The 125,103-nt window shown below is 56.5% G+C and overlaps 1 protein-coding gene and 1 pseudogene across 2 annotated transcripts; both read left to right on the top strand.

Annotated features, from left to right (window-relative positions):
* Positions 1 to 42,583: 42,583 nt before the first annotated feature.
* On the top strand, positions 42,584 to 104,981 carry LOC309583698 (maestro heat-like repeat-containing protein family member 7; the record flags this gene model as incomplete). The annotated part of the gene is made up of 15 exons (XM_082299491.1): positions 42,584 to 42,718; positions 99,621 to 99,810; positions 100,224 to 100,288; positions 100,396 to 100,725; positions 100,909 to 101,057; positions 101,314 to 101,461; positions 101,669 to 101,856; positions 101,939 to 102,076; positions 102,350 to 102,464; positions 102,635 to 102,772; positions 103,013 to 103,189; positions 103,318 to 103,473; positions 103,633 to 103,734; positions 104,114 to 104,216; positions 104,860 to 104,981. 15 exons carry the CDS (start codon positions 42,584 to 42,586, stop codon positions 104,979 to 104,981), a joined length of 2,256 nt encoding a protein of 751 aa, XP_082155617.1.
* Positions 104,982 to 116,872: 11,891 nt separating this feature from the next.
* LOC309583697 (olfactory receptor 14J1-like) lies at positions 116,873 to 117,840 on the top strand (annotated as a pseudogene). Its single transcript has one exon. The product of its transcript is annotated as an olfactory receptor 14J1-like (transcript).
* Positions 117,841 to 125,103: the final 7,263 nt, after the last annotated feature.

The following is a 125,103-nucleotide window of genomic DNA, read 5'->3' as shown; positions in this document are numbered from 1 at the left end:
TATCTCAGCTTGTCCAAAGGTTTTAATTCAACCCCTGTGCTTTGGCTTCCCTCTGGGCCTGAGTCCAGAGGAGCTTTCACTTCAACAAAACAGAACACTTACAAGAAAAGTAAATGGAGTGGGAACTCATGAGAGATTGAATTTTCTCTGATTCAACTCAAGGATTGATGCCATAGACTTCTGAGTGGAAGAATAATTAATTCATTCTCCTTAAGACAATAAATCAAGAGAATAAATTAGACTTTTGTATCAGGTATGAGTGAATAGATTGCATCCAACACAAGTTTTTCCTGTAGGATTTTTATTTTATTTTTTTATTTTCTCAGGAGATTGTATCAAGGCAGAAGAATTAAATTCAAGATATTTGTAGCAAAGAGATCTCTGCTGAGCTGATTGTTCCAAATAAACATATCCCTTACCCCATATTTCCATGACCAGAAGTTTTTCTAATTTTGGACTCTAGTATATTGTACTGTATGTGTATTCAGAATACTTTGCAACAGTTAAATTTGCTTAAATTTCATTTCAGACATTTACTTAATTTTAAGAATTTGCCTCATTTCAGCCATCTTTTAAAAAGTATTTTCACACTTTTATTTTTTTTGTCTGTTACCTTTTCAGTGAGGAGGATCATCATTTGGGTTTTCTCTTGGTACTCACTAATGCACTCTGAGAGCCATGTTCTGTGTTATTAATGTAGTAGTGATCCGGGGTTCATGGATGGCTACTGCAGAAAGCTTGATGGCCAGTAGTGAAAACAGCAAAAATAATGATGAGAGGAGCCACAGACGTTCTGCTGTCTGAGAACTGTGAACTGCCAAAATCAAAAGGTCAGTGCTCTTCTGGTTCAGAATGCCCTTCAGTTGGAGCTGGAACATACTTTGGGCTAAGAGCCTGAGCACAAGAGGCTGTAGCACCTATTTGGTTCAGCAGTTCCCTATTGCCCTACTCCATACTCCACTGCATTCCAGCATGTGATTTGCTGAGCTGTAGACTGTCCCTGAGTGGTGTGATTGCCTGGAATGCTTGAAAATTTGGCTTCACATTCCTCCGTTTCTTTTCAGCATTTTCTCTGTTCCCCTCGTTGCCTGACACCAGCCCCTGTTTTACTTCTAGATGGAGAACAAGGTTACAAACTACAACTTCTCTTCCTATGTCCTTAGAGGGGTTCTCACCTGTAATAATAAATGAAATAGGTTTCATTCCTTTTGATTCCTCCTGGTATGATGCAAAGAAAGGAAAGGTAGCTGGAACTATGGCTTTTTGGGGTGGCTGTTATACCAGAGCCCTGGATCTGTATTAGGGATATTCGTGTTGGCCAGACTGTCTCAGCAGAAAGAGGGAGGAGTGCAATATTAATGTCAGGAGCTCATCCCTGTCCGTGATTTATTAAAAGAAGCCTAGCTTCATGTCTTAGGCCCTGAATGAAATACCTGCAGTTTGGCTGCCTGAGTTTGTATCAATGGATCCCACTTCTGTGCAATGTCTGAAGGCCAGGGAACTGCCTTTGTTACCTCTCCTACTGGCACTGCTACAGGAGAAGGAAAGAAATCCAACTAATTTTGAATCAGCTAACGTGTCCCTTTTGGATACAGAATTCACTGAGAGCCATAAATACAGTGCGTGGCTTTAATAAAGCACAAACGTGAATTTTAGACCACACCTGGCATTGATGTTGCTTGGACTGAATGTGTGCACAGCCCAATGTTTCTCCTCATTGTCCCTGTTATGAATTTCTGCCATTTTTCCTCTTCATTCCTGTCTGAACAAAAGCAGACTTTGTGCCACTGAGTTGAGAACGTTATAAATAAGGTATGTAATTCGTGCTATTATGTATAAAATTGGAGTGTAATCAGACCCTACAGAGACCGAGTTTCAAAATCCCTTCAGCAGCCCGGCTGAGAGAAAAATTTCACAACACTAAAAGAAGTTCTCTCACAATAAGTGAGGATTCCACCCAGGTGGGGTTAGATCTTATCACCGGGACATTTGCACCATAACGACTTGATTGCCACCTTCTGATATCTACATCTCATCTGATAAGGAATCGGACATCCCGGGAACTAAAAATAACTGTTCCAGGAAGCAGAGATGGCCCATTCATCAGCAGAAATGGCCCACTCATCACCCAGGATGGACAATTCCTGGGATCCAGGAAAGGCTTTGTGCAGCCCAACTCCGGGACAAGAAAACTTCATGAATATGCTAAAATGACGAGAAGAATAGAATTAATTCGGACTCTGCCCAAAAAATGTATAAGAAGGGACCAGCCAAAGCAGCATCCGTGAACTTGGGAGGTCTGGTGCGACAGAGATCAGATCTATGCGTGTTCACCCAGCTCCGACCCCGGGCTCGGAGCTGCTTTTCTCCATCGTGGCTTTTAAAACCGATATTTCGGTCACATAATAAATGTCATTTCTTTATAAATTTTGATTGGGCAATTTTGTTTATCTTAAGAACATCCTTCTCAGGCATCAGGAAACTGCCCCATCTCTTTGTTCACCATCTCGAGTGCTTTTCTCACTCAGAGAGGATGGTAACACCACAGGGATTCCTGTACTGACTCTGAGCAGCAAGCTTTGGCCCTGGTGAAGCTGAAGGACCATAAGGCAAGGCAGGAATTTGTTAAGAAGTTCTCACTAATCCCTGGATTTGAAGGAATGATGGAATAAATGGCAAACCTTTTGCTTCAGGCACTGGAGCAGATGATTTTTCTAACAAATAATATTGGTTTGAGCGTTACTGAGCTCATTCACCTTGTGAGGGATTTTTTCTTTAAAAAAACATTGATTTCTTTGTACCTTAACTGCACAGCTTTTGAACAGCTGGGTGCTTTTGTGTTCCTTCTCCCGTTTATGATGTCAGTGTGCTTTTTACTGCATATCCAAGAACAGCTTTTAATTTTTCTCATTTTTAGCTTCACTTCCTAGTTTTTACAGTTAAGTGCATTTTTTATGTTGTAGGTCACCTGTCACATTTCCCTCGGGCAGTATCTGTACACTGCAAGTGATTCAACCTCTCTCTTTCTGTTCCATCTCATGCTAATGGCTGGGAGATGTTATCTGGGTTAGCCAGGCTAAGGAACATCCTGTTCTTGCTTGATTTTCTTGAGCTGAGAACCTTCTGGCTATCTCACTGCTCCTTGGAGTATTATGTTGCTCTGGGTTCTGCAGATAGTTATCTGAGGTGTGAACTGGCCAGATGAGTTGCTGCCCTTTGTAAATGGCTCTGTTTAAATTTCTGTGCTATCTTGGACACCGCTTAAGGTGTTGGGTCCTTCTTGCTTCAGGTGCTGTAAATGGGAAGATGAGAAATTCCTTCCTATCACTGATCAAAGTCCTGGCCAATCTCTGTATAAGGGGAGATCTGTAATGTGATGAATTTCCTTTGCTGCAGTGTCTGTGCCAGACTTTTCTCCCTTGTGTTTGATCGTTTATAACATACACAGATACATGTTTTACTTAGGGAAAATCTGGGAGCATGGTGTGTTCATAGCTACTCGGTAACATATTTTCAGTATATATAACACGTGAATGGAAAAGGGGAAGTGCAGCACAATGAGTGTGTTTTGGGTATCTCCTGCAGATGTTGAATCTGTCCATAAGAAGAGATTTCTAAGAAAGTTTTATTAATGAACGTTGCATCATTGCTTTTTTTATGCTTGCAGCTGCTCAGAGGGAAGGAAAGTCCCACGTCTCTCTTACACTTGTTGAAACACAGCATGATTTGTTGGTGTATATAAATTTAAGCTAGCTATTTCTCATTTGACTTCATTTTGCTTTGTGCCAAGGTCCTCTGGAGTAACTGAAACAAAAGTAAAATGCCTGTTCTGATGGAATGATTGAATAAAATGTAAAAGGATAGCAACAGTCAAATTAGATCCCCTTGCTGCTCATTGCCAGGAAGAGCTGGTTCATTAAACCAAAGCAGGATGGAAGTGATGAGCAATGTGCTTGCTTAAAGGATTCCTCCCTTGAGAGGGTGATGGTGTCACCTGGATCCTTGAGATCATCATCTGCTGCTTGCTGACTGCCTCTGAGGAACAAGCCTCAATGTCATCTTACCTGTCTGTGACCCATCGGCCTCGGGAAACAGCTGCTTTCTCTCATGCTGCACTGGTTTGGAAAGGAAGGAAGAGGCAGGAAAATTGTGACTTTCACCTGTGTGAGTGCTTTGGTGGCAACAAGATTGTGTCTTTCTATGTAAGAAAGTGTGTGTGTGTCTCTCTTAAAAAGTCTGGTACTTGTTATCTTTGCTAAGCAATTGCAAAGAACCAATGAAATAGAGAGACAGTGTTGTGGTGGATATTAACTTTTAATGAGCTTACAGAATAGAGCCTTTCATAATCGGAATTCCTTAGCTCTACAGAGATAATGAAAATAAGAATGTAGTGAAGTTGCTATATACACTAGCAGATGATTTCCAAACACTGAAACCCAAAGGATTTAAAATTTATTCTGCTAAGAAATTGCTTGGGACATGCAACTCTTGGACAGGAACTACATTTCATACTAAGTAGACATCATCTGGTTATGTTGAAATGTAAAGACTCAATTGGGGTCTTGCAGAAAGCAGTGGTAGAAGTACTGTTGGCTTTGCTAAACGCAGACCTGGGGCAGTGGGAACTATCCTGGTGCTGGCAGACAACAAAGTCTGCATGGAGGCGGGGGTGGGGGAAATCACGGGTAGGGCTTGGCCCCAGTATTTTCAGAACTATAAAGGACTTGGAATGGCCTGGGAAATTCTGTTCTGGGTAGAGCTGATGATGGGATGGGTCAGCATTTAGGAAATGCTGATTAAATGAAGGGCACGCAGGGAGTTGAAGACATTGTGTTAAGGTGAGGAACAAGACCGGGACACCGCGCTGGGGCCCCGCGCACTTTTCCAGCCCGGCCGCCCCCACGGGCCGGGCCCCGCGGCTCCCGCTGCCGCCCCCCAGCACGGGGCTGTGTCCCAGACCCCACGGTCCAGCCCGAGGGTTGGGGGCGGCAGCGGAGCTGCTGGACGGAGCTTCCAGCCCCGCCAGCCGCGGCTCCGATCCCTTGGGCCGTGACGCCGGGGACGGGTGTCCATCGGCGCTCGGGGTCTGTCAGCTTTTGCAATGCAGAGGGAGAAACTGAGTCCCAAGGGGTGTCGCTTTCCATCAATCGCTATTTCTCCTCTCTTTTCCATGACGGATTTCACAGCGCTTCCTTTCGCCCCAGAGATTTGGAAAACAAAATTCCCGGCTGCCCCGGCATCCCTGCAGCTCTCCACAGCTCCAGCCTCGTCCCTCCTCTCCGTTTCCTTCTCTCCAGTCTCTCCCGCCTGGCCCTGCCGGCTCGGAGGAAGGAGATTCCCCCGGCACCCCCTGCCTCCTCCTCCTGTCCCGTGGGGCGCAGTTGGTGCTTCTGGAGCCGCCTGCCCGCGCAGCCGGACCCGCCCTGCGGCCGCTCAGCGCTGCAGCCGAGGGAATGAATTGCAGGCACCGCTGCGCTGGGCTGGCCCTGGCCGGGTGCCCGGGGCCACCAAAGCCGCTCTGGCACTCTGCTCACAGCTGCAGCACACAGAGCACTGAAGGAAAGGCTCGTGGGCTGGGATCGGGGCAGGGAGAGCTCACTCACTGCTCACTGCCAGGGCCACAACAGACCCAAGCTGGGGAAATTAATGGAATTTATTTCCAAACCAATCACACCAGGACAAGGAGAACTAAAACAAATCCTAAAGAAACACCTTCCCCACCCCTCCCTCCTTCCCGGGCTCCCAGTCTCCGCCCGCAGTCCCTCCTCTGCCCTCCCTGCACGGCAATCGTGTCACCAGCCATGAACTTGGCTTTTGCCTCATCCCGGGATCTCTTCCCGGACAGGAAGAACTTTCCCCAGCACAGATTCAGGCTGTGGCGGCCTTTGAGGCTCAGGGTGTTTCTCCTGCAGCTCCTTGCAGGTCTCCTCTCCCCGTGCCGGCTCTCCTGCGCCACAGAACTCTGCCGGCTGCAGCTTTGCAAACGTCAGCTCCAGGTCTGGATGTTCCTGCACGATTTGCTCGAGGTCCTTGGGGGCTGCATCCGATCCACTATTGTTGTGTTCCCCCTCGGCACGGAGCCCATGGATCTGATGGCCCCTGGCCAGGGCCTGGCACAGGAGGTGGAACCTGGGTGCTGCTGCAGCGGCGCCGGGGGAGCCCCAGGACTCGCTGTGGCCGCTGTGGCAGCCGCAGCACAGCCCGTTCCCAGCGAGGAGCCCAGGGCTCCGTGGGGCTCTGCAGGACCTCGGCCCTGGGGCTCGTCTGCATCAGCCCGGGCAGCTGGGCTGGACTTGGCTTCGTTTGTGTCTCTGGCTGCCCTGGTACAGCAGCTGCCCAGCGCCCAGGGGACAGCAATGGGAGCGGGGCAGGTCGGGGTGAGCTTCAGTGTCTGTGCCCGGCAGAAATGCCAAAGCCTTCCCTAAGGAGCAGCGAGTGCTGCCAGAGCACAGGATGCTGCTGCTGCTGCTGCTGCTGCTGAGCGCGGGACGGCCCCAGGGCTGATGCCAGACAAAGCCGGGATGGGAGCCACAAACAACGGGAGGAGGGGGGGAGGGGCAGGAGAGGACGAGGAAGAGCGAGGGGGGAGGGCGGATGGAGGAGCAGGAGCGGGAGGAAGAGGAGAGATAAAAGGGGAGGGGCGGGAGGAAGAGGAGAGATAAAAGGGGAGGAGCGGGAGGAAGAGGCAGGACAGAGGAGGCAGGAAGAGGGGCCTCCACGTGCATCCATCGCTCTCTGTGTCCGCAGCTCTCGGCCTCGCTCCCCCCATCCCGCAGGTGACCGGGTAGGGACAGCTCGCCCCAAATATCTTGGGCAGTCACTGGGGATATTTTTGGGAGAGGGGATTTTTGGAGCTTGGAGGACTCCAGCACCGAGCCCCAAATATCTTTGTTGGTTCCTGGGGGAAGGGGGTTTGGTGGGGCGGGGGGGGAGGCGGATGTTTGGATCTTGCAGGGCTCCAAATGTGAGTCGGAAATGCCCCTTGGGGGATATTGGGGAGCCCCCGGCACGTGGGGTTTTTGGGGTCCCGGTGGCGGCTGCCGGGAGAAATGGGATGGGGCGGGATGGGGCCCGGGAAGGGTGGGATGTGGATTGGGGGGTGGGATGAAGTGTGGCGGAGGGGGATGGGCGGGATGGGGCCTGGGCTGAGGCAGCCGAAGGTTGGGGATGATGAGGCCGGGGGGACCCCACTCCTGAGGGGCGTGCGGGGTATCCGGCAGCTCGGAGGGAGTTTTGGGGCACCCCTAATCCTGAGGGGGTGGTGCCGGCAGCGGGGGACACGTGGCTCCGGCAGCTCTGGCCCCAGCTGAGCCCCCCCCGCCGCCAGCGCCCCCCGGAGCGGAATTTGGGGAGGGGGAGGTGGGGGCGGCCAGGCCGGGCCCCCCCGCGCTGTCCCGGCGGGGGCCGAGTGCGGGCGGGAGCCCCGCGGGGCCCGGCCCTGCCCGGGCACGGCTGATGCCGCCCGCCCGCGCTCCGCACTGGTCCGGACTGGTGCTCCCAGTGCCGTGCGGGGCGGGGCCGCTCTGGGGACCCCCCAGGGCACAGCGCGGCTGCTTTGGGGCTGTGGGCAGCGCCCGGCGCTGGGCATGGGGCGGGTGGGGGCAGCTGGGGCCGCACTGGTGGTGCTGGGAGCCCCCCGGCCGCGGGCGAGGAGTTCTGGGGTGAGGGGCGGGGGGGGGAAAGGGAGACTCGTTTTAAAGAGGGGGAGAGCAGTGAAAAGGGGATCGGACTCCCCAGACTGAGTGGGAGAGGGAACTGAGAGCCCCAAACCAGGTACGTGGGACACGGAGGCTTTGGGGGAGGATGAGAAAGGAGAGGGGGATATCGGAGAGAGGGAGGAAAAAGGGAGTGGGACCCTTCCCCTTCGTGGGGTCCGTTGGTGGATGAGGATTGGGGGATAATGGGAAAAGGGTGGAGGAGGGGAAAGATGGGGGGTGGGACCTCCAGAGGAGTGGGAGGGGTTCTGGAGAAGCCCAAAGTTGCCATCATTGCAGGGGACTGATCTCCTGTGGGAAGAGCTTTGGCCGGAGCACGGAGCTGATCTCCCAGCACAGGATCCAAGTGGGGGAGAAGTCCTGTGTCTGCCCAAGCTTTGCCCAGAGGTGCCATCTCAGAGGAGAGAGACCCTACAGGGGCCAGGAGGGCAGGAAAAGCTTTCATAGGAGCTCCAGCCTCCCCAGACACCAGGGGATCCACACTGGGGAGCCCCTATGGATGCCCAGACTCTGGGAAGGGCTTCACCGTGAGCCCCAAGCCCCTGGAACACCTGTAGGAGCCACCTAGAGGAGGTTCCCTACAAGTTCTCGGCTGCAGGAAGAGCCCCAAGGAGCCCAGGTCCCTCCAGAACCACCACCTGAAGCAGAAGGTGGTGACAACTCTCCATCCCAGGGCCCTGGGAACACTCTGGGGTCTCCGGGCTGACCTCTCCCAACAAGAACTCACAGCAGCCCTCGTCCTGCCCCTAAAATCCCTTGGGATTGCCCATCAGTCTCTGCATTCCCTGCTCCCCTCTCCATCCTGACATGAGACCAGAGGGGTGGAAGTCCCCACCCAGGGTGACCACAACACCAAGTTTTTATCTCCACCCACCAATTTTGCATCTTTTCCCTTGGCCAGGTTACCCCAGGGGTTGGGAGCAGCCCAGAGCCCTGCACTGCCCATCCCGACCTGTCCTGGCTCCATTCCCATTCCTCCCGTGGGATGTGAGGGGCTTGGGGAACAGGGGAGGAGGGATGGAAGACAAGAAGGGGGGAAGAAGCAGGAGAAAGGATGGAGAGAGGAGGAGCAGGAGGTGGGATTAGGGAGAAGGAGGAGGACAGATGAAGGAAGACGAGAAGAAGGTGGAGGAAGAGGAGGGAGCTCGTGGGTCCAGCGGTCCCAGAATTTGCAGGCCCCTCACCCCAAGGAGCATCGACCCCCCCATCCCACAGGTGATGGGGAGGGGGAGCTTGGCCCAAATATCCTGGGGAGTCCATGGGCCGGTGTTTGTGGGGGGGATGTTTGGATCTTGCAGGAGTCCAGAGCTGAGCTGTAGGTGCCCCTTGAGGGGATACTGGGGGGTCCCCAGGCGGTGTTTTTGGGGGGTCCCTGTGCTGGCTGCTGGCAGAGCCTCAGTGGGGGGTGGTGGGATGTCAGGTCCACCCCATGCTGGTGGGTCAGGCACGGCCACCTCCAGCCCGGAGCCAGGGGGCTGCGGGACCCCTTGGGAGAGCCGGAGGGGGAACCTCGGGAGCCCCAGAGTGGGACGAGCAGAGAGGGGCAGTACCGGGAGCAGGGGAGCCCCGGCAGTCTGGAGGAGTGAACCCCTGTGACCCCCAGGGCCCCAAAGTGGGGAGCCCAGAGAGGGGGGAGCGCCGCCATTCGCGGGACCCTCAACAGCCTGGAGAGGGGCAGGGGGGACTCCTTGGACCCCCTGCACCCCGAAGCAGAGAATAAGGGGAGAAGGGACCTGGGGATCCCATAACCCCCAGCATCCCTAAGTGGGGAGACCAAAGGGGGGAGCTTTTGGATTCCTGGGACTCCCAGCAGCCTGGGGAGAGCGGGGACCAAGTAGAGAGGGGGACTCAAATAAAAGAGGGACCGCCAGCAGCCAGGACAGGCGGGAGCCCCAGAACCCCAAAACAGAGAGGCCAGAGAGGGGGAACTCCTGAGATGCTTTTTCAGAGCAGATTTTTGGTTGGACACACAGTGCCCAGTGATTTCTAGAGATGGACTTGGCAGAAGGACCTGTAAAGTCAAAGTGCTCATCCTTGTCCTTCCTCCCCAGACAAGGAGCTGAGCATGGAGCCCAGGGAGGACAAATCCCCGCGGCAGAACCTGGTGGAAGAGGCCGTTTTGAGCGGCTCCGCAGCGCAGGAATCCAACGGGGAGGAAAAGCCCCGGAGATCCCGCAGGAGGAGGGGCTGCAAATGCAGCCCAGGGTGCTCTGAGGAGGAAAGACCCACCCTGTGCCGGGAAGGCGGCCGGAGATGCAGCCAGAGGTCAGAGCTGGTGGTTCATGAGCAGCTTCACGATGGGGAGAAGCCCCACAAGTGTGGGGAATGTGGGAAGAGCTTCAGGTACAGCTCCCACCTGATCGTCCACCAGCGCATCCACACAGGGGAGAGGCCCTACGAGTGTGGGGAATGTGGGAAGAGGTTTCAGACCAGCTCCAGTCTCCTCCTGCACCAGCGGATTCACACGGATGAGAGGCCCTTCCGCTGCCCCGACTGCAGGAAGGGCTTCAGGTACAACTCTGACCTCATCACCCACCGGCGCATCCACACCGGGGAGAGGCCCTACGAGTGTCCTGAGTGTGGGAAGAGCTTCTCACACAGCTCTACCTTGACCCAACACCAACAGAGGCACCGCTAAGGGAAGCCCTGCGAGTGCCCCGACTGTGGCAAGAGCTTTGTCCTCTGCTCCAACTCCATCTCCCATCAGAGGAGCCACGTTTGGCAGAGCCCTGGTGACCCACATTCCCTGTGATCCAGGTTGGGAAGAGCCCTGGCTGGTGCTCTCCACGTTCTCCTGGATCCCTGTAGGCACCTGGGTGAATGCAGGGGCAGGAACATCCATTGGGACTCAGATCAACATTGGAGATTCATTGGGAAGAGCTGATTTTTTACCTTTACACCCTAAATTTTCATCTACTCTGTCCAATTGTTTTTTCTGGTGGTATCAAGCAACCCTGGATGATCTTGGAGATCTTCTGCAGCCTAAGTAACTTCTGTGTTAATCCTACTGAAACAACCAAAATTGGGGTAAAAATAAAGAAATTAAACAAAGAGATCTAAAGCGGCACCATTTTACCGGAATTTGGGGGTTACTTTGCTGTTCAGGGGAATATTCGGGAGGATCTGAGTGTTGTGGGGTCTGAAGCTGGGCAGATTGGGGCCACAGTCTCGTAGTTGTGCTGACAGAACATGTTCACCTGAGCCCGTCTGTTCTCCAGGAATTCCGGTTGTCTGTCCCAGTCCCTGGCCTGGGTCTCCCCCTTTGGGGTGTGACCTCCAAAGTGCCCAAATCACTGCTGAAGTGCCTGAGCTGCTCTGGGCTGTGGATGTTCCTGTGCCCCAGCCTGTCCTGGTCAGTGCCATGGGGGGTTGGAGGGGGTCTGGGGGCTCCTTGGGGGACTGGGAGGGGGTTTTGTGTCTCTTGAGGGCATTGGTGGTGCTTGGAGGGGCCTTTTGGGGTGGTCTCTGAGAGAGTTTTGGTGATCTTGGCTGGGCTGTGTGGCTTGGAGAGAATTTTGTGGTTCTTGGGGTCATTTATGATGCAGGGAGTGGTTGGGGGGTTCCTGGCCAGGAGCTGTGGGGTGATTTGAGGGGTCTGGGAATGGCTGTGGGGCTGGGAGGGGGTTTTAGGGCAGTTGTGCTCTCTCCCGCAGACCCCCAAAGCTGCCACCAGACCCCACCCCCAAGATGCTGCCATGGGTCGGGGGCTCCATGTTGGGGTTCACCCTCCTGGCACTGCACGAGAAGGTGAGGGGGGGTCCCCAGGGGCCGTGTGTGTCCCCCCAGAGCGTGTGTGACCTCCCCCATCCCGGTGTCACCCCCTCTTCCCTGCCCACAATGTTCCTGAGCCAGCCCCTGCTGCCCCAGGAGGGAATTTGGGGAGGGAGCAGAGGGGGTGCGCAGCCCCCGCCGGGGGATGACCCCGGCCCAGCGCCCTTCGTTCAGCACCGAGCTGGGCTTGGGGCCGCAGGAGGAAGAGGCCGATGGGAAGCAGATCCTGCAGGGGGGACAGGGCTTGGGCTCAGGGCAAGGTCCTGCCCTGCACACCTGGCTCAGGTGTGAGCCTGCCCCAGGAAGGGAGCGGGACATTGCCATCCCCACGGATCAGGGCTGGGAGCAGCGCTGGGAGCACGGACATGGAAATCCTGGGAGCCACTGGGACCGCCCTGGGGGGTGAATGATCCCCCCCAGCACCTTTCCAGGCCGCCCTGCGAGCTGAGAAATGCTCGCTGGGCCTCGGCCTTGGCCAAGAGCCCCCGGGCTCAGCTGCTCTGAGCTCAGGCGCTGCCGGCTCCCGCAGCCCGCCCAGGGCCGCCCTGCCCGTGCCGGGGCTGTGCTGGAATTCTCTGCTGCTGCTGGGCCACTCGGGGGCTCTGGCCCAGCAGGAAAGGTGACCCTGAGCCAGGAGCTTTCCTTGGCCGCAGCAAAGCCTCGGCACGGAAAGACCTTCCCAGCGCTGTGCCCTGGGCCGGGAGGGATTGTGCCACCAGAGCTGTCCCTCCATTTCTTCTGCCAGGCAGCTTTAGCACATGAAAAGTGGAGAAGCCAGAGCTGCCTCTCAGTTTTCCGCAGTCCTGCAGAGCAATCCTGTGTTGGAAGCAGCCTGGGAACAGGGTTGAGGTGGCAGGGCAGGGGAATTGAGAGCCCTTTCCTCCGCCGTGGGCCCAGGCTCTGGCCCTTGCCCTTTGCAATGGCCCTGCAGCTGCCAGAGGGGCCTTTTTGGCTCAGCTGAGAGCAGTCCTGCTGCAAGGCTGTCCTCGAGCTGCTTGGGCTGCACATGTGCCCAGGGAATGCTCATTGCTTGCAGTCTCAGGCGCTGTGGGTGTGCAGGTGTAACTACTGCAGGAGGGAACAGCTCTGCTGGGGGCAGTTCTCTTTTTCTTGGTGGTTTTTCTGTTGAAGGAACGTTCCCTGCCAGCTGTGGGCAGAGCTGTGTAGCTGTATGTGCCACTTGTGTGTGGCACTGTGGCTCAGGAGGTGGCCAAGGGGAGCTTGGCCGAGGTGTGGGCAGAGGAATGGCCATCAGGCCAGGCTGGGGGGTCAGCGGCCGGTCAGTTGCGTTGCGTGGCCGCGGCTCTGGAGGCTTGTGTGGGAGCGTGTGCAGGGCTGGAAGGCTGGGGCTGCCGCCGCTGTGTCCCAGAGCCGGGAAGGCCGGGGCTGGCCCGGCCCTGGCCCGGCCCCGCCAGCTCTGGCAGCTGCCGGCGGGGACACAAAGGGCAGCTCCGAGCTGCGGCCGCTGCGCTGCGGCCGCACAAAGGCAGCGCCCGCAGAGCTCCAGGGCAAGGTCCTGGCCCTGGCTCGGGGCTGGGCCGGGGCCAGCGGCAGAAAATCAACTTGCAGCTTGGGCCCCGCAGCAGGGAGGAGCAGCAATTGCTGGCTGAGAGAGACTCTTGCCAAGGGCCTGCGGGGCCGGGCCCCAGGGAACGGCTTCCCGCTGCCCGAGGGCAGGCTGAGATGGGATGTGGGGCAGCAATGGTTCCCTGGCAGGGCGCTCAGGGCCTGGCCCAGGCTGGCCCCAGAAGCTGCGGCTGCCCCCGCATCCCTGCAAGTGTCCCAGGCCGGCTCGGCCATTGGGGCTTCCTGCCCAGGAGGGCTGGGCTGGGCTGGGCTGGGGCTGCTGAGGGCGGGATGGGCTCTGCCTGAGACAGCTGAAGGCTGCGCATGATGAGGCCAGGGGGACCCCGTTCCTCAGTGGGTTCTGGGGTATCCTGGGGCTCCTGGGGCTCCATGCTTTCCTTCCTAAGGAAAAGAACCGTCCTTCTCATCCAGGCTCCCATGGCCAAAACTGAGATTTACCTCCCAAATTCTGTCTATCCAAGGATTGCTCCCAGACAAAAGCTGCCATGAGAGACAGGTCTGGCTGCTCTCTCCCATGGTGGCCATCTCTCATCTTCTTTCCAAACTCTTGGACTTTGTGCTTTTCTTTCATGTGGAATAAACCCATCCTTCTCAACAAGGTGCCCACGGCCAAAATTGGGATTCCACCTCCCAAATTCCCAATATCCAAGGGCTGCTCCCAGACAAACCTGCCAGGACAGACAGATGTGGCTGGCCTTGGCCTCTGGTGGCTGTGTCTCATCTGCCCCTGAAACCCTGGGGCTCGGTGCTGCCCTTCCTCTGGAGACCACTGTGACCCTGCATGGCCTCGTGGAACCCAGGGGCCGTTGTGACCCTGCAGGGCTGGTGGCACCAAGGGGACCATTGTGACCCTGTGGCGTTCCATGGAACCAAGGGGCCACTGTGGCACTGCTGGCCCCAAAGAACCGAGGGGCCTTTGTGACCCTGCAGGGCCCACGGAACCAAGGGAACATGGAACAGCTCTGGCTGCCTTGGGCTCCTGGAGCCGCCTGGCAGCTCCGGCTGACCTTGGCATGGCCAGAGCTGCTTCTCACCTGCCCTGCAGCGCTGGGGCTCCGTGCTTTCCTTCCTATGGAGCAGAACTGTCCTTCTCCTCCAGGGGCCCATGGCCAAAACTGGGATTCTACATCCAAATTTGATTATGTAAGGATTGTTCCCATATGAAACTTGCCAGGACAGACAGCTCTGGCTGGCCTTGGCCTCTTGGGGGCCACCTCTCATGTGCCTTTGAAACACTGCGGGGCTGTGCTGTTCTTCCCATGGAAAAGAAACATCTTTCAAGTGCAGGTGTCCATGGCCAAAACTGGGAATCCAGCTCCAAAATTCCATATATCCAAGTACAGCTCCGAGGCAAAATCTGCCAGGACTGACAAGTCCAGCTTCCCTTGGCTTCCTGAGGGCCAGCTCTCAGCTGCCTTTGAAACGCTGGGGCTGTGCTGCTCTTCCTGTGGAACAGAACCATCCTTCTCCTCCAGCTGCCCATGGCCAAAATTGCAATTTGGCCTCCAAAATTCCATCTATCCAAGGATTGCTGCCAGACAAAAGCTGCCAAGGCCAACAGGTCTGGCTGGCCTTGGCCTCTGGTGGCCGCCTTTCATGGATCACAGGGATACAGTTTGTTTTATCACAGATACTGTCCATGGTTAGATCCACCCCTTGGTCTCATGCCACCTATAGGTGGCATCTCTGCCCTGATGACCTGAGGCATCATGGGCCCACGAGTAGGGCTAATGAGAAACACCAAAACAACAAGCAGGTAGATCAGGCTGCAAAGATAGAAGTGTCACAGGTAGACGTGGACTGGAAACACAAGGGAGAGTTGTTCCTAGCTTGATGGGCCCATGATGCCTCAGGCCATCAGGGCAGAGATGCCACCTATAAGTGGGCACGAGACCGAGGGGTGGATCTGACCATGGACAGTATCTCCCAGGTGATCCATGACTGTGAGACATGCGCTGCGATCAAGCAGGCCAAGCGGGTGAAGCCCCTGTGGTACGGTGGGCAGTGGTCCAAATACAAGTATGGGGAGGCCTGGCAGATTGATTACATCACACTGCCTCAAACCCGCCAAGGCAAGCGCTGTGTGCTCACAATGGTAGAAGGCACCACAGGATGGCTGGAGACCTACCCTGTGCCTCACGCTACTGCCCGGAACACCATCCTGGGCCTGGAAAAGCAAGTCCTTTGGAGGCATGGCACCCCTGAGAGAATTGAATCTGACAATGGGACTCATTTTAAGAACTGCCTTATTAACACCTGGGCTAGAGAACATGGCACTGAGTGGGTGTACCACATCCCTTACCATGCACCAGCTGCAGGCAAAGTGGAACGGTGCCATGGATTGTTGAAAACCACCTTGAAGGCACTGGGTGGGGGAACTTTCAAAAACTGGGAACAGCATCTGGCAAAGGCCACCTGGTTAGTTAACACCTGAGGCTCCACCAATAGAGCTGGTTGTACTGGGTTGAACCTGAGTTGATGGACAGTCTTTTAGACCAATGACGCTTCTCACAATTTACATATTTAAACTGCATGGAAATGCGGGACTTCCCCTTTTTGTCGGAGCTCGCCTGCTGGAAGGTGGGGGGGCTCCGAGCCTCCAGGCCCCGCCGGGCCGGGCCGGGGCCACTGCCCCTTCCCCCCTTTCCCAACACTGCGGCACGGACCCTGGGTCGCTGGGGGGGACTGTCCCAGAGCCGCAGGCAGCTCAAACCAGCCATGGACTGCCACAGCTAAACCCATCCAGCGCGGCTTCTGGGGACAGGCGGGTCCCTCTCCTCTCCATGCGGAGCCGGCGGAGCCAGCGGGAGCCGGCGGAGCCTCCTGTCTGCAGCCAGCACACTTCGTGCTGAACTGAAGAGGACACCACGCAGCCAGCAGCACAAGGGGAGCGAGGCTTTCTCCACCGTAAAGGCCGAACAAGAACACCCTTCAGCATGGCAGCTGCAGAGTCAGAGAGGAAGAGAAGTGAGTCCTGTGGGACGGAGCTGGAAATGGCGACGGGAGAAAAGAGGGCGGTGCCGCGATTCTGGTGCGCAGCTTAAAAGAAACCTTCTTGCATGCCGTGGTAAGAAACTGTAATACCACAAACTGTTTGTCTCTTTAATCCATTTGAAGAACATGGGGGGATGGAGAATCCTCGTGTGGCCTGTGAAGATTGTGAAGAATGCCTATGCCAGGCTATATAGAAGTAGTAAGAGGCTGCTAGAGACTTGTGGCGAAGAAAAGCCTTTGTGTGCAGGCCAAAATAACTTATCCTTAAAAAGATTAATAACCCCATGTGATGGCCCATGTTTTGCAGTGTGAAGGAACTGTGAGATTTTTCATGGGAGAGATGTTCTACACACAGCAGATTGTTTGTTTCCGGGCAGGTCTGCTGTTGGTGGCAGTTTGGGAACCACGTGCAACTGAAGAAAAACCCTTTTTCCCTTAAGCATAAGAGAGAGACTTTTCAAGAACTGCAACACTGACTAACATCCCATGTTCTGTTATCCTTTGTGCGAGCTGGGTAAAAGGAGAGAAGTGCTGGAAAGGGGGTGGGGGGGGATTTGCTTTAATTTCTTGCTATTTTCTCTTTACTTTTAATTCTATTAGTAATAAAACTCTTTCATTGTACTGTTTAAAGTTTGTGCCTGCTTTGCTTTCTTGTAATTCTTATCTCACTGAGGAAAATAAGTAAGTAATGAATATTTTGAACCAAAACAAGTACAAAAGGTAATAAAAATGAAAGAAGGAAAGGAAGAAAAAAAGAAAGACTGAAAACATGAAACCAACAAGAAAATAAATGTTAAGAAAAGTCAAAAAAAGAAGAAAGAACAAAACAAGGAAGAAAGAAAATGACAGAAAGAAAGACATGAGAAAAAATAAAAGTCCAAGACAACCAAAGAAAGCAAAAAAAGAAAGAAAGACGAAAAACAGCAACAAAGAAAAGAAAAAGAAAAAAGGTAAAAAAATGAAGGAAAGAAAAAGAAGGAAAGAAAACACAAATCAACAAGAAATTTTAAAAAGTAAAGAAAAAGGGAAGAAGAAAGAAAGACTAAGTAATGTGAAACAAAAAAACTTTTTTAAAAAAAGAGGAAAGAACCAAAAAAGAAAGAGAAAAGGAAAAAAAGAAAGACACAAGAAAAAATAAAAGAAGAAAGAAAGAAGAAAGCAACAAAAAAATAGGAAAAAGAAAGAAAAAAGATGAAAGAATGAAGAAAGAAAGCAAGCTAAAAGAAATCCAGGAGAAAATGAAACCCTTGTGCCACTGCGGGACCTTGTGCAGCCAAGGAGAGCATTGTGAGAGTGCGGGGCCACGGAACCAAGGGACCATTGGGACCTTGTGGGGCCTCCTGGACTCAAGGGACCATTGCCACACTGTGGGGCCTCATGGAATGAAGGGTCCATTGTGCCACTGCAGAGCCAAGGACACCATGGTTACACTGCGGGGCCATGGAACCAAGGCACCATTGGGACACCCCGTGGCCTCATCCTCTGGAATTCCAACACATCTGAGGGATGGCAGCACCTGCAGGCAGCACGGAAGGATTCTGGGGAGAGCCTTTGATCCCTGCTCCAAAGGAAATCAGAGAAAGAGCCCTGCTCAGATAAAGGTCCTTTTTCCTTTTTCCTTTTTCCTTTTTCCTTTCCCCTTTCCTTTCCCTTTTCCTTTCAAGGTGTAAACTGTTGACCTGCCTGTAAGGTGCAGCAAAAGCTTTGCAGGGTTTGGTTCAAGGTGCCCAAGGTTGGAAGAGGGAAGTGTTCAAGTCCCTTCTAAGAGAAGGCTTGGAGTCTTTGTGCCATGACTGCCTGGGATGCATGGAACAAGTGTGTTCTGGCAGACTCTGGGACCTCGAGAGCAATCCCATGCAGGAGCCAGCACTGGCCCTGCACCCTGGTGGGAGCAGCGTGGTGCGGATGGGAAACGGGCAGCTGGGTGTGCAGTGGGAACCTCGAGCCAGGTCCTAGAAGGCCAGGCTTTAGCTTTGAACAGAGCAGCACAAAAAGCAGAATGAATGACCTTGCCTAGAAATCCCTGAAGGACAAAGGGTGACCATATGGACTGATTTGAACTCTGGGTTTGCAATAATACACGCCCAGGGAGCCACATGGAATGAAAGGGCACAGAGGTCTCCAGTGAGTACAAAAAGAAATCAGTCCCCTACTGCAGAGTGTGCCAAAGCCAAAAGAAGTGGCCCTGCTGCCCTTGTAAAGCCCATGGGTTTGGAGACTCCCCAGGTAATCCAGGGAATCCATTGGCTGACCAAACAGCTCAAGAGGGGGCTGCAAAAGCTCTCCTTGCACTAATACCTAGCAAAAACTGGAATGTTCTGCAACACAAACCAGATTCCAGTGATCAGGACAGGCAGTCAGCCCCAGCAGCAGCAGCAGCTACGGAAAATCCCAGCAGGTGATTGGTAACCCCGTGTGGGCAGGTAATTGTAGCTCCACAATTAATGTAGAACGGAACTAAAACATCAGCAAACACAGGAGGAAATGGAGAATCTGGTGGCCAGTTTACAAAGGCATCTAGTAAGCACCAAAATGGCAAAAAATGATAGATCAGTTGTTGAGAAAGATGGGATTGGTTTTGAAGGAAGAAGGCTGCCTGCAGGGCTCGTTAAATGGGAATCACCAGGTGATTTTGGCCAACTGATTTTGCAGAAGTGCCCAGGCAGAAGGGGACTGACACATTTTGGCATTGATGGATCCTTTTTCTGGATGGCCAGAAGCTTTCCCATGTGGCACCAACAAGCCAAGGGAAGTCTCAGAAGTTTGGCTGAAATGAATATTTAATAGCACTGGGACTAACTCTTGTAAGCCTTAAAAGGTGCATGGTTCTCAACAGATCATTGGGGCTGGACTCGCCTGTACATCCTTTCCAACCAGGAGATGCGGTGTGCACCAGAACCTGGAATTTTGGAACAATCCAGCCAAAGTGGAAGGGACCATCTCAAGTCCTCCTGGTAACCTACCCTGCACTCAAGGTAGAAGGAATCCAACTTGGGGTTCATCACATGTGGGTAAAACCAGCGAGCACACATTAAACACAGCAGAAACAAGACTGACTGACACCGTGGGGTTTGGGGTTTTACATAAATCCTATTGTTTTAGGTATTGAATCTGATTTTCTAAGGGGATACTATTTATTGGATCTAGATGAAGATGATCAATCATTGTGTATCTATAATAATAATAGAAACGATGTTCCTGACTTCTGGGAAGGGAAATGCGGTTTTCAAAGTCACTGCAAGATGTTGGCAGATGACAGAATGTAACCCCTGTAACAGCTTGTTTGCCAGCACCAACCTCTGCAGAAAATCCAGTGCCATGGGGAGCTTCAGTCAGCAATTTGACAAAAATCTGGGAACACGTGTGGGAAGGAAATAGCACCCAGGGCACCTGGACAGGGATGGAAGGAGAATATTCCTTACCATGGACACATCAGAACAATAGTGCTGAGAATTGTAACATCTCCAAAGCGGATCTGGAAATTACCTCAGGAAATACTGATCAGCTGACAGATTGCACTGATACCCCCTGGGGCTGTCAAATTCCAGCAGTATGGAATGGCCCTCAGACAGGACACTGGGAATGTTTTCAGCCAGTTCAGGGGCGTCTGGGCTGGGCAGGGAGCCCAGGCCTCCCACAGGACCCCTTAGAGGTGGGTATAAAATATCCTGATTTAACAAGGTCAAGGCCAAAGGATCTGAGGACCAAGGAAAAGTGGGATTGCCCTGGGACAGACACTTGAGCTGTTTGGAATGCTGAGGTCCAGCGGCTCCTGGCTGTGGCCCAGGCTCTGAGGCTGGGCTGTGTTTGTAGAAATGATTCTGCCTTTCTCAGGGACACGTGGGCTGAGCCAACAAACAAGGAGCCTTGGAGAGGCACAGAGTGTCAGCAGGACACGGTCAGATCCTTAGGAGCCCCAGGATGGGTGGGAAGGGATGGAATTTGGAGCACACGTTTGCCCTGGGAGAATCAGGAGCACCACGGACACTGGGGGTATGAACGTTCCGTCCCTCGTGCAAGGAGTCACCACTGGGAACCCGACTGTGGGGAAAGGTTAAAGGGGATGGAACTGGGAAACATCCCAGTGCGGGAACTCCAGCGGGATGGATTTTAGAATCCATCTCTGCTCCGCAAAGATCTGCCTTTAGGAACAGACCAGCCCCACACCATTGGGCTCTGCAAATGGAAACTTCAGTGAATGCAGCTCCTTTGGGGTTTGCTGAAATAAAGGAACAATTGCCAGCCCCAGCTAAAATGACCTTCCAGAGCAGATTGGCTTTAGCCCCATTGCTGCTACATGGACAGGGAGTGTGTGGATTCTTGAACTGAAACAGCAACACTTGTTGTGTGCACATTCCAAATGTGATGCTGGGTTGGATGATCAGGTAGAGAGGATAAAATCGGCTGCTGCATCCAGCAGGGAATTAAGGGGAGGGTTAGACTGTAACTGTTTGGATAAAATATTTCAAGGACTTGGATTTTCCCTGACTGATGGTTGGCCTCACTTTTGCAAAGTCTAACTGGGATCACAGCACTACTTGTGCTTATGACACTTGCTTTGAGCTGTGTAAAGAACATGGCTGTGAAAGCAGCTGAGGAACTCGTGGGATGTGAGTAAAGGAGCAGAGTGAGGCTTCTGAAGGCTTGAAGGGAAGAGAAGCTTCACAGCCCTCCAAGGGGGGGAAATTTGCCAGATGAAAAACCGTTTGCACCTGGTGGGTTCATACAATGCTTCTTCTCCAAAAGCCACTGGCCATGGACCCGCCCAAGGCTGATTCTGTGGGCAGCAACCAGCCCAGGTGTGCCAACTTTCACCAGTTCACCGGGCAGTCAGGGCTGGCTTTGGGGTCAGCGACCACCAGGGACCCCCAAGGAGACCCCCAGGGCAGAAGAAGGGATATGCAAAGGGGTGGGGGAAATCTGCAATGATTTTGGGGCAATGATGATCGTGTGTGTGTTTCTGGTGGGACAATCTGGGAATGTGTCTGTGAAGCACAGTCTGCAAACAGGAACATTCCTGAACTCGGCACACACGGCTTTGGGAGGGGCTCTCCCCTCGTGCATCCGGCCCAATAAAGAATGCTGCTGCTTCGTGCTGCGCTGGTGCTGAGGAGGTTTTGTTTCACTGAAGTTTTGGGAACACCTCTGTGCCTGTGTCACAGACCCCCAGAGCAGCTGTGATGTCAGGAAGGGGCTGTGTGACATCACAGAGTTGGCTGCGACATCACAGAGTGGGTTGTGACATCACAGGGTGGCTGTATGACATCATAGAGTCTACTGTGACATCATGGAGCACCTTTGTGACATCACAGAGTGGTTCTGTGGCATCACAGAGTGGTGCTGTGGCATCACAGATTAGGCTATGACATCACAGGGCAGAGGTCAGATATCATCTAGCAGACTGACATCACAGAGCACTTGTGACATCACAAAGCAGGTTATGACATCACAGGGTGCTGGTGTGACATCACAGAGTGGTCGTGTGACATCCCAGAACAGGCTTTGATATCACAGGGTGGCTGTATGACATCAGAGAGTCAGCTGTGACATCACAGAGCAGCTGTGTGATATCACAGAGAGGACTGTGACATCACAGGTGGTGTGACATCACAGAGTGGCTATGACATCACAGGGTTGCTATGTGACATCATAGAGTGAGCTGTGACATCGCAGATAAGGCTGTGATATCACTGGGCAGAGGTCTGACATCATAGAGGAGACTATGAAATCACTGAGTGGTTGAGAATGTCCAACACCAAAGCTTCGAGCCAACAACAGCTCCTGGAGGGGATTCTGCCCCCTCTGCCTGTCCTGGGAGCCCAAGGGCAACGCCCCGGGCACAACAGCCCAGAGTGCTGGAGCACAGTGTCCCTGCGCCAGGCCGTGTTCCCTGGCTGTCCCCTGTCCCTCGGCTGTCCCCTGTCCCTCGGCTCTCTGGGGCCGGGGGTGGCAGCAGCCCTGGGAGAGAACAACCCTGAGCCCCAGCTGGGCCAGTTCCCCCAGTTCCACCCGGGGTGGGGCCCAGGTCACTCCCAGCATGGGCCCTGGGGCTCCCAGTCACCCCCAGTATGATCCCAGTCACTTTCAGTTACACTCAGTATGATCCCAGTCACTCCCAGGATGATCCCACTATGATCCCACCATGGTCCCAGGTGTTCCCATTCACCCGTCTGTGCCCCCCAGATTTCTTCTGCAGCCCCCCCGTCAGAGTGGGGGGTGGGGGCCGAGTGCTGGTGCCCCCCTGCCTGCAGCAGATCCAGCGGTGAGGGGAGTTCAGGGGTCCCTCAGCACTTGGGGTCCCCTGGGATTTGGGGTGAACCCCCCGGGGCCCCCAGGATCTCCCTGAACACGCTGACGCTGCCCGTGCGCAGCGAGAAGGTTCATACCCGGCACGGGGTCCCCAGCTCTGTCACCGGCATCGCCCAGGTACCCCAAAACCTCCCGGGAATCCCCAACACCCCCCCGGGGAACCCCAACCTCTCCTGGGACCCCGAAAATATCCCCGGGACCCTCCAAAAACTCCCCAGGACCGCAAAGCCCCATACAGACCCCCCAAAACCCTCTCAGGACACCAAAATTCCCACGGGACCTCCCAACACCCCCCGGACCCTCTTGAGAAGGTTTATACCTGGCACGGGGTCCCCATCACCATCACCGGCAGGGACCCCAAAACAGCCTTGGGACACCCAAATATTCCCCTTGTGATCGCCCAAACCCCCACTTTGAGACCCCTGAAAACTCCCCTCGGGAACCCCAAAAAACCCCGGGACGCCAAAAACCCCCGGGACCCACAAAACCCCCCCAGGAGCCCCTCGCGAATGTTCACACCCAGCACGGGGTCCCCATCGCCATCATCGGCACCACCCAGGTACCCCCAAACCCTGCCGGGACCCCCCCAAAACCCTCCCGGGACCGCCAAACCCTCCCAGGAGCCTCAAACCCTCCCGGGGCCCCAAACCCTGCCGGGACCCCCAAACCCCCCCGGGGCTCCGCTGCCGGAATCAACGGGAGTGGTGTTGCCCTTTTAACGGGAGTTACAGTGGGCACCGACTTTACCGGGGCATCTTAAAGCGCCGATGGTAGAGCGAACCCCAACATTTCACCCGGGGGGCACTCTCCCGTTTGCTGCACTCGGGGGAGCCCCGAACGGCGACGGCTCCTGGGCTGAGCCCCGCACTCAGCCGGGGCTGGGGAGGGAACGGGGAGGGCTGGGACGGGCTTTGGGGTGCTGGGCTTAACTGGGGGACCCCACTGGAAGCCCTTTGCCGCTGTCCCACCTGCCCGGATCCCCCCTCTCGCACCCCTTTGCCGCTGTTGCCCCAAAGCTCCGCTGCCCCAGCTCGCTCTGGGGTGACCCAGCCCTTTCCCATCGTGGCCCGGCCCGGCCCCGCTGCCCCGAGAGCTCCCGGGCCGCGGCCGCAGGCACGGAGGAAGGGCAGGAGGGGGAGGAGGCGGGCCAGAGGAGGAGGAAGAGGAGGCACGGGGGGAAGAAGGAGGAGCCGGAGCAGGCGGAGGAGGCTCCAGCTGCGGGCAGCGCTCTCTGGATCCGCAGCCGCTCGGGCCGGGAGCATCGCCCGCCCCGCATCCCGCAGGTGCCCGGGGAGGGGGAGCTCGGCCCAAACATGCCGGGCGGTGTTTTTGGAGGGGGGAGGGATATTTGGAGCTCGCAGGGAATCGATTTGGGGCTCGCTGTTCCATGCTGTCTGTCGGGGCGGGCGGCGCGATGTTTGGAGCTTGCGGGGCTCCAAAGGCGAGCCGCAGATGCCCCGGCGGGGGCGGATATCGGGGGGTCCCGGGAGGTGTTTTTGGGGGTGGCGGTGGCGGCAGAGCCCCGGCGGGGGCGGGGGGATGCGGGTCCCCCCGCGGTGGGGGTTGGGCTTCCCGGGCCGGGCCCTCCGAGCTCTGCCGGGGCCCCGTGGGGACGGCGCGGGGCCGGCGGGGGCGGGGGGACACCGGTTTTGGGGAGCCCCGGGAGAGCCGCGGCTTCCCTAAGCGGGACCCCGGAGAGAGGAGAGCCCCAGAAGGCCAAAGCGGGGAGCCCGAGAGGGGGGACCCCTGGGATTGGCGGGACCCCGGCGGGGGGGTCTGGGGGCTGCAGGGGCGGCACGGCCGGGAAAGGGGCTCGGGGGTCCCGGGGCTGGAAAGGGGCTCGGGGGTCCCGGGCCGGGAAAGGGGCTCGGGGGTGCCGGGGCTGGAAAGGGGCTCGGGGGTCCCGGGGCTGGGAAATGGCTGCTCCCAGTATGAGCCCAGTTCCCTCCCCGAGTGGTTCCAGTTTCCTCCTCAGTCCCAGTATGAGCCCAGTCAGGCCCAGTATGATCCTGGTCACTTCCCCTCACTCCCTGCAGATTCCCTGTTGCTCCCAGTATGAACCCAGTCACTCCCAGTCACTCCCCATTATGATGCAATTTGCCCCCAGCACAGTCTCAGTTGCTCCCAGTTCCTCCCACTTTTGTCCAGTGTGTTCCCAGTTCTCGCAGTTGCCCCAGGATAGTCCCAGTCACTCCCAGTATGATGCCAGTCTCTCCTAGCAGGGCCCCAGTCACTCACAATTGCTCCCAGTTGCCCCCAGCATGGTCCCAGTTTTCCCCAGCACATTCCCAGTCACACCCAGTGTGGTCCCAGTCGCCACCCACATGGTCTCAGGCACTCCCAGTATATCCCAGTTGCCCTGAATATTCTTGTGGTCATTCCCAGGCACTCCCAGTTAGCTCAGCATGGATCAGTTGCCCCCAGATTTATCCCAGTCACTGCCAGTACATCCCAGTTGTCACCAGCATGCATCCTATCATTCCCAGTTCCTCCCAGTGCATCCCCAGTAGGCTCTCAGCATGGGCCTGGCCGCTCCCAGTAACCCCCATTGACACCCACTATAATCCCAGGATGATCCCAGTCACTCCCAGTATGATGCCAGTGGCCCCCAGTGTGATCCCAGTTGCTCCCCGTCAATGCCAGCATGAGCCCAGTAGCCTCCAGTATGGTCCCCGTGACTCCCTGTCTCTCCCAGTATATCCCAGTCACCCCCAGCATGCTCCCACTCCTTCCCAATTCTTCCCAGCTGCTTTCAGCACAATTCCAGTTGCTCACAGCCACTCCCAGTCAATCCCAGTATGATTCCAGTCACCCTCAGTATGATGCCAGTCTCACCCAGCATGGACCCACTGTGATTCCGGTATGATCCCAGTTGCCCCCAGCATAGTTCCAGTTGTTCCCAGTTCCTCCCAGTATGATCCCAGTTGCCCCTAGAATAGTCCCAGTCATGACCAGTTGCCCCCAGCATAGATCCAGTTGCTCCCAGGTGCCCCCAGCATGGTCTCATTTCCCCCCAGCATGATCCCAGCTGTTCCCAGTGTGGTTCCAGTCACCCCCAGTATGGTTACAGACACTCCCAGTATATCCCAGTTGCCCTCAGCATGTTTGTAGTCATTCCCAGGCACTCCCAGTTGCCCCAGTAAGGTTCCAGTTACCGCAGAATGATCCCAGTCTTTCCCAGTTACTACCAGGGTCCTCCAGCGTGATCCCAGTTTCTGTCAGTTTCCCAAAGTGTAGTCCCAGTTGCTCCCAGTATGATGCCAGTTGTGGTCTCAGTCCCCTCAGCATGGTTCCAGTACCTTCCAGTTGATCCCAGTTGCTCCCAATGTGTCCACATTTTCCTCCCAGCATGGGCCCAACAGCTCCCAGTAACCCCCAGTCAGGTTCCATTCACACCCACTGTAATCCCAGTGGCTCCCAGGATGATCCCAGTAGGACCCGTAGTCACTGCCAGTATGGTTCCAGTCACTTCCAGTATGGTCCCAGTGTCCCCAAATGTGATCCCAACTGCTCCCTCTCAATGCCAGTATGATCCCAGTTGCTTCCAGTCATTCCCAGTATGATCCCAGCTGCACCCAGTCACTCCCAGATAACTCCCAGTATTATTCCAGTCATGCCCAGAGTGCCTCCCTGTCACTCCCAGTGTGGGCCCAGTTGCTCCCAGTATGAATCCAGTCACTCCAAGTTCCTCCAAATACGATCCCATTTGCTCCCAGCATGGTCTCTGTTGCTCCCAGTCACCTCCAGTATGGTTCCAGTCATGTCCAGCACCTTTCCAGTCCCTTGCAGTCTGATTCCAGTATGATCACAGTCCCTCTCAGATACTCCCAGTATCATCCCAGTCAGTTCCAGTAGGATCCCAGTATGACCCCAGCATGGGCACAGCTGCTCCCATTATCTTCCAGTGTGGTTCCAGTTGAACCCAGTTGCCCCCAGTTCAGACCCAGTCACTCCCCACATGAGGTTGAGCGCTCCCTGAATTCACAGCCCCCACCCGTGGGATCATCGCCCCCCATCCCGCAGGTGCCCGGGGAGGGGGAGCTCGGCCCAGATATCCTGGGGGGTTCCCTGGGTTGGGTTTTTTGGGGGGATGTTTGGAGAATGAAGAACTCCAAAGCTGAGCAGAAAATGCCCCTTGTGAGGACATTGGGGGTCCCCAGGAGGTGTTTCTGGGGGTCCCGGTGGCGGTGCCAGCAGAGCCCTGGCAGCGGGCAGGGGGATGTGGGGTACGCCCCGTGGTGGGGGTTGGGTCTGCCCGGGTCAGGCACGGCCACCTCCAGCCCGGAGCCAGGGGGCTGCGGGACCCCTTGGGAGAGCCGGAGGGGGAACCTCGGGAGCCCCAGAGTGGGACGAGCAGAGAGGGGCAGTACCGGGAGCAGGGGAGCCCCGGCAGTCTGGAGGAGTGAACCCCTGTGACCCCCAGGGCCCCAAAGTGGGGAGCCCAGAGAGGGGGGAGCGCCGCCATTCGTGGGACCCTCAACAGCCTGGAGAGGGGCAGGGGGGACTCCTTGGACCCCCTGCACCCCGAAGCAGAGAATAAGGGGAGAAGGGACCTGGGGACCCCATAACCCCCAGCATCCCTAAGTGGGGAGACCAAAGGGGGGAGCTTTTGGATTCCTGGGACTCCCAGCAGCCTGGGGAAGGTGGAGACCAAGGAGAGAGGGGGACCCCAATAAAAGAGGGACCGCCAGCAGCTGGGACAGGGGGGAACCTGCAAACACCAAAGGGAGAGACCAGAGACAGGGAACTCCTGAGAGGCTTTTTCAGAGCAGATTTTTATGGACACACAGTGCCCAGTGACTTCTAGAGATGGACTTGGGCAGAGGGAGCTTCAAACTCAATGTGCTCATCCCTAGTTTCTCCCCAGACCAGGATTTCCCACTCCCAACCCTTGGCCAGATGGAGGAGGAGGCTGTGAGGAAGAGGAAGATGCCCCGGGAGCCCCAGGCAGGTGAGGAGGAAGTCAGTGCCCCTTTCCCCTCTCTCCTGCTCCATCTCCCAGCCCAGCATCGCCCCCGGCTGCAGGACAACCCCGCTGCCGACGCCGTCCTGCCGGGGACGGACTGGGGGGATCTCCTTCCCCTTCCCTGTGGCACGGAGGCAAATCCCATCCTCTCCTTGTCCTTCCTCCCCAGACAAGGAGCTGAGCACGGAGCCCAGGGAGGACAAATCCCCGCGGGAGAACCTGGTGGAAGAGGCCGTTTTGAGCGGCTCCACGGCGCAGGAATCCAACGGGGAGGAAAAGCCCCGGAGATCCTGCAGGAGGAGGGGCTGCAAATGCAGCCCAGGGTGCTCTGAGGAGGAAAGACCCACCCTGTGCGGGGAAGGCGGCCGGAGATGCAGCCAGAGGTCAGAGCTGGTGGTTCATGAGCAGCTTCACAATGGGGAGAAGCCCCACAAGTGTGGGGAATGTGGGAAGAGCTTCAGACGGAGCTCCCACCTGATGGAGCACCAGAAGATCCACACCGGGGAGAGGCCCTACGAGTGTGGGGAATGTGGGAAGAGCTTCAGGTACAGCTCCAACCTGATCCGCCACCGGCGCATCCACACAGGGGAGAGGCCCTACGAGTGTTCTGAGTGTGAGAAGAGGTTTCAGACCAGCTCCAATCTCCTCCTGCACCAGCGGATTCACACAGAGGAGAGGCCCTTCCGCTGCCCCGACTGCAGGAAGGGCTTCTGGTACAACTCTGACCTCGTCACCCACCAGCGCATCCACACCGGGGAGAGGCCCTACGAGTGTCCCCAGTGTGGGAAGCGCTTCTCCTGGAGCTCAAACTTGACCAGACACCAACGGAGGCACCGCTAAGGGAAGCCCTGCGAGTGCCCCGACTGTGGGAAGATCTTTGTCCTCTGCTCCAACTCCATCCACGTTTGGCAGAGCCCTGGTGACCCACATTCCCTGTGATCCAGGTTGGGAAGAGCCCTGGCTGGTGCTCTCCACGTTCTCCTGGATCCCCGTAGGCACCTGGGTGAACACAGGGGCAGGAACATCCATCGGGACTCAGATCAACATTGGAAATTAGTTGGGAAGAGCTGATTTTTTACCTTTACACCCTAAAATTTTCATCTGCTCTGTCCAATTCTTTCTTCTGCTGGTATCAAGCAACCCTGGATTATCTTGGAGATCTTCTGCAGCCTAAGTAATTTCTGTATTGATTCCACTGGAACAGCAAAAATTGGGGTAAAAATAAAGAAATTAAACAAAGAGATCTAAAGCAGCACCATTTTCCTGCAATTTGGGGGTGAATTTGGGGTTCAGAGGAATATTTGGGAGGATCTGAATGTTGTGGGGCAGCGAAGCCAGGCAGATTGGGGCCACAGTCTCGTAGTTGTGCTGGCAGAAGGTGTCCACCTGAGCCCATCTGTTCTCCAGGAATTCCGGTTGTGTGTCCCAGTCCCTGGCCTGGGTCTCCCCCTTTGGGGTGTGACCTCCCAAGTGCCCAAATCGCTGCTGAAGTGCCTGAGCTGCTCTGGGCTGTGGATGTTCCTGTCCCCCAGCCTGTCCTGGTCAGTGCCATGGGGGGTGGGAGGGGGTCTGGGGGCTCCTTGGGGGACTGGGAGGGGCTTTTGTGTCCCTTGGAGCCACTTACGGTGCTGGGACGGGGTTTGGGGGCTTTTGGGGCAGTCTGTGAGGGCGTTTTGGGGTGCTGGCAGGGCTATGTGGCTTGGAGAGAATTTGGGTGGGTGTTGGGGGAGATGGAAAGGGCATTTTGTGGCTTTTGGGGCCATTTCTATTGGAGGGAGTGGTTGGGAGAGTCCTGGCTGGGAGCTGTGGGGTGGTTTGAGGTGTCTGGGAGTGGCTGTGGAGCTGGGAGGGGGTTTTAGGGCAGTTGTGACCTCCTCCCCAGATAGCCAAACTTGCCACCAGACCCCACCCCCAAGATGCTGCTGGGGGTTGGGGTTCCATGTTGTGGTTCATCCTCCTGGCACTGCAGGAGAAGGTGAGGGGGGGTCCCCAGGGGCCGTGTGTGTCCCCCCAGAGCGTGTGTGACCCCCCCATCCCGGTGTCACCCCCTTTTCCCTGCCCACAGGGCTCCTGAGCCAGCCCCTGCTGCCCCGGGAGGGAATTTGGGGAGGGGGCAGAGGGGGTGCGCAGCCCCCGCCGGGGGATGACCCCGGCCCAGCGCCCTTCGTTCAGCACCGAGCTGGGCTTGGGGCCGCAGGAGGAAGAGGCCGATGGGAAGCAGATCCTGCAGGGGGGACAGGGCTTGGGCTCAGGGCAAGGTCCTGCCCTGCACACCTGGCTCAGGTGTGAGCCTGCCCCGGGAAGGGAGCGGGACATTGCCATCCCCACGGATCAGGGCTGGGAGCAGCGCTGGGAGCACGGACATGGAAATCCTGGGAGCCACTGGGACCGCCCTGGGGGGGTGAATGATCCCCCCCAGCACCTTTCCAGGCCGCCCTGCGAGCTGAGAAATGCTCGCTGGGCCTCGGCCTTGGCCAAGAGCCCCCGGGCTCAGCTGCTCTGAGCTCAGGCGCTGCCGGCTCCCGCAGCCCGCCCAGGGCCGCCCTGCCCGTGCCGGGGCTGTGCTGGAATTCTCTGCTGCTGCTGGGCCACTCGGGGGCTCTGGCCCAGCAGGAAAGGTGACCCTGAGCCAGGAGCTTTCCTTGGCCGCAGCAAAGCCTCGGCACGGAAAGACCTTCCCAGCGCTGGGCCCTGGGCCGGGAGGGATTGTGCCACCAGAGCTGTCCCTCCATTTCTTCTGCCAGGCAGCTTTAGCACAGGAAAAGTGGAGAAGCCAGAGCTGCCTCTCAGCTTTCCACAGCGCCCGCAGAGCTCCAGGGCAAGGTCCTGGCCCTGGCTCGGGGCTGGGCCGGGGCCAGCGGCAGAAAATCAACTTGCAGCTTGGGCCCCGCAGCAGGGAGGAGCAGCAATTGCTGGCTGAGAGAGACTCTTGCCAAGGGCCTGCGGGGCCGGGCCCCAGGGAACGGCTTCCCGCTGCCCGAGGGCAGGCTGAGATGGGATGTGGGGCAGCAATGGTTCCCTGGCAGGGCGCTCAGGGCCTGGCCCAGGCTGGCCCCAGAAGCTGCGGCTGCCCCCGCATCCCTGCAAGTGTCCCAGGCCGGCTCGGCCATTGGGGCTTCCTGCCCAGGAGGGCTGGGCTGGGCTGGGCTGGGGCTGCTGAGGGCGGGATGGGCTCTGCCTGAGACAGCTGAAGGCTGCGCATGATGAGGCCGGGGGGACCCCGTTCCTCAGTGGGTTCTGGGGTATCCCACATTCCTGAAGGGATGTCAGGGTATGTCCCGGTCCTGAGGCAGTTTTGGGGTCTGCTCTGGCAAGCCCTGGTGGCCACTGTCCCCCCTGGTTTTGCTTGTCTGGTTCACTGATGGCTGTGGGGCCCTGGGCAGAACGGTGAGAGCCTGGTGTGGCCCCAGGGAAGGAGAAGGAGCCCCTGGAGAAGCTGTAGCAGGTGGGGCTGCTGCTGCTGGAGCCACCAAGGACAAGCTCAAGGCCGACAACCTCTTCCTGGAGCTGGCCAGCGGCAGCTGAAGATGATGGCCTTTGATTGTGGCACCTTCTCCAAAGACATGCTCCACGGCCAGTGTGCAGGTGAGTCCAGAGCCAGGGGGATGCTGCCAGAGCTGGGCATGGCACGGCCTGGCCGGGCACCAAAGGTTCCCCCTTTGCTGGTGAGAATCAGGGAAGGAAGGAAGGAAGGAATTCGGAAGGAAGGAAGGAAGGAAGGAATTCGGAAGGAAGGAATTCGGAAGGAAGGAAGGAAGGAATTCGGAAGGAAGGAATTCGGAAGGAAGGAAGGAAGGAATTCGGAAGGAAGGAATTCGGAAGGAATTCGGAAGGAATTCAGAAGGAAGGAAGGAAGGAAGGAAGGAAGGAAGGAAGGAAGGAAGGAAGGAAGGAAGGAAGGAAGGAAAGAAGGAAAGAAGGAAGGAATTCGGAATTCGGAATTCGGAAGGAAGGAAGGAAGGAAGGAAGGAAGGAAGGAAAGAAAGAAGGAAAGAAGGAAAGAAGGAAAGAAGGAAAGAAGGAAGGAAAGAAAGAAGGAAAGAAGGAAGGAATTCGGAAGGAATTCGGAAGGAATTCGGAAGGAAGGAAGGAAGGAAGGAAAGAAGGAAGGAAGGAAGGAAGGAAGGAAGGAAGGAAGGAAGGAAGGAAGGAAGGAAGGAAGGAAGGAAGGAAGGAAGGAAGGAAGGAAGGAAGGAAGGAAGGAAGGAAGGAAGGAAGGAAGGAAGGAAGGAAGGAAGGAAGGAGTGAAAAGAATGTAATTACTGAATGAAACCAAAAAAACAAAGGTAAATAACTGAGTTCTCTTTTAAAAAATATCAATTCCCTCTGAATCCAAAGTTGCAGAAGACTTTTCACTCCACATTTGGCTTTTGTTTTTATCTCTCCTACTTCTTCAGGTTCTTTTCTTTTTTCTCTTGTTTTTAATAGATAACACCTGCTAGGAAAGGAATGCAGAGCAAAATGAGACCCATTTCTGGCAGGCGCTGAAAGTGTGGGCTCCAGGTCTGGTTCCTTTTGTGTGGATCCCTCATCTCTGCGGCACGGGGGGAATAGCAGTGCTGGGAGGCAGCAGCGGGCTCAGGAGCATCCCGCTCTGGCAGCTCTGAGCAGGTGGCACATGTCCTGCTCTCCTGCTGCCCTCCAAAGCACAGAATGCATGGGCAAGTTTAGGCACAGCTCTGGGCACAGCCAGCATGGCCTGGGCACGGGAACGGGGGGCAAAGCGGGCGGGATCCTTCTGCAGCTGCCTGGGGGTTTCTGCTTTCTGTGCCCAGAGTGCCAGGATGTTCTGAAGAGGTGCTTGTCCATGCAGCCCTTGGCCAGGCCGCCCTTGGAAGAGCTCTTCTGTGAGCCTTGGCTGCAGGGTGTTCATGTGCCCTAGAGGATGGCAGCCCTTGTTTGGGGCTGTATGGTCAAAGTCAGCTGCCTTGGCTCCTCCTTGAGCCCTGGCCAGGCTTAGGAGGAAGCCAAGAGGAGGATGAAAGCAGAGGGGTAGGACAAGCTACAAAGAGAACGTGCCCGCTCTGTTTCCCCCCGGCCCCCATTTCTCCCCGGGGTGGCTTTGTCCTGCACAGAGCGGCCCTTCTGGAAACGCAGAGCAGACGCAGATCTGGGAAGCAAAGGGAATGCTGAGTCACTTGCAGCGTGCCCTCAGCCCCGCCACAGCCTCAGCACACCCGCGGCCCCCCCAGTCCCTTCAGACCCTCCAAGCCCATCGGCCCCCCAGTGCTGCCATCGCCCTCAGTGTCCGGGGTGCCCTGAGCCCCGCCAGCCCTCTCAGCCCGTGCCTTTTCCCTGTCCTCTCAGCCCCCGCCATCGCCCTCAGCTCCCGCAGAGCTCCGCTGCTTCCCCTCAGCCCCCACCGCCTCCCCACCCTCTCCGTGCCGTAGGCACCAGCAGCAGCTCAGCAGCGCGGGGCCTTGGGCGGCGCTGTCCCTGCGGCAGCCCCGGTGCCCTCAGCCTTCCCGGCCCTTCAGCGGCTCCCCGGTGCCTGGAGCCCCGCGGCCCCTGAGGGGGACGGTGCCCGGTGCCACCGCCGGTTCCCGCCGCTCCCGTCAGCTGCGGCCAGCCGGGACCTGGGGCTGAAAGCGCTGCTCGGCCCGGCCCCGCTGCCAGCACGGACCCCAGCATGGAATAGTGCAATTTACTCTAATGCAGCACTGCCAAAACATGATCCAAAAAGGATAAGTTAAGCACTAGACCTAATCATTACTACAAAAGGTTGCCTCTAGTGATTAAGAGGGATACATCACCAGATACCCTAATCCTTTCCCCTTCATCCAGATCTGCACATCAGCTGGGGGAAGCTGTCCCAGCAAAGCCCTGCAGAGCCACGGCTGGGAACGGGGACATCCTGCGGTGCCTCCACCTTTGCCGGCCACGAGGCTTGCGAGGGCGCTGTGAGAGTAGCCCGGCTTGGACAGTGCTGCGGGAGCATCTGACAGAACTTCTAGTGCAGGGACACCTGATTTCATTCTCCTCTTGGTTTTCTCCCCAAGCCTGCCCAGGCCTCAAGGAGGAAGCAAAGGAGTTGTCTTGGATCCTACACCCCCAGACAGGCCCAGGTGTGGCCTTGTCCGGATTCTAAATGCCAAAGGTAATACCTGTTTCCCCAAGGAGCGGATACGTAGATCCTATTGCTAACAATACTTGATTAATGTGTGGATACACAGATCCAATTGCAGCCTGTGTCCTTACAAAGCTGAAGACAAGGCAACAAGATACTGCTTGAGCTCTGCAAAAAGCTGTAGCTATGCAGAAAGAAGTAGTTGGTCTGTAACAGGGTATGTGCATGAAGCACTTGTAGAAATCAGCACATTCAGCAGAACAGGCTAACTGCAAAAGCTAACCACTGGCTATTTGAGCAGACAATCTTAGAGAGCATGCACAGGGAACAGGGGTGAGAAGTTCAAGCCCGAGGAAGACTTAGGAGCCTTCATCAGAAACAACCACCAGGAGGCTGATGACCACCTCATGCAGAAACCACGCATGTGCTGCAAGGGCTTGCATAACCATGTCATTAGAAAATGTGTTGCAATAGGAAGGATAGGAAAGTAGAATGTGCACATTAAGGAAAAAAGTATAAAAGCTACTACTATGGGAACCAGTGAGGACGAGTGAGTTTGTGGTGGAGTTATCCCCCTCACTCCCGCCGTTGAATAAACAAATACCTGCTCTGCAGGCCTTATACTATGGAGTACTGTTTTCTGGCCTAGTTTTGGCGCATCAAAGTGCACCAGTAGGGTTGAGTTGCTGAGCACGTGCACAGTTCCCTGCAGTGCCTCCTGTTCCTGGTAGCTGTACATCCCATTGTCTCCTCTGCAAAGACACAGCCCATGAAAACAAGGCAAAGTTCTTACCTACTTCTCTTTTCCCACAAGACTTGTTTGTCCCAATGTTTTCTGAGAGGACTGCATTTCCCTCTCCTCAGCTTTCTTATTTCTCATTCCACAAGAGAGCTGAAGGAGTTTCTGGCGTGTGAGTGCCTCATCTCTTTTTCCCTCTAAAGGCTCTGCCTCACGGAGCCCTGGTGACCTGCCAGTGCTTTGGCACGGGAGGCATTCATTCCCTAAACACGAGGGCAGTGGACTTCAGCTGCAAAGCCTCTCTTTGGAACGGCATTGCTGTTACCCTGCAGGCTCCACGGGCACGGGGTTTGTGTGAGCAGGGCGATCACAGCCCGTGTCCTGGAAACAGATCCAGCAAAACGAGCAGATCCTGCTGTCTCCTGGTACTGCTGATCCCAGCAGCAACTGCCCTGGGAGTTCCTTCAGGGCACTTCACTCAAAGGGCTTCCATCACTTTAGCACTTGTGAGAACTTGTTGCTTCCCAGTTCTGCAGCATCCTTCTGGATTTTGGAGCACTTCAGCACTTGGGTCAATGGCCCTTCCCTCATCCCTGCCCTGCAGCAGTTACACTCACTGTTCCCTCGCCCTTGCTCCAGACCCTTTGCCAAAGTGCTGCCAAAGGCAGCGCAGCTGGCTCAGGATCCCTGGTTGCTGCTGCTCTCCAGGATGACTTTCAGAGGGGCACTTGGAGCGCTCCCTAAAGAGCTCCCGGTGGGAGGGGGGTGGATTTCTCCTCGCCGGGTGGCTCCTGGCTGCAGTTCTACGCTCAGGGGAGTCCCGTTTTCTCAGCAGGCCTCTGCAGCGAGTCTGTAGCCAACGTGTGGCTCTGCTGCCATGCCCAAGGTGCCGTTCCCTTGCCCAGCCTGGCTGCAGCTGGGGGATCTGCTGGGCATGGCTGGGGATTTTCATGGCCAAAATCCTCCAGCGTCCTCACGTCTACATCTGCCCATTGCTTTGGAGAGCACAAATCACAGAACACTCATCTCAGTTGACAAACGTCATTTATTGCCGGTTGCTACACCTGCGCTGACAATATAAAATGATACAAATCTCAAGTTAAAAAAACTAATTTATTTGATTATTACAACAATCAAACAAATATCAACTTCTTTAACAAAAATTAATTTATTGCAAACCTCTACAACGTACTATATACAAAGATCAATTAGGTGTTTAACAACTTAATTTATTGCATCATACTACAACTGTACACCCATATATAAATACTAAAATATCATATCGCTCTCTAAATAGTCCTATGCCAAGAACTCAATCAACAGAATTATACAACCACATACATATTTAAATAGAAATGAATACATATCTAAACACCACAATATACAGATGTAAATATAGATTAAATATGACATATTACATACAATACATATAAAAATAGATACATCAAACAAACCTATCTGTAAATAGACAACTGTACCAATCTAAATATCCATACAACTGCATCAATACAAATACACACCTATACATCTCGACACATGTAAATACAGTTAGATACAGAAATAGAACGAGATACATACAAAACTATAAAAATAGACATAATATACCTATACAAATAGCACTATACCTATTTAAAGAGCCATATGTCTACAACTACATCAAGAGAAATAGATACTTAGAAAACTGTATACATATGGAAATAGAACTAAACACAGATATAACAACATACATACAAAGCTAAAGACATATATATAGAAATATGGAACTACAAACATGTATGTATATATCTGTACATACATCTATACATAGTACATCCATAAATATAATCATACACATATAGAATTATACCTATAAAAATATGTATGTATGTAAATATCCATACAATTATCACTCTCTATGTGCAACTCCATACATCTATAAGCAGAACTACAAGCAGAGGGATTCCAGCCGCCCCATCTTCAAAGCCTCTCCCTCGGTCGCTTCCTCCCGTGCAGAGCAGCTCTCCTGGACGGGGACAGCAGATGGGACACCTGGCAAGCAAAGGGAACACTGAGTCCGGATCGGGACGTTTCCCTTGGCAGCACCTGCGCTTCCATCAGGGAAGAGGAAATCTCAGAGCCTCCCCAGGAGGGTTAGAAAGAAAAACCAGGCCCAGTGGGCCAGGCTGTGGCGAGCGCAGCCGCGGCGGGACCGTCCCGCAGCCCCCGGCAGCGCGGCACAGCCGGCACCGCTGCCGGGCCCTGCCGGCACAGCTGCCGTGCCCAAGGACAGCCCCTGTGCCGCCCGGGGCAGCCGCGCTGAGCGGCCCCAGCCGGCCAGTGCCCGCTCCTGCCCGGCCGGCCAGTGCCCGCGGCCAAAGCCCATGCCAGCCTCACGCCCACCCTGCCTCAGCAGCCCTGGGGCCTCACCCAGGGTCTCGGGCGGCAGCACCGGGTCCCCGTTCGCTGCTCTTGCTGGCGGCCTTCAGCTTCTTCCTGCTGGTTCTCGTCAGTCCTGGGTCTTCTCAAGGACTTCAGGGCAGCTGTGGCAAAAGTGGAGGCTCTGGAATTGGTTCCAAGGGCTGGCAGAGCCACAGGCCCGGACCCCACTGTGCTCCCTGCTGGCCCCCTCCAGCCCCTCAGCCCCGCCATCCCCTTGGCAAACCCACAGCACCCCCAGTTCCTTCAGCCCCTCAAAGTCCTCTCACCCCTGTCAGTCCCTTCAGACCCACTGAGTGCCCTTAGACCTGCCGTCCTCCTCAGCCTGTGCCACTTCCCTGTCACCTCAGCACACCCACACCCCTCAGCTCCACCATCCCCCTCAGCTCTCCCAGTTCCCTCATTCCCACCACCCTCCTTAGCCTGTGCCACTTCTCTGTCACCGCAGCCCCCACCATTCCCCTCTGCTCCCCCACCATCCCCTCAGCCCCACCAGCACCTCAGCATCACCGTCCCTTCAGTGTCACCTCTCCCCAGCCCCTCTGGCTCACCGTCCTCCAGCAGCTCCTCAGGGCACCGTGCCTGCGGCCACCGGCAGCTCCCACCGCTCCAGGGACACCGGGGCTGCAGCTGCTGCTCCGCCCGGCCCGGCCGCCAGCTCGGAGCCAGCACAGGAAGAGGGGACAGAGGGGGCACAGGGGCAAAAGCAAGAGGTGAGAGAGGAAGCAGAGCAGGGAAAGAGCTTAAAAAGCAGCCTATATTTATTCAAATATCAACCTATCTAAAGCTCCATATACCTATAGCTATATAAATATAATTACGCCCATTTATAACGATATACATATATAAATGTAACTGCACATCTTTAAATGCAACTGTACATCTATAAATACAACTACATATAAAAAAAACCTATATACATCTACAACTACAAATATATATTTAACTACTCAGATCTGTAACTACAACTATCTAGACATTTAAATACAACTACATAAATCTATAAATATAACTACATACCTACAAATGCAACTAGAGACAGAGGGATTGCATCTGCCGGATGGTCACAAGCTCTCCCTCTGTCTCTTTCTCCCATGCAGGACAGCCCTCTTGGAGAGGTCGATCAGATGGAATCTGGGAAGCAAAGGGAACACTGAGTCAATATCGGCCCTCATGCACGTTTCCCTTGGGCAGCAATTGTCCTTCTATCAAGGACTGTAAAAGACGGCCTGAAAGGGCCATCACTTGGGAATTCACTTGGGAATTTGAAGGTTGCTCTTTAAAGAACAGGGATCCTTTCAAGTTTTCAAAACCTCCAAAGGTTTGAAGTATCCCAATAGAGTCTCAGCACCCGCAGTGCAAATGGCACCCACGAGAGCTTGAAGCACAGACAGTCCCAACTCCCACACAGAAGCCCAGCCTTGCTCTTTCTCTGTGCTGACAGAGACACCTCAGTCCTCACTGAAATGGCTGAAGCTGACGGGTGCTGTGAGCTGAGTTACGAACCAGCACCGTTCCCTGCCATCTACAAACTGCCCTCTGCAGTGAGCAACAGCTCCTCCAACACAACCATCAGCTCTGGCAGGAAGAGCTGGGAGGGAAAGAGCTCCCTGTGAGGCCTGCAGGCAGCACCAGCTTTGCTCAAGAATGCAGATCCAAGGTGCTCCCTCTCTCCTATTAGTTCTCGCTAATCTGGGGTAATTTAAGTTTTTCCTTTCCAAATCATAAATACTTGTGATTTATTATTTGTTTGGCCTCTGCTGCTTGTATTTTTAATGTGTCTCACTAGAGCCATCAGCAGACTGGTACTACATTGATTTAATGCTCTGAGACAAAAAGCTTAGACTTCTACACTGACTTCTTGCTGAGGTTTTGCTCTCTTGATTCAAGAGTCCCTCAGTGTTGCTTCCAGAGTGCTGTCACCCTGCAGCAAACTCATCCACGGACTTCAGGACAGAATTGGGACAGCCAGGTTGGTGACACAACTCCCACAGGTTGGGTTTATTCACTGCTCTCTGGCCACAGCACTCGGTGTCAGTGCCTCTGGAGAAGCGTGGAGGGCAGGGCTCGGCGAGGCTGTGCCAGGGCAGGATTTGACCTAAAGGCACCAGGGAGCACCAACCCTGCAGACAAGAACTCACCTCTTCTCATCTCCCTTCCTGCCAGAGGCAGGCTCAGAGCAGCCGCCTCAGAGCTCTCTAAAGCAGTGTGGGCTCTCTCCTTACCAGGCTCCTCGGGCTCTGGGGAACTGTTCCTGCAGCTCTCGGTGCCAGGTGAAGCTCCCTCTGCTGCAGCCCTGTTCCCAGCCTCTCCTCCTGAAGACTCGGCCGCAACATTAGCATTCCCCTTGAAAGAGAACCAGAAAGAAAGAAACCCAAAGATCACTCCATATTTTCTTGGAATCACATCGGGGATACAACAGCTCTTCTCCACTCCCAACAGCAGGGGAACGCTGCCCAAACCATTCACGTGACAATTGTTTGAAACTCAGGATTCGTGTGACCAAGGTGCAACTGAAGCTCTTACAAAATGACCTTGGAGGCAAACCATGAACTCAGAAAACCAGGAGACACCAAGGGAGGGGACGTGCCCTCACACCCTGAGCCTGGCTTCTCCCACCAGCTGTAAGAAATCAGCCAGCAGGAAGCCAGGGGCCCTCCTGCTTCCCAACACGGCCGTCGGCAGGGGCAGAGCTCGCTGCCAGCACTGCCCAGGGCTGGGTGCTGCCAACCTGCACACAAAGCACACATTTCTGCCTGGCACTCTCACCACCCCACCCAGCCGCTCAGACCATCAACCACAAGGCGGTGCTTTTTGGAGCCCTCTGCTGCTGTCCCATATGGATGATCCGGGCAAACATTTATGGACCTAGGGTATTTCCAGCATCAAATTTTCCAGTGCCAAAAGTCTGTAAATCTGGAGGGTACAAAAAAAACCAACCCAAAAGACAAGAAAAGCCAGACGACCAAGTTGTGTTTCCTAATTCCACGGAGGAAGGAAATGCCCAAGATTAACCACCTGCAAGTTACCTTTAGACAGAAAGATATTCTCACTATGACCACTTGCAGAATATTCATCTCCTCTGCAACAGCCTGTCCATCAGAATCTTAAAGATTCTAAAGATGGTTCAGAGCCTGCAATGTTTCCTTTTATTAGGGAATAAAATGCCTTTGAAAACTGCTGTGTGGGAGTTTACAGAAGACAGAAGACATCACACTTGAGAATAACATATTGGTAAATCCAAAAAGCCCCACTCCCCACCTTGAGTCTGCCCTTCCTCAACCAGAAATCTACTGCAGGCAGTGGGGCTGCACATGACTAGAAAGAGACATTCTCTGGCCAACATGTAGAACAACCTGCAAAAAGGCCTGTGCCAACACAGACACTCCAGGCAAGTCTGGGAAGAGGCAAGAGTTAAGAGAAATGGGATTCCTAATCCCAAGACTGCATCTGTCAAACAAAAGGAGCAGAAAGCTGCAGCTCCAGCCCATCCCCAAGCACGGCTCTGGCAGCGCCTGCACGCTCGGCACGGCTCACACAGCAGCAGCAGCAGCAGCTGCAGCCCAGCCCTTGCTTGGCCTTGGCCTTCCCAGGCAAAACAGGCAGAGCCCACGTCTGCTGCTCTAATAGAGGCACCTCTCGCATGCCCCTCCCTGCAGGGGACACTTTGCCTTCAGTGGCAATTCTCCCCACACTCTTCTCTTCTTTCCCATCAAACAAAGCCTCTTAGAACCTACACAGCATCACCACAAAGGCCCCTGCACCAGGGATTCTTCCCAGCAAAAGGAGCACCCAAACGTGGCCAGCACAGGATCACACCTCTCATCCTCACTAAGGGGGGAGACTTTGTCATCCCTCTTCTTTTAGAAATCTTGCTTGATCAACAAGAATTCAATCACTAAATAATCATGAAATCAACTAAAGAAGCCTTTGCAGCAACGTTCAAAAGCTCTCAGCCCAGCCCCTTCATTCCCATCCAGTGGGGTTACCTGAGCAAAGGGAGACCTTTCAGCCATGGATCTCCTGATCTCCCGAATCATTGCCTCGACCTGAAGGCCCAGATCCACTGAAGGCAATTCCTCTTGCCCAGGTGCATTCTGTGTCTTGCTGGAGGCCTTCCATGCTGCACAAGCAGCACTGCCAGGAGGAGCACTGGAGGCTGAACTGCCCGGTGTGGCTGCAAGAATCCAAACACATTGGTCAGGCTCCAGAATGTGGCTTTGGGACACAGAGCTCTACTGCTGCCTTGCAGCAAACATCACAGGAAGCACACAGGAAAACCAGACAGAGATTCTTCTGGCTTTCCAGGTCCCCCTTCCTAGTAGGTTTGACAATTTCTGTCTGAGAATGACAGAGCATTGTGGGGAAATACTTCAAACGGTCACTTTTCACGACCTTTTGGAAAAGCAAAGGGAGAACACTTTTCCTACCTGATGGCTTGCAGGCTGGGGACTGCTGCTCCGTTTGGAGCTGCTGGAAGCTGCACGGCGGGATCCTGAGCAGCTCCCGCCCGGCCGGAGGCGGCCGCTCCGTGTGGGGCTGCTGGAAAGCCCAGGGCGGGAGCCCGGCCGGCGGCGGCTGCAGCCCGTACAGCTCCTGGAGGCGGCTGGGCCCCTCCCGCCTGACCGGCAGCAGCGGCTCCCCGTAGAGCCCGAGGAGCTCGCAGGGCGGGATCCTGGGCACCTCCCGCTCGGCAGGCAGCGGCCGCTCCCCGTACAGCTCCTGGAAGCGGCTGGGCCCGTCCCGCCGGGCCGGCTGCGGCCGGTCCCTGTGGAGGAGGTGGAAGCCACAGGGCGGGCGCCGGGCCAGGAGCGGCCGCTCCCTGGGGGGCTGCTGGAAGCGGCTGGGCCGCCGGCTGCGCAGCTCCCGCCCGTCCGGCAGCGTCCGCTCCCTGTGCAGGAGCAAGAAGCCGCTGGGCGGCCGCCCCGCCGGCAGCGGCGGCCGCTCCCGAGGCAGCGGCCGGAACCGCCCGCGCCCCTCCGGCCCCGCCGGCCGCGGCCGCTGCCGGGGGCGCTGCTGGGAGCCGCAGGGCGAGCGCCTGCGCCGCTCCGCCCCGGGCACCAGGCGGTGCTTGTTGGCCGTGCTCCGGCGCCTGATGCGCAGCAGGAGGTGGGGGCGGTCGCGGCGAAAGCAGGGGTTGCGGTAGTGGAGGCAGGCCCCGGCACCGCCCGGCACAGCCGCGCCAGCCCGGCCCGGCACCTTGGAGAAGCCGTAGCGGTTCAGCTGGCGCACGATGCTGCGGAACTGCGTGGCTCTGAAGGTGCGCGGGGCCGGCCCCTGGACGCCGGCCGGGCTGAGCAGCTCCTGCTCAAAGAGGGCGCGGTCGATGAGCAGCCCCCGGCCCTGGGTGTCCCAGCGCACGGAGCGGACGCGGGGGCTGTTGGCCAGGCGCCACAGCTTGGCGGGGAAGGTGCGGGCGTCGAGCCCGGCGGGCAGCGGCAGCTCGGCCATCGCGCCTGTCGCCCACTGGCGCCGCAACGGCCGCAGCGCAACGGCCGCAGCTGCAGCGGCGGCGCGCGGCCTGAGGGGGGCGCTGCGCTCGGCCCCGCGCGGGAACGAGCGGCACAAAGCCGGGGCTGCGGGCACAGCGCGGGCGGGGCGTCCCGGGGCGCTGCCCGGAACGGACCGGCATGGACCGGACCGGCACGGACCGGCACGGACCGGCATGGACCGGCATGGACCGGCACGGACCGGCATGGACCGGCACGGCACGAACCGGCACGGACCGGCACGGACCGGCATGGCATGGACCGGCACGGCACGAACCGGCATGGCACGGCACGGACCGGCACGGCACGGACCGGCACAGCACGGCACGGACTGGCATGGCACAGCACGGACCGGCACGGACCGGCACGGCACGGCATGGCACAGACCGGCATGGCACGGACTGGCACGGCACGGACCGGCACGGCATGGACCAGCACAGACTGGCACGGACCGGCACGGCATGGACCGGCACGGCATGGACCAGCACAGACCGGCATGGACCGGCATGGCATGGACCGGCACAGACCGGCATGGACCGGCATGGCATGGACCGGCACGGCATGGACCGGCACGGCATGGACCGGCATGGCATGACACGGGAAGCCCCTGGCGAGGGCTCTGGGAGCAGTGGCGGGCTGTGTCCCCACGCTGCATGCCGTGCCTGGGTCAGCATCGGTGCCAGAGGGAAAGGACATTGCTCTGTGTTGGCTAAAGAAAGGATGAAAAAGGGAGATTAGAAAACATTGGTTTTGCCTCCTTTTCAGCAGACCCGCTGTTGTGTTCTCGCCATCTCTGCCTGTTGTTGGCAGATTTGGCACATTTCTCATGATTTGGGGTCAGCAGCAGCAGCAGCAGCAGGAAGGGGCAGCAATTTTGTCAGCATTGTCATCAAAGCTGAAGTGCTGCGCCATGGACAGATGGTGCTTTCCCCAAGGGATTAATGGCCTGCAGCTGGAGTGAACTCATGCCGGTGTCTTCCCAAAGGGAATCACATTTTCTTTTCTCTGGAATCACTTCTTTTTTTTCCCCCCAGTCTGGGGAGAGTTCCAATGCAAACCCCTCCTGCAGCCAGCTCTTGTCAATGCAGACACAAAGGAGATCTTGCAATGGACAGAGCCTCCCTAGAGCTGGTGTGGAGAGGTGAAGGGGGAAGCGTTGTCCTTTGGTCACTTGAAGTCTTGTTGAGGAGCTGCTTGTGCTCTGGGGGACGGACACAAATGATGTGTATCCAAGCCTTGCAGGTTCATTCATGAGCTTCCTGACACACCACAGAGACTTAGGGGTTTTTGTGTTGAGGCAGAACTTTGTGTCTGGGAACGTTTTGAAATGCTTCCATTCTTTTTTTTTTCTTTCTGCACAACTATTGCCATAATCTTTTGCTTCCAGAGAATCTTTTCCTTCTTTTTGGGGCACTTGCCTCTGCTGGGCTCCCAAATCAGGCCATTTCCCTGGGTTGGGTTCCTTCCCAAGCAGAGGAGTAGCCCATGGCCTCCGTCCTCCAAGTGGAACTTAAGGAAGCACAGGGTTTGCTGTTGTGGGAGAGGAGCTCCTCTTTCCTGCCTGCTTTCCCTTTGGGACAGGCTGGGCTGCGTTCAGTTGATAAAGGGAGGTTTAAACTCTGAAGGAGCTGCGTTTCAGACCGCTCCATCCTCGAGCTCTTCTGCGGGTGTCCTTGGACAAAAGGCCTCTTGGTGCGTGAGCTCCCAGGGGGCAGGTTAAGGAAGGAGGTTGGTATTTCAGGACTGGCGCTGCTGAAAGCAGTTGGTTTGCGGAGGAGCCCGGAGCTGGGAGTGGATCCTTTTCTCACCTGCGGGCAGAAAAAGAAGCTGCAAAGTGGGAATTTCATTGGTAGAGATGGCGATCAGGAGTGTTTTCCAAGAAATGGGCTTGCAGAGAGGCAGGTCTTGTGCTGAACTGGCTGTGTGTTTGTTTGGATGGTGGGGAGGGTCAGAGACACAGACACAGACACCAGCTGAAGGAACAGTGTCATTTACTCTAATGCAGAAGTACAAGGAAACAATCAGGAAAGGACAAGCTAAGCAGTGCAGCTCATCATTGTTACAAAAGGTTGCCTCTAGTGATTAAGAGGGATACATCACCAGATACCCTAATCCTTTCCCCTTCATCCAGATCTGCACATCAGCTGGGGGAAGCTGTCCCAGCAAAGCCCTGCAGAGCCACGGCTGGCAACGGGGACATCCTGCGGTGCCTCCACCTTTGCCGGCCACGAGGCTTGCGAGGGCGCTGTGAGAGTAGCCCGGCTTGGACAGTGCTGCGGGAGCATCTGACAGAACTTCTAGTGCAGGGACACCTGATTTCATTCTCCTCTTGGTTTTCTTCCCAAGCCCAGCCAGGCCTCAAGGAGGAACCGAGGCCAGATGTGGCCTTGTCCGGTTTCTTGATGCCAAAAGGTAAAGACACGTTCCTTGAATGAAGGGATGCACAGATCCCATTGATGGTAATGCCTGCTAAGGAGCAGACCCGAAGAACATTTGGTCGGAAGGGCCATCTAGAGGGCAACTTTGGCTCAGGGCCTGTTGTTGAGGCCTCAGTCCTTCAGTGTTTTTGTGTTGCAAATGAATGCCCTGGAGGGCTGGAAACGAACAAGTCTCTCTTGAGCACGTTGCAGACAGGGAACGGGATTAGCCCTGCCAGGCCGGGCTGGGGCCAAGAGCAGAAGGCCGGCACGCTGCGTTTGCCCACAGGCAGCCGTGCAGAGCAAGGAGGCCGCTCCTGCCCAGGGGCTGAGGTGCCCGAAGCTGCCTCCCTGCTGCGCAGCTCTGCGGGGCCCGTGGTGCGCAGCGTCCTGGGCAGCCAGGGCAGCCCGGCTGCCTTGGAGCACCAGGAGCGTCGCAGAGAAGCTGCGGCCCTTTGCTTTGGAACTATTTCTCCCAGTAGTTCTTCCGAGTTCTTCTTTGGACTATTTCTTCGAGTCATTAATCCATAGATTCTGACGTGTTTTCCTTTCTTCTTGCAAATTTAAGACATCTTTTTGAGAGAAGTGACTGACGTAGCTTCTGCTGCTGCTGGTGCTTTAGTCTGCAGGTCAGGGCAGGTGATTTTAACCAAGGATGGAGTCCAAAGGTAACGTTCCAGTTTCGCCAAGTCAATAAAACCATTTACAATGGGGGTATTGATGCTGAGCAGCTTTCCTAGTTTTTGGAAAGTTGCAACCTTAAAAAACCCAACAGGTTTTCCTACCTGAGGATACCAGCAGTAGTAAGATGCCAATTCTTTGCAGCTCTTTTCTGTATCTTTGGTGCTTTTAAGAGTTCCTCAGTCCCCAGCAGGAAAGAGAGCACGTGAGATAATGTAAGTGATTTGAGAGCTGTGTGTTGTGCCTTGCCACATCAGCGTTCGTGACAAGCTGGACACCCCACTCGTAGGTCTGTCGAGTTGAATTCACCCTAATTGTGTGCAAACAGCAGCCCAGAGGTGCCGAGAAGAGCAAGGACAGTGGGTGGGTGTGCACAGACACACCCGTGGGCTGATTGCTGTGTGGGCAGAAGACTTTGGACAGCAGTACATCTTCACTCTCCCAAGTTGGAAAAATATTTCAAATCTACATGAATTGAAAATATTTCTCAAAATTTATCAAAAGGTATCAAATAATCCATACTAATTTATCATCTATTCAATTTATCCTATATAGTATGATATACTATATATTTTAATAGATATAATAAATAGAATATGTAAAATATATACTTGATCTTTTCCTAAGCCATTGCCTGTGGGGCTTATAGACCATCTCCTAGCAGTGCTACATTTTTGCCTTCTGGTCCTACTTATTATAGCATCAGTTCCCCTGCGAGTTCCTTCAGGGCACTTCAAAGGGCTTCCATCACTTTAGCACTTGTGAGAACTTGTTGCTTCCCAGTTCTGCAGCATCCTTCTGGATTTTGGAGCATTTCAGCACTTGGGTCAATGGCCCTTCCCTCATCCCTGCCCTGCAGCAGTTACACTCACTGTTCCCTCGCCCTTGCTCCAGACCCTTTGCCAAAGTGCTGCCAAAGGCAGCGCAGCTGGCTCAGGATCCCTGGTTGCTGCTGCTCTCCAGGATGACTTTCAGAGGGGCACTTGGAGCGCTCCCTAAAGAGCTCCCGGTGAGATGGGGGTGGATTTCTCCTCGCCGGGTGGCTCCTGGCTGCAGTTCTACGCTCAGGGTGATGCCTTTTTCTGGTCTTAAAATCAAGAGTCATACATGGTTAGAAGGGAAAAAGGGATTTTACCTCAGTATTTATTTTAAGCATCCTTAGGTGCACACGTCCAGGTCATATGCATCGAGAATTACAGCAGTGGAAAAACTCAACTGGGAAGTACAGGGACAACCCAGAGAAAGTAGCTATGTGTGTAGAAATGGGACCCTCAAAACCCAGATTTGCAAGATTTGTCGAGAGACATCCATGACGTGGGTTCAAGCCCTGCCTGTAGCCTTGCTGAGAGTCCGCATACAGCCAAGGCGAAGGGACAACATCAGTCCCTATGAAATATTATATGGCAGGCCGTACCAGGTTCCACATATCCCAGGGGAAATTCATACGAGAGGTAAAACTGATTTGCAAAAGTATTTAATGGCTCTGAGTTCCACTTTGCAGAAGCTCCAGAGATTCATTGTGTTATCCAAACCAATAGGATTGGACACAGCTGCTCATCCGTTCCAGCCTGGAGACCGGGTCTGCATCAAGTGCTGGGACAGCGACCCCTTGCAAGCCAAGTGGAAGGGACCAGTCCAAGTTTTGCTGACCACTTTTACTGCGGTCAAGGTTGCTGGCAAGGGACCGTGGATTCACTACTCCAGGGTGAAGAAAGCTTCTGCTCCCAAAATCACCAAGAAGACAGAGACTGATTCAAATCAGAAAGATGCAGTCTAAACTGTTTTTTACATGTTTGCTGTTTGCCCAACTGGTAACCATGGTTCAGGGTTCACCCCATGATTTACATAAGACTGTGGTCCAAAATGTGTCCAAAATTCTTAATAAGAGCGATTGCTGGATCTGTACTCAGTTACCACCCCTAGATGGGAAGGGTCACTGGCCATTGATTGGCATTTTAATGGAAGAATTAAGAAAGATTTGGATGAAATTTGGAAGGGAACTCAAATTCTACATGAAGTGGCTTCTAAAAATAACACTTTAAAATTTGATCATATTTTTGATACCCTCACCTCATGGTTACCAAACTGGGCCTGGGTAAAAGAAATATTCATAATAGCTGTAATTGTAGTTATTATCTGTGTAATTTCCTGTGGAGCAGCCGGTTGTGTAAACCGGTTCTGTGGTTAGAAAGGTAGAGTAGAGACTAGACAAGGTAGAGTTTTGTTAGTCTCTAAAAGGGGGGAAATGATGCCATGAAGATTTTTGCCTTTTCTTTTTTACCCGTTATACCTTTTTACAACTTCTGTATTCCCAGTGCTTTTTGCCTACATTCTTGGACTTGTTAGTCAAGCTAAGAGGCTAAACATTTTAGAAGCTTTGTAGCCAGGGATCAGTGTGCCCCAGAGCCCAAGGTCCTCTCCAGAACATATTCTGTAAACCAAGATAGAACCATCCAGGGGAAGGTTCCTTGGGGGAGGGAGGGGCTCACTTGAGTCTCTCATTGGGGAATCTTTGATAGATCTGCTAATTAGTAACACCTATAATGTTATACCCAATGTTGGGGGGAGAAGAAGAGGAGGAGAGACACAGAGACACAGGGAAAGACTCGGCGGGGTGCATCTCGATGCATATGACCTGGACGTGTACACCTAAGGATCCTTAACAGTAAATACCAAGGTAAAATCCCTTTTCCCCTTCTAACCGTGTATGACTCTTGATTTTAAGACCAGGGAAAGGCATCACGGCCTGCTCTGTTGCCTGCTGTGCTCTGGGGCTGCTGCTCCCCGCAGAGGGAACTGCACTGCCGTGCCAGAGGAGACAAAGAAGCTCCAGCTTAAGCCAAACTGAGCTGGGTGGCTGGGCTGGCAGGAGTGGCGAGGGTCAAGGGCATTCCCAGAGCTCATCCTGCTGCAAGGACGAGGAAAAGTGGCAGTGGGAAGCCAACAGTGAGGAGAGCTGAGGCCTGGAGGGCAGCTCTTGAATGACACTCAAATCTCACCGGACCTCTGAGATATTGCTGTTCTTCTGCCAGTGAAAGGATGAGTCCCTAAACCTGGGGCTCGCTCCTCCTCGTGGTCAGGGGCATCAAGGAAGGCTACAGTGCGACAGAGACTGCCCTGAGCTGGCAACTCACTGGGGGAAAAGAGGGAGCACTTGTGAAGTAAAGGCAGGTGGGGCAGAGAACTGTGCAGAGAAGGGCTGAGCTAAAGCTTGAGCAAGCTGAAAAATGTCATTTGGGCTCATCCCAGACTGATTTCATTTCACAAGTTATTGAACAAGTTTATTTTGGGCGGGGGGGTGTCATGTTTTCCCCTGGAGGCGTGCACTCTGCAGGCTTGAGCTGCGTTGCCGAAATGCTCGGGCACGTCTCTGCTGCAGCTCACACCGGTTCTTCTTTGGCTTCTTCCGGCCCGGTGCTGAGCCGCAGCAGAGCCCTGGCGGAGCCCAGAGCAGCCTCAGCATCCACAGAGCCCGGCTGCAAGGAGAGAAAGTAGAAACCGCCCGTCAGCTGAAGGCTCCCGTCCCCCTTGTCCCAGCCGCCCGCGGTGCCCAGGCCGTGCTGGCCGTGCTCAGAGCGGTGCCCGAAGCCGCCCGTCCCTGCTGCCTTTGGCAGGAGAGCAGGAGGGCAGGACACGTGCCCAGCCTGCAGCCGGCCGTGGCACAGCCACCTCCTCAGCAGCTGCCCAGAGCGGGATGCTGCTGTGCTCGCTGCCATCTCCCAAAAGCCCTTATCCCAGCCGTGCCAAGAAGACGGGGACCCACCGCACGCCACCCGCCGCCGGAAGAAAAGCTGCTCCCAAGCCATGTCCTCGGCCTTCTCCAAGGCCACGTCCCATCCACACCACAGCTGCTCCCAAGCACTTCCCGATCCAGACTGGACACCACCTACAACGCTTCCTTGAAGAAAAACAAACAGCAAATTAAAGAAAAGGCATTACAGACAAAAAGGAGAAACAAGAAAAAAGCTAAAAAATCTTCTCTCTGTCGGGGGCCTGAGCAAGGCCCAACCTTCCCTACATGCTGGGGAAAAACCCACCCACGGGCGAGGGAAGCCCACGCTTTCTCCCTTCCCCCCTGCACTGCCCCCCAACAGGCACGGCGAGCCCAAAGCAAACAAGGGGAGTGGAGCAGCCCAAGCCCTTCCTTTCCTGCAAAACAAAGCAGCCCGTGCACAGCTCCTGGAGTGCCACCTCTGCTCCTGCCATGGGGGCTTGTTTGTGTCGGGCTGCCAGCCCCAGCCCCAGCCCCAGCCCAGGGAACAGTGGGTGGTGGGGGCTGTTGGCAGGGCCAGGGGCTGACTCCCATTTCGTAAGCACCCCAGCCCATCCCGCCCACCCTGCCAAAAAGCAGCTTGGCAGCCGGCTGAAGGATTGGTTGCCTCCGCCCCAGCAAAGGGAGGAACCTTTGCTTCCTGGCCAGGCCGTGCAATGCCCAAATCTGGGAGCATCCCCCTGGGTGTGGACTCATCTGTAAATTCGCTGTGGAGCCTGGCTTTGAAGAAGGTGCCACAATTGAAGTCCATCATCTTCAGCTTGCCAGGTGGAGGAAGAGCTTGTCATCCTTGATGTCACCCTCCATGTCTCCAGCAGCAGCAGCCGCACCTGGCACAGCTTCTCCAGGGGCTTCTTCTTCCCTGGGGCTAGAGCAGGCTGTCAGTGCTCTGCCCAGGGCCCCGGCTGTTGCTGAAGCAGGACAAGCAAAAGCAGCTGGCACGGGGGCCACCAGAGCTGGGAAGAGCAGCTCAGCTCCAGCAGCAGGGCTGCGCGTGCCCAGCTGAGGAGCCCTGCGCAGCGATTCAGGCAGGACAAAAACTCTGCCTTTCTTTGCTGCTCCTTGCCAAGGCGCGTGTGCAGCTGGAACTCACCGGCTCCCTGGCTCAAAGCGTGCGTGTGGCTCTCTCCCTTCTCCTATGGCACGCGAATATCCTGCATCCAAGGAGCACAGGACAGGTCTTCTAATGAGGGCCTTTCCGAGGAGAGCACGGATAAACACCGTCGGATGAGATCCTGGCACTCTGCGCAGAGAAAGCAGAAAGCACCAGTCAGTCGCAGAAGGCTCCTGTCTGCTTTGCCCCACTCTTGCCATGGCCAGGCCGTGCTGCGTGTGCTCAGGGCTTTGCCTAAACTTTGCCATCAGTTCTTTCTTTTGGAGGAGAGCAGGACATTGCCACCTCCTCAGCAGCTGCCAGGGTGGGATGCTCCTGAGCCCGCTGCTGCCTCCCAGCACTGCTATTCCCCCCGTGCTGCAGAGACAAGGATCCACCTGGAGAGAGCCGTCGTGGGAGCGAGAGCCAGCGCCAGGTGCTGTTCCAGCCCCTCCTGAAAGGGTGCTCCCCGCAGACCATCTGGTGCAGCACGATGCCCAGGGACCAGACGGTCGCTGCCTCACCGTGGTACCAGCCCAGGTGCGTCCATTCCGGCGGGCTGTAGGACGGTGTTCCTATGGAATAGAGATGGAGTTCTTCAGGGGGACGCTGCCTGCTCCCAGAGCCTCGCCCCAGCATCCCCGGGCATGCGGGGGCCGCACCAGCGGCACGCGGCCTGACCCACTGCCCTCTCGCCAGCACCTGGGGCTTGTGTACAGACTGGGGGTTGGAAAAGAAGCCGCCGGTGTCGCAAGAGGGCAGCGGAAGCCCTGGCAAGGCCCGAGCATTCCATGCAAAGGAAAAACCCACTTGGTGCTGGGGAAAAACCACGCTTTCATCCTCCCTGCCTGCACTGCCCCAGAAACCATTCTTAAGCCGAGGCAAGCACGGGCAGCAGAGCAGTCTGAGCCCTGTCTCGCCTGCACACCAAACGGGCTGGAGCACAGGTTCTGGGCCCCCCTCTCTGCTACCCCCACCCACGGGTGTTTCTGTGGCGCTGGCTGCCCCAGCCCCAGCGCCAGTCCTGGGCAGAGGGGCTGGCAAAGGCTGCCAGCAGGGCTGGAAGATGGCCCCTCAGCCAGCGCCGCTCAAAAGCAGCAAGGCTGAAGACTCCGGCTGCCATGACTGGCAGCAAAAGGGAGAATCCCCCCTGCCACAGCCGCCTTGGGCTGTGAGCTGTTGGGCTCTGGGATGCCGCTACCAGGAGCCTCCCCCTGCGTGGGCTCACCTGCAAAGCTGGTGTAGGCTGCGGCTTGCAGGTAGGTGCCACAGCCAAAGTCGATGAGTTTGGCCTGCCCGGTGGCCAGGTCAACCAGGATGTTCTCTGGTTTGATGTCCCGGTGCAGGACCCCGCAGCTGGTGCAGTGCCGCACGGCCTCCAGCACCTGGCGGAACAGGTGCCGCGCCACCTCCTCGCACAGGAAGCCCCGTGCCCGAATGAAATGAAGGAGGTCCTGAGACCGCTCCGGGCGCTCCAGCACCATCACCACGTTGTTGGGGAGCTCCAGCCACTCGTGGAGCTGGACGATGCCAGGGAAGCCAGCGGACACCTTGGCCAGCAGCACGATCTCCAGTGGTGCTCGGGTGCCGTCGGGCTGCGGGAGGAGCACGATGCCGTCAGCGGGGCCCATGCCGTGCCGGGGCTCGGCAAGCCCTCAGCCAGCCGGGGACGCTCTGCGCGCTCCGCTGGCCCCACGGCCGCTCTCCCTCGAGGCGTTCTGGCGGCTTCCACCCTGCCGGGCCTCGGCTCATCCCCGCCCGTCGCGCCCCGGCTTCTCGCGCTGCCCCTCGCTCACTCACCAGCTGGCCCCAATGGTGGATGCGGTTCCGCGGCACACGTTTGATGGCCACCTGCAAGGCAAGGGGAGCAGCGGGCTGAGCTCGCCGCCCGCCCTGCCGAGCCCCATGCTCCTTCTCCTCCTCCTTTGCCCCCCGCCTCCCGCGCCCGCCGCCGGCCCCGCCACTCACCGGGGCTCCGTCCGAGAGCCGCGTCGCCGCCAAGACGCTGCCGAAGCCGCCGCGCCCCAGCAGCGAACCCAGCCGGTAGCGCTCCTTCAGGCCCTGCTGCGCCTTCCGTGCCGGCGAGACGCGGCCGTCAGCGCTCGGCCCGGGGCCAGGAACGGCCCCCGAGCGCCGCTCAACCGCCCCGGGCCGGCCATCCCCACATGTTGCCTCTTTTGAAGCGGACACCGGCGGCTCGGGGCCGGCGGCCGCGCTCAAGAGCGGCGGAGTTCGGAGCGGGGAAGACGCTGCGGAGGCGGCGGGAGCGGCCGCGCCGCCTGTGTCCCCGGCGGGCCCCGGGAGGAGCCGAGGCCGGGGCCGGGGTCGGGGTGGGGGTCGGGGTCGGGCTCGGGCCAGCCGGAGCCAGGGGCTGGCGATGGTGCCCAGGAGCCAGGCACTGATGCCCGCCCAGCAGCGCCACAGCCAGGACGGCGAGAGCCGGGCGGAGGCGGGACCGCGGCGGGACGCCCGGGGGCGGGGAGGGGGCAGCCCCGCCCGGGGCCGGGGCCGGGCCGGGGGCATGGCCCGGCCGGGCACGGGGAGAGGGAGGCCGCGGGACGGGGGGGTTGGGGAACGAAAGGGAGAGCGGGAGAGGGTGCGAGACCCTGGGAGAGGGAGAGGAGGAGCAGGAGAAGGGACTTAGCAGAGGGTTCGTGGACTCGCTGCTCTTCTGCTGCTCTTGTGCTGCTGCCGCTGCTGCCGCTGCTGCCGCTGCCGCTGAAGCGCTGGGAGCGTTTGTCCGCGTGTCCGTGTGTCCGGTGCCCGTGTGTCCGTTGCCCCCCGCGCGCCCCACGGCCGAGCCCCGCGCGCCCCGGGGCAGCACGGGCCGCTCCGCTCCGGGGCCGAGGCGGAGTCCCGGAGCATCTCTTCCTCCCGCAGCCACAGCAAACCCGCTCGGCATTTTTGCACACGTTTCCCTTTGAAGGGCTCCTCTCTCCTCCCATTTCCAAGGAGTCTCCCTGGGGTTTTGGCACCTGCAGCGACAGGGTAGCGATTGGGCTTCAAACTTCAAGAAAGACATGGAGGGGCTGGAGCATGTCCAGAGATGGGAATGGAGCTGGGGAAGGGTCTGGAGGACTTCTGAGGGGCAGCTGAGGGATCTGAGGGGGCTGAGCCTGGAGGAAAGGAGGCTCAGGGGGGAGCTGGCTCTCTCCAAGTCCCTGACAGGAGGGAGCAGCCAGGAGGGCTGGGGCTCTGCTGCCAAGGGAAAGCACGAGAGGAAATGGCCTCGGGGGAACCTTTGGGGTGGATGGTGGGGAAATTCTCATCCTCCATGTCTCGACAGAGCGGGAGAGGGGGAGGGGTGGGGCGCGACCTGGGGACACGGGGGTGGTGACGGTGGGCTGGGGACACGGGAAAGGGCACGGGAAAGGGCACGGGAAGCCAAAGCCCCGCTGAGCGCTGGCGCTGCGCTGGCACGGGGTGAGCCGGCAGCAGGGCCCCAGAGCCCTAAGGGACTCGCCCTGACGCCCGGGGAGTATTGATCCTGGTCTCTAAAAAATGTGACTCAATAAAATACCATTAAAAGATGCCTCCTTCTCCTTCTCCTCCTCCCCCATCCCTTCTCCTGCTCCCCCCAGGCCCAGCGCCCACCCTTGGCCCCCCGTTTTCCCAGCGCGGTCGCATCCCGCGGGAGGAGCAGGGATGGAGCCGGGGCAGGTCGGGCTGGGGCAGGGCTGGGCTGTGGGCCCGGCCTGGGAGCCCCCCACGCGCCCCCTCCTCAAATTCCCCTGGCGGGGGGCGCTGGGGGCGAGGGGGGGCGCAGGTGGGGTCCGGGGGGGGAGCGCTGGGCGCTGCGGGTCTGCCTGGCAACTGGTGAGTCACCAGCGCCGCGCGCTCTGATTGGCTGAAGGTTGTTCAGCGCCTTCTCTGATTCTCTGACACTCGCGGGGAATTTTGATTGGTCCTTGGGGGCTGTGGGGCGGCTTGGGGGGGGGGGGTCTCTGCGCCTTTGGGGTTCGCTGGGTGGCGATTTGGGGTTGAGGTGCCTCCCAAGGACCCCCCGGGGGGGGCGACACACGGGTGACACACGGGGGTCCCATTCCCGATCCATCCTGGGGCCGGTTCCGCCCCTCCACTCTCGGTCCCCGCGCGGGATCCCCCAAAGTCCCTTCCCACTGTTCCCCAATAAACGGGACCGGGGCGAACTGGGAAGCCTTCCTGGGAACACTGGGAGCAGCCGGGCAGGGGCAGAGTGACAGCGGGGCTGGGGGGGACACACGACCCCCCAAAATCAGTTCAGTGCCGCAGCGTGTTGTGCACAATTTCTATGCTGCTAAGAGAAGGGGGTGCTTTTGGAACGTTTTCCTTCCTGACACGTCTGTCTGTGGGAGCTTCAGGTGCTTGGACTCAGGGATAGCGAAGGTGTGTGAAAGTGACTGGGCTGCGAGAATCATGTTGCACAGGGAAGAGGGAAGGTCAGCAAATGTTTCCTGTCCTGGCACATGTCTCAGTCTGAACTGCAGCTGGAGATGCTTCACTTCCACCAAGGACTCTGCCACCTGGAGAGAAGGATGTGCTAGATGGAGTTGAGAAAGAAAGTGCGTATCACGAGCTTGTTTCCTCTAGTTCCTAGAGAGCAAAGGGGCTGTGAAAGGCAGCACTGGCTTTTTGTTCTAGGACTTTTTCTTGACAAGCAGCTGCTGGATGTTTGGAAGGGCGTTTGAGATATGCAAAAATGAGAGGGTAAGATGGTACACTGAGCTTGAGAGAAAAAGCCTATCTTCAGGGATTTGGATGCATTTCAGAGGCTGTGAGTTCCATGCTGAGCAGCTGATGGCACAGAAAAGGTTCTAAAGAAAGAGGCCGTGCTGGAATTGCCTTTTCTTTTGCAGCCTAGAAACTGCACAGCCAACAGCAAAACGATTCCTCCTCCTCCTTGCCTGCTCCATGCAGGATCCCATTCCTTTCTGTCTCCAAGAGGCAGGATGCACAGCCGAGCTCTTCCACCCACTGCTCACACACGACTGGGGCCGCGCCAGCCAAGCGCTTGGCTTTTTGCTGGGCACTGTCAGCGCTCATGGAAACAAGCACACGATAGCGCTGCCCACTTGCAGGAGAAGGAATCACTGCGAGCCCAGCTCGAAAGCAGCCCAAGGGCAGAGGCAACTTGGAAACTTCCCTGCTCTCAAATCAACGGTGTCAGGACAAAAAGATTTCCCTCATCTTCCCCTTGCAAGTGCAGACTCCTCTTTGCACCCACACTCCAAGAGCAAGATGAACTCCTTTGCCCTAACAAATCTTTTCCCTCTCCCAGAGTCCGGCCACCAACTTGAAGCCATCTGGCAAAAGCAGAGCTCACCAAAGGGCCAGCTGAGAAAGCTCTTGCTGCCTACAACTTCAACTGCAGCCCTCAAACCAGCAGCACACACGCTGCTCTGGGCACTTTCCTTCTCAGATCTAGGCACCATCCGAAGCCTTCCCTTTCACAGAGTCAGGATCCAAAGACAACGGCACCAGGGACTGCTCACACACGAAAGGCACCAGGACAAAAGGCTCCCGAGCTTGGCCTTTGCATTCCCGCTGACAGCTCAACAGCTCTAAGCCAGAGAAGTGCCTGGTGGGAGGAGCCTTTAGAATCACTCCGAGCACCTCATGACAAGGAGCTGCAGCGTGTGGGGATGAATCTCCAGCAGCCTCCTGCCCCAGAGTGTCCCCCGGGAGCAGCCATGTGCCAGGCCGTCACTGCCAGCTGCACAGCCAAAGGAGCCGGTGTTCCCCACCACGGCTGTGCCTGGGACAGAGACACGAGTGGCCACAGAAGTGGCCATGGCACTGTCCGCACGCTGTCCCTGCTGCTTCTCGCCCAGCCGCTGGCGGGGCACCAACTGCCAGCCACGCACTCCTAAAGCCACGGGACCACTGGGACACTGCGGGGGCTCGTGGAAGCCAGCGGCCATTGTGACCCAGCGGGGCTGCACAGAAGCCACGGTGCTTTGTGACCCGTGGCTGCCAGGAGAGCCTTTGTGATGCTGGGGACCTACCCGGAACCCTGGCTCCACTGTGACACCAGCACAGAAGCTCGGGGAGCCCTGCAGACCGTGGGGATGCTGGGGAAGCTGACGGAAGCCTGGGCACCACAGTGACGCTGTGGAACCTGGTGGAACCGAGGAGCCCCAGTGACATTCTGGGGCCTTTTGGAAGCAAGGAGACCCTGGTGGGAAGCCACGGGATGATTAATGCTGGCAGGAACCTGCTCCAGCTGGGCTCCTCTCTCCCAGCTTCCACAGGTGCTGCTAGGATGCCCCTGCGGCACTGGCTTGTCACGGGCTCACGGCTTCCTTTGGGAATGGCTCTGCTCCAGGATGGCATGCTGCAGAGAATGCAGGTAGATGTTGTGCTCCCTCCTGGCATGCAGGTGGACAAGAAAGCCTGATCCAGCCCCCCATCAGCCCGGCTGTGTCATTGGGGCAGGGGAACTTTGGCAGCAGCCCCAGCCCTGCTCCTGGTCCCGGCTGGGCACGCAGCTGCTGGGACACAGGTGTGTCCTGATGGCCGCCGTGTACTCGTTTGAGAAGGGAAGGACAGAGTGCATCAGTGAGTTTGGCGTGGCTTACATGCGGCAAGGAGAAGCTGCAGCCCAGAAGCGGCTTTCACTTCGAGAACCTTTTGCTATTGCGGGAGCAGCTGGTGGACATTTTCACCCGAGCTGCAGGAGTGAAGTGTGATGGCATGTCTATCTGAGAAGGACGGTTCAGTGCCGCAGCGTGCTGTGCACAATTTCTATGCTGATAAGAGAAGGGGGTGCTTTTGGAACGTTTTCCTTCCTGACACGTCTGTCTGTGGGAGCTTTAGGTGCTTGGACTCAGGGATCCCGAAAGTGTGCGAGAGTGACTGGGCTGCAAGAATCATGTTGCACAGGGAAGAGGGAAGGTCAGCAAATGTTTCCTGTCCTGGCACATGTCTCAGTCTGAACTGCAGCTGGAGATGCTTCACTTCCACCAAGGACTCTGCCACCTGGAGAGAAGGATGTGCTAGATGGAGTTGAGAAAGAAAGTGCGTATCACGAGCTTGTTTCCTCTAGTTCCTAGACAGCAAAGGGGCTGTGAAAGGCAGCACTGGCTTTTTGTTCTAGGACTTTTTCTTTCTTTCTTTTTTCTTTCTTTTTTTTTTATTATTTCTTCCTACTTTCTTTCTTTTTTCTCTTTCTTTCTTTCTTTCTTTCTTTCTTTCTTTCTTTCTTTCTTTCTTTCTTTCTTTCTTTCTTTCTTTCTTTCTTTCTTTCTTTTTCTTTCTTTCTTTTCTTTCTTTCTTTCTTCCTTCCGAATTCCTTCCTTCCTTCCTTCCTTCCTTCCTTCCTTCCTTCCTTCCTTCCTTCCTTCCTTCCTTCCTTCCTTCCTTCCTTCCTTCCTTCCTTCCTTCCTTCCTTCCTTCCTTCCTTCCTTCCTTCCGAATTCCTTCCTTCCGAATTCCTTCCTTCCTTCCGAATTCCTTCCTTCCTTCCTTCCTTCCTTCCTTCCTTCCTTCCTTCCTTCCTTCCGAATTCCTTCCTTCCGAATTCCTTCCTTCCTTCCGAATTCCTTCCGAATTCCTTCCCTCCCTCACAAGCCGCTTCTCACCCCATTAAAGAGGTGCAAAGCAGAAGAATCCCCTCCCAATTGCGGTCCCTTCACCCTCCCAAAATGTGGGGACTTCTCCTGAGCCCCCCAAATTGCGGGGAGTTTATGGCACCTTCCCCAAATTCACTGCAACCTCCCAGAAGACACTTAGAGGCCCCAGAATTGTCAAAAAGCAGCAGGAGCCTCCCCAAAAGCAGCTCCTGCTTTCCCTCCCTGGAGTGCCCCACTCCAAGTGCCCAAACCACCCCATCAATCCCAAACTTCAACCAACCCCCACGATGCCACCCCCACCAATCCCATCCCATCCCACCCCACCCCTCCTGGACACCAATTCCCCTTCTGTGCTTCCTGACTCCCCACAGCCGGGCCTTGGGGCTGACGGATCGAGCCATTTGGGGCTGCCATCGACACATTGGGGCTGGCATTGAGTTGATTGGAGGCACCCGCTCAATCCCTCCATCCCAAATGGGAGCTTGGAACCTCTCCTCAGGCCTTGCTGTTCTTATGAGCTCACCTCAAGTCCTAAAAGGAGAGCCAGGGCCCCACAGCCCATTCAGAACCTCTCAACATTGCCAGAAACAGCAGCATCCTTCCCAAAATGGGCTCCCTGGCTCCCTGACAATAGGTCCCCCTTCCAAGGAACAGAGCCCCCCTCTCAGAACCTCTCCCGAAGCATTGGGGGGACCCCAAAATTGCCTCAGGAATGGGACATACCCTGACATCCCTTCAGGAATGTGGGATACCCCAGAACCCACTGAGGAACGGGGTCCCCCCGGCCTCATCATGCGCAGCCTTCAGCTGTCTCAGGCAGAGCCCATCCCGCCCTCAGCAGCCCCAGCCCAGCCCAGCCCAGCCCTCCTGGGCAGGAAGCCCCAATGGCCGAGCCGGCCTGGGACACTTGCAGGGATGCGGGGGCAGCCGCAGCTTCTGGGGCCAGCCTGGGCCAGGCCCTGAGCGCCCTGCCAGGGAACCATTGCTGCCCCACATCCCATCTCAGCCTGCCCTCGGGCAGCGGGAAGCCGTTCCCTGGGGCCCGGCCCCGCAGGCCCTTGGCAAGAGTCTCTCTCAGCCAGCAATTGCTGCTCCTCCCTGCTGCGGGGCCCAAGCTGCAAGTTGATTTTCTGCCGCTGGCCCCGGCCCAGCCCCGAGCCAGGGCCAGGACCTTGCCCTGGAGCTCTGCGGGCGCTGCCTTTGTGTGGCCGCAGCGCAGCGGCCGCAGCTCGGAGCTGCCCTTTGTGTCCCCGCCGGCAGCTGCCAGAGCTGGCGGGGCCGGGCCAGGGCCGGGCCAGCCCCGGCCTTCCCGGCTCTGGGACACAGCGGCGGCAGCCCCAGCCTTCCAGCCCTGCACACGCTCCCACACAAGCCTCCAGAGCCGCGGCCACGCAACGCAACTGACCGGCCGCTGACCCCCCAGCCTGGCCTGATGGCCATTCCTCTGCCCACACCTCGGCCAAGCTCCCCTTGGCCACCTCCTGAGCCACAGTGCCACACACAAGTGGCACATACAGCTACAGAGCTCTGCCCACAGCTGGCAGGGAACGTTCATTCAACAGAAAAACCACCAAGAAAAAGAGAACTGCCCCCAGCAGAGCTGTTCCCTCCTGCAGTAGTTACACCTGCACACCCACAGCGCCTGAGACTGCAAGCAATGAGCATTCCCTGGGCACATGTGCAGCCCAAGCAGCTCGAGGACAGCCTTGCAGCAGGACTGCTCTCAGCTGAGCCAAAAAGGCCCCTCTGGCAGCTGCAGGGCCATTGCAAAGGGCAAGGGCCAGAGCCTGGGCCCACGGCGGAGGAAAGGGCTCTCAATTCCCCTGCCCTGGCACCTCAACCCTGTTCCCAGGCTGCTTCCTACACAGGATTCCTCTGCAGGACTGCGGAAAGCTGAGAGGCAGCTCTGGCTTCTCCACTTCTCCTGTGCTAAAGCTGCCTGGCAGAAGAAATGGAGGGACAGCTGTGGTGGCACAATCCCTCCCGGCCCAGGGCCCAGCGCTGGGAAGGTCTTTCCGTGCCGAGGCTTTGCTGCGGCCAAGGAAAGCTCCTGGCTCAGGGTCACCTTTCCTGCTGGGCCAGAGCCCCCGAGTGGCCCAGCAGCAGCAGAGAATTCCAGCACAGCCCCGGCACGGGCAGGGCGGCCCTGGGCGGGCTGCGGGAGCCGGCAGCGCCTGAGCTCAGAGCAGCTGAGCCCGGGGGCTCTTGGCCAAGGCCGAGGCCCAGCGAGCATTTCTCAGCTCGCAGGGCGGCCTGGAAAGGTGCTGGGGGGGATCATTCACCCCCCCAGGGCGGTCCCAGTGGCTCCCAGGATTTCCATGTCCGTGCTCCCAGCGCTGCTCCCAGCCCTGATCCGTGGGGATGGCAATGTCCCGCTCCCTTCCCGGGGCAGGCTCACACCTGAGCCAGGTGTGCAGGGCAGGACCTTGCCCTGAGCCCAAGCCCTGTCCCCCCTGCAGGATCTGCTTCCCATCGGCCTCTTCCTCCTGCGGCCCCAAGCCCAGCTCGGTGCTGAACGAAGGGCGCTGGGCCGGGGTCATCCCCCGGCGGGGGCTGCGCACCCCCTCTGCCCCCTCCCCAAATTCCCTCCCGGGGCAGCAGGGGCTGGCTCAGGAACATTGTGGGCAGGGAAGAGGGGGTGACACCGGGATGGGGGAGGTCACACACGCTCTGGGGGGACACACACGGCCCCTGGGGACCCCCCCTCACCTTCTCGTGCAGTGCCAGGAGGGTGAACCCCAACATGGAGCCCCCGACCCATGGCAGCATCTTGGGGGTGGGGTCTGGTGGCAGCTTTGGGGGTCTGCGGGAGAGAGCACAACTGCCCTAAAACCCCCTCCCAGCCCCACAGCCATTCCCAGACCCCTCAAATCACCCCACAGCTCCTGGCCAGGAACCCCCCAACCACTCCCTGCATCATAAATGACCCCAAGAACCACAAAATTCTCTCCAAGCCACACAGCCCAGCCAAGATCACCAAAACTCTCTCAGAGACCACCCCAAAAGGCCCCTCCAAGCACCACAAATGCCCTCAAGAGACACAAAAGCCCCTCCCAGTCCCCCAAGGAGCCCCCAGACCCCCTTCCACCCCACATGGCACTGACCAGGACAGGCTGGGGCACAGGAACATCCACAGCCCAGAGCAGCTCAGGCACTTCAGCAGTGATTTGGGCACTTGGGAGGTCACACCCCAAAGGGGGAGACCCAGGGCAGGGACTGGGACAGACAACTGGAATTCCTGGAGAACAGATGGGCTCAGGTGAACATGTTCTGTCAGCACAACTACGAGACTGTGGCCCCAATCTGCCCAGCTTCAGACCCCACAACACTCAGATCCTCCCGAATATTCCCCTGAACAGCAAAGTCACCCCCAAATTCCGGTAAAATGGTGCCGCTTTAGATCTCTTTGTTTAATTTCTTTATTTTTACCCCGATTTTGGTTGTTTCAGTAGGATTAACACAGAAGTTACTTAGTCTGCAGAAGATCTCCAAGATCATCCAGGGTTGCTTGATACCACCAGAAAAAACAATTGGACAGAGTAGATGAAAATTTAGGGTGTAAAGGTCAAAAATCAGCTCTTCCCAATGGATCTCCAATGTTGATCTGAGTCCCGATGGATGTTCCTGCCCCTGCATTCACCCAGGTGCCTACAGGGATCCAGGAGAACGTGGAGAGCACCAGCCAGGGCTCTTCCCAACCTGGATCACAGGGAATGTGGGTCACCAGGGCTCTGCCAAACGTGGCTCCTCTGATGGGAGATGGAGTTGGAGCAGAGGACAAAGCTCTTGCCACAGTCGGGGCACTCGCAGGGCTTCCCTTAGCGGTGCCTCTGTTGGTGTTGGGTCAAGGTAGAGCTCTGTGAGAAGCTCTTCCCACACTCAGGACACTCGTGGGGCCTCTCCCCGGTGTGGATGCGCCGGTGGGCGATGAGGGTGGAGTTTTGCTTGAATCCCTTCCTGCAGTCGGGGCAGCAGAAGGGTCTGTCATCTGTGTGAATCCGCTGGTGCTGGAGGAGATTGGAGCTGGTCTGAAACCTCTTCCCACATTCCCCACACTCGTAGGGCCTCTCCCCTGTGTGGATGCGCTGGTGGACGATCAGGTGGGAGCTCCACCTGAAGCTCTTCCCACATTCCCCACACTTGTGGGGCTTCTCCCCATCGTGAAGCTGCTCATGAACCACTAGCTCTGACCTCTGGCTGCATCTCCGGCCGCCTTCCCGGCACAGGGTGGGTCTTTCCTCCTCAGAGCACCCTGGGCTGCGTTTGCAGCCCCTCCTCCTGCGGGATCTCCGGGGCTTTTCCTCCCCGTTGGATTCCTGCGCTGCGGAGCCGCTCAAAACGGCCTCTTCCACCAGGTTCTGCCGCAGGGATTTGTCCTCCCTGGGCTCCATGCTCAGCTCCTTGTCTGGGGAGGAAGGACAAGGATGAGCACTTTGACTTTACAGGTCCTTCTGCCAAGTCCATCTCTAGAAATCACTGGGCACTGTGTGTCCAACCAAAAATCTGCTCTGAAAAAGCATCTCAGGAGTTCCCCCTCTCTGGCCTCTCTGTTTTGAGGTTCTGGGGCTCCCGCCTGTCCTGGCTGCTGGCGGTCCCTCTTTTATTTGAGTCCCCCTCTCTACTTGGTCCCCGCTCTCCCCAGGCTGCTGGGAGTCCCAGGAATCCAAAAGCTCCCCCCTTTGGTCTCCCCACTTAGGGATGCTGGGGGTTATGGGATCCCCAGGTCCCTTCTCCCCTTATTCTCTGCTTCGGGGTGCAGGGGGTCCAAGGAGTCCCCCCTGCCCCTCTCCAGGCTGTTGAGGGTCCCGCGAATGGCGGCGCTCCCCCCTCTCTGGGCTCCCCACTTTGGGGCCCTGGGGGTCACAGGGGTTCGCTCCTCCAGACTGCCGGGGTTCCCCTGCTCCCGGTACTGCCCCTCTCTGCTCGTCCCACTCTGGGGCTCCCGAGGTTCCCCCTCCGGCTCTCCCAAGGGGTCCCGCAGCCCCCTGGCTCCGGGCTGGAGGTGGCCGTGCCTGACCCACCAGCATGGGGTGGACCTGACATCCCACCACCCCCCACTGAGGCTCTGCCAGCAGCCAGCACAGGGACCCCCCAAAAACACCGCCTGGGGACCCCCCAGTATCCCCTCAAGGGGCACCTACAGCTCAGCTCTGGACTCCTGCAAGATCCAAACATCCCCCCCACAAACACTGGCCCAGGGACTCCCCAGGATATTTGGGCCAAGCTCCCCCTCCCCATCACCTGTGGGATGGGGGGGTCGATGCTCCTTGGGGTGAGGGGCCTGCAAATTCTGGGACCGCTGGACCCACGAGCTCCCTCATCTTCCTCCACCTTCTTCTCGTCTTCCTTCATCTGTCCTCCTCCTTCTCCCTAATCCCACCTCCTGCTCCTCCTCTCTCCATCCTTTCTCCTGCTTCTTCCCCCCTTCTTGTCTTCCATCCCTCCTCCCCTGTTCCCCAAGCCCCTCACATCCCACGGGAGGAATGGGAATGGAGCCAGGACAGGTCGGGATGGGCAGTGCAGGGCTCTGGGCTGCTCCCACGCCCTGGGGTAACCTGGCCAAGGGAAAAGATGCAAAATTGGTGGGTGGAGATAAAAACTTGGTGTTGTGGTCACCCTGGGTGGGGACTTCCACCCCTCTGGTCTCATGTCAGGATGGAGAGGGGAGCAGGGAATGCAGAGACTGATGGGCGATCCCAAGGGATTTTAGGGGCAGGACGAGGGCTGCTGTGAGTTCTTGTTGGGAGAGGTCAGCCCGGAGACCCCAGAGTGTTCCCAGGGCCCTGGGATGGAGAGTTGTCACCACCTTCTGCTTCAGGTGGTGGTTCTGGAGGGACCTGGGCCCCTTGGGGCTCTTCCTGCAGCCGAGAACTTGTAGGGACCCTCCTCCAGGTGGCTCCTCCAGGTGTTCCAGGGGCTTGGGGCTCACGGTGAAGCCCTTCCCAGAGTCTGGGCATCCATAGGGGCTCCCCAGTGTGGATCCCCTGGTGTCTGGGGAGGCTGGAGCTCCTATGAAAGCTTTTCCTGCCCTCCTGGCCCCTGTAGGGTCTCTCTCCTCTGAGATGGCACCTCTGGGCAAAGCTTGGGCAGACACAGGACTTCTCCCCCACTTGGATCCTGTGCTGGGAGATCAGCTCCGTGCTCCGGCCAAAGCTCTTCCCACAGGAGATCAGTCCCCTGCAATGATGGCAACTTTGGGCTTCTCCAGAACCCCTCCCACTCCTCTGGAGGTCCCACCCCCCATCTTTCCCCTCCTCCACCCTTTTCCCATCATCCCCCAATCCTCATCCACCAACGGACCCCACGAAGGGGAAGGGTCCCACTCCCTTTTTCCTCCCTCTCTCCGATATCCCCCTCTCCTTTCTCATCCTCCCCCAAAGCCTCCGTGTCCCACGTACCTGGTTTGGGGCTCTCAGTTCCTTCTCCCACTCAGTCTGGGGAGTCCGATCCCCTTTTCACTGCTCTCCCCCTCTTTAAAACGGGTCTCCCTTCCCCCCCCCACCCCCCCCCGCCCCTCACCCCAGAACTCCTCGCCCGCGGCCGGGGGGATCCCAGCACCACCAGTGCCACCAGTGCGGCCCCAGCTGCCCCCACACGCCCCATGCCCAGCGCCGGGCGCTGCCCACAGCCCCAAAGCAGCCGCGCTGTGCCCTGGGGGGTCCCCAGAGCGGCCCCGCCCCGCACGGCACTGGGAGCACCAGTCCGGACCAGTGCGGAGCGCGGGCGGGCGGCATCAGCCGTGCCCGGGCAGGGCCGGGCCCCGCGGGGCTCCCGCCCGCACTCGGCCCCCGCCGGGACAGCGCGGGGGGGCCCGGCCTGGCCGCCCCCACCTCCCCCTCCCCAAATTCCGCTCCGGGGGGCGCTGGCGGCGGGGGGGGCTCAGCTGGGGCCAGAGCTGCCGGAGCCACGTGTCCCCCGCTGCCGGCACCACCCCCTCAGGATTAGGGGTGCCCCAAAACTCCCTCCGAGCTGCCGGATACCCCGCACGCCCCTCAGGAGTGGGGTCCCCCCGGCCTCATCATCCCCAACCTTCGGCTGCCTCAGCCCAGGCCCCATCCCGCCCATCCCCCTCCGCCACACTTCATCCCACCCCCCAATCCACATCCCACCCTTCCCGGGCCCCATCCCGCCCCATCCCATTTCTCCCGGCAGCCGCCACCGGGACCCCAAAAACCCCGCGTGCCGGGGGCTCCCCAATATCCCCCAAGGGGCATTTCCGACTCACATTTGGAGCCCTGCAAGATCCAAACATCCGCCTCCCCCCCCGCCCCACCAAACCCCCTTCCCCCAGGAACCAACAAAGATATTTGGGGCTCGGTGCTGGAGTCCTCCAAGCTCCAAAAATCCCCTCTCCCAAAAATAACCCCAGTGACTGCCCAAGATATTTGGGGCGAGCTGTCCCTACCCGGTCACCTGCGGGATGGGGGGAGCCGAGAGCTGCGGACACAGAGAGCGATGGATGCACGTGGAGGCTCCTCTTCCTGCCTCCTCTGTCCTGCCTCTTCCTCCCGCTCCTCCCCTTTTATCTCTCCTCTTCCTCCCGCTCCTCCCCTTTTATCTCTCCTCTTCCTCCCGCCCCTCCCCTTTTATCTCTCCTCTTCCTGCCGCTCCTGCTCCTCCATCCGCCCTCCCCCCTCGCTCTTCCTCGTCCTCTCCTGCCCCTCCCCCCCTCCTCCCGTTGTCTGTGGCTCCCATCCCGGCTTTGTCTGGCATCAGCCCTGGGGCCGTCCCGTGCTCAGCAGCAGCAGCAGCAGCAGCATCCTGTGCTCTGGCAGCACTCGCTGCTCCTTAGGGAAGGCTTTGGCATTTCTGCCGGGCACAGACACTGAAGCTCACCCCGACCTGCCCCGCTCCCATTGCTGTCCCCTGGGCGCTGGGCAGCTGCTGTGCCAGGGCAGCCAGAGACACAAAGGAAGCCAAGTCCAGCCCAGCTGCCCGGGCTGATGCAGACGAGCCCCAGGGCCGAGGTCCTGCAGAGCCCCACGGAGCCCTGGGCTCCTCGCTGGGAACGGGCTGTGCTGCGGCTGCCACAGCGGCCACAGCGAGTCCTGGGGCTCCCCCGGCGCCGCTGCAGCAGCACCCAGGTTCCACCTCCTGTGCCAGGCCCTGGCCAGGGGCCATCAGATCCATGGGCTCCGTGCCGAGAGGGAACACAACAACAGTGGATCGGATGCAGCCCCCAAGGACCTCGAGCAAATCGTGCAGGAACATCCAGACCTGGAGCTGACGTTTGCAAAGCTGCAGCCGGCAGAGTTCTGTGGCGCAGGAGAGCCGGCACGGGGAGAGGAGACCTGCAAGGAGCTGCAGGAGAAACACCCTGAGCCTCAAAGGCTGCCACAGCCTGAATCTGTGCTGGGGAAAGTTCTTCCTGTCCGGGAAGAGATCCCAGGATGAGGCAAAAGCCAAGTTCATGGCTGGTGACACGATTGCCGTGCAGGGAGGGCAGAGGAGGGACTGCGGGCGGAGACTGGGAGCCCGGGAAGGAGGGAGGGGTGGGGAAGGTGTTTCTTTAGGATTTGTTTTAGTTCTCCTTGTCCTGGTGTGATTGGTTTGGAAATAAATTCCATTAATTTCCCCAGCTTGGGTCTGTTGTGGCCCTGGCAGTGAGCAGTGAGTGAGCTCTCCCTGCCCCGATCCCAGCCCACGAGCCTTTCCTTCAGTGCTCTGTGTGCTGCAGCTGTGAGCAGAGTGCCAGAGCGGCTTTGGTGGCCCCGGGCACCCGGCCAGGGCCAGCCCAGCGCAGCGGTGCCTGCAATTCATTCCCTCGGCTGCAGCGCTGAGCGGCCGCAGGGCGGGTCCGGCTGCGCGGGCAGGCGGCTCCAGAAGCACCAACTGCGCCCCACGGGACAGGAGGAGGAGGCAGGGGGTGCCGGGGGAATCTCCTTCCTCCGAGCCGGCAGGGCCAGGCGGGAGAGACTGGAGAGAAGGAAACGGAGAGGAGGGACGAGGCTGGAGCTGTGGAGAGCTGCAGGGATCCGGGGCAGCCGGGAATTTTGTTTTCCAAATCTCTGGGGCGAAAGGAAGCGCTGTGAAATCCATCATGGAAAAGAGAGGAGAAATAGCGATTGATGGAAACCGACACCCCTTGGGACTCAGTTTCTCCCTCTGGACTGCAAAAGCTGACAGACCCCGAGTGCCGACGGACACCCGTCCCTGGCGTCACGGCCCAAGGGATCGGAGCCGCGGCTGGCGGGGCTGGAAGCTCCGTCCAGCAGCTCCGCTGCCGCCCCCAACCCTCGGGCTGGACCGTGGGGTCTGGGACACAGCCCCGTGCTGGGGGGCGGCAGCGGGAGCCGCGGGGCCCGGCCCGTGGGGGCGGCCGGGCTGGAAAAGTGCGCGGGGCCCCAGCGCGGTGTCCCGGTCTTGTTCCTCACCTTAACACAATGTCTTCAACTCCCTGTGTGCCCTTCATTTAATCAGCATTTCCTAAATGCTGACCCATCCCATCATCATCTCTACCCGGAACAGAATTTCCCAGGCCATTCCAAGTCCTTTATAGTTTTGAAAATACTGGGGCCAAGCCCTACCCGTGATTTCCCCCACCCCCGCCTCCATGCAGACCTTGTTGTCTGCCAGCACCAGGATAGTTCCCACTGGCCCAGGTCTGCGTTTAGCAAAGCCAACAGTACTTCTACCACTGCTTTCTGCAAGACCCCAATTGAGTCTTTACATTTCAACATAACCAGATGATGTCTACTTAGCATGAAATGTAGTTCCTGTCCAAGAGTTGCATGTCCCAAGCAATTTCTTAGCAGAATAAATTTTAAATCCTTTGGGTTTCAGTGTTTGGAAATCATCTGCTAGTGTATATAGCAACTTCACTACATTCTTATTTTCATTATCTCTGTAGAGCTAAGGAATTCCGATTATGAAAGGCTCTATTCTGTAAGCTCATTAAAAGTTAATATCTACCACAACACTGTCTATTTTATTGGTTCTTTGCAATTGCTTAGCAAAGAAAATAAGCACCAGGCTTTTCAAGAGAGAGACACACTTTCTTACATAGAAAGACACAATCTTGTTCCCACCAAAGCACTCACACAGGTGAAAGTCACAATTTTCCTGCCTCTTCATTCCTTTCCAAACCAGTGCAGCATGAGAGAAAGCAGCTGTTTCCCGAGGCCAATGGGTCACAGACAGGTAAGGTGACATTGAGGCTTGTTCCTCAGAGGCAGTCAGCAAGCAGCAGATGATGATCTCAAGGATCCAGGTGACACCATCACCCTCTCAAGGGAGGAATCCTTTAAGCAAGCACATTGCTCATCACTTCCATCCTGCTTTGGTTTAATGAACCAGCTCTTCCTGGCAATGAGCAGCAAGGGGATCTAATTTGACTGTTGCTATCCTTTTACATTTTATTCAATCATTCCATCAGAACAGGCATTTTACTTTTGTTTCAGTTACTCCAGAGGACCTTGGCACAAAGCAAAATGAAGTCAAATGAGAAATAGCTAGCTTAAATTTATATACACCAACAAATCATGCTGTGTTTCAACAAGTGTAAGAGAGACGTGGGACTTTCCTTCCCTCTGAGCAGCTGCAAGCATAAAAAAAGCAATGATGCAACGTTCATTAATAAAACTTTCTTAGAAATCTCTTCTTATGGCCAGATTCAACATCTGCAGGAGATACCCAAAACACACTCATTGTGCTGCACTTCCCCTTTTCCATTCACGTGTTATATATACTGAAAATATGTTACCGAGTAGCTATGAACACACCATGCTCCCAGATTTTCCCTAAGTAAAACATGTATCTGTGTATGTTATAAACGATCAAACACAAGGGAGAAAAGCCTGGCACAGACACTGCAGCAAAGGAAATTCATCACATTACAGATCTCCCCTGATACTGAGATTGGCCAGGACTTTGATCAGTGATGGGAAGGAATTTCTCATCTTCCCATTTACAGCACCTGAGGCAAGAAGGACCCAACGCCTTAAGGGGTGTCCAAGATAGCACAGAAATTTAAACAGAGCCATTTACAAAGGGCAGCAACTCATCTGGCCAGTTCACACCTCAGATAACTATCTGCAGAACCCAGAGCAACACAATACTCCAAGGAGCAGTGAGATAGCCAGAAGGTTCTCAGCTCAAGAAAATCAAGCAAGAACAGGATGTTCCTTAGCCTGGCTAACCCAGATAACATCTCCCAGCCATTAGCATGAGATGAAACAGAAAGAGAGAGGCTGAATCACTTGCAGTGTACAGATACTGCCCGAGGGAAATGTGACAGGTGACCTACAACATAAAAAATGCACTTAACTGTAAAAACTAGGAAGTGAAGGTAAAAATGAGAAAAATTAGAAGCTGTTCTTGGATATGCAGTAAAAAGCACACTGACATCATAAACGGGAGAAGGAACACAAAAGCACCCAGCTGTTCAAAAGCTGTGCAGTTAAGGTACAAAGAAATCAATGTTTTTTTAAAGAAAAAATCCCTCACAAGGTGAATGAGCTCAGTAACACTCAAACCAATATTATTTGTTAGAAAAATCATCTGCTCCAGTGCCTGAAGCAAAAGGTTTGCCATTTATTCCATCATTCCTTCAAATCCAGGGATTAGTGAGAACTTCTTAACAAATTCCTGCCTTGCCTTATGGTCCTTCAGCTTCACCAGGGCCAAAGCTTGCTGCTCAGAGTCAGTACACAAATCCCTGTGGTGTTACCATCCTCTCTGAGTGAGAAAGCACTCGAGATGGTGAACAAAGAGATGGGGCAGTTTCCTGATGCCTGAGAAGGATGTTCTTAAGATAAACAAAATTGCCCAATCAAAATTTATAAAGAAATGACATTTATTATGCGACCAAAATATCGGTTTTAAAAGCCACGATGGAGAAAAGCAGCTCCGAGCCCGGGGTCGGAGCTGGGTGAACACGCATAGATCTGATCTCGGTCGCACCAGACCTCCCAAGTTCACGGATGCTGCTTTGGCTGGTCCCTTCTTATACATTTTTTGGGCAGAGTCCGAATTAATTCTATTCTTCTCGTCATTTTAGCATATTCATGAAGTTTTCTTGTCCCGGAGTTGGGCTGCACAAAGCCTTTCCTGGATCCCAGGAATTGTCCATCCTGGGTGATGAGTGGGCCATTTCTGCTGATGAATGGGCCATCTCTGCTTCCTGGAACAGTTATTTTTAGTTCCCGGGATGTCCGATTCCTTATCAGATGAGATGTAGATATCAGAAGGTGGCAATCAAGTCGTTATGGTGCAAATGTCCCGGTGATAAGATCTAACCCCACCTGGGTGGAATCCTCACTTATTGTGAGAGAACTTCTTTTAGTGTTGTGAAATTTTTCTCTCAGCCGGGCTGCTGAAGGGATTTTGAAACTCGGTCTCTGTAGGGTCTGATTACACTCCAATTTTATACATAATAGCACGAATTACATACCTTATTTATAACGTTCTCAACTCAGTGGCACAAAGTCTGCTTTTGTTCAGACAGGAATGAAGAGGAAAAATGGCAGAAATTCATAACAGGGACAATGAGGAGAAACATTGGGCTGTGCACACATTCAGTCCAAGCAACATCAATGCCAGGTGTGGTTTAAAATCCACGTTTGTGCTTTATTAAAGCCACGCACTGTATTTATGGCTCTCAGTGAATTCTGTATCCAAAAGGGACACGTTAGCTGATTCAAAATTAGTTGGATTTCTTTCCTTCTCCTGTAGCAGTGCCAGTAGGAGAGGTAACAAAGGCAGTTCCCTGGCCTTCAGACATTGCACAGAAGTGGGATCCATAGATACAAACTCAGGCAGCCAAACTGCAGGTATTTCATTCAGGGCCTAAGACATGAAGCTAGGCTTCTTTTAATAAATCACGGACAGGGATGAGCTCCTGACATTAATATTGCACTCCTCCCTCTTTCTGCTGAGACAGTCTGGCCAACACGAATATCCCTAATACAGATGCAGGGCTCTGGTATAACAGCCACCCCAAAAAGCCATAGTTCCAGCTACCTTTCCTTTCTTTGCATCATACCAGGAGGAATCAAAAGGAATGAAACCTATTTCATTTATTATTACAGGTGAGAACCCCTCTAAGTACATAGGAAGAGAAGTTGTATTTTGTAACCTTGTTCTCCATCTAGAAGTAAAACAGGGGCTGGTGTGAGGCAACGAGGGCAACAGAGAAAATGCTGAAAAGAAACGGAGGAATGTGAAGCCAAATTTTCAAGCATTCCAGGCAATCACACCACTCAGGGACAGTCTACAGCTCAGCAAATCACATGCTGGAATGCAGTGGAGTATGGAGTAGGGCAATAGGGAACTGCTGAACAAAATAGGTGCTACAGCCTCTTGTGCTCAGGCTCTTAGCCCAAAGTATGTTCCAGCTCCAACTGAAGGGCATTCTGAACCAGAAGAGCACTGACCTTTTTGACTTTGGCAGTTCACAGTTCTCAGACAGCAGAACGTCTGTGGCTCCTCTCATCATTATTTTTGCTGTTTTCACTACTGGCCATCAAGTTTCCTGCAGTAGCCATCCATGAACCCCGGATCACTACTACATTAATAACACAGAACATGGCTCTCAGAGTGCATTAGTGAGGTACCAAGAGAAAACCCAAATGATGATCCTCCTCACTGAAAAGGTATCAGACAAAAAAAATAAAAGTGTGAAAATACTTTTTAAAAGATGGCTGAAATGAGGCAAATTCTTAAAATTAAGTAAATGTCTGAAATGAAATTTAAGCAAATTTAACTGTTGCAAAGTATTCTGAATACACATACAGTACAATATACTAGAGTCCAGAATTAGAAAAATTTCCAGTCATGGAAATATGGGGTAAGGGATATGTTTATTTGGAACAATGAGTTCAGTAGAGGTCTCTTTGCTACAAATATCTTGAATTTAATTCTTCTGCCTTGATACAATCTCCTGAGAAAATAAAAAAATAAAATAAAAATCCTACAGGAAAAACTTGTGTTGGATGCAATCTCTTCACTCATACCTGATACAAAAGTCTAATTTATTCTCTTGATTTATTGTCTCAAGGAGAATGAATTAATTATTCTTCCACTCAGAAGTCTATGGCATCAATCCTTGAGTTGAATCAGAGAAAATTCAATCTCTCATGAGTTCCCACGCCATTTACTTTTCTTGTAAGTGTTCTGTTTTGTTGAAGTGAAAGCTCCTCTGGACTCAGGCCCAGAGGGAAGCCAAAGCACAGGGGTTGAATTAAAACCTTTGGACAAGCTGAGATACATGAAGTCACACCAAAGTGAAATAGAAATATAGATTTTTTAACTTTTAGTAGAAATATATGCTAAGTGCCTTAAACATTGAAAAGCTGCAGCAGAGACCTTAAACACAGTTCTTACTGCAGCAGTGTTACCTTTTCACAGAATTCTTTACTTTAGACAAAATATGGATAGAATGACACTGTTCACATTTTTTAGATAGAGCGTTCAAATAAACAATAAGAGTTGATAGAAACTGCATCCGCAAATCTGTGTAATACCTGTGTAACACTGGTGTGAGGCTTACGACTGTTAGAATTAGACCAGGATCGGTTAAGAAAAGGAAAACTAGAATCGTGTGTTACTCTTATTGGTCAATTAACAAATATAATCCACACTTCTGCAAGAAAAAATATAGAGTCTAGAGCATATAGAGTATAGAGCATATAGAGCATATAAAGCATATAGAGCATACAGAAGAAGAAGAAGCTGTTTTGCCTGTTGTTGCTGTTGCTGCTTGCCTTTATCATGTAACTCCCTTTGAACTCTGCCTTCAAGAAAGCTGTGAGACTATGAAATACAGAACTCAGCAGAACAGCAGCCTCCTCTGCTCTCTCACCCTGGTCCGGGAAGGAAGGGTACCCCGTCCAAAGCTCAACAGCGCAGAGCCCCAAGGCTGCTGTGGGCAGCAGGGCCCAGGGGCCGTTCCCACCCGCAGCGCTCCTGTCCTGGGCTGGGCCTGCACAGGGGCTGGGGCACCATGGCTGGGGCAGCGGGGCACAGAGGGGCCACGGAGCCGCTGCCGGGGCTGACAGCAAGGCCAGGGACACACAGGGAATTTCTGGGCATTGCCTGCGCTGGGCAGGGCTGAGTGTGGGGAAGGCAGAGCTCAGCTGGCCTCGGTGGCTGCAGGAAAAGCCCAGAGCCCGAAGAGCCCCCGTGGCTGTGCTGGAGAGCAAGGCTGGAGGAGGGAAATGCGGGGCTGCTGCGGGATGGGGAGGGGGATTGAATTCCAGCAGGCACCGACGGGGGGCTGAGAGACTCAAGGGCTCCTTGGCCTGAGCCTGTCCTGGAAAGGTCTCTCAGCCCTCTGTGCCCATGAAGGGCTCCAAGGAGGAGCAGAGCTCATCTTGGCAGGACCCTCATGGAATCCCTGAGGGACAAATGCCAGTGCCTGCCCAGCCTTCCCAACGTCCCTGACACCAGAGGCCTTTTCCACATCCCTCGGTTCCAGGTCAGTGCCCAGAACACAGCACAGGCCTGTCCAGGTCCTGGGGGCGATTCCCAAGGGAGGCAGCTGTGATTTCTCCCCACAGACCCACCACTCCGGTGTCTCTCTGTGCAGCCCTTGGCTGTCCTGAGCACTTTCCCTGGAGCCTCCCTGCCCTGGACGTTTGTCTGCATGCAGTTCTCAGCACAGCCCAGCAAAGAATTCAGGTGCTGTGAAAAGCGAGGTTCACTCTCCTGTTAGAATTTAAAGAGTTTAATATAAAGACAATAAGAGACACGTAAAATAAAGCAAAGGGATAACGGCCGGGTGCCTTGGCGCTCTGCCAAGAGCACACCTGATGCCCGAGGTGAGTCTCTTTTATACCATTTTTACTGTCTGTTCTGTATTCATATTAAAACTTTTCCAGGAATTGATCTGCATGGCCACTCCTTGGGTCCGCCTTTTTAGAGCATGCGTAGTCTTCTGCCGTGTGGTTTTATTTCTTTTGATTCTTGGGGTTGGGCCCGCTAGGTAAGAGTTGATGGTGGGGTGGATCTCTTAATTCTCCAGACAGTCAGGGCTGATTGCAGCTTTGGGCCTCTTTGCCCCCCGGGCAGAGCGGTGATAGCAGCTCTCGGACCCTCCCGGCTGCCCGTTCTCTGGGCGGAGCAGCCTTTGGGCCCTTTTGTTCTCTGGACAAAGTGTTGATTAGCAGCTCCTTGGGCCTCATCCTCTGCTCCCTTGGAGGTTATCTTACTTGCTCACACTTGCTAACATTCTTGCTAAAACGAGAGAAAACTACATCCACACAGCAAAAAGCATTTCTAACATTATATAATATCTACTTTAATACTTTGCGAGAAGCCAATACTATATGTTTATAACAGGTGCTTTCCCAGAGGACATTACTCTGGGAGTGAAGTGGCCTCAGGGCACAGTTTGTGCCCCTGGAATTGTGCCAGCCCCGAGTGCTGCTGATGGTGTTTGTGCTCACTCGGGTTCATCTCCCCACACCCACTCGATGCACTGCTGAAGGCTCCTCAGGACACAGCAAACACGGACTGCTGGCCTGGTCACTTGGTGTCCCTCCGTGCAGGGACAAACAACCTCCTGCAGGGGAGGGCAGAGGCCAGTGCTGGGATTGCTGGTGGCAGGGGCTGGTGTGGGACACTTGCCCTGGGCACCTTCCCAGGCTGTGCCCGGAACAAAGGCACAGCCCAGGCCCTGCTCTGCTGCTCCCTCAGGTCCATCCCAGGAGCTCTGGCAGTGCCAGGACACTGCTGCCTGCCCCCCCTGCACACTCCCCCCTGCCCCTGGGCACTGGGGTTTGCTTTGCCAGGGCATTCCTGGGGCACATTCCTGACAGCAGCTCTGGAGGAGAGCAAAGCCTTCCTGCCCTGCCCCCAGGAGATGCCCTTTGCTGATGGAGCTGCTGTGCTGGAGCCCGGCTGTGTCCCAGCAGTGCCCGTGGCCTGTCCCTGCCTGTGCTCACAGCACGGACACGCAGCAGGACAGTGACCGAGCTGCCCGAGCACTCCGGCCTTGCACCCTCAGAAGGGCTGGGAAAGGGAGTGTGGAGCTGGGAAGAGCAGAGGTGGGAAGAGGCTGGGCCATTGTCCCTGGCCGTGCTGCTGTGCTGGGAGTCTCTTCCCTCCAGCTCTGCCCACAGGCACTGCCCCTGCAGAGCCAGAGAAGGGCTGAGGAACAAACCTTGGACACAAAGGTCAGGACAGCCCCTTGTTTTGATTCAAATGCACAGGGAAGAAGCCTCCTGAAAGTCTTTGTGTTTCAAAAGAAAGGTAGATGTTCATGCAGAAATGCAAGGAGTAGTACTACAGTACTTTATAAGAAGCAGAATAACACCAGAAAAAGAATAAGAAAAAGCACCAATGAAAATATGGACAAAGAGGAAAAAGAGGCCAAGATTGTAAAGAGTTACATTCTGAAGGTTCTGGAGCAGAAAAGAGAGAGTTTATTGCTTCTGAGAAGCATCCTAGTCATAATTTTCCTCGCATGGCAGAGGGAAATAGAAAGATTTTAACTTGTGAAAAGTATCCAGTCCTCACTTTCCTCAGGGCATCCCTGAGCTCCTGGTTCCTCAGGCTGTAGATGAGGGGGTTCAGGGCTGGAGGCGCCACCGAGTACAGAACTGACACTGCCACATCCAGGGATGGGAGGAGATGGAGGGGGGCTTCAGGTGGGCAAACATAACAGTGCTGAGGAACAGAGAGAGCACGGCCAGGTGAGGGAGGCACGTGGAAAAGGCTTTGTGCCGGCCCTGCTCAGAGGGGATCCTCAGCACGGCCCTGAAGAACTGCACATAGGAGAAAACAATGAACACAAAACAACCAAACACCAAACAGGCACTGACAGTGATGAGCCCAAGTTCCCTGAGGTGGGATTTGGAGCAGGAGAGCTTGAGGATGTGTGGGATTTCACAGAAGAACTGGCCCAGGGCATTGCCCTGGCCCAGGGGCAGGGAAAATGTATTGGCCGTGTGCATGAGAGCGTAGAGAAAGGCACTGGCCCAGGCAGCTGCTGCCATGTGGGCACAAGCTCTGCTGCCCAGGAGGGTCCCGTAGTGCAGGGCTTTGCAGATGGACACGTAGCGCTCGTAGCACATGATGGTGAGGAGGAAATCCTCTGCTGAGAGGAAGAAGAGAAAGAAAAACACGTGAGCAGCACATGCTGAGTAGGAGATGTGCCTGGTGCCCCAGAGGGAATTGTGCATGGCCTTGGGGACAGTGGTGCAGATGGAGCCCAGGTCGGTGAGGGCCAGGCTGAGCAGGAAGAAGAACATGGGGCTGTGCAGGTGCTGGCCGCAGGCTCCGGTGCTGATGATGAGGCCACTGCCCAGGAGGGCAGCCAGGGAGATGCCCAGGAAGAGGCAGAAGTGCAGGAGCTGCAGCTGCCGCGTGTCTGCCAATGCCAGCAGGAGGAAGGGGCTGATGGAGCTGCTGTTGCACATTTTGAGCCTCTGGCCATGGAGTGCTGTTGAAGGACGAGACAGTGAGGAGTCAAGGGAGACTGCTGAGCAATGTCCAAGCCCTTTCTCCTGGCCCTGCCCCCCAGTTTTCCTTTTCTCAGAGCCCTTCCCTCAGCCCCGTGCCTGGAGCTCTGCTGGGATCTGGCCCCGTTGCTGTGACGAGCAGGGGCTGTGCCCATGGACAGCGAGGAGTCAGCTCTGCTCTGCTTCAGCGGGGACATGGGAATGGGGACAGGGGCCGGTCCTGGGGCTGGACTCCATCAGCCCAAAGTGCTCCTGAGGCAGAGGAGCTGGGCAGCATCTCCTGTGCCAGGGCTAAGGAATGGTGACGGCCAAAGGCACTTTGAGAGGGTTTCCTGCCGTGCCCAGGGAGAGCAGAGAGCTGTGCAAGGCAAGAGCATTGGCTGTAACTCAGAGAAGGGTGAGGGGAGCTGCTCTGTCCCTCCATCTGTCCCCAGCTGCCCCTCCTGAGATCGAGGGCAGTCACTGTGTTCCCCTGAAAATCAGCCTGGCACAGCTGAGAGCAGAGGGACCCACAGCAGAGCAAAGTGGCTCAGCCTTTCTCAGAGTCTCAGCCCCACTGCTGGCCAAGGACACTCCCGGCCCCAGTGTCCCCTGGAAGGCAGCTCACAGCTGGGATGGCATCCCGAGGGCACAGCGAGGGTCCTGTCCATGGCCCTGCTGGAGGAGAGCCGGCTCATTGCCAGCCTCCCAGCCCGGCGTGCCCAGAGCTCCCGGGGCACAGGGAGCTGGGGACACCCCATTGCTGTGCTCAGCCTGCACAGGAGGAGCCCCAGGGCTGGGCCTGAGCCTGCAGCTGGAGCTGCCATTCCCAGAGAGCCCCTGAGCAGCGCCAGGAGCAGCTGAGCAGGGCAAGGAGAGAGAGCCGGGCCCTGAGGAAAAGCCTTTCCCTGCGCAGCGCTGCCCAGCCCCTCCCGGGCAGCACCAGGGCAGGACAGTCGCCCTCAGGCCCCGGGCAGCAGGAACGGGCCCGCGGCCGCAGAGATGCCCTTCATCTCTGGTGCTGCTCTGCCGGCCCAGGAGGGCACCGAGGGCCCCGAGCCCCCGGGCTGAGGGCCCCGAGCCCCGGGCTGAGGGCCCCGAGCCCCCGGGCTGAGGGCCCCGAGCCCCCGGGCTGAGGGCTGTGCTGGCTGCGAGGGGACACCGGGGCTGCGCTGCTCAGGGCGGTGTCTGCTCTGCAGGGCAGGCCCGGCAGCTGCCACAGCTCCCCTCAGCAGGGCTGCCCTCAGCGCTGCCTCCCTCCCTCCCTGCCCACGGCTCTGCTGCTGGAGCTGTCCCAGCCGGGAGCTGCTCCTGCGGCCCGGGCTCCGTCCCTGCCGCTGCTGCCGGAGCCCAGCCCAGCCCCTGGGCCAGCCCTGCCCGGCAGCCGCTCGGGGCTGCGGGGATTAAAGAGCAGCTCCCCCGGGCCTGGGCACCATGGAAAGGTGATGCTGGCTGGATCTGGAGGCCGCGGAGGTGCAGGCACTTGCTGAGGCTCCCAGGAATCCTCAGTGGGATGGTTTAAGAGCCTCAGCCCCTGCTCCACCTGCACAGCTGAGTTTCCATTCCCACCAAGCTGAGCCTGGGAAAAGTGGGAGCACAAACTGAGGAAAGCAGAGACTCAAGCAGGAATCTCCTGCCCTGAATGTGCTCATGAAAATCCCCTCAGGAATGAGCTGGGCATGAGCTGGAGCTCTGAGCAGCCCTGGCCCCCACAGCAGCCTCTCCACAGCAGCAGGACCTGCCCTGCAGGAGTCACTCCTTGCAGCCACAGCTCCCCTGCACCGCCCATGGGGAGCTGCCAGGCAGGCTGAGAGCTGCCCCTGGCAGGTGGCAGATGCCCTGGCCTGGCAAAGAGCCCTCAGGGCTGCAGGAGCTGCTCTGCAGGACAGCCCTGGGCACCCCTGGCTGCTGCCCACCTTCACAGCCTGCAGCCGGCCCTGGCAGCAGGAGCCGTCCTGCCCTGTCCCTCTGACGGTGCCCAGGGCAGCCCCGCTCTGCAGCACATCCTCCCCCAAGGCAGGAACGGCAGCAGAGCCATCCTCACAGCCATGGCAGCCGTGCCATGGGCCAGCTCTAGAGGATCCCTGCAGCCAGAGACTCACTGTGTCCCACGCTGGGAAGGTTTCTCCAGGAATGAGTTCAGAGCTGCCCTCCCAGCTGCTTTAGCCAGCTCTCTGCTCACTCCTCCCAGGTACCTGCAGGCAGTGCCCTCAGCCCTGCTGGGCTGGCAGAGGAGCTGCTCCTCAGCAGAGCTGCCTCTTTGAAGCTCTCACTGGTTGCCAGGAGCTTGAGAGTTCCCTCTGTGCCAGGAGCCCAGCCCAGCTCAGCAGCACAGCAGCAGCACAAGGATTTTAATGACCCTCTCGGGCCTTTGGTGTTGTTCACATCAGACTCAGTCCCTCAGAGTGTCTTCAAAAAACTTCTCAAGAACTCAAAGTCAGATTCAAAGTCCAAAGTTTCTTTAACTTTTAATGGGTCCCAGTGAGGGACACGACTCACGTGAAAGTGTCCCCAGGTTCCAGTGAGAGCAGAACTCTGGAGGCAGCGATGGCAGGGGGGGACAAGCAAGGGAAAGGTGTCTCTGGTGCTGAGCAAAGCTGGCTGTGTTCCATGAGTGCAAAGGGCCAAGGCCTGAGCCCCAGCCCCTGGCAAGGCAGATCCTGTCCCTCCCTCAGTGCTCAGGGCTCTTGCCGGGGCACTGGGATGTGGGCATGTGCAGTGCCCAGGGCAGCACCATGGGGCAGCCCCTGCCAGGCTGCTGGGCAGGGACAAGGAGGCCCTGAGGCCCCAGGGCTGCAGAGGTCACTTGTCCCCTCCTGGCCTCAGGGCCAGGGCCAGCAGCCGTGGCCAAAGGGCTGCACAAGTTGGCTCTGTCAGGGCCTTGCAGCTGCTGCCCATCCCTCTGCCCTCTGCAGCCCAGGCTGTCCCACGGTGTCCCTGCCCTGCGCCTCTGTCCCTGCAGGCTGTCCTCATCCCCCCGGCTGCCCCACCTGGCTGGCCCCTTCCTTTGCTGGCAGCTCTGCGTCCTGCCTGCCTCTGCCTGGGCACACAAAGCCTTGGGCTGCTCCAGACTCCTTCTGGGGGATGTGTTACACCCCAGCCCTGCCTGGGAGGGAAATTCCTTTCTCCTGGTGTCCACTCTGGGCCTCCCCAGCTGCCCTGTCACAAAGGCCCCTCGGTTCTTTGGGGCCAGCAGTGCCACAGTGGCCCCTTGGTTCCATGGAACGCCACAGGGTCACAATGGTCCCCTTGGTGCCACCAGCCCTGCAAGGTCACAACGGCCCCTGGGTTCCACGAGGCCACGCAGGGCCACAGTGGTCTCCAGAGGAAGGGCAGCACCGAGCCCCAGGTTTTCAGGGGCAGATGACCTACAGCCACCAGAGGCCAAGGCCAGCCACATCTGTCTGTCCTGGCAGGTTTCTCTGGGAGCAACCCTTGGATATTGGGAATTTGGGAGGTGGAATCCCAATTTTGGCCATGAGCACCTTGTTGAGAAGGATGGGTTTATTCCACATGAAAGAAAAGCACAAAGTCCAAGAGTTTTGTAGAAGATGAGAGGTGGCCACCATGGGCGAGGGCAGCCAGACCTGTCTCTCATGGCAGCTTTTGTCTGGGAGCAATCCTTGGACAGACAGAATTTGGGAGGTGGAATCTCAGTTTTGGCCATGGGAGCCTGGATGGGAAGGACGGTTCTCTTCCTTAGGAAGGAAAGCACAGAGCCCCAGGGGTCCCAGGGCTCCTGAGCCAGCCCCTGCTGCCCCGGGAGGGAATTTGGGGAGGGGGCAGAGGGGGTGCGCAGCCCCCGCCGGGGGATGACCCCGGCCCAGCGCCCTTCGTTCAGCACCGAGCTGGGCTTGGGGCCGCAGGAGGAAGAGGCCGATGGGAAGCAGATCCTGCAGGGGGGACAGGGCTTGGGCTCAGGGCAAGGTCCTGCCCTGCACACCTGGCTCAGGTGTGAGCCTGCCCCGGGAAGGGAGCGGGACATTGCCATCCCCACGGATCAGGGCTGGGAGCAGCGCTGGGAGCACGGACATGGAAATCCTGGGAGCCACTGGGACCGCCCTGGGGGGTGAATGATCCCCCCCAGCACCTTTCCAGGCCGCCCTGCGAGCTGAGAAATGCTCGCTGGGCCTCGGCCTTGGCCAAGAGCCCCCGGGCTCAGCTGCTCTGAGCTCAGGCGCTGCCGGCTCCCGCAGCCCGCCCAGGGCCGCCCTGCCCGTGCCGGGGCTGTGCTGGAATTCTCTGCTGCTGCTGGGCCACTCGGGGGCTCTGGCCCAGCAGGAAAGGTGACCCTGAGCCAGGAGCTTTCCTTGGCCGCAGCAAAGCCTCGGCACGGAAAGACCTTCCCAGCGCTGTGCCCTGGGCCGGGAGGGATTGTGCCACCAGAGCTGTCCCTCCATTTCTTCTGCCAGGCAGCTTTAGCACAGGAGAAGTGGAGAAGCCAGAGCTGCCTCTCAGCTTTCCGCAGTCCTGCAGAGGAATCCTGTGTGGGAAGCAGCCTTGGCCAGGCCGTCCTTGGAAGAGCTCTTCAATGATCAATGAGGTGGGCACTCCCTGTCCATGTGGAGCTTCCAGGTGGAAAAGGCTGCTCTGAGCAGGCGGCTCCAAGGGCAGAAAAAGGAGGTTCTCGAGCACTGGATCTGTGCCAGTGCCACAGCCCTGGGCAGCAGCCACCGAGCCCCGGCGGCACAGAGGGCACAGCAAGAGGGACAAAAGCAGCCAAGGGCAGAGACTGGGAAGGGCGAGAGCTGGGAGCAGGAACAGCTGCTTCATTGCACTCTTGGAGAAAGCTCTTGGCTGTTTCAAAGCGCTGAAAGGCGTGAAGGGCACAGAGGAGGCCACAGCAGCTTTGGGCCCAGCTCTGAGCACGGCCAGCACGGCCTGGGCACTGTGGGCGGCTGGGACAAGGCCATGAAATCCCACATCTGGCCTTGTCTGGGGCTGTATGGTCAAAGGCAGCTGCCTTGGCTCCTCCTTGAGCCCTGGCCAGGCTTAGGAGGAAGCCAAGAGGAGGATGAAAGCAGATGTTCCCGCACTAGAAGTGCTGTCAGTTTGTTTCTCCAGCACTGTCAAAGCTGGGCCCTCTCCCAGCGGGGTTGGAGCCTCAGCTGTGGCTGGAGGCAGCTGCAGGAATTCCCAGTGTCCGCGAGTGGCTCTCCAGTCCTTGGCTGGGACAGCTTCCCCCAGCTGATGGGTGGCTCTGGGTGCTGGTAAAGTCTGAGGGGAACTGAGGCTGCATCTTGGTTAATCACTGCAGGCAATCTTTGGCAGGGATGACTGAGGGCATTGCTGAGCTGCTCCTGCTGTGATTCTTTGCTAATGATTATGTGCTTTGCTGAGCTTATGCTTTTGTGACTTTTTGCAGATTTGCATTTTATAAATGGCACAACCCCTTCAGTTGGTGTCTGTGTCTTTGGTGCTGACCCTGCCCACCAGCAAAACAGGGCCCCATCCTGCCTGAGTGTTACCTGGGAAGACAAAACCCCTCACTCCAAATGTCCCCCCTTCCTCCTTGTTCCCCCCACTTTATACACTGGCCATGATGTCCTGTGGCCTGGGATATGCCTGGGGTCAGTTGGGGTCAGCTGTCCTGGCTGTGACCCCTGCCAAGCTGCCCCGCACCCCCAGCCCCTCGCCAGCGTGGCCGGACGAGGGGCAGGAAAGGCCTTGGCTCTGTGCAAGCTGAGCAAGAACAAAACCATCTCAGTGGGAGCAACGCTGTGCTCAGCACAGAGCCCAACACAGCCCCAGAGAAAGGCCTGGCAAGGAAATTCCCTGTGGCCCAGCCCACAGCAGCACCCCATGGCCACCCAGCATCACCACGGCTCCACGGGTTCCTTTCCATGGCCCCGGCCCTGGCCACGGGACCTTGGGCTGGTGGCCACGGCAGCCGCCTGTGGCCCAGGGCTGCGTGCCCGTGTCCATGGCAGCAGTGCCCGGCCACGGGCCCTGAGTGCAGGTGACCGTGCCAATGCCCATGGCAGCGGGGCCAAGCGTTGGTGTCCGTGGCACCCAAGTGAGGAACGGGTCCCTGTGGCCGCTGCCGTGGCACCTGAGGGCATCAGCGAGTGTCACTGCAATTGTAGCTGGCACCAGCCCGGCACCGCTCTGTCCTGAGGGCTGCCATGGCAGCCGAGGGCAGCCACAGCTCTGCGGGCAAGTGGCCACAGAGCCTGACTGCAGCAATGGGGCCTGGGGGGGTTTCCAAGGGAACTGGAACTGCTGAGGGTTGCCATGGCATCCAACCCCCTGGGATGTCACACAGCCACCCTGGGATGTCACAACCACTCAGTGATGTCATAGTCTGCTCTATGATGTCAGAGCTCTGCCCTGTGATATCACAGCCATGTCTGCGATGTCACAGCTCACTCTGTGATGTCACACAGCCACCCAGTGATGTCATAGCCACTCTCTGATGTCACAGCACCACTCTCTGATGTCACAGCATCACTCTGTGATGTCATGGAGCTGTTCCATGATGTCACAGTAGGCTCTCTGATGTCATACAGCCACCCTGTGATGTCACAACCCACTCTGTGATGTCACAGCCTCTTCTGGGATGTCACCCGACCCCTCTGTGATGTCACACAAGCACCCTGTGATGTCACAGAACTATCTGTGATGTCACATGTGAGAAATGAGACAACTCTTAAAAAGATTAATTCATTGAAAACAGAAAAATTGAAAAATTACAGAAATTAGAAAAATATAAAAATTTGAGATCCTATGGCTCGGTAGATGGTATGCCCCAGGAGCGCAGGGATTTGAGATCTTCTGGCTGAGACAGCACTAGACCTCAGGTAGAGAAAAAGAAAGACTTGCAGTGCTGGACTGGCTTTTGGCTGGTCCAAAAGTAAAAAAATTACTAAAGGCTCCTTAAAAGGAGTAAGGCTTTGAATGCCCAGCACCGACGTCAACCACAGACAGCCTGCAGAGAAAAAGAGAGGAAAGGGTCCCCACCTCCCTGCCTCGCTGTTTTTATAGTGTCTTTGCTCCGCCCCTATCCACCCACAGCCCGCCCACAGCCCGCCCACAGCCCGCCCCTTTGGTCCAAAGCGATTGGTGCTTTCCCTTTGATGGATCATCTCCATCCACCAATGGCTCATTGCTGCCAGAGGGGTGGTACTAGTTGAGACAAGGGGGCTAAAATGCCCCCACCAAAACCCAGGTTGCCGTGGAGCTTGCCCCCAGGGCAACAGCTATGGGCTAAAAATAGCTGCTGGCTGTTAGAACTGGGATTTTTGGCCTTGGAACCAAATGCAAGTAAAAACACCTAAAAAAAGTATTAAAATACATCCAACACATCTCAAAACACCTGCAAAAGTACACAGCAAACACAGGAAAGACAACTCCCACAGTGCACAAGTGGCCCGAAGCCTGAAAAGGGAGCAAGCTGGTGATCTCTAACTGGGGAATTTCCAACTGGGAAGGGTGAACTCTCCCAATAAACCACCCTGAACAATTGAAAACACTGATAATGGAACTGGATTTTTGTACCTGGGCTAATGGGTTAATTTTAAGATTCAATCTAAAAATATTTAACTCAATTAATTAAAGCACTTAATATGCAAAGACCAAGCACAAATAGGGATTTCATGTATGACATCACAACTCTGCACTGTGATGTCACACCAGCACCCTGTGATGTCACAGCCTCCTCTGTGATGTCACAATTGTTCTGTGATGTCATAGTCTGCTAGATGATGTCTGACCTCAGACCTGTGATGTCAGGACCCAATCTGTGATGTCACAGCACCACTCTGTGATGTCACAGAGCTGCTCCATGATGTCACAGTAGACTCTGTGATGTCATACAGCCACCCTGGGATGTCACAACCCACTCTGTGATGTCACAGCCTGTTCTGGGATGGCCCAGCCCTCTCTGTGATGTCACACGAATACCCTGTGATGTCACAACCCACGCTGTGATGTCACAGCCTACTCTGCGATGGCCCAGCCCTCTCTGTGATGTCACACCAATACCCTGTGATGTCACAGCCCACTCTGTGATGTCACACAGCCCCTTCCTGACATCACAGCTGCTCTGTGGGTCTGTGACACAGGCACAGAGGTGTTCCCAAAACTTCAGTGAAACAAAACCTCCTCAGCACCAGCGCAGCACGAAGCAGCAGCATTCTTTATTGGGCCGGATGCACGAGGGGAGAGCCCCTCCCAAAGCCGTGGGTGCCGAGTTCAGGAATGTTCCTGTTTGCAGACTGTGCTTCACAGACACATTCCCAGATTGTCCCACCAGAAACACACACACGATCATCATTGCCCCAAAATCATTGCAGATTTCCCCCACCCCTTTGCACATCCCTTCTTCTGCCCTGGGGGTCTCTTTGGGGGTCCCTGCTGGTCGCTGACCCCAAAGCCAGCCCTGACTGCCCGGTGAACTGGTGAAAGTTGGCACACCTGGGCTGGTTGCTGCCCACAGAATCAGCCTTGGGCGGGTCCATGGCCAGTGGCTTTTGGAGAAGAAGCATTGTATGAACCCACCAGGTGCAAACGGTTTTTCATCTGGCAAATTTCCCCCCCTTGGAGGGCTGTGAAGCTTCTCTTCCCTTCAAGCCTTCAGAAGCCTCACTCTGCTCCTTTACTCACATCCCACGAGTTTCTCAGCTGCTTTCACAACCATGTTCTTTACACAGCTCAAAGCAAGTGTCATAAGCACAAGTAGTGCTGTGATCCCAGTTAGACTTTGCAAAAGTGACACCAGCCATCAGTCAGGGAAAATCCAAGTCCTCTAAATATTTTATCCAAACAGTTACTGTCTAACCCTCCCCTTAATTCCCTGCTGGATGCAGCAACCAATTTTATCCTCTCTACCCAATCATCCAACCCAGCATCACATTTGGAATGTGCACACAACAAGTGTTGCTGTTTCAGTTCAAGAATCCACACACTCCCTGTCCATGTAGCAGCAATAGGGCTAAAGCCAATCTGCTCTGGAAGGTCATTTTAGCTGGGGCTGGCAATTGTTCCTTTGTTTCAGCAAACCCCAAAGGAGCTGCATTCACTGAAGTTCCCATTTGCAGAGCCCAATGGTGTGGGGCTGGTCTGTTCCTAAAGGCAGATCTTTGCGGAGCAGAGATGGATTCTAAAATCCATCCCGCTGGAGTTCCCGCACTGGGATGTTTCCCAGTTCCATCCCCTTTAACCTTTCCCCACAGTCGGGTTCCCAGTGGTGACTCCTTGCACGAGGGACGGAACGTTCATACCCCCAGTGTCCGTGGTGCTCCTGATTCTCCCAGGGGCAAACGTGTGCTCCAAATTCCATCCCTTCCCACCCATCCTGGGGCTCCTAAGGATCTGACCGTGTCCTGCTGACACTCTGTGCCTCTCCAAGGCTCCTTGTTTGTTGGCTCAGCCCAGGTGTCCCTGAGAAAGGCAGAATCATTTCTACAAACACAGCCCAGCCTCAGAGCCTGGGCCACAGCCAGGAGCCGCTGGACCTCAGCATTCCAAACAGCTCAAGTGTCTGTCCCAGGGCAATCCCACTTTTCCTTGGTCCTGGGATCCTTTGGCCTTGACCTTGTTAAATCTGGATATTTTATACCCACCTCTAAGGGGTCCTGTGGGAGGCCTGGGCTCCCTGCCCAGCCCAGACACCCCTGAACTGGCTGGAAACATTCCCAGTGTCCTGTCTGAGGGCCATTCCATACTGCTGGAATTTGACAGCCCCAGGGGGTATCAGTGCAATCTGTCAGCTGATCAGTATTTCCTGATGTAATTTCCAGATCCGCTTTGGAAATGTTACAATTCTCAGCAGTATTGTTCTGATGTGCCCATGGTAAGGAATATTCTCCTTCCATCCCTGTCCAGGTGCCCTGGGTGCTATTTCCTTCCCACACGCGTTCCCAGATTTTTGTCAAATTGCTGACTGAAGCTCCCCATGGCACTGGATTTTCTGCAGAGGTTGGTGCTGGCACACAAGCTGTTACAGGGGTTACATTCTGTCATCTGCCAACATCTCGCACTGACTTTGAAAACCGCATTTCCCTTCCCAGAAGTCAGGAACATCATTTCGATTATTATTATAAATACACAATTTTGATCATCTCCATCTAGATCCAATAAATAGTATCCCCTTAGAAAATCATATGCAATACCTAAACCAATAGGATTTATGTAAAACCCCAAACTCCACGGTGTCAGTCAGTCTTGTTTCTGCTGTGTTTAATGTGTGCTCGCTGGTTTTACCCACATGTGATGAAGCCCGAGTTGGATTCCTTCTACCTTGAGTGCAGGGTAGGTTACCAGGAGGACTTGAGATGGTCCCTTCCACTTTGGCTGGATTGTTCCAAAATTCCAGGTTCTGGTGCACACCACATCTCCTGGTTGGAAAGGATGCACAGGCGAGTCCAGCCCCAATGATCTGTTGAGAACCATGCACCTTTTAAGGCTTACAAGAGTTAGTCCCAGTGCTATTAAATATTCATTTCAGCCAAACTTCTGAGCCTTCCCTTGTCTTGTTGGTGCCACATGGGAAAGCTTCTGGCCATCCAGAAAAAGGATCCATCAATGCCAAAATGTGCCAGTCCCCTTCTGCCTGGGCACTTCTGCAAAATCAGTTGGTCAAAATCACCTGGTGATTCCCATTTAACGAGCCCTGGAGGCAGCCTTCTTCCTTCAAAACCAATACCATCTTTCTCAACAACTGATCCATTATTTTTTGCCATTTTTCTGCTTACTAGATGCCTTTGTAAACTGGCCACCAGATTCTCCATTTCCTCCTGTGTTTGCTGATGTTTTAGTTCCGTTCTACATTAATTGTGGAGCTACAATTACCTGCCCACACGGGGTTACCAATCACCTGCTGGGATTTTCCGTAGCTGCTGCTGCTGCTGGGGCTGACTGCCTGTCCTGATCACTGGAATCTGGTTGTTGTTGCAGAACATTCCAGTTTTTGCTAGGTATTAGTGCAAGGAGAGCTTTTGCAGCCCCCTCTTGAGCTGTTTGGTCAGCCAATGGATTCCCTGGATTACCTGGGGAGTCTCCAAACCCATGGGCTTTACAAGGGCACCAGGGCCACTTCTTTTGGCTTTGGCACACTCTGCAGTAGGGGACTGATTTCTTTTTGTGCTCACTGGAGACCTCTGTGCCCTTTCCTTCCATGTGGCTCCCTGGGCGTGTATTATCCCAAACCCAGAGTTCAAATCAGTCCATATGGTCACCCTTTGTCCTTCAGGGATTTCTAGGCAAGGTCATTCATTCTGCTTTTTGTGCTGCTCTGTTCAAAGCTAAAGCCTGGCCTTCTAGGACCTGGCTCGAGGTTCCCACTGCACACCCAGCTGCCCATTTCCCATCCGCACCACGCTGCTCCCACCAGGGTGCAGGGCCAGTGCTGGCTCCTGCATGGGATTGCTCTCGAGGTCCCAGAGTCTGCCAGAACACACTTGTTCCATGCATCCCAGGCAGTCATGGCACAAAAACTCCAAGCCTTCTCTTAGAAGGGACTCGAACACTTCCCTGTTCCCACCTTGGGGACCTTGAACCAAACCCTGCAAAGCTTTTGCTGCACCTTACAGGCAGGTCAACAGTTTACACCAGGAAAGGAAAAGGAAAAGGGAAAGGAAAAGGGAAAGGGAAAGGGAAAGGGAAAGGGAAAGGAAAAGGAAAAGGAAAAGGAAAAGGAAAAGGAAAAGGAAAAGGAAAAGGAAAAGGAAAAGGAAAAGGAAAAGGTGCCTTGATCTGAGCAGGGCTCTTTCTCTGATTTCCTTTGGAGCAGGGATCAAAGGCTCTCCCCAGAATCCTTCCGTGCTGCCTGCAGGTGCTGCCATCCCTCAGATGTGTTGGAATTCCAGAGGATGAGGCCACGGGGTGTCCCAATGGTGCCTTGGTTCCATGGCCCCGCAGTGTAACCATGGTGTCCTTGGCTCTGCAGTGGCACCATGGACCCTTCATTCCATGAGGCCCCACAGTGTGGCAATGGTCCCTTGAGTCCAGGAGGCCCCACAAGGTCCCAATGGTGCCTTGGTTCCATGGCCCCGCACTCTCACAATGCTCTCCTTGGCTGCACAAGGTCCCGCAGTGGCACAAGGGTTTCATTTTCTCCTGGATTTCTTTTAGCTTGCTTTCTTTCTTCATTCTTTCATCTTTTTTCTTTCTTTTTCCTATTTTTTCGTTGCTTTCTTCTTTCTTTCTTTCTTTCTTTCTTTCTTTCTTTCTTTCTTTCTTTCTTTCTTTCTTTCTTTCTTTCTTTCTTTCTTTCTTTCTTTCTTTCTTCTTTCTTTTATTTTTTCTTGTGTCTTTCTTTTTTTTCTTTTCTCTTTCTTTTTTGCTTCTTTCCTCTTTTTTTTTTAAAGTTTTTTTGTTTCACATTACTTAGTCTTTCTTTCTTCTTCTCTTTTTCTTCACTTTTAAAATTTTCTGGTTGATTTCTTTTCGTTTTCTTTCCTTCTTTTTTCTTTCCTTCATTTTTTTACCTTTTTTCTTTTTCTTGTCTTTGTTGCTTTCTGGTTTTCATCTTTCTTTCTTTTTCTGCTTTCTTTGGTTCTCTTGTTCTTTTATTTTTTCTCATGTCTTTCTTTCTGTCATTTTCTTTCTTCCTTGTTTCTTTCTTCTTTTTTTGACTTTTCTTAACATTTATTTTATTGCTGGTTTCATGTTTTCAGTCTTTCTTTTTTTTCTTCCTTTCCTTCTTTCATTTTTATTACCTTCTTGCTTTTTTCTTTATTTCTTCATTTTTCAATATTTCTCTTGGTTCTTTAATTGTTTCTTGCTGCTTTCTTCATTTTATTTTTTCATTTTTCTTCTTGGTCTCACATTATTGAGTCTTTCCTTTATCTTTTACTTTCCTTTGCTTTTTAAATTTTCGTGTTGATTTCTTTTAGCTTGCTTTCTTCATACTTCACTCTTTTATCTTTTTTTCTTTCTTTTAAATTTTTTTTTGTTGCTTTGTGTCTTCCTTCTTTCTCTTTTGGCTTTCTTTCTGTTCTTCTTTTGTTTTTTTCTTGTGTCTTTCTGTTCTTTTTTTCTTTCTTCCTTGCTTCTTTCTTTCTTCTTTGTTTTTCTTTTCCTTTTATTTTTCTGTTGGTTTCATGTTATGTACTCTTGCTTTCTTTGTTTATTTCTTTGTTTCTTTCTTCTTTTCTAATTTCTTCACTTTTTTCATTTTCTTGTTCATTTTTCTTTTCTTTCACTTTCTTTCTTTCCTCTTTTCTTCCTTTCATTTTTATTATCTTTTTGCTTCCTTGCTTCATTTTTTTAATGATTTTTCTTTTCTTTTTAAATAATTTTTCCTTGTTGGTTTCATGTTATTTAGTCTTGCTTTCTAATTCTTTTCTTTTTTAATCACTTTCATTTCCTTTTTTATATGTCTTTTGATCTTCTTCCTTTCTTCTTTTCTTTTTTTTCATTTTTATTATATCTTTCTTGCTTCCTTCCTTCATTTTTAATTTTTTTCTTCTTTTTTCTTTTTTATTATTTCTTGTTGCTCTCTTTCCTTCTTTCTTTTTTTCTTTCTTCTATTTTTCTTTTCTTCCTTCCTTTCCTTGTTCCTTCCTTCCTTCCTTCCTTCCTTCCTTCCTTGCCCAATTCTCACCCCACTTAAGGGGTGCAAAGCAGCAGGACCCCCTCCCAATTGGGATCCCCTCACCCTCCCAAAATGTGGGGACTTCACCTCAGCCCCCCAAATTGCGGGGGGTTTCGGCACCTTCCCCAAATTCACTGCAACCTCCCAGAAGCCACTTAGAGGCCCCAAAATTGTCAAAAAGCACCGGCAGCCTCCCCAAAAGCAGCTCCTTCTTTCCCTTCCTGAAATGCCCCACTCCAAGTGCCCAAACCACCCCATCAATCCCAAACTTCATCCCACCCCCACAATGCCACCCCCATCCCATCCCATCCCATCCCATCCCATCCCACCCCTCCTGGACACCAATTCCCCTTCTGTGCTTCCTGACTCCCCACAGCCGGGCCTTGGGGCTGACGGATCGAGCCATTTGGGGCTGCCATCGACACATTGGGGCTGGCTTTGAGTTGATTGCAGGCACCCGCTCAATCCCTCCATCCCAAATGGGAGCTTGGAACCTCTCCTCAGGCCTTGCTGTGCCCATGGGCTCACCTCAAGTCCCAAAATGAGAGCCAGGGCCCCACAGCCCATTCAGAACCTCTCAACATTGCCAGAAACAGCAGCATCCTTCCCAAAATGGGCTTCCCACATCCCTGACAATAGGTCCCCCTTCCAAGGAACAGAGCCCCCCTCTCACAACCCCTCCCAAAGCATTGGGGGGACCCCAAAACTGCCTCAGGAATGGGACATACCCTGAGATCCCTTCAGGAATGTGGGATACCCCAGAACCCACTGAGGAACGGGGTCCCCCCGGCCTCATCATGCGCAGCCTTCAGCTGTCTCAGGCAGAGCCCATCCCGCCCTCAGCAGCCCCAGCCCAGCCCAGCCCAGCCCTCCTGGGCAGGAAGCCCCAATGGCCGAGCCGGCCTGGGACACTTGCAGGGATGCGGGGGCAGCCGCAGCTTCTGGGGCCAGCCTGGGCCAGGCCCTGAGCGCCCTGCCAGGGAACCATTGCTGCCCCACATCCCATCTCAGCCTGCCCTCGGGCAGCGGGAAGCCGTTCCCTGGGGCCCGGCCCCGCAGGCCCTTGGCAAGAGTCTCTCTCAGCCAGCAATTGCTGCTCCTCCCTGCTGCGGGGCCCAAGCTGCAAGTTGATTTTCTGCCGCTGGCCCCGGCCCAGCCCCGAGCCAGGGCCAGGACCTTGCCCTGGAGCTCTGCGGGCGCTGCCTTTGTGCGGCCGCAGCGCAGCGGCCACAGCTCGGAGCTGCCCTTTGTGTCCCCGCCGGCAGCTGCCAGAGCTGGCGGGGCCGGGCCAGGGCCGGGCCAGCCCCGGCCTTCCCGGCTCTGGGACACAGCGGCGGCAGCCCCAGCCTTCCAGCCCTGCACACGCTCCCACACAAGCCTCCAGAGCCGCGGCCACGCAACGCAACTGACCGGCCGCTGACCCCCCAGCCTGGCCTGATGGCCATTCCTCTGCCCACACCTCGGCCAAGCTCCCCTTGGCCACCTCCTGAGCCACAGTGCCACACACAAGTGGCACATACAGCTACACAGCTCTGCCCACAGCTGGCAGGGAACGTTCCTTCAACAGAAAAACCACCAAGAAAAAGAGAACTGCCCCCAGCAGAGCTGTTCCCTCCTGCAGTAGTTACACCTGCACACCCACAGCGCCTGAGACTGCAAGCAATGAGCATTCCCTGGGCACATGTGCAGCCCAAGCAGCTCGAGGACAGCCTTGCAGCAGGACTGCTCTCAGCTGAGCCAAAAAGGCCCCTCTGGCAGCTGCAGGGCCATTGCAAAGGGCAAGGGCCAGAGCCTGGGCCCACGGCGGAGGAAAGGGCTCTCAATTCCCCTGCCCTGCCACCTCAACCCTGTTCCCAGGCTGCTTCCCACACAGGATTGCTCTGCAGGACTGCGGAAAGCTGAGAGGCAGCTCTGGCTTCTCCACTTTTCCTGTGCTAAAGCTGCCTGGCAGAAGAAATGGAGGGACAGCTGTGGTGGCACAATCCCTCCCGGCCCAGGGCACAGCGCTGGGAAGGTCTTTCCGTGCCGAGGCTTTGCTGCGGCCAAGGAAAGCTCCTGGCTCAGGGTCACCTTTCCTGCTGGGCCAGAGCCCCCGAGTGGCCCAGCAGCAGCAGAGAATTCCAGCACAGCCCCGGCACGGGCAGGGCGGCCCTGGGCGGGCTGCGGGAGCCGGCAGCGCCTGAGCTCAGAGCAGCTGAGCCCGGGGGCTCTTGGCCAAGGCCGAGGCCCAGCGAGCATTTCTCAGCTTGCAGGGCGGCCTGGAAAGGTGCTGGGGGGGATCATTCACCCCCCAGGGCGGTCCCAGTGGCTCCCAGGATTTCCATGTCCGTGCTCCCAGCGCTGCTCCCAGCCCTGATCCGTGGGGATGGCAATGTCCCGCTCCCTTCCCGGGGCAGGCTCACACCTGAGCCAGGTGTGCAGGGCAGGACCTTGCCCTGAGCCCAAGCCCTGTCCCCCCTGCAGGATCTGCTTCCCATCGGCCTCTTCCTCCTGCGGCCCCAAGCCCAGCTCGGTGCTGAACGAAGGGCGCTGGGCCGGGGTCATCCCCCGGCGGGGGCTGCGCACCCCCTCTGCCCCCTCCCCAAATTCCCTCCCGGGGCAGCAGGGGCTGGCTCAGGAGCCCTGTGGGCAGGGAAAAGAGGGTGACTCCGGGAAGGGGGGGGTTCACACACACTCTGGGGGGACACACACGGCCCCTGGGGATCCCCCCTCACCTTCTCCTGCAGTGCCAGGACGATGAACCCCAACATGGAGCCACCAGACCCCCAGCAGCATCTTGGGGGTAGGGTCTGGTGGCAGCTTTGGGGGTCTGGGGGAGAGGTCACAACTGCCCTAAAACCCCCTCCCAGCCCCACAGCCACTCCTGGACCCCTCAAACCACCCCACAGCTCCTGGCCAGGAACTCCCCAACCACTCCCTGCATCATAAATGACCCCAAGAACCACAAAATTCTCTCCAAGCCACACAGCCCAGCCAAGATCACCAAAACTCTCTCAGAGACCGCCCCAAAAGGCCCCTCCAAGCACCACCAATGCTCTCAAGAGACACAAAAGCCCAGCCCAGTCCCCCAAGGAGCCCCCAGACACCCTCCCACCCCCCATGGCACCGACCAGGACAGGCTGGGGGACAGGAACATCCACAGCCCAGAGCACCTCAGGCACTTCAGCAACGATTTGGGCACTTGGGAGGTCACACCCCAAAGGGGGAGACCCAGGGCAGGGACTGGGACAGACAACCGGAATTCCTGGAGAACAGATGGGCTCAGGTGGACACGTTCTCCCAGCACAACTACGAGATTGTGGCCCCAATCTGCCCGGCTTCACAGCCCCACAACACTCAGATCCTCCCGAATATTCCCCTGAACAGCAAAGTCACCCTCAAATTCTGGTAAAATGGTGCCGCTTTAGATCTCTTTGTTTAATTTCTTTATTTTTACCCCAATTTTGGTTGTTTCAGTAGGATTAACACAGAAGTTACTTAGGTGGCAGAAGATCTTCAAGATCATCCAGGGTTGCTTGATACCACCAGTAGAAACAATTGGACAGAGCAGATGAAAATTTTAGGGTGTAAAGGTAAAAAAATCAGCTCATCCCAATGGATCTCCAATGTTGATCTGAGTCCCGATGGATGTTCCTGCCCCTGCATTCACCCAGGTGCCAATGGGGATCCAGGAGAACGTGGAGAGCACCAGCCAGGGCTCTTCCCAACCTGGATCACAGGGAATGTGGGTCACCAGGGCTCTGCCAAATGTGGCTCCTCTGATGGGAGATGGAGTTGGAGCAGAGGACAAAGCTCTTCCCACAGTCGGGGCACTCGCAGGGCTTCCCTTAGTGGTACCTCCGTTGGTGTCTGGTCAAGTGAGAGCTCCTGGAGAAGCTCTCCCCACACTCGGGACACTCGTAGGGCCTCTCCCCGGTGTGGATGCGCCGGTGCATGATGAGGTGGGAGTTTCGTTTGAAGCCCTCCCTGCAGTCGGGGCAGCGGAAGGGCCTCTCATCCGTGTGAATCCGCTGGTGCAGGAGGAGAGTGGAGCTGGTGTGAAACCTCTTCCCACACTGGGGACACTCATGGGGCCTCTCCCCGGTGTGGATGCGCCGATGCTTGATGAGGTCAGAGTTGTACCTAAAGCCCTTCCTGCAGTCGGGGCAGCGGAAGGGCCTCTCATCCGTGTGAATCCGCTGGTGCCAGAGGAGACTGGAGCTGGTGTGAAATCTCTTCCCACACTCCCCACACTCGTAGGGCCTCTCCCCGGTGTGGATGCGCTGGTGGATGATCAGGTGGGAGCTGTACCTGAAGCTCTTCCCACATTCCCCACACTTGTGGGGCTTCTCCCCATTGTGAAGCTGCTCATGAACCACCAGCTCTGACCTCTGGCTGCATCTCCGGCCGCCTTCCCGGCACAGGGTGGGTCTTTCCTCCTCAGAGCACCCTGGGCTGCGTTTGCAGCCCCTCCTCCTGTGGGATCTCCGGGGCTTTTCCTCCCCATTGGATTCCTGCGCCGTGGAGCCGCTCAAAACGGCCTCTTCCACCAGGTTCTGCCGTGGGCATTTGTCCTCCCTGGGCTCCGTCCTCAGCTCCTTGCCTGGGGAGGAAGGACAAGGAGAGGATGGGATTTGCCTCCGTGCCACAGGGAAGGGGAAGGAGATCCCCCCAGTCCGTCCCCGGCAGGACGGCGTCGGCAGCGGGGTTGTCCTGCAGCCGGGGGCGATGCTGGGCTGGGAGATGGAGCAGGAGAGAGGGGAAAGGGGCACTGACTTCCTCCTCACCTGCCTGGGGCTCCCGGGGCATCTTCCTCTTCCTCACAGCCTCCTCCTCCATCTGGCCAAGGGTTGGGAATGGGAAATCCTGGTTTGGGGAGAAACAAGGGATGAGTGTCCTGGGTTGGGGCTTCCTACTGCTCAAGTCCATCTCTAGAAGTCACCGGTGTCCATAAAAACCAACAAAAAATTGACAGTGACTCCAAAAGAATCCTCCAGGAGTCCCCCCTTTCCAGTCTCCTCACTTTGGGTTCTGGGGGCCTCCCTTGTCAGGGCTGCTGGTTGTTCCATGGGTCCTGGGGATCCCCCTCTCCGGGGTCCTGCTTAGGGATGCTGGGGGTTTCAGGGGTCCCACAGGTCCCTTTTTTCCTGATTCTGCTTTGGCTCCCAGAGGTCCCAGGGTCTCCCTCTTCAGCCTCCCTCCACTCCAGGCACTTGAGGCTCCCCTCTCTCCTCACCCCCCCTTTCAGGGACGAGGGGTCCCAGCCCCACCTCATCTCCAGGCCCCCCCACCCCTCCAGGCTCTTGGGGGTCCCCCAGCTCTGGTATCGTCCCTCTCTGCTCTCCCCACTCCAGGGGTCCCGTGTTCCAGCCCCCAGCTCTCCTGGGGATCCCCAAAGCCAAAGTCCAACCCTGCAAGTACCGGGTGATCCTCACATGGACCCCCACGGGGCAATTATGGCTCAGCTTTGGAGTCCTGCAAGACCCACATATCCCCTCTGGCCCAAAAAATCCCTCCCAGGGACATGCAAGGACATCTGGGGCTTGATTCCAGAATCTGCAAGCTCCAAACACCCCTTCAAAAAAACCCCTCCTGGTGATGCCCCGATAGATTTGGGGTGAGCTCCCCCTCCCCGCTCACCTGCAGGATGGGGGGGAAGATGCTACCGGGGCTGGGGGTGCTGCGGACACAGTGGGCGGGCGGTGGAACCTCGTGGTTCTCGTGCTCCTCCTCCTCCTCTCTCCCTCCTCTCCCTCCCGCTCCTCCTCCACTCCCACCCTGCCCCCCCTTTCCCACCCCCTCTGCCCCACGGCTGCCGCAGCACCGGCTGCTGTGTGGGGGGAGCCCCGATCAGCCCCAGGCATGGACAGGGGGGTTGGGGACCCCCCCAGTGCGGATCCCTCCCTTCCCCAGAGCCCCAGGGAATCGCTCCAGGGCTCAGGTGCTGGGGGACAGGGCTGGACCCCCATGGAACCGCTCTTCTTCTGGCCCAACCCCACCTTTCCCTCCCCTTTCTCAGCGTTCCCCCAATCCACAGCCCCATTCCAGCTCAATTTGGGTGTCCCAGCCCCCTCCCGCTTTGTTTGGGGCTCCCAGCCCCCTATCGCCCCCCCCCCCCACCTTCTGCACTTTCCCCATCCCCAATCCCCACCGCCCCTCCCCCGGCCTTGATATTTGGGTGTTCCAGGCCCCTCGTGCTCACTTTGGGGGTTCCATTCCCCATTTCGCTCAATTTGGGGTCCCAGACCCGCCCCCCTTCTCACCGCTCACCCCGCGGCCGGGGGGGCTCCCAGCACCACCAGTGCCACCAGTGCGGCCCCAGCTGCCCCCACCCGCCCCATGCCCAGCGCCGGGCGCTGCCCACAGCCCCAAAGCAGCCGCGCTGTGCCCTGGGGGGTCCCCAGAGCGGCCCCGCCCCGCACGGCACTGGGAGCACCAGTCCGGACCAGTGCGGAGCGCGGGCGGGCGGCATCAGCCGTGCCCGGGCAGGGCCGGGCCCCGCGGGGCTCCCGCCCGCACTCGGCCCCCGCCGGGACAGCGCGGGGGGGCCCGGCCTGGCCGCCCCCACCTCCCCCTCCCCAAATTCCGCTCCGGGGGGCGCTGGCGGCGGGGGGGGCTCAGCTGGGGCCAGAGCTGCCGGAGCCACGTGTCCCCCGCTGCCGGCACCACCCCCTCAGGATTAGGGGTGCCCCAAAACTCCCTCCGAGCTGCCGGATACCCCGCACGCCCCTCAGGAGTGGGGTCCCCCCGGCCTCATCATCCCCAACCTTCGGCTGCCTCAGCCCAGGCCCCATCCCGCCCATCCCCCTCCGCCACACTTCATCCCACCCCCCAATCCACATCCCACCCTTCCCGGGCCCCATCCCGCCCCATCCCATTTCTCCCGGCAGCCGCCACCGGGACCCCAAAAACCCCGCGTGCCGGGGGCTCCCCAAAATCCCCCAAGGGGCATTTCCGACTCACATTTGGAGCCCTGCAAGATCCAAACATCCGCCTCCCCCCTCCACCCCATCAAACCCCCTTCCCGCAGGAATCAACAAAGATATTTGGGGCTCGGTGCTGGAGTCCTCCAAGCTCCAAAAATCCCCTCTCCCAAAACAACCCCAGGCACCGCCCGAGATATTTGGGGCGAGCCCCTCCCCGGTCACCTGCGGGATGGGGGGACCGCTGCCCCCAGAGCCGAGAGCTGCGGACACAGAGAGCGATGGATGCACGTGGAGGCTCCTCTTAGAGGCTCCTCTTCCCGCCTCCTCTGTCCCGCCTCCTCTGTCCCGCCTCCTCTGTGCTGCCTCCTCTGTCCCGCCTCTTCCTCCCGCCCCTCCCCCTTTATCCCTCCTCTTCCTCCCGCTCCTGCTCCTCCATCCGTCCTCCGTCCAGCAGCTCCGCTGCCGCCCCCAACCCTCGGGCTGGACCGTGGGGTCTGGGACACAGCCCCGTGCTGGGGGGCAGAGCCGCTGCTGGGGCCATCGCTGTGTCCAGGGCATCCTTTGTGGCCCTCGGGCAGCTCCAGGCTCCCGAGGGCTCCCCGAGGGTTTCTGTGGCTGTCCCTGCTCCCCAAATCTGTCGCGTTTAATGCCCAAACGCGGCAGCCCCGTGCCCTGTGGCAGCAGCCGGTGCCAGGACACAGCCCCGGGAGCTGCGCTAATGCCCGGCCGTGCCCAGGAGGGACTGAGGGGAGGGGACTTCATAAGGATCCCCCCTCTGCGCCCCTGGCTGCGCACGGAAAGGTTCTTTAGTGCATGGGAGCGATTTTCCGGGATTTCTGGGCTCGGCGGGGCCGAGGCGGCGGCAGCGGGAGCCGCGGGGCCCGGCACGTGGGGGCGGCCGGGCTGGAAAAGTGCGCGGGGCCCCAGCGCGGTGCCCGAGGGCTGAGCGGAGCTGACGGGAACAAGCCCCGGAACCCCCCGGTGCCCGAGGGCTGAGCGGAGCTGACGGGAACAAGCCCCGGAACCCCCCGGTGCCCGAGGGCTGAGCGGAGCTGACGGGAACAAGCCCCGGAACCCCCCGGTGCCCGAGGGCTGAGCGGAGCTGACGGGAACAAGCCCCGGAACCCCCCGGTGCCCGAGGGCTGAGCGGAGCTGACGGGAACACCCCGCTCGTCTCCGCCGCTCGAAGCCGCTTCCCCGGCTCCTGCTGCCGCCGCCGCCCGGCCCCGGCGCGGTCCCGCGGGGTCGCCGCTCTTCGCGCAGCTGGAGGGGCTCGATCCGAGCCGCGCCCCGCCCGTCCCTCGCTGCGGCTCTTGCGGTGACACGGAGCGGCCGAGACCCCGCGCTGCTGCCCCGACGCTCCCTCGCTGCAGCTCTTTCAGTCACTGCGCAGCCGCCACTCCCCGTGCACTTCTTCTAGAATTTATTATTCCATTCTCCTTCTTTTATTCCATTCGCACCTCCCATCCCACGCCCTCCGCTGCGGCTCTTTCAGCGCCGGGCTCCTCGCCGGTGTCTCGGTGCAGCTCCTTCAGTGCCACGGGCCGGCGGAGACGCCCCTCGCTGCGGCTCCTTCAGGGGCCCGGGGCGGCTCCAAAGGGCCCCGCCCGCCGCCGCTGCCCGAGGCCTCCCCGCTGCTGCCGGGGATCGGACACCGCAGGCGGCCCCGGCCCCTGGATTTGGGACGGAGCGAATCAGAACTGGAGAGTGAGGAGGAAAATAAACCCTGGTACAGAACCTTCCTCCGACCTCTTTCTCCTTGCCGGAGTTCACTTTATCCCCGGCTCCTCCCTGCTGTGCCCAGCGGGGCAGGGAGAAGGGATGGGAGTCGCGGTCAGTTCGTGCCGCTGCTTCCCCTCGGGGACAGGAATCCTTCCGTGCTCCGGCGCGGGGTCCCTCCCATGGGGTCAGTCCCTGCCCTGGCCAGCGCGGGGTCCCTCCCATGGGGTCAGTCCCTGCCCTGGCCAGCGGGGGGTCCCTCCCCAGCCGTGCGGTCACTCCCCGGCCCGGCCCTGAGGCGCGGGGCAGTCGCGGGGCAGCCGCGCTCCGGCCCCGTCAGCGGCACCGCCGCTTCGTGCCGGGCAGGAGCGGCAGAAGGAGCCGGGCGGCGGCGGGGGCTGAATCCCGGCAGCAGCGAGGAGGAAGAAGAGGAAGAAGAGGAAGAAGAGGAAGGGGCCGTGCCAGCTTCTGTGGAAGGCCCCGTACCCTTCCCGCGGCGGCTGCGGCGGCAGCCGTGAGGGCTCCTGGTGCTGCCCCGAGCCCGCAGAGCAGGGGAGCGTTTGCTTATGGCTGGAGCTGATGCTAAAGTTCCTGTTGGGCTGCCTTAGACACTTGGGGCAAGGCATTCCTTCCAACCTGGGCCACTTGGGGTGGGCTGGGGGCAGCCCCGGGGCAGGTGGCAGCGTGTGCAAGGGCCCTTTGTGACACGGTGCAGCACGGTCACCGTGGGATGGAACGGGACAGGGTGTCCCGGGGCCCTTTGTGACACGGTGCAGCATGGTCACCGTGGGATGGAACGGGACAGGGTGTCCCGGGGCCCTTTGTGACACGGTGCAGCATGGTCACCGTGGGATGGAACGGGACAGGGTGTCCCAGGGCCCTTTGTGACACGGTGCAGCATGGTCACCGTGGGATGGAACGGGACAGGGTGTCCCGGGGCCCTTTGTGACACGGTGCAGCACGGTCACCGTGGGATGGAACGGGACAGGGTGTCCCGGGGCCCTTTGTGACACGGTGCAGCATGGTCACCGTGGGATGGAACGGGACAGGGTGTCCCGGGGCCCTTTGTGACACGTGCTGACATAGGGGCTGGCGGCGACGCGGCCACGCCACAGTGCTCGGAGCACGCGACGGGACAGGACGGGACAGAGCGGTGCCGTGAGGAGCCCCCGCACAGCGCACTCGATCCTTGCTGACCCGGAGCTTTTCCGAGGCGTTATTCCTGCAGGTGACCTCGAGGCCAGACCACAGGACTTGGTGACCTGTGGCCTTCTTGAGGCTTCTCTTTTGCAGGTGCCCTCGAGGGCAGACCATGGGACTTGGTGCCCTGGAGCTTTTCTGAGGCATCTGCCATCCCTGTGGCCGGTGCCCTCAAGGCCAGACCGTTGGCTTTGCTGACCACAATCCTTGACGAAGAGTCTCCTGTCCTTGTGGCAGGAGCCCTCTGAGACCAGGCTGCAGGACTTGCTGTCCTGTAGCCTTCCTGAGGCTTCTCTGCTGCTGGTGCCTTCAAGGCACAAGTGCAGGACTTGTTCACTCAGAGCTTTCCCAAGGAATCTCTCTTGAAGGTGCCCTCGAGGCCAGACTGTGGCATGGCGGGCAGATTCCGTCGCCTGTTCAAGGTGTTCAGGGGGAAAAAAGGCCCTGGAGCTGCCCCAGCACAACAGCCTGAAGAGCTGGAGCAGTTCCAGCCACGGCAGGACGGTGAGTGACAGAGCTGGGCCACAGGGCTGATGGTGGCAGCCAGCTTGGCGCCATCCCATCCCATCCCATCCCATCCCATCCCATCCCATCCCATCCCATCCCATCCCATCCCATCCCATCCCATCCCACCCTATCCCATCCCATCCCACCCCATCCCATCCCATCCCATCCCATCCCATCCCATCCCATCCCATCCCATGCCCTCCTGTCCCGTCCCGTCCCATCCCATCGCATCCCTGGAGAACAGGCCCATGGATAGGATGGAAGAGGGGCCGGGCCAGACCCTCTGCAGCAGCCGTGCTCCATGCCCTGGGCATCCCGGGGCTGTCCCTGCCTGGGGAGCGCAGGGCTGGGCTGCGTTCTCCGGCCTCTCCTGCAGCCCCTCAGCTCTGGCTGCGCTCGCTCTTTGCCAGATGCAGCCCCGGACCGGACACAAGAGCAGGACCGTGCCCACGGCCACTTCCGGAGAACAGTGCAGGTACCTGCAGCCATCCCCACCTGGCTGCTGTCGCTGCTCAGCCGAGCACCGTGCCTGGAGCACCCCTTGGAACATCCCTCCCTTCCCTGTCCTTTGTTCTCCTGCAGATGTTCCGGAAGTTCATCCACATTCGGCGTGGAAAGACCAGCACCACAGCAACTGAGGGCACAGCTGAGCCTGACTCTGGGCTGACCGAGCTCCAGGCAGAGCCTGATGTCAGCACAGATATCACTGCACCCTCAGAAGACTCTGACAGTCCAATGAATGATCACAGAGTGAAGACTGACGTGGCAGTGACTGAGGACGTGGCCATCACAAACACCGACACCGGAGAGACTCAGGGCATCCCAAATACTGACACTACGCCCATTCCCACTGGGATTCATGCTCCTGAACTGGGTTATTTCAAGGAGAGTGCTGATTCTTCTCAGCAGCAGGTAAGCAGCCTGGGGTCAGGGCTGGAGACTCCAAGGATCGTGTGCCCCCTCAAGCCACGGCTGCTGGGCCCCCTCAGCCTTTGAGACCAGAACAGTGAGTCGAGAAGGGAAGCATTTCTTGGGGGCAGCTGGGGAAGTTGCTCCCTTGGACAGTGCTCCAAGTCTTCCCCATGCCTCCTCCAGGTGCCAGCCACGGTGAGGAACATTCACCAGAGTCTCGGGTCCCATGTCACTGTGGGCGCCAGGCTGGGCTTTAACCTTCTGAGGCTGGCTGAAGAGCACCCCGCTGATGTGGTGCTGACCCTCCTGCGCTGTGCCCCATCGTGCGACAGGTACGGGGCCCAGCTGCCTTGAGAGCTCGGGGCTCACCAGCCCTTAGGGCCCATCGCCCTGTGCCGCCTGTCCAATGGGGTCTGCCAGACAGGCGGAGAGCTGCAGGACCCTCGGGCCCCTCTGCTTCCTGAGCCTGCTGCCATGCTCCCTCCCTGCCCCTCAGGGCACCGGGGCTCTGTCACCTGGGCCCCCACAGCTGCACAGGGCATGGTACTGTGACTGAGACGCCCCTGACTCAGAGCTCCGATCCCACAGAGCTGCCACAATGATGTGGAGACTCCTAGGCTTGTCAGGCAGCACACTGGAGAAGGTGCTGCCAACACTGCTCTGTGTGATGGAGGACTGGCCTCTGCACAGCATGTGCACCTCTGATGGGGACGACACACCTGTCCTCGCCCTGGCTGTGAGTTTCTGGAACTGGCCTTTGCTTGCCCCCAAGCTGCTGCTCCAGCAGCTCTCCATCCTCTCCCTGCCTCAAGCACTGGGTGAAACCTGGGCTAGGGGCAGGCTCAGGGGGCACCAGGCCCGGTGCTCCCCCTGCGTCTCCCCTCGGGCCCTGCCACATGGACAGCTCGGCACCGAGCGCTGTCTCGGGCTGCTTCTTTTGCAGGCAACTCTGGGGCTGTGGGTGATTGTCCAGGTGCCTCGGTGCCACGAGGCAGTGAACCTTTACTCCTCCCGCATCTTTGTGGCTCTGCTCTCCCATGTTGTCATCACCACACAGCAGATGCCAGAGGAAGTTGATCACTTCTGGAGAGTGTGCCGGGAGGAACACCGCCTTCCCAGCAACCCCAACAGGTCCCAGTCCTCCTGTCCTTCCCATGCCCTTGTGGCCAGCGCCAGTGCTCCCAGTGTGACCTGGGCTTTGCTCTGCACACAGGTTTGCAGTGCAGGCCATGAAGGCTCTGCTCTGTCGACTGCACTGTGACAATGAGGTGGTGGCGATGGAGCGCAAGCGTGGCTGGGACACGCTGCTGTGTGCTGACACCCAGCACTATGCAGTGGGGCTGCTGGCCAGGTGAGACCCCCTTCTCCCCACTGCCCCCGGCACTTGTGCCCTGTGCCTGCGGTGCCCCACACAGTCCTTGTGGCCATGGGCCAGAGGGCCTGGTCAATGAGGGATGGCCAAGGACGCTGGAAAAGGCTGGAGAAGGGTGCTCAGGAGCAGCCACCTCCCAGAGCACCCACATCCCCTGCAGGGATGCTGGGGAAAGACCAGACCTCTGTGAGTCAGTCCTGGGAGATGTTTGCCCCCCAGCTCACAGCCTTGATGCCTTTTTCCCTCTGCCAGAGAGATGCGCCGGGTCTCCCTTCCCATGTGTGCTGGGATTGCACTCCGCCTGCTTGGGCTGCTGAGCAGGGAGGAGCCACGCTGGGATCTGCCCTTCCTGGCATTCCTTGTGGAGGTGAGCCTGACGCCAGCGCTGCCTCGCTGAGCTGCCTCCCGCCTCTCTGCCCTCTCGTAGCCGCAGCTGCCTGGGATGTGCCCGCGCCCTGCGCTGCTGCCTGGGCCCAGCCCTGGGCGGTTCCGGGCTCCTGCCGGCCGGCTCCCCTGTCACTGCCCTGTGCCTTTCAGCTCCTCGAGTGCCTGGACTTGAGGGAATGCGGTGACAGTGTCCTGGAGATGATGTCCAGGTACCTGCTGAGCGAGTGCACGCAGAGATGTCGCCTGGCACTCAGAGGCCTCGTGGTGCTCAGCAAGGATCCCGCGATGGTGAGAAGGCGGCAGTGGCTGAAGCTGCGCTGGGGAAAGCAGTCACATGGGCTTGGCTGGGCTTCAGGAGCTGAGGCAGCTGCTCCCAGCTCTCCTGCCTCCCGGCTCAGCTGCCCCAGTGCTTCAGGACAGGCCTTTGGCCTCTGGGCCCTGCGGCAGCAGGGTGGGCTTGCAGGGCCAGGGTGGTGTAGGCAGTGCAGCCGTTCATGGCTTCACAGCACAGCCTTGTGTTCCACACAGGCCAGAAGAATGGGCAGCCTGTCCCAACGGCTTGTGGAGCTGCTGGGCGATGCAGATGGAGAGGTGGTCAGGATGTCCCTCTCTGTGTTCATGAATGCGCTGGAGAACAAAGACATCCTGGTATCCAGCACCACCGCCCCGAAACTGGCTGAGGCGCTCCTGCCACTCTTTGAAAATGTAAGGCTCTGTGCCCCCAGCCATAGGCTGGGGTGCTACCTGCAAAACTTCAAGCCTTATGGATTTTCAGGCCTTTTCCTTGGGGAACCTGGAGTAATTGGTCTTAGGGTCTTATCTTTTTCCACCAGGACAACAGCCATGTGCAGCTGTTCTCCATTCACCTCTTCGGCAAGGTGATGGAGTTGGTAGTGGAGGAGGGAAAAAAGCCCCTGGAGAGGACTGTGAGCCAGAGCCTGCTCCTGCTCTTCTTGCACTGCCATGAGGAGAACCGCCACGTGGCAGAGGTGAGGTTTTGTGTGATGCTGCTGCATCCCAAGGACGGGGCTCAGCTGCCTCCTGCCCTGGTACCTCCTGGGCTCCAGCATCCTCTTGGCCTTGGAACAGGGACACGAGTCCTGTGCCCTAGGCTGCGGTGCCATCTCTGTGCCTCTGCTGCTCTCCAGGCCTCGATGGAAACTCTTCTTTGTGCGGCCGGGTTCCTGAAGAGGAGGAATCTCAAGCAACTGCTGAAGAAGGAGCAGCTGTTGACGTTCGCCGAGTGCCTGGTAAAGCCTGACTGGAGAAGCCTGAGGCACAGCCTGGAGAAGCCCAGTGTGTGGGGCTGGCAGCTGTGCCCCTGCCCAGTGCTGCACCAGGGGCGCCAGCCTGCGCCCCACACGCTGCTCCCTTCCCCGGGCTCTGCTCCAGGCTCCTGTGGCCCCGAGCCGGGAGCCGATGGAGCCCCGGCCCCGCTGGGCTGTGGCGCGGGGCGGCACCGCGGCTCCCCGGGCAGCAGCCGGCCCTCGGCCCCCTCCAGAGCCCGGCGCCAGCGGCTGCTGGCCGGGCCTCGGGGCCGTGCGGGCACGGGAGGCCAGGGCTGGGCGCAGAGAGCCCGGCCAAGGGGCTGAGCCCGCGCCAACCCTTCCCTCCTGGCGCTCTCTGCAGCTGGCAGAGGACAGGAGCCGAGCGGCCGAGCGCCTGCACCAGGCGCTGCCGTTCGTGGAGAGCCCGCAGGAGTCGCTGCGAGAGGCGGCCGTCAGGTTCATCGGTGAGCCACGGGCCCGGGGCCCGTCCCCGCCCCGCCGCAGCTCGGCCCCAGCCCCGGCTGCTGCCCCGGCAGCGGGATCCGGGCCCGGGGCCGTGGAGCCCCGCCTGCCCTCGGGGCCGCTGCCGCCCTCTCGCAGCCGTGCCCTCGGGCGTCAGGATGCGGCGAGGGCCCGGGCTGAGCCCTGCCGGGGCAGGAGAGCGTGTGGCCACGGGGCTGGCAGCGCCGCTGCGAGGGAGCCGTGCCGCGGGGCCGTGACCGCCTCTGTGCTCCCAGGGACTGCCAGGGTGTTCTTGAGGGGGCACAAGGAAGAGCTCCAGGTCCTCAGTGAGGGTGAGTGAGGGCAGCGGGCTGGCAGCAGGGGCTGGCGGGGGCGAGCTGCAATGCCTGGCTCGGGAGCCGCAATCCCTGCCCTGGCTGTGGGGGCTTTGCTCCAAGTGTGGACTCGGGGTGACGTGGGCCGAGCACAGAGAGGTTTCAGGGACACGGTGGGGAGCTTCATGGCCAGCACCTTCTGGCTGATCTCCTTGGCCCCTGCTGTCTTCTGGCCATGGCAGGAGCTGGGTGAGATGGCCCTGGCAGGAAGGTCTGCTTGGATTCCCGCAGATCCAGGCTCTGACCGTGGCTCTGTTCCTGTCTCTTCCAGCCCTTCAAGCCCTGAGGAGAGACGACAGCCCTTCCCAGACAAACATCGTAGTTCAGAAAATATTCAAGGAAAGAGCTGCTGAACTACGTTCATCTGCTGGCTCAGAACCAGAGTCCCTTTAAGCCCTCCAGATATCCTGGAAGATGAGACCATCTGGAGACTAGAGTAGAGCAGCTGGAGCTCCAGGCACAGCTGATGCTGGTCACAGCTGAGCCTGTGGAAAGCTCCCATAGCTCCTGCCCTCTCCCTCCCTTTTGACAGCTCCATCCCTCCAGCCCTCAGACCCTGCCCATCCCCTTTTTCCCTCCCAGCTCATCCCTTCGCTTCGCCTCCTATTAATAAACAGTTTGGCTTCTTCACTTGACCTGCATCTCTGTGGTGCTGAAGCAGCCCAAAACCTGAGCCCTGGGACACACAGGCCCCTCCTGCCGCTCTCTTCCGTGCTATTACTGCAACCCTAGGGAATATCACCGTGTCCCGCAGCCGTAGGGAGGAGGAGAGAAGATCCAGCAGGCAGGAACTGTGCAGCAAGATTGATTTATTTAACTATTTTACAAACTCTTTTATAGACCTTTTTCTTCATAGTCTAATTGGACAAAGGATCAGCCACCCCTTGGGGTGATTGGCTAAAATCCTAAAGCATCCATTGTCAAAATATTTTCTACTGTACTCTAAACAAGACTTTTCAAGGCTGCAGCTGTTTGGTTGTTTACATAACTCTGCTACCTCTTCTGTGAGAGAGGAAAGTCTCTCACAGGCTTAGAAAACAGCAAGAAAATCCTTGCTAGCAGCATTTTTGTATCCACACCATGCCATGTTTTGTGCAGAGACACAGAGGAACGAGGGCAGCTCAGGCTGGAAAGGTCCCTGTCCTGAAGGTCCAGTTCCACAACACTGTGGAGTCAGAGGTCTTGCTGAGCACCCTGAAGGCCCTGGATTTTAGAACAGCCAACAGGAGGATGCTCCGGAGGCAGCTGTGAGGGATTCCGTGGCAAGCCTCCACGGAGGGCAAAGGAGCTTGGAATGCTGGAAGTTTTCAAGAGCAGCTTCCTGAAAGCGCAGCAGTGCTGCATCCCTGCCCGGGATCAGGAAGAGGGCAGAACCAGAGACCATCCGGGCTTAACAGTGGCCTCTGGGTGTGTCTATGAGCAAAGGAAGCAGCAGCACGGTGGCCGAGACTCGGACGCGCGGCCATCCCGGTGTCCGGAGCGCTGTCAGGCAGTGTTGGGATCCTGGGGGCGGTTCTGGTCCCCACAAGTGTGGGATCGCAGCCCCTGCTGATGCCTTGAGAGGCCACCTAAAAACAGAGGCTAGACCAGAATAAGGGAATAAAGGTAGGTATTTATTTGAAAGGCCTTCAAAGGTACACCCAGGGTAGCCAGAGGCTACTGCCAAGAGGGACCCCAAGATGGACAACAGGTCATGAGTTCTTCACACTTTTGTAAGTTTGGTTCCTTTGCATATGGGCCGGTTTTGCCCAATTTAGAAAGATATCCTCTGAGGGAAGGCACAACCACCCCTCCCCCGAACCTGGTTCGGGAAAAGATAAATTTTCCTCAAAGGAAAGTGAAGGAGATAATAACTATTTATTTAACAAACACACAGGAAAAGGAAAATAATGCTAAGTAATAAAATCTCTCACTGTGGAGAAAAAACCTGTGACAGTGTCAGAGTCCTCCCTTTGGTCTCCTCGGAGCTGGGGCTTGGCCCAGGGCCAGGCCCTCTGTGCCCAGTGGAAAGTCCTCCCGATGTGCTCTGATATTGAAGTAGGCCATCAGAAAAGGAAGAAAATCCAGAATTCCAGGGAAGGAAAAAAAAATTCAGCTCTCAGTCTCCCTTTGGAGAAAAAGAAGCTGAAGAACTGGCCAAAAGCTGACCAGGGAAGCAGCAAGCTGGGTGCCTCCTCCCTCCCCTGCTGCAGCTGGTAAAAAGAAAGTCCCTATCTCTGTGTGACCCTGAACAAGCTGCAAACTGCTTTGAAAAAGTTTTGCTCAGTTTTTCCTTCCCTCTCTCAGGCTCAGTTTAGAGGCATAGAAAGGCACAAAAATTAATTTCTGGGCATAGGGCAGTGATATGGGATATGCATCATAAAGTCACCCCAAGACATTCCACCCCTTATCCCATATCATTGGCTCAATGCCCAAACTAAGATATTCTAACTCTACACACACACATCAATACATATACATATACATATATATATACAGCTATGTACGAACAGTGACAGTGACCCTCAGCAAGCAGGGGTACCCAGGCATTTCACACTACAGGTGGTTTTCACCCAACAATCAGATCTCCCTGTGGTACACAACGTGTTCTTCCATCTTTCTGCATTACCCACCATGTGCAACCAGGTCCCTGAGCAAAGACAACCCCACGGATGGGTTGGTCTGTACTCGAGGCAGAATTCATCCCCACAGTCTTTCCTAACAGACCTCTGACATGCACTACTGGGGCCTTATCTCCATCTGCTGTATGCAGGGATTCAGACTGGGCTGGACCAGCTCTATTGGTGGAACCTCAGGTGTTAACTAACCAGGTGGCCTTTGCCAGATTCTGTTCCCAATTTTTGAAAGTTCCCCCACCCAGTGCCTTCAAGGTGGTTTTCAACAATCCATGGCACCGTTCCACTTTGCCTGCAGCTGGTGCATGGTAAGGGATGTGGTACACCACTCAGTGCCATGTTCTCTAGCCCGGGTGTTAATAAGACTGTCTTAAAATGAGTCCCATTGTCAGACTCGATTCTCTCAGGGGTGCCATGCCTCCAAAGGACTTGCTTTTCCAGGCCCAGGATGGTGTTCTGGGCAGTAGCGTGAGGCACAGGGTAGGTCTCCAGCCATCCTGTGGTGCCTTCTACCATTGTGAGCACACAGCGCTTGCCTTGGCGGGTTTGAGGCAGTGTGATGTAATCAATCTGCCAGGCCTCCCCATACTTGTATTTGGACCATCGCCCACCGTACCACAGGGGCTTCACCCGCTTGGCCTGCTTGATCGCAGCGCATGTCTCACAGTCATGGATCACCTGGGAGATACTGTCCATGGTCAGATCCACCCCTCGGTCTCGTGCCCACTTATAGGTGGCATCTCTGCCCTGATGGCCTGAGGCATCATGGGCCCATCAAGCTAGGAACAACTCTCCCTTGTGTTTCCAGTCCACGTCTACCTGTGACACTTCTATCTTTGCAGCCTGATCTACCTGCTTGTTGTTTTGGTGTTCCTCATTAGCCCTACTCATGGGCCCATGATGCCTCAGGTCATCAGGGCAGAGATGCCACCTATAGGTGGCACGAGACTGAGGGGTGGATCTAACCATGGACAGTATCTGTGATAAAACAAACTGTATCCCTGTGATCCATGAAAGGTGGCCACCAGAGGCCAAGGCCAGCCAGACCTGTTGGCCTTGGCAGCTTTTGTCTGGCAGCAATCCTTGGATAGATGGAATTTTGGAGGCCAAATTCCAATTTTGGCCATGGGCAGCTGGAGGAGAAGGATGGTTCTGTTCCACAGGAAGAGAAGCACAGCCCCAGCGTTTCAAAGGCAGCTGAGAGCTGGCCCTCAGGAAGCCAAGGGGAGCTGGACTTGTCAGTCCTGGCAGATTTTGCCTGGGAGCTGTACTTGGATATATGGAATTTTGGAGCTGGATTCCCAGTTTTGGCCATGGACACCTGCACTTGAAAGATGTTTCTTTTCCATGGGAAGAACAGCACAGCCCCGCAGTGTTTCAAAGGCAGATGAGAGGTGGCCCCCAAGAGGCCAAGGCCCGCCAGAGCTGTCTGTCCTGGCAAGTTTCATATGGGAACAATCCTTACATAATCAAATGTGGATGTAGAATCCCAGTTTTGGCCATGGGCCCCTGGAGGAGAAGGACAGTTCTGCTCCATAGGAAGGAAAGCATGGAGCCCCAGCGCTGCAGGGCAGGTGAGAAGCAGCTCTGGCCATGCCAAGGTCAGCCGGAGCTGCCAGGCGGCCCCAGGAGCCCAAGGCAGCCAGAGCTGTTCCATGTTCCCTTGGTTCCGTGGGCCCTGCAGGGTCACAAAGGCCCCTTGGTTCTTTGGGGCCAGCAGTGCCACAGTGGCCCCTTGGTTCCATGGAATGCCACAGGGTCACAATGGTCCCCTTGGTGCCACCAGCCCTGCAGGGTCACAACGGCCCCTGGGTTCCACGAGGCCACGCAGGGTCACAGTGGTCTCCAGAGGAAGGGCAGCACCGAGCCCCAGGGTTTCAGGGGCAGAGGAGACACAGCCACCAGAGGCCAAGGCCAGCCACATCTGTCTGTCCTGGCAGGTTTGTCTGGGAGCAACCCTTGGATATTGGGAATTTGGGAGGTGGAATCCAAATTTTGGCCATTTGTGCCTGGACAGGCAGGATGAGTCTTTTCCATAGGAAGGAAAGCACAGAGCCCCAGGGTTTGGAAGGTGGGTGAGATCTGGCCCTCAGGAGGCCAAGCCAGCCAGACTTGATGGTAATGGCAGCTTTTGTCTGGGAGCAGCCCTTGGATATTGGGAATTTGGGAGGTGGAATCCCAATTTTGGCCATGGGCACCTTGTTGAGAAGGATGGGTTTTTCCATATGAAAGAAAAGCACAAAGTCCAAGTGTTTTGGAAGAAGATGAGAGGTGGTCACCATGGGTGAGGGCAGCCAGACCTGTCTCTCATGGCAGCTTTGGTCTGGGAGCCATCCTTGGATATCTGGAATTTTGGAGGTGGATTCTCAATATCGGCCATGGATGCCCGGACATAAAAGATATTTAATTCCATGGGAAGATGAGAGGTGGTCCCTGGGAGGCCAAGGCAGGCAGAGCTGTCTGTCCTGGAAGGTTTCATCTGGGAACAATCCTTGGATATACAGAAATTTGGAGGTGGAATCCCAGTTTTGGCCATGGGCACCTGGACGGGAATGACGGTTCTTTTCCACTGTAGGGAAAGGGTGGAGAGTTGCTGTTGGGACGGACACGACACACACCAACCCCAACAACAACCCCAGGCAAAAGGCTGTTTATTCTAAAAAGTCAGTGTCATTTATACACTTTTGTATGTTTATCATTCATTAACTTATCCATTGGTTGCTTCACTTCTACAACAGAGTCATTGGCTATTATTTAACTGCAACATCCTGTTATTGGTTACCTATAGCATCAGCATTCTGAGTGTTCAGAAAAACACCAGGTGCAGCCTTGTTGCTGTTTTCTCTTTCTGTTGTTTAGGTGTCTTGCTTCTGTTCACACTAAGTTTCTCATGGGTACAAACGGATTGTGCTAAGATCGATGTCGGAATCAGACAGGCTCGCTGACCTGCTGTTAATTCCCACAGTGGAGCACTGGTGTTTTGAAGGTTGATGAGAAGTGGCCCCCAGGAGGCCAAGGCCAGCCAGGCCCGTCTGTCCTGGCAGCTCCTGCCTAGGAGCAATCCTTGGATAGACAGAATGTGGGAGATAGAATCCCACTTTTGGCCATTTGTTCCTGGAGGAGAAGGACGTTTCTTTTCCATGGGAAGAAATCACGGAGCCCCAGCGTTTGGAAGGCAGATGAGAGGCGACCGCCAGAGGCCAAGGCCAGCCAGACCCGTCTGTCCTGGCACCTTTCGTCACAGAGCAATCCTTTGACAGATGGAATTTTGGAGGCAGAATTCCACTTTGGACCACGGGCCCCTGGAGGAGAAGGACAGTTCTGTTCCATAGGAAGGAAAGCACGGAGCCCCAGCACTCCAGGGGCAGATGAGAATCAGCCCTGGACATGCCAAGGTCAGCCAGAGCTGTCAGGCGGCCCCAGGAGCCCAAGGCAGCCAGAGCTGTTCCACGTTCCCTTGGTTCCATGGGCCCTGCAGGGTCACTGTAAGAGCCTAATAATAAGAGAAAGGCTCCAAAAAGTGCTTTGTCATTATGACTGCTTCAAAAATGCCTCGTCATTTGGTCTGCTTATCATAAAATGGGCGGTACAGACCATGGGTAGCTCGCCTTGAGGCCCATAAAAAGGAAGGTGAAACTGGTGCAGGTGTGGAGGGAAAAGCGAGGGGCAGAGTCCCTGACCTTTGCCTTTCCCCCCACCACCATCGCCTGCTGCCAGACACTCTGGGGCCTCCTGGAGCCGACGCTGCCCGCCTGAGAAGAACCCCCCTGATCCTGCACCCCTGGGCAGGGACAAGGAAGCACTGAGGCCCCAGGGCTGCAGGGGTCACTTGTCCCCTCCTGGCCTCAGGGCCAGGGCCAGCAGCCGTGGCCAAAGGGCTGCACAAGTTGGCTCTGTCAGGGCCTTGCAGCTGCTGCCCATCCCTCTGCCCTCTGCAGCCCAGGCTGTCCCACGGTGTCCCTGCCCTGCGCCTCTGTCCCTGCAGGCTGTCCTCATCCCCCCGGCTGCCCCACCTGGCTGGCCCCTTCCTTTGCTGGCAGCTCTGCATCCTGCCCGCCTCTGCCTGGGCACACAAAGCCTTGGGCTGCTCCAGGCTCCTTCTGGGGGACGTGTTGCACCCCAGCCCTGCCTGGGAGGGAAATTCCCTTCTCCTGGTGTCCACTCTGGGCCTCCCCAGCTGCCCTGTCACAAAGGCCCCTCGGTTCTTTGGGGCCAGCAGTGCCACAGTGGCCCCTTGGTTCCATGGAACGCCACAGGGTCACAATGGTCCCCTTGGTGCCACCAGCCCTGCAGGGTCACAACGGCCCCTGGGTTCCATGAGGCCACGCAGGGTCACAGTGGTCTCCAGAGGAAGGGCAGCACCGAGCCCCAGGGTTTCAGGGGCAGAGGAGACACAGCCACAGGAGGCCAAGGCCAGCCACATCTGTCTGTCCTGGCAGGTTTGTCTGGGAGCAGCCCTTGGATATTGGGAATTTGGGAGGTGGAATCCCAATTTTGGCCATGGGCACCTTGTTGAGAAGGATGGGTTTATTCCACATGAAAGAAAAGCACAAAGTCCAAGAGTTTGGAAAGAAGATGAGAGGTGGCCACCATGGGCAAGAGCAGCCAGACCTGTCTCTCATGGCAGCTTTTGTCTGGGAGCAATCCTTGGATAGACAGAATTTGGGAGGTAAATCTCAGTTTTGGCCATGGGAGCCTGGATGAGAAGGACGGTTCTTTTCCTTAGGAAGGAAAGCATGGAGCCCCAGGAGCCCCAGGATACCCCAGAACCCACTGAGGAACGGGGTCCCCCCGGCCTCATCATGCGCAGCCTTCAGCTGTCTCAGGCAGAGCCCATCCCGCCCTCAGCAGCCCCAGCCCAGCCCAGCCCAGCCCTCCTGGGCAGGAAGCCCCAATGGCCGAGCCGGCCTGGGACACTTGCAGGGATGCGGGGGCAGCCGCAGCTTCTGGGGCCAGCCTGGGCCAGGCCCTGAGCGCCCTGCCAGGGAACCATTGCTGCCCCACATCCCATCTCAGCCTGCCCTCGGGCAGCGGGAAGCCGTTCCCTGGGGCCCGGCCCCGCAGGCCCTTGGCAAGAGTCTCTCTCAGCCAGCAATTGCTGCTCCTCCCTGCTGCGGGGCCCAAGCTGCAAGTTGATTTTCTGCCGCTGGCCCCGGCCCAGCCCCGAGCCAGGGCCAGGACCTTGCCCTGGAGCTCTGCAGGACTGCGGAAAGCTGAGAGGCAGCTCTGGCTTCTCCACTTTCCATGTGCTAAAGCTGCCTGGCAGAAGAAATGGAGGGACAGCTCTGGTGGCACAATCCCTCCCGGCCCAGGGCCCAGCGCTGGGAAGGTCTTTCCGTGCCGAGGCTTTGCTGCGGCCAAGGAAAGCTCCTGGCTCAGGGTCACCTTTCCTGCTGGGCCAGAGCCCCCGAGTGGCCCAGCAGCAGCAGAGAATTCCAGCACAGCCCCGGCATGGGCAGGGCGGCCCTGGGCGGGCTGCGGGAGCCGGCAGCGCCTGAGCTCAGAGCAGCTGAGCCCGGGGGCTCTTGGCCAAGGCCGAGGCCCAGCGAGCATTTCTCAGCTCGCAGGGCGGCCTGGAAAGGTGCTGGGGGGGATCATTCAGCCCCCAGGGCGGTCCCAGTGGCTCCCAGGATTTCCATGTCCGTGCTCCCAGCGCTGCTCCCAGCCCTGATCCGTGGGGATGGCAATGTCCCGCTCCCTTCCCAGGGCAGGCTCACACCTGAGCCAGGTGTGCAGGGCAGGACCTTGCCCTGAGCCCAAGCCCTGTCCCCCCTGCAGGATCTGCTTCCCATCGGCCTCTTCCTCCTGCGGCCCCAAGCCCAGCTCGGTGCTGAACGAAGGGCGCTGGGCCGGGGTCATCCCCCGGCGGGGGCTGTGCACCCCCTCTGCCCCCTCCCCAAACTCCCTCCTGGGGCAGCAGGGGTTGGCTCAGGAGCCCTGGGGCTCCTGGGGCTCCGTGCTTTCCTTCCTAAGGAAGAGAACCGTCCTTCCCATCCAGGCTCCCATGGCCAAAACTGAGATTTACCTCCCAAATTCTGTCTGTCCAAGGATTGCTCCCAGACAAAAGCTGCCATGAGAGACAGGTCTGGCTGCTCTTGCCCATGGTGGCCACCTCTCATCTTCTACAAAACTCTTGGACTTTGTGCTTTTCTTTCATGTGGAATAAACCCATCCTTCTCAACAAGGTGCTCATGGCCAAAATTTGGATTCCACCTCCCAAATTCCCAATATCCAAGGGTTGCTCCCAGACAAACCTGCCAGGACAGACAGATGTGGCTGGCCTTGGCCTCTGGTGGCTGTAGCTCATCTGCCCTGAATCCCTGGGGCTCGGTGCTGCCCTTCCTCTGGAGACCACTGTGGCCCTGCGTGGCCTCGTGGAACCCAGGGGCCGTTGTGACCTTGCAGGGCTGGTGGCACCAAGGGGACCATTGTGACCCTGTGGCGTTCCATGGAACCAAGGGGCCACTGTGGCACTGCTGGCCCCAAAGAACCAAGGGGCCTTTGTGACAGGGCAGCTGGGGAGGCCCAGAGTGGACACCAGGAGAAGGGAATTTCCCTCCCAGGCAGGGCTGGGGTGCAACGTGTCCCCCAGAAGGAGTCTGGAGCAGCCCAAGGCTTTGTGTGCCCAGGCAGAGGCAGGCAGGACGCAGAGCTGCCAGCAAAGGAAGGGGCCAGCCAGGTGGGGCAGCCGGGGGGATGAGGACAGCCTGCAGGGACAGAGGCGCAGGGCAGGGACACCGTGGGACAGCCTGGGCTGCAGAGGGCAGAGGGATGGGCAGCAGCTGCAAGGCCCTGACAGAGCCAACTTGTGCAGCCCTTTGGCCACGGCTGCTGGCCCTGGCCCTGAGGCCAGGAGGGGACAGACCCCTGCAGCCCTGGGGCCTCAGGGCCTCCTTGTCCCTGCCCAGCAGCCTGGCAGGGGCCGCCCCATGGTGCTGCCCTGGGCACTGCCCATCCCCACATCCCAGTGCCCCGGCAAGAGCCCTGAGCACTGAGGGAGGGACAGGATCTGCCTTGCCAGGGGCTGGGGCTCAGGCCTTGGCCCTTTGCACTCATGGAACACAGCCAGCTTTGCTCAGCACCAGAGACACCTTTCCCTTGCTTGTCCCCCCCTGCCATCGCTGCCTCCAGAGTTCTGCTCTCACTGGAACCTGGGGACACTTTCACGTGAGTCGTGTCCCTCACTGGGACCCATTAAAAGTTAAAGAAACTTTGGACTTCGAATCTGACTTTGAGTTCTTGAGAAGTTTTTTGAAGATGCTCTGAGGGACTGAGTCTGATATGAACAACACCAAAGGCCCGAGAGGGTCATTAAAGTCCCTGTGCTGCTGCTGTGCTGCTGAGCTGGGCCAGGCTCCTGGCACAGAGGGAACTCTCAAGCTCCTGGCAACCAAGGAGAGCTTCAAAGAGGCAGCTCTGCTGAGGAGCAGCTCCTCTGCCAGCCCAGCAGGGCTGAGGGCACTGCCTGCAGGTACCTGGCAGGAGTGAGCAGAGAGCTGGCTAAAGCAGCTGGGAGGGCAGCTCTGAACTCATTCCTGGAGAAACCTTCCCAGCGTGGGACACAGTGAGTCTCTGGCTGCAGGGATCCTCTAGAGCTGGCCCATGGCACAGCTGCCATGGCTGTGAGGATGGCTCTGCTGCTGTTCCTGCCTTGGGGGAGGATGTGCTGCAGAGCGGGGCTGCCCTGGGCACCGTCAGAGGGACAGGGCAGGACGGCTCCTGCTGCCAGGGCCGGCTGCAGGCTGTGAAGGTGGGCAGCAGCCAGGGGTGCCCAGGGCTGTCCTGCAGAGCAGCTCCTGCAGCCCTGAGGGCTCTTTGCCAGGCCAGGGCATCTGCCACCTGCCAGGGGCAGCTCTCAGCCTGCCTGGCAGCTCCCCATGGGCGGTGCAGGGGAGCTGTGGCTGCAAGGAGTGACTCCTGCAGGGCAGGTCCTGCTGCTGTGGAGAGGCTGCTGTGGGGGCCAGGGCTGCTCAGAGCTCCAGCTCATGCCCAGCTCATTCCTGAGGGGATTTTCATGAGCACATTCAGGGCAGGAGATTCCTGCTTGAGTCTCTGCTTTCCTCAGTTTGTGCTCCCACTTTTCCCAGGCTCAGCTTGGTGGGAATGGAAACTCAGCTGTGCAGGTGGAGCAGGGGCTGAGGCTCTTAAACCATCCCACTGAGGATTCCTGGGAGCCTCAGCAAGTGCCTGCACCTCCGCGGCCTCCAGATCCAGCCAGCATCACCTTTCCATGGTGCCCAGGCCCGGGGGAGCTGCTCTTTAATCCCCGCAGCCCCGAGCGGCTGCCGGGCAGGGCTGGCCCAGGGGCTGGGCTGGGCTCCGGCAGCAGCGGCAGGGACGGAGCCCGGGCCGCAGGAGCAGCTCCCGGCTGGGACAGCTCCAGCAGCAGAGCCGTGGGCAGGGAGGGAGGGAGGCAGCGCTGAGGGCAGCCCTGCTGAGGGGAGCTGTGGCAGCTGCCGGGCCTGCCCTGCAGTGCAGACACCGCCCTGAGCAGCGCAGCCCCGGTGTCCCCTCGCAGCCAGCACAGCCCTCAGCCCGGGGGCTCGGGGCCCTCAGCCCGGGGGCTCGGGGCCCTCAGCCCGGGGGCTCGGGGCCCTCGGTGCCCTCCTGGGCCGGCAGAGCAGCACCAGAGATGAAGGGCATCTCTGCGGCCGCGGGCCCGTTCCTGCTGCCCGGGGCCTGAGGGCGACTGTCCTGCCCTGGTGCTGCCCGGGAGGGGCTGGGCAGCGCTGCGCAGGGAAAGGCTTTTCCTCAGGGCCCGGCTCTCTCTCCTTGCCCTGCTCAGCTGCTCCTGGCGCTGCTCAGGGGCTCTCTGGGAATGGCAGCTCCAGCTGCAGGCTCAGGCCCAGCCCTGGGGCTCCTCCTGTGCAGGCTGAGCACAGCAATGGGGTGTCCCAGCTCCCTGTGCCCCGGGAGCTCTGGGCACGCCGGGCTGGGAGGCTGGCAATGAGCCGGCTCTCCTCCAGCAGGGCCATGGACAGGACCCTCGCTGTGCCCTCGGGATGCCATCCCAGCTGTGAGCTGCCTTCCAGGGGACACTGGGGCCGGGAGTGTCCTTGGCCAGCAGTGGGGCTGAGACTCTGAGAAAGGCTGAGCCACTTTGCTCTGCTGTGGGTCCCTCTGCTCTCAGCTGTGCCAGGCTGATTTTCAGGGGAACACAGTGACTGCCCTCGATCTCAGGAGGGGCAGCTGGGGACAGATGGAGCGACAGAGCAGCTCCCCTCACCCTTCTCTGAGTTACAGCCAATGCTCTTGCCTTGCACAGCTCTCTCTGCTCTCCCTGGGCACAGCAGGAAACCCTCTCAAAGTGCCTTTGGCCGTCACCGTTCCTTAGCCCTGGCACAGGAGATGCTGCCCAGCTCCTCTGCCTCAGGAGCACTTTGGGCTGATGGAGTCCAGCCCCAGGACCGGCCCCTGTCCCCATTCCCATGTCCCCGCTGAAGCAGAGCAGAGCTGACTCCTCGCTGTCCATGGGCACAGCCCCTGCTCGTCACAGCAATGGGGCCAGATCCCAGCAGAGCTCCAGGCACGGGGCTGAGGGAAGGGCTCTGAGAAAAGGAAAACTGGGGGGCAGGGCCAGGAGAAAGGGCTTGGACATTGCTCAGCAAAGTCTCCCTTGACTCCTCACTGTCTCCTCCTTCAACAGCACTCCATGGCCAGAGGCTCAAAATGTGCAACAGCAGCTCCATCAGCCCCTTCCTCCTGCTGGCATTGGCAGACACGCGGCAGCTGCAGCTCCTGCACTTCTGCCTCTTCCTGGGCATCTCCCTGGCTGCCCTCCTGGGCAGCGGCCTCATCATCAGCGCCGGAGCCTGCGGCCAGCACCTGCACAGCCCCATGTTCTTCTTCCTGCTCAGCCTGGCCCTCACCGACCTGGGCTCCATCTGCACCACTGTCCCCAAGGCCATGCACAATTCCCTCTGGGGCACCAGCCACATCTCCTACTCAGCATGTGCTGCTCACGTGTTTTTCTTTCTCTTCTTCCTCTCAGCAGAGGATTTCCTCCTCACCATCATGTGCTACGAGCGCTACGTGTCCATCTGCAAAGCCCTGCACTACGGGACCCTCCTGGGCAGCAGAGCTTGTGCCCACATGGCAGCAGCTGCCTGGGCCAGTGCCTTTCTCTACGCTCTCCTGCACACGGCCAATACATTTTCCCTGCCCCTGGGCCAGGGCAATGCCCTGGGCCAGTTCTTCTGTGAAATCCCACACATCCTCAAGCTCTCCTGCTCCAAATCCCACCTCAGGGAACTTGGGCTCATCACTGTCAGTGCCTGTTTGGTGTTTGGCTGTTTTGTGTTCATTGTTTTCTCCTATGTGCAGATCTTCAGGGCTGTGCTGAGGATCCCCTCTGAGCAGGGCCGGCACAAAGCCTTTTCCACGTGCCTCCCTCACCTGGCCGTGCTCTCTCTGTTCCTCAGCACTGTTATGTTTTCCTGCCTGAAGCCCCCCTCCATCTCCTCCCATCCCTGGATGTGGCACTGTCAGTTCTGTACTCGGTGGTGCCTCCAGCCCTGAACCCCCTCATCTACAGCCTGAGGAACCAGGAGCTCAGGGATGCCCTGAGGAAAGTGAGGACTGGATACTTTTCACAAGTTAAAATCTTTCTATTTCCTTCTGCCATGCGAGGAAAATGATGACTAGGATGCTTCTCAGAAGCAATAAACTCTCTCTTTTCTGCTCCAGAACCTTCAGAATGTAACTCTTTACAATCTTGGCCTCTTTTTCCTCTTTGTCCATATTTTCATTGGTGCTTTTTCTTATTCTTTTTCTGGTGTTATTCTGCTTTTTATAAAGTACTGTAGTACTACTCCTTGCATTTCTGCATGAACATCTACCTTTCTTTTGAAACACAAAGACTTTCAGGAGGCTTCTTCCCTGTGCATTTGAATCAAAACAAGGGGCTGTCCTGACCTTTGTGTCCAAGGTTTGTTCCTCAGCCCTTCTCTGGCTCTGCAGGGGCAGTGCCTGTGGGCAGAGCTGGAGGGAAGAGACTCCCAGCACAGCAGCACGGCCAGGGACAATGGCCCAGCCTCTTCCCACCTCTGCTCTTCCCAGCTCCACACTCCCTTTCCCAGCCCTTCTGAGGGTGCAAGGCCGGAGTGCTCGGGCAGCTCGGTCACTGTCCTGCTGCGTGTCCGTGCTGTGAGCACAGGCAGGGACAGGCCACGGGCACTGCTGGGACACAGCCGGGCTCCAGCACAGCAGCTCCATCAGCAAAGGGCATCTCCTGGGGGCAGGGCAGGAAGGCTTTGCTCTCCTCCAGAGCTGCTGTCAGGAATGTGCCCCAGGAATGCCCTGGCAAAGCAAACCCCAGTGCCCAGGGGCAGGGGGGAGTGTGCAGGGGGGGCAGGCAGCAGTGTCCTGGCACTGCCAGAGCTCCTGGGATGGACCTGAGGGAGCAGCAGAGCAGGGCCTGGGCTGTGCCTTTGTTCCGGGCACAGCCTGGGAAGGTGCCCAGGGCAAGTGTCCCACACCAGCCCCTGCCACCAGCAATCCCAGCACTGGCCTCTGCCCTCCCCTGCAGGAGGTTGTTTGTCCCTGCACGGAGGGACACCAAGTGACCAGGCCAGCAGTCCGTGTTTGCTGTGTCCTGAGGAGCCTTCAGCAGTGCATCGAGTGGGTGTGGGGAGATGAACCCGAGTGAGCACAAACACCATCAGCAGCACTCGGGGCTGGCACAATTCCAGGGGCACAAACTGTGCCCTGAGGCCACTTCACTCCCAGAGTAATGTCCTCTGGGAAAGCACCTGTTATAAACATATATTATAGTATTGGCTTCTCGCAAAGTATTAAAGTAGATATTATATAATGTTAGAAATGCTTTTTGCTGTGTGGATGTAGTTTTCTCTCGTTTTAGCAAGAATGTTAGCAAGTGTGAGCAAGTAAGATAACCTCCAAGGGAGCAGAGGATGAGGCCCAAGGAGCTGCTAATCAACACTTTGTCCAGAGAACAAAAGGGCCCAAAGGCTGCTCCGCCCGGAGAACGGGCAGCCAGGAGGGTCCGAGAGCTGCTATCACCGCTCTGCCCGGGGGGCAAAGAGGCCCAAAGCTGCAATCAGCCCTGACTGTCTGGAGAATTAAGAGATCCACCCCACCATCGACTCTTACCTAGCGGGCCCAACCCCAAGAATCAAAAGAAATAAAACCACAAGGCAGAAGACTACGCATGCTCTAAAAAGGCAGACCCAAGGAGTGGCCATGCAGATCAATTCCTGGAAAAGTTTTAATATGAATACAGAACAGACAGTAAAAATGGTATAAAAGAGACTCACCTCGGGCATCAGGTGTGCTCTTGGCAGAGCGCCAAGGCACCCGGCCGTTATCCCTTTGCTTTATTTTACGTGTCTCTTATTGTCTTTATATTAAACTCTTTAAATTCTAACAGGAGAGTGAACCTCGCTTTTCACAGCACCTGAATTCTTTGCTGGGCTGTGCTGAGAACTGCATGGAGACAAACGTCCAGGGCAGGGAGGCTCCAGGGAAAGTGCTCAGGACAGCCAAGGGCTGCACAGAGAGACACCGGAGTGGTGGGTCTGTGGGGAGAAATCACAGCTGCCTCCCTTGGGAATCGCCCCCAGGACCTGGACAGGCTGTGCTGTGTTCTGGGCACTGACCTGGAACCGAGGGATGTGGAAAAGGCCTCTGGTGTCAGGGACGTTGGGAAGGCTGGGCAGGCACTGGCATTTGTCCCTCAGGGATTCCATGAGGGTCCTGCCAAGATGAGCTCTGCTCCTCCTTGGAGCCCTTCATGGGCACAGAGGGCTGAGAGACCTTTCCAGGACAGGCTCAGGCCAAGGAGCCCTTGAGTCTCTCAGCCCCCCGTTGGTGCCTGCTGGAATTCAATCCCCCTCCCCATCCCACAGCAGCCCCGCATTTCCCTCCTCCAGCCTTGCTCTCCAGCACAGCCACGGGGGCTCTTCGGGCTCTTGGCTTTTCCTGCAGCCACCGAGGCCAGCTGAGCTCTGCCTTCCCCACACTCAGCCCTGCCCAGCGCAGGCAATGCCCAGAAATTCCCTGTGTGTCCCTGGCCTTGCTGTCAGCCCCGGCAGCGGCTCCGTGGCCCCTCTGTGCCCCGCTGCCCCAGCCATGGTGCCCCAGCCCCTGTGCAGGCCCAGCCCAGGACAGGAGCGCTGCGGGTGGGAACGGCCCCTGGGCCCTGCTGCCCACAGCAGCCTTGGGGCTCTGCGCTGTTGAGCTTTGGACGGGGTACCCTTCCTTCCCGGACCAGGGTGAGAGAGCAGAGGAGGCTGCTGTTCTGCTGAGTTCTGTATTTCATAGTCTCACAGCTTTCTTGAAGGCAGAGTTCAAAGGGGGTTACATGATAAAGGCAAGCAGCAACAGCAACAACAGGCAAAAACAGCTTCTTCTTCTTCTTCTATATGCTCTATATGCTCTATATGCTCTATATGCTCTAGACTCTACATTTTTTCTTGCAGAAGTGTGGATTAGATTTGTTAATTGACCAATAAGAGTAACACACGATTCCAGTTTTCCTTTTCTTAACCGATCCTGGTCTAATTCTAACAGTCGTAAGCCTCACACCAGTGTTACACAGGTATTACACAGATTTGCGGATGCAGTTTCTATCAGCTCTTATTGTTTACGTGAACGCTCTATCTAAAAAATGTGAACAGTGTCATTCTATCCATATTTTGTCTAAAGTAAAGAATTCTGTGAAAAGGTAACACTGCTGCAGTAAGAACTGTGTTTAAGGTCTCTGCTGCAGCTTTTCAATGTTTAAGGCACTTAGCATATATTTCTACTAAAGGTTAAAAAATCTGTATTTCTATTTCACTTTGGTGTGACTTCATGTATCTCAGCTTGTCCAAAGGTTTTAATTCAACCCCTGTGCTTTGGCTTCCCTCTGGGCCTGAGTCCAGAGGAGCTTTCACTTCAACAAAACAGAACACTTACAAGAAAAGTAAATGGAGTGGGAACTCATGAGAGATTGAATTTTCTCTGATTCAACTCAAGGATTGATGCCATAGACTTCTGAGTGGAAGAATAATTAATTCATTCTCCTTAAGACAATAAATCAAGAGAATAAATTAGACTTTTGTATCAGGTATGAGTGAAGAGATTGCATCCAACACAAGTTTTTCCTGTAGGATTTTTATTTTATTTTTTTATTTTCTCAGGAGATTGTATCAAGGCAGAAGAATTAAATTCAAGATATTTGTAGCAAAGAGACCTCTACTGAACTCATTGTTCCAAATAAACATATCCCTTACCCCATATTTCCATGACTGGAAATTTTTCTAATTCTGGACTCTAGTATATTGTACTGTATGTGTATTCAGAATACTTTGCAACAGTTAAATTTGCTTAAATTTCATTTCAGACATTTACTTAATTTTAAGAATTTGCCTCATTTCAGCCATCTTTTAAAAAGTATTTTCACACTTTCATTTTTTTTGTCTGTTACCTTTTCTGTGAGGAGGATCATCATTGGGGTTTTCTCTTGGTACCTCACTAATGCACTCTGAGAGCCATGTTCTGTGTTATTAATGTAGTAGTGATCCGGGGTTCATGGATGGCTACTGCAGGAAACTTGATGGCCAGTAGTGAAAACAGCAAAAATAATGATGAGAGGAGCCACAGACATTCTGCTGTCTGAGAACTGTGAACTGCCAAAATCAAAAAGGTCAGTGCTCTTCTGGTTCAGAATGCCCTTCAGTTGGAGCTGGAACATACTTTGGGCTAAGAGCCTGAGCACAAGAGGCTGTAGCACCTATTTTGTTCAGCAGTTCCCTATTGCCCTACTCCATACTCCACTGCATTCCAGCATGTGATTTGCTGAGCTGTAGACTGTCCCTGAGTGGTGTGATTGCCTGGAATGCTTGAAAATTTGGCTTCACATTCCTCCGTTTCTTTTCAGCATTTTCTCTGTTGCCCTCGTTGCCTCACACCAGCCCCTGTTTTACTTCTAGATGGAGAACAAGGTTACAAACTACAACTTCTCTTCCTATGTCCTTAGAGGGGTTCTCACCTGTAATAATAAATGAAATAGGTTTCATTCCTTTTGATTCCTCCTGGTATGATGCAAAGAAAGGAAAGGTAGCTGGAACTATGGCTTTTTGGGGTGGCTGTTATACCAGAGCCCTGCATCTGTATTAGGGATATTCGTGTTGGCCAGACTGTCTCAGCAGAAAGAGGGAGGAGTGCAATATTAATGTCAGGAGCTCATCCCTGTCCGTGATTTATTAAAAGAAGCCTAGCTTCATGTCTTAGGCCCTGAATGAAATACCTGCAGTTTGGCTGCCTGAGTTTGTATCTATGGATCCCACTTCTGTGCAATGTCTGAAGGCCAGGGAACTGCCTTTGTTACCTCTCCTACTGGCACTGCTACAGGAGAAGGAAAGAAATCCAACTAATTTTGAATCATCTAACGTGTCCCTTTTGGATACAGAATTCACTGAGAGCCATAAATACAGTGCGTGGCTTTAATAAAGCACAAACGTGAATTTTAAACCACACCTGGCATTGATGTTGCTTGGACTGAATGTGTGCACAGCCCAATGTTTCTCCTCATTGTCCCTGTTATGAATTTCTGCCATTTTTCCTCTTCATTCCTGTCTGAACAAAAGCAGACTTTGTGCCACTGAGTTGAGAACGTTATAAATAAGGTATGTAATTCGTGCTATTATGTATAAAATTGGAGTGTAATCAGACCCTACAGAGACCGAGTTTCAAAATCCCTTCAGCAGCCTGGCTGAGAGAAAAATTTCACAACACTAAAAGAAGTTCTCTCACAATAAGTGAGGATTCCACCCAGGTGGGGTTAGATCTTATCACCGGGACATTTGCACCATAACGACTTGATTGCCACCTTCTGATATCTACATCTCATCTGATAAGGAATCGGACGTCCCGGGAACTAAAAATAACTGCTCCAGGAAGCAGAGATGGCCCATTCATCAGCAGAAATGGCCCACTCATCACCCAGGATGGACAATTCCTGGGATCCAGGAAAGGCTTTGCGCAGCCCAACTCTGGGACAAGAAAACTTCATGAATATGCTAAAATGACGAGAAGAATAGAATTAATTCGGACTCTGCCCAAAAAATGTATAAGAAGGGACCAACCAAAGCAGCATCCGTGAACTTGGGAGGTCTGGTGCGACAGAGATCAGATCTATGCGTGTTCACCCAGCTCCGACCCCGGGCTCAGAGCTGCTTTTCTCCATCGTGGCTTTTAAAACCGATATTTCGGTTGCATAATAAATGTCATTTCTTTATAAATTTTGATTGGGCAATTTTGTTTATCTTAAGAACATCCTTCTCAGGCATCAGGAAACTGCCCCATCTCTTTGTTCACCATCTCGAGTGCTTTTCTCACTCAGAGAGGATGGTAACACCACAGGGATTTGTGTACTGACTCTGAGCAGCAAGCTTTGGCCCTGGTGAAGCTGAAGGACCATAAGGCAAGGCAGGAATTTGTTAAGAAGTTCTCACTAATCCCTGGATTTGAAGGAATGATGGAATAAATGGCAAACCTTTTGCTTCAGGCACTGGAGCAGATGATTTTTCTAACAAATAATATTGGTTTGAGTGTTACTGAGCTCATTCACCTTGTGAGGGATTTTTTCTTTAAAAAAACATTGATTTCTTTGTACCTTAACTGCACAGCTTTTGAACAGCTGGGTGCTTTTGTGTTCCTTCTCCCGTTTATGATGTCAGTGTGCTTTTTACTGCATATCCAAGAACAGCTTTTAATTTTTCTCATTTTTAGCTTCACTTCCTAGTTCTTACAGTTAAGTGCATTTTTTATGTTGTAGGTCACCTGTCACATTTCCCTCGGGCAGTATCTGTACACTGCAAGTGATTCAGCCTCTCTCTTTCTGTTCCATCTCATGCTAATGGCTGGGAGATGTTATCTGGGTTAGCCAGGCTAAGGAACATCCTGTTCTTGCCTGATTTTCTTGAGCTGAGAATCTTCTGGCTATCTCACTGCTCCTTGGAGTATTATGTTGCTCTGGGTTCTGCAGATAGTTATCTGAGGTGGGAACTGGCCAGATGAGTTGCTGCCCTTTGTAAATGGCTCTGTTTAAATTTCTGTGCTATCTTGGACACCGCTTAAGGTGTTGGGTCCTTCTTGCTTCAGGTGCTGTAAAATGGGAAGATGAGAAATTCTTTCCCATCACTGATGAAAGTCCTGGCCAATCTCAGTATCAGGGGAGATCTGTAATGTGATTAATTTCCTTTGCTGCAGTATCTGTGCCAGGCTTTTCTCCCTTGTGTTTGATCGTTTATAACATACACAGATACATGTTTTACTTAGGGAAAATCTGGGAGCATGGTGTGTTCATAGCTACTCGGTAACATATTTTCAGTATATATAACACGTGAATGGAAAAGGGGAAGTGCAGCACAATGAGTGTGTTTTGGGTATCTCCTGCAGATGTTGAATCTGTCCATAAGAAGAGATTTCTAAGAAAGTTTTATTAATGAACGTTGCATCATTGCTTTTTTTATGCTTGCAGCTGCTCAGAGGGAAGGAAAGTCCCACGTCTCTCTTACACTTGTTGAAACACAGCATGATTTGTTGGTGTATATAAATTTAAGCTAGCTATTTCTCATTTGACTTCATTTTGCTTTGTGCCAAGGTCCTCTGGAGTAACTGAAACAAAAGTAAAATGCCTGTTCTGATGGAATGATTGAATAAAATGTAAAAGGATAGCAACAGTCAAATTAGATCCCCTTGCTGCTCATTGCCAGGAAGAGCTGGTTCATTAAACCAAAGCAGGATGGAAGTGATGAGCAATGTGCTTGCTTAAAGGATTCCTCCCTTGAGAGGGTGATGGTGTCACCTGGATCCTTGAGATCATCATCTGCTGCTTGCTGACTGCCTCTGAGGAACAAGCCTCAATGTCACCTTACCTGTCTGTGACCCATCGG

The sequence above is a fragment of the Coloeus monedula genome (genome assembly GCF_965178545.1).
Source record: "Coloeus monedula genome assembly, chromosome: 32".
NCBI lineage: Eukaryota > Metazoa > Chordata > Aves > Passeriformes > Corvidae > Coloeus > Coloeus monedula.
This window is presented reverse-complemented; position numbering and strand designations above follow the sequence as displayed.